The sequence below is a fragment of the Gigantopelta aegis genome, chromosome 11 (assembly GCF_016097555.1).
Source record: "Gigantopelta aegis isolate Gae_Host chromosome 11, Gae_host_genome, whole genome shotgun sequence".
Classification (NCBI taxonomy): domain Eukaryota; kingdom Metazoa; phylum Mollusca; class Gastropoda; order Neomphalida; family Peltospiridae; genus Gigantopelta; species Gigantopelta aegis.
Window position 1 is genome coordinate 10837722 of NC_054709.1, and position 144179 is coordinate 10981900.

The 144179-nt window shown below is 38.5% G+C and overlaps 6 protein-coding genes across 7 annotated transcripts; 3 read left to right on the forward strand and 3 right to left on the reverse strand.

The window, feature by feature from the left end:
- Positions 1-13796: 13796 nt before the first annotated feature.
- Positions 13797-16692, reverse strand: LOC121385541 (major facilitator superfamily domain-containing protein 6-A-like). Its single transcript, XM_041516251.1, has 2 exons — positions 16524-16692; positions 13797-15702 (listed from the first exon to the last, which is right to left on the reverse strand). The coding sequence occupies exon 2, from the start codon at positions 15594-15596 to the stop codon at positions 13797-13799; it is 1800 nt and encodes a 599-aa protein (XP_041372185.1). The 5' UTR covers positions 15597-15702; positions 16524-16692.
- A 13530-nt stretch (positions 16693-30222) lies between these two features.
- LOC121385578 (E3 ubiquitin-protein ligase RNF113A-like) lies at positions 30223-48975 on the reverse strand. The gene is made up of 9 exons (XM_041516315.1): positions 48856-48975; positions 45574-45656; positions 42645-42746; positions 40125-40342; positions 37705-37811; positions 36732-36818; positions 35537-35630; positions 32513-32619; positions 30223-31279 (listed from the first exon to the last, which is right to left on the reverse strand). Exons 1-9 carry the CDS (start codon positions 48968-48970, stop codon positions 31134-31136), a joined length of 1059 nt encoding a protein of 352 aa, XP_041372249.1. The 5' UTR covers positions 48971-48975; the 3' UTR covers positions 30223-31133.
- A 141-nt stretch (positions 48976-49116) lies between these two features.
- LOC121385600 (D-ribitol-5-phosphate cytidylyltransferase-like) lies at positions 49117-68323 on the forward strand. Its single transcript, XM_041516339.1, has 9 exons — positions 49117-49254; positions 50575-50732; positions 52290-52390; positions 56271-56417; positions 57042-57146; positions 58475-58520; positions 59554-59645; positions 64419-64697; positions 67544-68323. The coding sequence occupies exons 1-9, from the start codon at positions 49118-49120 to the stop codon at positions 67640-67642; spliced, it is 1164 nt and encodes a 387-aa protein (XP_041372273.1). The 5' UTR covers position 49117; the 3' UTR covers positions 67643-68323.
- Positions 68324-86666: 18343 nt separating this feature from the next.
- LOC121385010 lies at positions 86667-91170 on the forward strand. Its single transcript, XM_041515538.1, has 3 exons — positions 86667-86904; positions 88771-88817; positions 91034-91170. Exons 1-3 carry the CDS (start codon positions 86667-86669, stop codon positions 91103-91105), a joined length of 357 nt encoding a protein of 118 aa, XP_041371472.1. The 3' UTR covers positions 91106-91170.
- A 5232-nt stretch (positions 91171-96402) lies between these two features.
- Positions 96403-104717, forward strand: LOC121385273 (EF-hand calcium-binding domain-containing protein 1-like). 2 transcript variants are annotated; one of them, XM_041515880.1, is made up of 5 exons: positions 96403-96574; positions 99531-99879; positions 101212-101374; positions 102308-102382; positions 104392-104717. In XM_041515880.1, the coding sequence occupies exons 2-5, from the start codon at positions 99532-99534 to the stop codon at positions 104508-104510; spliced, it is 705 nt and encodes a 234-aa protein (XP_041371814.1). In that variant the 5' UTR covers positions 96403-96574; position 99531; the 3' UTR covers positions 104511-104717. The 2 variants fall into 2 exon arrangements, with proteins under 2 accessions (XP_041371814.1, XP_041371815.1); XM_041515881.1 differs by lacking the exon at positions 96403-96574 and adding an exon at positions 97902-98028.
- Positions 104718-113677: 8960 nt separating this feature from the next.
- LOC121385543 (homeobox protein MOX-2-like) lies at positions 113678-139013 on the reverse strand. The gene is made up of 3 exons (XM_041516253.1): positions 138830-139013; positions 124518-124693; positions 113678-114338 (listed from the first exon to the last, which is right to left on the reverse strand). The coding sequence occupies exons 1-3, from the start codon at positions 139011-139013 to the stop codon at positions 114117-114119; spliced, it is 582 nt and encodes a 193-aa protein (XP_041372187.1). The 3' UTR covers positions 113678-114116.
- Positions 139014-144179: the final 5166 nt, after the last annotated feature.

Genomic DNA, 144179 nt, shown 5'->3' on the forward strand with positions numbered 1-144179 from the left:
CCTCAGATTACAGTTATCTTCCCATTTGGTTGTCCAAAATCCGGAAGTTTCACCGCGCAAGTAGTCTGCTGTTTGACTGTGATTATTTCATGGCAGACAGCTATGAAGTGGCAACTGTTTGACTGAAGTGACAGGGGATAGCATGTAGTTTGTAAACATGTGTAACTTGTTGACATTGAAGACTTGTTTGTGGTAATTCCGGCCCATGCAAAAGTAGTTCTTTTTGTGTAAAATGGGTGTACTCCGGCCTGGTTTAGAGGGTGTGTCTGTTTAAACCAATATGCTGGGAGAAAGAGCTGGAAAACAGGGGTTGTCCTTTTCAGGGTATGTGTCCCCCATGCAGGCAAAGGTACATACAAAACTTCACGGGCCTGCTGATATTAATAAAAATGTTATAGCCACTAAGGCTATATAGAAACATATAGCGAAATTAATTGTGGTCTGAGGCCAGAGTCCTGGGAGAGAAGGTGAAGGTCACAGATGAGCTGTGATGGCTGACGTTGAGTGAATCAATAGTGGAGGTCGCACTCGCAGTCAGTTAGACACCTTCCAGCTTAAAGAGCTGGCCAATCTCAGAACTCGTCAACCGTGATCACGACAGGGTGTTAAAGGAAGGGACAATTAAGGAATTTGGCCTGGTATGCATATTCAACGATACATAATGCACATTATTGCTTAATATCAACAAGTATAGTCGTATAGTTAATTAATAAAACGGTTAAATGTGATGGCTATTATATATAACGGGCGCAGCCATTTTGTACCATCTCAGTGAGTACGCCCTCTGGCGAGCTGGTGGTTACGTAATACTTAACGCGTAACGTCAGGAATGAGCCTCAGAACTAGAGAAACACAATCTACCTGGTTTTTGCGTGATGGTAAATAGTCATACATTGCAATGTTCTGTAATAATACACATCCCAGTAAGCCAGCAAAAAGTATATTCAGCACTATATATATATATTATTTTTCAATACAAAATAATATACCATTGTCAAAGTGGCTACACAACAAGTCGAAATAATTAACAATGTTTTGTCCATGCATTAACCTACGTACTGAAATGATACACGGAGTGTTTTCTTAGTTAATTGGTCTATGCTGTTAGTTGCTTCTACCTGTGATTCCTGATTGGCAGGTGTGTATTTGATTGGTAACCAGACGAGCCAATTAATTGACGCTGTCTAGACACAAAAATACATACCGGTATTGTGGAATATTACCTGTTGCCCCTAAAATGGTAATGGACATGGTTTATTACTGTAAATTGTTCTGTAAAACTATTGATTAAGTAGACTTTTTCATCTAAAACCACAGAACTGACCAATTATGTAGTCCCAAAGAAAAGAAAATTATCACTTGGGTTTCGTGGGTTGTCGTTTTTGCTCCAACGTAGCATATCAATAGGCCTAATTGTATACATTTTTCCGTTGGATTATTTAACAGAGGAAAATACTATAGCCTCATTTTGTTCCGTTAATGCAACTTGAAATATATTTAGTTAAATAGTTTATTATATTATTACGTCATTTATGCTGTTTTACAAGTCAGGTTGGTTAAAAAAAAAAAGCGCCGTGTCGAAAATTACTGCTTTTGTTAACACTGTACATACAGGAGATGGTCAGGAGCTGACGTCACTTCGCCCCAAGCTATTCCACCGGACGTCACAAAAACGAAATAAAATGGCTGCCCCCAGTTAGCAGAAATAATCATGGGTTTTTATTAACTCTAAAATTACGCGTTTTTCATTTGCTAAAGTGTCAGTATGTGTTGGTGGTCCGGGTATGCATCTTTCCAACACATAAGGCTCTTGTTTGAGTTGACCCTACGTTTAAATAATTATTGCTAGCGTGGTATCTAGTGGGGGTATTGATGATAAGAGTACTGGGGGATGGTTGCTGTAATGGGGTGTAGCCAGTGTCATTTTTTGCACGATTCAGAGACTAAAAATTTGTAAAATAAGCTTCGACTTGTATCGCAAGAAAGTTAACTACAATTCGTGTACGTGTACGTGTACGTGTACGTGTCGCAACACAGAACAGTACACGTAAAGAAGACAGACAGACATGCTATTTTAGTTTTGTTCTGTATAAACATACATGCAGGGGAAAAGTACAAATATATTTCGGTAAAATATCCGACCGTTACCCTTTTATTGTTAGGGTTACAGTTATATTTAGGGTTAGAGTTAGTTTTAGGCTTAGTTTTGGGGTTAGGCTGAGGTTTTCTCATTATACGTATATCAATATAATAGGGGGCCACAGGTTGAAATTCTATGACACATATAAATTACTCTCTGTAAAATTAATAGACTATGCACAAAAGGGAATTGCAGTCTCTGACTCTGTCTATATGTCTCTATGTCTCTCTCTCTCTCTCTCTCTCTCTCTCTCTCTCTCTCTCTCTCTCTCTCTCTCTCTCTCTCTCTCTCTCTCTCTCTCTCTCTCTCTCTCCCACTCTTCCTCCTCTCTAGATACCCTCACAAAAGACTGCACTACCTACCCCCCCCCCCCCCCCCGATCAACTATACAGCACCTACCCCTCGGAAAATGTTAGCTCCGGCCCAGAATACTAAACCATGTTGGATTCTACAATACTGAACTCTGATGACAGACGAAGGAAGCGCTATGCAACTGAGGGTAAATATCAATTAATTTATTGCCCATTTTCGCTATAAATTATGGTTAATGGCGGTACTCCTAACAGCACAGAGCAATCGGGAATCGCAATGGATAAAGGAAGACGCTGGATTAATCCGTGTCGACAAGAAAGCTGGTTTTCAGTGATGCTATAGTGACTCGTCCGATCGGAAACAATCAGAAGACACAAAAATAAAGTTTGACGACACCATTAGAGCACACTGATTAATTAATCATCGACTATTGGATGTCAAACATTTGGAGATTCTGACTCGTAGTTATCAGAGGAAACCCGCAAGGGATATATTACATGCACTTTCCCGCAGACAGCAAAACATACCACGCCATTCGTCCAGTTGTGGCGCACTGGTTGGGACGAGAAAACCCCAATAAGCTAAATGGATCCACCGAGGTGGTTCGATCCAGCCGACGCAAGCACCTGGAGAGTACACTCAACCGACTGAGCTACCCCCCCCCCCCCCCCCCCCCCCCAATTAGAAGACAATGAACAGATCGAGCCATACTGATACGATGTGAAAATATATGTACAGGTCAGGTCAGGCCAGGCCAGGTCAGGTCAGGTCAGGTCATAGGGCTTAACATGCACATTCTGAGCAAGCTGTCGTGGTGCACGCCTCTCATGGACGCAGGTGTCGGTCCATGCCGGCTGCTCCGTCCAAGACAGGAAAAGGGTTTGGGGTGGGTGGGAGGAGAAATCACCCACTCTGGAAGGTGCAAGAGATCACCTGCAGCCCGACCAGGGTCGGTAGCGGGCGGGGGAATATATGTACGGATTAATACTCTTGATATACTCGTAATCCAAGGAAGGTTTGGGTATCCTTCGCCCTGAGAATGCAAGCAACGTTCGGGTATCTCCGCCCTATAAACGTCAGCAAGTTTTGGGTATCTCCGCTCTGAGAATGCAAGCAAAATTCGGTTATCTCCGCCCCGAGATTCCTAGCAAGGTTCGAGTATCTACGCCCTGAGGATCCAAACAAGGTTCTGGTATCTCCGCCCTGAGGATCCAAACATGGTTCTGGTATCTCCGCCCTGAGGATTCAAACACGGTTCTGGTATCTCCGCCCTGAGGATCCAAACATGGTTCTGGTATCTCCGCGCTGAGAATCGAAACAAGTATCGCACTGGTAAGTGGCAGTCCTCCTTGCAAAGTAGGAAAATGCGTATTCCTGGAAAGTTGCAACGCTAGCGTCGCTCGCTGTCGCTGAACGCATACCTGATTTCAATCACACTGGTAATGGCGGCCAACGTTATTTGATTTCGACATCAAAGAATATCGGCATTTCAACGAAATCAGGTCTCAGCGAGCTATAACACGTACAAATAAGTATTGATCAACGTGAAGAGCTTGGCGTAAAATTCTGGCCTTGAACTTTGCGCTTGTATTGGTGATGATGATAACTAGTTTAACGTGCCCATATACCACTAGGGTTTCGAACACGCCCATCCCGAGTCCGACCTCCGATAAGATCGGTGGCATGACTCGGGATGGAGGGGAGGGGGGGGGGGGGGTTGAAAATGGGCAGAATTCTGAAAATAGCAATTAGTAAAAAAGTTAATAGAATAAATAAAAAAATAAAAAAAGGTTACAAGCCAAAAATAAAAAGAATTGACTGCTCGGCCGAATATTTATATAATTTGGAGCATTTTAGGACAGTCCAAAATTAAATAAGAGAAAGAAGAGAGGATCGGACTATTTAATACTATTTAAAAAAAAAAAAGTCATTTCAACATAAACTTTTGAACGCAGATCTAAAAGTTTCAAGTCCGATCGATATGTCCACGCGAGTGGCCTCGTTAAGGCCGTTTGGGTGCACAGCTTAAAGGGACGAGATGGGTTGCATCCCGTCAAGAAAACCCCTAGATTGACAGTCGATAGACGTTGAAGGTTTAGTGCTGTGCTGAAATACAGATCTCGAGAAGCCGGATCCGTCTGAACGAGAGAGAGTATCAGACTAGGGTATAGTCCAGTCGTCATGGGTTGGTATAGTGGTGCGGACGGGCCCGACTCCGGAGGATACGAGATGGTATCACTATAAAGCAAGGTAAAGTCTAGAAAAAGAGTAGATGGGGCCGACCCCGCTTCCTATTTCTTCTTAGAGTGGGGCGGTCAATCTTCCAGTGCTGCTAGGACAGGCTCGGACATGTAGAGACTAAACGCGAACAACCGTGGCGTTCTGCAGAATGGCCGTCATACGAGTCACGAAAAAAACCAAGTCGACAGTCAGACGGAGAAATGACGTGGAGGCAAGGAATCTCGCTAAAAAAGAATCCAACTGAACGCATGCCTGATTTCAATCACACTGGTAATGGCGGCCAACGTTATTTGATTTCGACATCAAAGAATATCGGCATTTCAACGAAATCAGGTCTCAGCGAGCTATAACATGTACAAATAAGTATTGATCAAAGTGAAGAGCTTGGGGTAGAATTCTGGCCGTGAACTGTGCGCTTGTATTGGTATCCCTTGGTGAACTCACTGGGTTTATCCTCGTTCTAATCAGTCCCATCAAACCCGTGGCATGTGTTTTTCTGTCTAATGGAAAGTGCATTGTTTTTCATTTCAGCTTATTGCTGTGCTATATCCAATTAAGGTTCAAGAATCTCACCTATCTGGGCTGTATGTCCAGGACAGTAGGTTAGTTGTTAGTTGTTAGTGGTTAGTTGTCAGTGGTTAGTGAGAAAGAAGAGGGTGTAGTGGTCTTACGCCTACCATTTTTTTTTAAACTTTGTTTTCGTTCTTATATCCAATTACGGTTCAAGCACGTTGTCCTGGGCACACATCTCACCTATCTGAGCTGTATGTCCAGGACAGTGGGTTAGTTGTTAGTTTTTAGTGGTTAGTGAAAAAGAAGAGGGTGTAGTGGTCTTACACCTACCCATTTTTTTAAAACTTTGTTTTCGTGCTTATATCCAATTAAACCGGCCTCGGTGGCGTCGTGGTTAGGCCATCGGTCTACAGGCTGGTAGTTACTGGGTTCGGATCCCAGTCGAGGCATGGGATTTTTAATCCAGATACCGACTCCAAACTCTGAGTGAGTGCTCCGCAAGGCTGAATGGGTAGGTGTAAACCACTTGCACCGACCAGTGATCCGTAACTGGTTCAACAAAGGCCATGGTTTGTGCTATCCTGCCTGTGGGAAGCGCAAATAAAAGATCCCTTGCTGCTAATCGGAAAGAGTAGACCAGGTAGTGGCGACAGCGGGTTTCCTCTCAAACTCTGTGTGGTCCTTAACCATATGTCTGACGCCATATAACCGTAAATAAAATGTGTTGAGTGCGTCGTTAAATAAAACATTTCTTTTTTTCTTTCTAGCTGGGCTGTATGTCCAGGACAGTAGGTTAGTTGTTAGTTGTTAGTGGTTAGTTATCAGTGGTTAGTGAGAAAAAAAAGAGGGTGTAGTGGTCGTACACCTACCCATTTTTTTTTTTAACTTTGTTTTCGTGCTTATATCCAATTAAGGTTCAAGCACGCTGTCCTGGGCACACACCTCAGCTATCAGGGCTGTCTGTCCATGGCAGTGGGTTAGGTGGTAGTTGTTTAGTGACCCACTGAGTCGTTAAAACTCGCTCTGGATGTGAGCCGGTACCGAGATGCGAACCCTGTACCTACCAGCACTATATCCGATGGCTTAACCATGTAGGCCGGTTGGGAAAGTGCACGTAAAAGACCCATTACTGTTTAGTCCCGTCTCGAACATTATCTCTGTGACAGGCAAAGTCAGAGGTTGTGTCCATGACAGGCGTTCTTTGATTAAGGCTTATAAAAAATTACTTTTATTAACATAGTATTGGCAGTGTCCCTCTAGACCCGGCCTCTGAAGATGTTAAGAACTGGGCCCTGGATAGGCATACTTGACTATTTATTGGATAAGGAAATATTAAAGGGACATTCCTGAGTTTGCAGCATTGCAAGATGTTTCCGACTAATAAAATATTTCTACGATTAAACTTACATATTCAATATATTTTCTTGTTGAGAATAGCAGTGTCTGTATATTCAATGTGTTTCTGGTCATCTTAATATTTGTAAGAGCCCAAACTGGATTTTGTCTTCAAATAATTTCGTACGTACCAAAAAATCTGTGTTAGGAAATAAAATGAAATTTAACACAAATATTAGAACGATCAGAAACACGTTTAATATATAGCCACTAATATGTTAAACAGAAAAATATATTTGATATGTAATTACAGTCGTCAAAAAGCCTGTTGGTCGATAATATCTTAAAAATTGCAGCAAACTCAGAAAGTGTCCCTTTAAGGCTTACCAAAAATGTCGTTTATTAACATAATATTGGCAATGTCCCTCTAGACCGATGGTAGGCAGACATTTCATGTTTTCGTTATATAGTTATCTCTGACTAAGTTATATCTCTGATTATAACCGTCCAAATATCCGTCTAGCTCTCGAAAAACAGACTACTCCGGCTATATAATAAAGTTTGTTTTGTTTAACGACACCACTAGAGCACATTGATTAAATAATCATCGGCTACTGCATGTCAAACATATGGTTATTCTGACTCATAGTCATCAAAGGAACCCCGCTACATTTTTTTTCTAATTCAGCAAGGTATCTTTTATATGCTCTTTCACACAGACAAAAAAACACATACCACGTCCTTTGTCCAGTTGTGTGGCACTGGTTGGAACGAGAAAAAAAATCCCAATCAGTTGAATGGGTCCACCAAGGTGGTTCGATCCTGCGACATAAGCACCTCAAGCGAGCACTCAACCGACTGAGCTAAATCCCGCCCTCTCCGGCTATATATATATATATATATATATATATATATATATATATACACACACACACACACATTGTATATTATTCTATATCGCTAAGCCGTAGAGCTTACGATAATAAAGAAACTGAAAACTGAATTGCAAGTGTAACGCGATTGTTTTCATTCACTCGGCATCGTGTCACGAAGGCCGCCAATAAACCCGCGATGCCGGTAAAGTGATTAAGCTATAAAACGATTTTTTTAACAAAAACTCTTTTATGATGCTTCCAAGCGAGATCGATCAATGCAGTTTGTTTTGTTAATTGACTTTTCAGAACGCTGGTGGGAAACCACAAACCGGCCTCGGTGGCGCAGTGGTTAAGAGATCGGACTACAGGCTGGTAGGTACTGGGTTCGCAGCCCGGTACCGGCTCCAAGCCAGCGTGAGTTCTTAAAGGGACATTCCTGAGTTTGCTGCAGTTTTCAAGATGTTATCGACTAACAGAGACTTTTTAACGATTTGAATTGCATATCAAATATATTTTTCTGCATAAAATATTAATGGCTTAAACGTGTTTCTGATCGTTCTAATATTTGTACTAGGTTAAATTTCGTTATAATTCCTAAAATATGGGTTTTATTATTTGAAGACAAAATCCAGTTTGGGCTTCTTACAAATATTAAGACGACCAGAAACACATTGAATATATACAGACAATGATATTCTAAACAAGAAAATATATTTAATATGTAACTTTAATCGTAGAAATATTTTATTAGTCGGAAACATCGTACAATGCAGCAAACTCAGGAATATCCCTTTAAGGGCTCAATGGGAAGGTGTAAGACCACTACACCCTCTTCTCTCTCACAAACCAACTAACAATTAACTCACTCTCATGCTATCATGGTATCATGCTACAGTTTTTATGCAATTATACCCCCCCCCCCCTTTTAAGTCTTAAGGGGCGGACTATTTCTAGGTTACGCTCTAGCCAGTGTACTACGACTGGTATACCAAAGGCTATGTTCTACCCTGTCTGTGGGATGGTGCATATAAAAGATCCCTTGCTACTAAGACTATATTATGTTAAAAAACACCCCAAAACCCCACCAAAATGTTTGAAATCCAATAGCCGATCTGCTCTACTGGTGTTAAATAAACAAAATAAAATTAAGTGGCGGAATGTAGCTTGGTGGTGGAGTTTGTTTTGTTTAACGACACCCTTAGAACACATTGATTTATTAATCATTGGGTACTGGAGGTCAAACATTTGGTAACTGACTCGTAGTGTTCAGAGGAAACCCGCTACATTTCTCCATTAGCAGCAAGGAAACCTTTATATGACTTTTCCCACAGGCAAGAGAAATGCATATATTAAAGATATCTTGCTACTAAATGGAAACAAATGTAGGTTTTCTCTAAGACTATTTGACATCCAGTAACCGATGATTCATTAACACATGTGGTCTAGTGGTGTCTTCAAACAAAGGAAACTAATTCTCTAAGTGTCCAACTCTCTCTCTCTCTCTCTCTCTCTACCCCTCTCTACCCCTCTCTCTCTCTCTCTCTCTCTCTCTCTCTCTCTCTCTCTCTCTCTCTCTCTCTCTCTTTCCCCTCCTCTCTACCTCTCTCTCTCTCTTTCCCATCCCCTCTTTCCCCCTCTCTCTACCCATACTCTCTCTCTCTCCCCTTCCCTCTTTCCCCTCCTCTCTACCTCTCTCTCTCTTTCCCATCTCCTCTTTCCCTTCTCTCTCTCTCTCTCTCTCTCCTCACTCACTCTCTCTCTCTCTCTCTCTCCTCTCTCTCTCTCTCTCTCTCTCTCTCTCTCTCTCTCTCTCTCACTCCTCTCCCCCACCCCCCTCTCTCTCTCTGTGTGTGTGTGTGTGTGTGTGTAAGAGTGATAGGGGAAAGAGAGAGGATGATAAAGATAATCATACACAGACAAATAGATGTGGATGGAGAGAGAGAGAGAGAGAGAGAGAGAGAGAGAGAGAGAGAGAGAGAGAGAGAGAGAGAGAGAGAGAGAGAGAGAGAGAGAGAGAGAGAGACTACCAACATTACAATTACATTATTACACCTATACGATTCATGGATCGGCCCCTTCTGTTACGTTTCGGATGGAACTTCATTAACGTCGGTTGTTTGCTTCTAAATTTGAGCTTGTTTGTGGTCAATCGATATTCCTCCGCGTTCAAGTGGCCTCTTATGCACTTTCCCTGATTTGTGTTAGTAACAATACATTGACCATAATCAGAGAGCAGGGATAGCTGGATTAATATGAAGTATTTCTACCGTCGCGTGTTTTGTTATACATTTAGTCTTCCCCGTGTCAGAAAAACCTATCATGGCGGCCCTGTGTCGTTTCACTAACGTGTTGCCATGACAACGTCACGCATATGTATAAACGTCTTCGTATCGATGTATTTTCCCCCAGATAAACTTGTTATATTGATAAAAGGAATAGAACATTCGATTTTCCTATAATGATTCGGAAAATGAGGGGACGTGTCAAACGATTTAAAAAAAAGAAGACCATTCTTCTCCATCTGAAGGTATTTTCAACGGCTGGACATCTTTTAGTAATAAAAATCAGGATCCGAAATCTGATTGGGACCAATGCCTTCCTCTGATTGCAGGAGCGAATTCGAGCTACTATAAATAGGCTAACAGAGTTCACAGCGAACAAAACGATGCTTAGAAGAGAGGTTCTACACTCAACTATTTTTTTATATTGATTAGAGGAATAGAATAATATAACTCCAAGTACTCTGAATAAAACCGTTATCAAATAGATCTGCGTGGAGATGTTTCCTTTTGTGATTCCCGTATGACCTGTTTTCTTCTTGTAAAACGCTGTGGTATCTTTTGTGATTCCCGTGTGACCTGTTCTCTTCTTGTAAAACGCTGTGGTATCTTTTGTGATTCCCGTGTGACCTGTTCTTTTCTTGTAAAACGCTGTGGTATCTTTTGTGATTCCCGTCTGACCTGTTCTCTTCTTGTAAAACGCTGTGGTATCTTTTGTGATTCCCGTCTGACCTGTTCTCTTCTTGTAAAACGCTGTGGTATCTTTTGTGATTCCCGTCTGACCTGTTCTTTTCTTGTAAAACGTTGTGGTATCTTTTGTGATTCCCGTGTGACCTGTTCTTTTCTTGTAAAACGCTGTGGTATCTTTTGTGATTCCCGTGTGACCTGTTCTTTTCTTGTAAAACGCTGTGGTATCTTTTGTGATTCCCGTCTGACCTGTTTTCTTCTTGTAAAACGCTGTGGTATCTTTTGTGATTCCCGTCTGACCTGTTCTCTTCTTGTAAAACGCTGTGGTATCTTTTGTGATTCCCGTCTGACCTGTTCTCTTCTTGTAAAACGCTGTGGTATCTTTTGTGATTCCCGTGTGACCTGTTCTTTTCTTGTAAAACGTTGTGGTATCTTTTGTGATTCCCGTGTGACCTGTTCTTTTCTTGTAAAACGCTGTGGTATCTTTTGTGATTCCCGTGTGACCTGTTCTTTTCTTGTAAAACGTTGTGGTATCTTTTGTGATTCCCGTCTGACCTGTTTTCTTCTTGTAAAACGCTGTGGTATCTTTTGTGATTCCCGTCTGACCTGTTCTCTTCTTGTAAAAAGCTGTGGTATCTTTTGTGATTCCCGTCTGACCTGTTCTCTTCTTGTAAAACGCTGTGGTATCTTTTGTGATTCCCGTCTGACCTGTTCTCTTCTTGTAAAACGCTGTGGTATCTTTTGTGATTCCCGTGTGACCTGTTTTCTTCTTGTAAAACGCTGTGGTATCTTTTGTGATTCCCGTGTGACCTGTTCTCTTCTTGTAAAACGTTGTGGTATCTTTTGTGATTCCCGTGTGACCTGTTCTTTTCTTGTAAAACGCTGTGGTATCTTTTGTGATTCCCGTCTGACCTGTTCTCTTCTTGTAAAACGCTGTGGTATCTTTTGTGATTCCCGTCTGACCTGTTCTCTTCTTGTAAAACGCTGTGGTATCTTTTGTGATTCCCGTCTGACCTGTTCTCTTCTTGTAAAACGCTGTGGTATCTTTTGTGATTCCCGTGTGACCTGTTCTCTTCTTGTAAAACGTTGTGGTATCTTTTGTGATTCCCGTGTGACCTGTTCTCTTCTTGTAAAACGCTGTGGTATCTTTTGTGATTCCCGTGTGACCTGTTCTCTTCTTGTAAAACGCTGTGGTATCTTTTGTGATTCCCGTGTGACCTGTTCTTTTCTTGTAAAACGTTGTGGTATCTTTTGTGATTCCCGTGTGACCTGTTTTCTTCTTGTAAAACGTTGTGGTATCTTTTGTGATTCCCGTATGACCTGTTCTCTTCTTGTAAAACGCTGTGGTATCTTTTGTGATTCCCGTCTGACCTGTTTTCTTCTTGTAAAACGCTGTGGTATCTTTTGTGATTCCCGTATGACCTGTTTTCTTCTTGTAAAACGCTGTGGTATCTTTTGCTATCACGGATTCCTCAGATAGAGTAGGATTCATTGGTGTCGGGGTGGGGATGGGGATGGGGGTGGGGATGGGGATGGGGATGGGGGCGGGGGATTTAGCTCAGTCGATTGAGTGCTCGCTTGAGGTGTCGCAGGATCGAACCACCTCTATGGATCCATTCAACTGACTGGTTTTTATCTCGTGCCAACCAGTGCATTACAACTGGCCAACAGCTGTGGTATTTGTTTTCCTGTCTGTGTGCAAGTGCATATAAAAGATCCCTTGCTGCATTAGGACAAGTGTAGCGGGTTTCCTCTGATGACTACTAATAAGAATTACCAAATGTTTGACATCCAATAGCCGATGGTTAATAAATCAATGTGCTCTAGTGGTGTCGTTAAACAAAACAGACTTTACCTTTAACTTTTCATTAGTGTCGGGGTGATATATTTAAATGAGAGTCACTCGTGTCTCATTCGTTTTCAGTGGTTTCATACCACAATATAGTCCGGTTATGCAATTGGTTCTTCATTAAACAAATAATATTATATACTGATATGTTTTTATCAAATCTTTCTTTGATGCTTGTAAGGTCAGGTCAAGTCATAGGGCTTAACGTGCACATTCAGAGAAAGCTGTTTTAGCGCACGCCTGTCATGGGCACAGGTGCCAGCTTCGGCCGGCTCCATCGTCCAGGAGAGGGTAGGGGGTGGGTGGGAGAAGGGACAGCCTGCACTGGCAGGTGCAAGAGAGCACCAGCAGCCCAACCGGAATCTGTAACAGGCGAGGGGGGTGTCGTGGGTGGGGGTCGCGAGGGGGGTGGGGTGGTGCTATGGAATTTGGAATGTCCCGTAGGATTTATGCCAAAGGGAAAAGGTGAGCAATTTGAATGAAGGAAATTTGCCGCATTTTTTTTTACCGGTCCGCCGAATTGCAAAAGGGGAGTTATATATTTTTTGGAGCTTAGTATGCCAAGAGTAGCTCGGTACTGGAATCTAGTTGGTGTTGAGATGTCAGGCTTGTAAGTTGGTTGATCTCTCTACATAACCCTTTGATTACAATTTACTTGTCATGTTTAGTACGGAATGAGAACTGTGTCAAGTGGTATGCTACCACGTATATATAACAACACAATCAGGCGGTGCTTAGGCATAAGGGTAGATGACTCAACATTTTAATCGTCAACCCATATTGATGTTTTCCATCGACGTAATGCCAGGGTCAGACTACCAACTGTCAGCAGACATTTGACCAACTTTCTGCTTTCACGACTTCAACGACGGTCCTCGATCCCCGTCGGTGGACCCATTGGGCTATTTCTCGCTCCAGCCAGTGCATCGCGACTGGTGTATCAAAGGCCGTGGTATGTGTTATCGTGTCTGTGGGATGGTGCATATAAAAGATCCTTTGCTGCTAATCGAAAAGAGTAGCCCATGAAGTGGCGACAGCGGGTTTCCTCTCTATATCTGTGTGGTCTTTAACCATGTGTCTGACGCCATATAACCGTAAATAAAATGTGTTCAGTGCGTCGTTAAATAAAACATTTCCTTCCTTCGTAATGTCTGTCTTGTCAATCGGTTATTCTCGTGACTATTCTTGCATTGTTGTGGGTGGGGGATTTGTCACTGGGGTCATTGGACTATTTCTCGTTCCAGCCAGTGCACCATAATTGGTATATATACCGTTGTATGTGCTATCCTGTATGTGGGATGGTGCATATAAAATATCCATTGTTACTGATGGAAAAATGTAGCGGATTTCCTTTCTAAGACTATATGTCAAAATGATCAATATATATTACATCCAATAGACGGTGATAAATAAATCAATGAGTTCTAGTGGTGTCGATAAACAAAACAAACTTTAACTCCTGATTTTGGGATATTCAGAGCCGTAGATTGCCAATAACTCTTGTAGGTGTATTAATATTTGTTACACCTAGAAATACACTTACTATTTCAAGCAGGATACAAAGTTTAACGTTTTTCAAATTTGTATAGGTTGGCATCGCCTTTATATGAAATGACGTCAATACTAAAACAACAACACGAACTACACTTACCCCAAGCCGCGATGAACTTGCTGCAGAAGAAGTAGGCCAGGAGTTCGGAGATGTGGTTGATCACCGAGGCGACGCCGAACAGCGTCGGCGATCCGCCGAGGTCCTGCAGATGCCAGAAGAGGAAGGTAAAGATGACGCCAATGCCGAAGCCCATGAACCAGGCGATGAAGAGGACTGACATGTACTTGTAGGTGGCCAGCATCCTAATCACCGTCATCCACTTGAACATGAACGCCTCGCCCGTGTAGTCGTAGTCGTAGCTGCCGGGGGCTTTGAGAGCATCCGTCACCATGTCCTTGTTCTGTTGAGGGTTGATCTTCAAAGACCGAGGTCCATCGGGGCCTTGGTAAGAGTACTGATGTCCTTCAACGTCGTCGAGAGGAGCTGGGGTAGTGGTGGATTGTTGTTGCTGCTGTTGTTGTTGTTGTTGTAGCTGCGTCTCTTGCTCTTGTCGGCGTTGTTTCTCCATCTCGGCGCTGAAGAAGGCGTTGTCGTCATCCTCCTCTTCCACCAGCTTCGTCCTGTCGATCTTCTTGACGCCCGTGAGCTTCTCCTTGATGACGTCTTTGAACCTCAGGGTGATCTGAGTCAGCTGAAGCGGACCTTTGTTCTGGAAGGGGAATCTGAGTTGGAGCGCCGTGATGAAGGCGCAGCTCATCAGGACCGTGAAGACGGCGAAGCAGACGGTGTAGTTCTTCTCGGCGATGTGCTGGACGCCGCACGGGTGTTCGGGAAACGTCGTCGAGTGGTCGAGGGCCATGCCGACGAAGAACATGGCCAGGCCCCAGCCGAGCGAGCCGAACATTCGCTGACGTCCGTAGTTCTCCGTGTCGTCTCCGAGTATGGTCAGCGTGACGGTGTCGGCGAAGGTGATGGCCGGAGAGCTGAAGAACTCGCCCACGACGACCAGCAGGAGCAGGATGAAGAACGCTTCCTGCACGGCGTCCTCCTTGTACACGACCGTGCTGTACGGGGAGTGGACCAGACCGATGACGTCAGACTCGTTGGCGTTGGCGATCTTGGTGTGGTCCAGCGAATGAGGCGCGCGACCCGTGCCGCGACGACAACGGCTGCTGCAGTCGCCCACGTCGTTCTCCTCCGTGCCCCACGTCGGCCCGTGACTCTCCAGCATCGACGCGACGTCATCGTCCGGCGTGAAGTAGATCTTCTGCTGAGCGAGCGCTTCCATGGGCGACGTCCCCCTCTTGATCTTGTGGCTGTACGGCGCTATCAGGACCGTGTGCGTCCCGTTGCTATGGAGACACTTGTGAGCAGGGGGCTGGACGAACGCGATGGCGAGGGTGAAGACGATCCAGGAGAAGAGGGAGAACAGCAGCAGCTCCTTCCACCTCTTCCACTTGTCGGCCATCCCGCCCCAGAAGGGAACGCCGAGGAACTCGATGAACGGCCGGAACCCCATCAGGACACCAGCCTGGCTGGCGTTCAGTCCCAGCTGCTTGAAGTAGATGGCTAACAGAGGGAAGAGCGACCCGAACGCGCCGAAGAAGAAGAAGTAGAAGAGTTTACACACGAGCAGATCTCGGTTCACCACAGTGAAGATCGTGTCTATCAGGTCGCGCTGTACAGGCGCGGGAGGGAAGTTATTGAGTCGCTTGGCGGTGTGCTGGTATTCCTTATCGTCCATGGTCCTGTCCGCCTGGGTCTGGTTGTAGCCCTTTTCCACGGGCTCGTCTTGGTCAAAATCAGTCGCCATTTTGTCTGTTTTATGACCCTCCAGTTATTTTTTGGTACTTTGTTTTCAACTAAATTGCAATTGGCCTTCCCGTTACAAAACTCTCTTCGTTAAGTCTTCGTAAAATCTTAGAAAAAGAAAAAGACACAAAATCACAATTTTGTATGTACTTTAACTTTCAAGCTATTTTGTTACCAATTGTCAGACAAATGTAATCGATTTTCCCCGTCACAATAGTCTCTCAATTGTTGACGTCGTACAGGCGATAATAAAGAAGTTAAAAAGTTACCAAAACACGTTTTGCAGTCACCAAATATATATATATAATATAACTTTAGAGCTATTTTGGTACTGTCTTGCAAACGAAATTAACTGTCCTTTCTGTTATAAAATGATCAAATATACGATTGAATTGTGCAGTCGAGAGGGGAAAACAATATGTCAAGACGTTGCCAAACACTATATTCGGTAATAAAATTGGTCCTCAAAGAATCGCTGTGTTACAGGCTATAAAATTCGTTAACATATTATCAAAGAATCCAATCACAAAACCGGCTACAACACAGCTGATTTCCTGCAGTCTAGATATAAAGGTTAAGAGATCAGACACGATTTTCTGCAGTCTGGATGGGGAACTTTAGAGATCAGCCAGTTTGTCAGTCTTAAAACTTACCCCACTTAATTGACTTGATACAGCCGAGAGAGATTTAAACAAAAAAGAGAGAAAAGACTTTAACAGGTCACTACACACATCTTCTCCACCGATACCTTATCTCTTCCCTTGAGAATTACCACTGTATTGATAAGCACACGCTTGGGCATTCTCTTCCCTTTCATCAAATCCAATACCACTTGACTTAAAGACGCTTGTCGACAATTTTACAAATTACCACGCCCATCCATCAATTCCTTCCATTCCATTTAAAATAAAAAGACCATCGTACGTACCCCGACGTTAGCGTATTCCTCTCGCACAACGTGAATGGCAGAATCCTACGACGAGATGACACAATCTTGGCCACGGAGAGCCGATATATCGACTCGAGGACGTTCCGATATATGCGGACAGCACTAGCGGCAGCAGTAGCAGCAAAAAACGAGATAGCTCAGTAATCTGTGGTTCTATTTGCAGGCTTGGTGCTGGGCGAATGGCCGTAATAGCTTGGTTCCTTGTGATTATCGGCAATCGATAATGGAATCTGTGGTCACAATGCGTTTGTTAGTTACAGGCGAGTCCAGCCCGAAACACAAGTAACATTCATCGACCCCATCTTGTACAACTATCATACATGCTGCGTCGGTTAGTGGGGCTATGTCGAGATATCTTGTGTTTGTCGTGTTGAAGTGTATGTCATGTTATTTGTCTGTCTGTCTGTCTGTCTGTCTATCTATCTGTCTGTCTGTCTGTCTGTCTGTCTGTATGTATCTATCTATCTATCTATCTATCTATCTATCTATCTATCTATCTATCTAACTATCTATCTAGCTGTCTATCTGTCTGTCTGTCTGTCTGTCTGTATGTCTATCTATCTATCCATCCATCTATCTATCTACTGTGTGTGTATATATATGTCTCATGTTTGTTATGTTGGAGAGTATGTTATTTTATCTGTCTGTCTGCATATATATATATATATATATATATATATATATATATATATATATATATATATATATATATATATATATATATATATATATATATATATCAGACTCTCTTTTCTGAGATGCGTGACACCACATTGACGACAATCAGACACCAACCAAAGTGATTTTCTGAGTTACGAGAAGCCATAAACCAGTTTTATGGTCCAATGATAATGATAGTGACGTCAAACAGGAGCACACATCTATCTATCTATCCATCCATCCATCCATCCATTCTCTCTCTCTCTCTCTCTCTCTCTCTCTCTCTCTCTCTCTCTCTCTCTCTCTCTCTCTCTCTCTCTCTCTCTCTCTCTCTCTCTCTCTCTCTCTCTATATCTCTATCTCTATGTATCGGACTATCTATCTATCACCCTCAACCCCCTTGCCGTCAACTAGGTATCGCCCTGTAGTAAAATATGTGAGTTAAAGGCGACATTGCCATTTTAAGTATTAAGAAAACTGGAGTGGAAAAAAGAAGAAGAAAAAAAAAACAAAGAGAAAAAAATCTAATGTAATCTACATATTTTACTCGTGAATGATTACAAGACGTTTCGTATTGATATTCCAGCCGTGAAGCCGAGCAGAAAATATATTAAGGTTTGTACACACGTATCAACATTTGTGGCGTCACAAGAGGACGGATGTTTCATCACAAAAGTCGAAGAATATTGTCACAGAAAGAACAAGGACCAACATTTTACAACACAGGCCAACATACTTCAGCTAGAAACCGGGCCAATTAAACAAACGTCAACATTTGTGACGCATCGTCTTGGTTTCCCTTTGTGGAGCCACGAATGTTGTGACGTGTGTATTGATCTTTATTATATAAAGAACTTGGCGTAATCACGCAGAACAGATCTCAGTAAACGGCAGTGGGTTTATCACACAGCTTTTATTCACTGATACATTCCTATTGGTAGCACCATACCAAATAACATATGACTGGGTGGTAGTAGTAGTAGTAGTAGTAGTAGTAGTAGTAAAAAAGAGTCTGTTCTGTTTAACGATACCACTAAAGCACATTGATATAATAATCATCGGCTATTGGATGTCAAACAATTAGTAATTATGACAAATAGTCTTAGAGAAGAAGCCTGCTATATGTTTCTGTTAGTAGCAGCAGGGGATCTTTTATATGCACGTTCCCACAGACAGGATAGCACATACCACGGCCTTTGGTATACCAGTCGATGTGCACTGGCTGAAACGAGAAATAGCCCAATGGGCCCACCGACGGGGATCGATCCCACAATACATGTTTGATCTGACCAACAAATGTATTCAGTTTTATTTCATCCAATACCACTCTCTAACCAGTGCACCACAACTGGTCAAAGGCCGTGGCATGTGCTTTCCTGTCTGTGAGAATGTAGCGGGTTTTCTCTGATGACTACGAGTCAGAATTACCAAGTGTTTGACATCCACTAGCCGATGATTAATTAATCAATGTGCTCTAGTAGTGTCATTAAACAAAACAAAACAAAATCCAATACCACTCTGTCAAGTATCCTTCTCGTCCTAATCAAAATAATCTCTACCATGTTTTTTCTTATTATATATTATGATTAATAAAACTTCCTGAAATGAAAAATTGAAAATTGTAGGCCTATATTACCTATTACTTTATACTAATAATAACCGGCCTCGGTGGCGTCGTGATTAGGCCATCGGTCTACAGGCTGGTAGGTACTGGGTTCGGATCCCAGTCGAGGCATGGGATTTTTAATCCAGATACCGACTCCAAACCCTGAGTGAGTGCTCTGCAAGGCTCAATGGGTAAGTGTAAACCACTTGCACCGACCAGTGATCCATAACTGGTTCAACATAGGCCATGGTTTGTGCTATCCTGCCTGTGGAAAGCGCAAATAAAAGATCCTTTGCTGCTAATCGGAAAGAGTAGCCCATGTAGTGGCGACAGCGGGTTTCCTCTCAAAATCTGTGTAGTCCTTAACCATATGTCTGACGCCATATAACCGTAAATAAAATGTGTTGAGTGCGTCGTTAAATAAAACATTTCTTTCTTTTTATACTAATAACAAGCAGAACAAACATTAAACAATTGCCGTTTATACTGGTGGATGGAAAATTACAAATTGTTTCAAAACACTTGGACGTTTGCACAGGCGTACGGACTCCTATTTTTGTAAAGGGGGCTTTTAGGCTGGCTTTTGTCCGAATTAAACGAAAATGCCCGAATATGCATAACAACATTTATTCATATTAGCATTACTACCAAGCAACTATATAGAGTTACAAACGAATCACTACGCACGTTTACATAGATTACAACTAACTTTGAGGGTAGAATCATGGAAATACATGGTAAAAAGGTCTCAGGTTAGCACATTTACCCCGAATATCTGTATAATGTTTGCCCTAATTTGCAGTTTTGCTCAAGCACTAGGGGGGCAGTTGGCCCCCGCCTGTTGTACGCTTATGGAAGTTTGAAACAAACAAGCTGATATAGATTGCCACTGATTGCATTATTACACCTGGCAGTTGTGATCACACCTGGCAGGTGTAACGATGCCATGCGTTGTATAGTCAGAGTCAAATTGTCGGTTTAAACTGTGTGTATGGATATTACTTTGTCCATATAGTTTTTTTTATATATATATAGGTTGGTACACACCCCGCCCGCTACCGACCCTGGTCGGGCTAGTAGTTATTTGTACATGTCAAGCGCGGGCGGTCCCTTCTCCCACCCCAACCCCAACACCTTTCCTGTCCTGGACGGAGGAGACGGCGTCAGTCTACACCTGTATCCATGACAGGCGTGCGCTACAACAGTTTGCTCTAAATGACACCTAACCTGACCTGACCTGACCTGACCAGCCCCAAGTTCAGCCAGCAAACGTTTCGCTAACGTTCGCAAACTACTTGATTGGTTCCCAACGTGGCCATTTGGTTTACCGCGAAGCGCACAAACCAACCTGGCGGACGTTTTTCTGCTCCGTCTGGCTGAACGCAGCCTAGATGACTTTGTAATGTTTTTTTTTATTTTTATGGTGGTTATTTGCATAGAACAAAAGGTCATCATAATGTCAATACAGTTTTCAGGGGTTTTTTATTCCACGGATTTTTGTAATCACATCTAATAAACAAAAACATGAGGGATTATAATTTTGATCAGTAACAAACTATTACAATTTTTGTCGAAACTAGGCGTGGTGTAAAAACATCCCGTTATACTAGCTCAAGTACTCTGACCGTAAGAGGGTGTATACTACCAAATCAAATCCCATAGACGACAATAGTAACATATGTGGCTAAAACTCCTACCTGCAACGTATCAACCGACATAAACGCCACGGATATAAATACTACCACCCCTCACACTTAAAGTGAATCAGAAAAAAATTGGGGGTCAAGCTGCTCGTTTCTGAGATAACGGTTAGCGTCTATGACTACCCTAGTTCCGCACAAAATTCGAGTATTTTTTTTTACAGGTACCCCATACATGTTTGAAGCACAAGGCTACTTGACACATTGGTACTAGATGAAATAAAATTGAAATGAAATAAACCAACACACTCACATTTATAACCAATCACAGGACTTGTGGTGTTCACTTCTCTATCAAAACTTCGGTGCACCCCCAACTTTGACCCAGCCGGAAGTTATTTGGTTTAGTACTACCAAGAGAACAAAGTTAAAGTTTGTTTTGGTTAACGACATCACTAGAGCACATTGAACAATTAATCATCGGCTATTGGATGTCAAATATTTGGTAATTATGACTCGTAGTCATCAGAAGAAACCCGCTACATTTTTTCCATTAGCAGTACTTAAGAGACCTGTTATATGTACTTTCCCACAAACATGAAAGCACATACCATGACCTTAGACCAGTTGTGGTGCACTGGTTGGAACGAGAAAAAAATAATCAGCTGATCGAATGGCTCCACCGAAATAGTTTGATTCAGCGACGCAAGCACCTCAGGCGAGCGCTCAACTGACTGCGCTAAATCCCTGAGCAAGACGGACATTCGGACAGCTATCACGTGATAACTGTCCAAATATCCGCCTTGCTCTCTTACGGTCAGAGTACTCGGGCTACCCTTTATACCAAAAATGAGCCATGAAAGGTATCACTTTCTCCAGTCAATATTTTGGGAGAGAAATTGAAGTACAGGTCATAATTTGATTGATATATTGCAATATAGTATTTACACTTTAGCGCCTCATACGTTAACATTGTCGCCGATGGGATGATATATGGCATAGTACAACCTATAACACAGAGATCGATAGCGCCACAATTTAATCAATCTCTACGGTGTTTTTGCACAGATTTAGAGTCATGGCGGGAAACAATGGCACCGTTAATTACCGGCTCACTCTGCCAAACGAAACTAATCACGTCACTGTTTTATCGACTGGTTCCCGACAATGGCAAGGTGTGAGCGACATATTTTTATAATTTCGATCACTCCCAGTCGCTGTTTGAAACGAGGGTCTAGAAATACCGCTAGGGATGGAATCTATAGTTTGCCCCACAGGGAACGCCTTTTTTATATTATGGAATTTACTACAAGTTATTTATTTCTGAGCCGATTGTTTTGTAACTTGCACACAAAAATTGATTTAAAAAAAAACAAAAAACATTATTCCCAAAACACTTTTACTTTTCTTCTTACGTCAAATCAAACTGAAATTATAAACAAAACACTTTTGTAGAAGGATGGGTCGGTAATTTACGTAGCGGATCCGTTGTCTTGTTTGTTGTTGTTTTTTCTGGTATTTTCCCCCGTCATACCTAGGTCGTGGTATTTGCTGACATGTATGTGGGAAAGTGCATATAAAAGATCACCTGCATGCTGAATTCAAACAATGCTGTTTACCTTAGTTTGACACCCAATAGCTGATGTAGTTTTCGTGCTGGGGTGTCGCTAAACATTCATTCATCCATCCATCCATCCATCCATCCATCCATCCATCCATCCATCCATCCATTCATTCATTCATTCATTCATTCATTCATTTAAACAATGCTATATCGAGGTGTGTGTGGAGGGTGGATTGTCAGGGGCTAAAAATGCCCCTGCTGAAAGCTAATTTCTGTCCTTTTTAAAATATATTTTTGTCCGAGTGGGCATCACTCGTACCGCCTTAAAAACATAGCTCGCCAGTCTAGACCCCTCCCCTGCCGCATAATGTCACACATTTTGTTTCGTTTAACACCACTAGAGCACATTGATTTATTAATCATCAGCTACTGAATGTCAAACATTTTGAATTTTTTATATACAGTCTTAGAGAGAAAACCCGCTACATTTTTCCATTATGGGTGTGGGTGTGGGTAATTTTTGGCATGCTTCCATCAGAGAACTGTCCGAGCACGCTTGTCGTGGGCACAACCTCCGACTTCGCCAGAGAGTTCTGTCCATGACAGGTTTTCGATTAGTAGCAAGGGATCTTTTATATGCACCAACCCACAGGCAGAATAGCATATACCACGGCCTTTAATATACCAGTCGTGGTGCACTGACTGGAACGAGAAATAGCCCAATGGGCCCACTTACGGGGATCGATCACAAACTGACTACGCATCTGCCAAGCGCTTTACTATTGGGCTACGACCCGCTGCCAATGTCATACATACGCGCCTGATATCATTGTGGCTCAGAAACAGTTTCATCACGGTTATTACATTCAACGACTCCTGGGAGCTTTCAAACAGTTTTATGGTAGACAATTTTAGAGGCTATTTCCACAGTATGACGCATCTCTGACTATAATTATGTCTTATGCCATAGCAGGAGCGTGTGCGGGAGGGGGGGGGGGGGTGAGTTGGGGGTTGAACCCCTCCTCGCTTCCAGGCAGTGATGGAAATAAGCAGAAAATGTCACTAGTCCACCGGACAAATACATTTAGAAATCTATTTGTCCACCTATAATTTCAGTTGTCCAAGTAAATGATTTATTTTATTCAAGTACAAGGACAATGTTCTTGATTCCTCAAAATGAAACTGCATTGAACATTTTTATTTGTCCACTGAACAACCGCCAAGGTACATTTTGCTTGTCCGAGCAGATTTTCACTTGTCAGGACAAACGGACAAGTGCTTATTTCGAACACTGCCAAGTGAATTAAAAAAAAATGCAGGGGGAGCATAAGTTGACCTATAAACACTCATCTAGTTATAGTCTAAATCACCTTAACCGTATACGGCCTTTTTCATATTTTCAGTTAAAGGGACATTCCTGAGTTTGCTGCATTGTAAGATGTTTCCGACTAATAAAATATTTCTTCGATTAAACTTACATATTAAATATATTTTCTTGTTTAGAATATCAATGTCTGTATATTCAATGTGTTTCTAGTCGTCTTAATATTTGTAAGAAGCCCAAACTGGAAATATTTTTTAGGCAATAAAATGAAAATTAACCTAGTACAAATATTAGATCGATCAGAAACACGTTTAATATACAGCCACTAATATTCTAAACAAGAAAATATATTTACTATGTAAGTTTAACCGTAGAAGTATTTTATTAGTTGATAACATCTTAAAACATTGCACCAAACTCAGGAATGTCCCTTTAACATTTCGACTGGACAACTGTGCCCATGGTGGGAAGCGGGATCTCTATTTACGTGCCCCTATCCAAAAGGTTCAGGCACGCCTACCCCAGGTCAGGGCTCTGACTCCGCCAGTGGCCGGACCTGGGACGGGATCATGGTGGGGACGTTCCACATGTAAAGCAGGATACGATGTGTTTTTTCGCGAACACCTGGTATCATGTTTGGACGGCGATTCATAAAAAGTTGAAGTTTGTTTTGATTAACTAGAACCCTTTGATATATTAATCATCGGCTATTGGATGTCAAACATTTAGTTATTTTGACGTATAGTCTTAGAGGAAGCCCGCTACATTTGTCCATTAGTAGCAAATTTTTTTTTTTATTATGCGCCATCCCATAGACAGATAGCACATAATTCGGCCTTGGATATACCAGTCGTAGTACACTGACTGAGAAGAGAAATAGTGCAATGGGCCGACTGACGGGGTTCGATCCTAGCTGATCGCGCATCAGGTAAGCGCTTTATCACTGGGCTACGTCCCGCCCCACGACCCATGAATGCACGTCGACAAGGATTAAAATTTTACAATAAGCTTCGTCCAATCTAATTAAAATTAGCTCCACTATTACATGTGGATCTAGCAGCAGTCCGTTGGAGCTTATGTCCAGTTGACCTTTCATTCGACCAATCAAAACCTTACTTGCAAAATCATGCCAGTCATTTGAAAAGAATTTGAAAACATTCGGGATTATGCCGAGGGTATACGAAATGATTCGGGTGAATTACGAAATATGTCGGAAACTAATTTCAATATAAATTTCGTTTCAAGACTAAAAAAAAAAAAACCTGATGGTATAGCCATAAAATCTGTTTATACTAGTATACAATCCAGAGTTTATTACTGCACTTTTCCCCTCGTTTTGTCCATGTTGAAATAGATCAACAAATTCGCCTATTGCATAAATACTCTCGCCCGATATTTTTAGAATTTGTATGCTCCCGAATAACGCTATAAAAGACGATGTGTAATTGGTCGATATTTAAATTGTTATTTATAGATGAAATGTCACCTGGACATGGGAGTCCACGCAATGCTGTTAGATCTACTGGTAGACCAGTAGAGCTAATTTTAATCAGACTGAGCTCCGTCTTTAGCAGGTTCTGATTCGACGCTCTACTACTTGCTGGTTTGCATATGAATCAGCATTTCTGACTAATCTGGTTAAAGCAAAACAATATATCATTCAATGATAGCAGGATTGCGGATTACCTGCCACTGAATTGCCCACAAGAGTTAAAAATAAAAATAAAAGTCTATTAAAGGTATTAAGTCAGTTTCCTACCTCGATCTTCCAAGAGATTCAAAGCAACACTGGTCTCCAAACTAAGCTGTGTAACAAAACGGATCACTACAATTTTCCAATAACCAATTTTTCCTTTATGTCGAGCAATATACCTTCTGCTCCAGCTTTTCGTGTTTACATATCGCAACTTCTAAGATACCTTAAACTTAAGGTATGCTCATTGTATGCAGATTTCAAACAACGTCATATCATTCTGACACAAGAATATGATGTCCAGTGACTCCTAAGAGCATTCAAAAGTCATTTGGAGGCTATATCTACTAAATACGATGCATCACTGACCAAAATGATGGCTGATGTTATTCCATGTTTTGAACTTTTTTTTTTATCTCTTTGGTGAAACTTGCACATTTATTATCTTGTCCATCGTTTTAAATGTTTAGTGACATACTTGACAGCTGTGGTGGCAGTACTCATGATGGGTGCCACCAGCGGGGCAGGATATGCTCACCTTTTGCGAACACCTGATATCATCACTGTTCTGACAATGATTCATGACTGCATGTCGTCACAGCTGTATTTATTTTAATAAGCTATCTCCGGTGCTACTTTTGATTTAGTAACCTAGACAGAAATTCATTGAATCAATCACTATTTTGCCAAATGTCCATTAGACTGCATTGTGCAAAGACACGGCCATGATCATGAATTACGGTTTTGTAGTTCAGATTCAGTAGTGTCAGTCCTCCTGCAGGGTGTATTAAGAGAGTGGCAGTCCTCCTACAGGGTGGATTAAGAGAGTGGCAGTCCTCCTACAGGGTGTATTAAGAGAGTGGCAGTCCTCCTACAGGGTGTATTAAGAGAGTGGCAGTCCTCCTGCAGGGTGTATTAAGAGAGTGGCAGTCCTCCTACAGGGTGGATTAGGAGAATGTCAGTCCTTTTGTAGGATTAAGAGTGGCAGTTCTTCTTCAGGATGGATTAGGAGTGGCAGTCCTCCTGCAGGGGTGGATTAGGAGAGTGGCAGTTCTCCCACAGGGTGGATTAGGAGAGTGGCAGTTCTTCTGCAGGATGGATTAGGAGAGTGGCAGTTCTCCTGCAGGATGGATTAGGAGAGTGGCAGTTCTCCTGCAGGGTGAATTAGGAGAGTGGCAGTCATCCTGCAGAAGAATTAGGAGGGTATATCGTTCCAGAGAGTGCCAGTCTTCCTGCATTGGATTAGAAGTTATGTCGTTCTAGAGAGTGCCAGTCCTCCTGTAGTGGATTAGGAAGGTATGTCATTCTAGAGTGAAAGCCCCCCTGCAGTGGATTAGGAAGGTATGTTGTTCTATAGTGGCAGTGGATTAGGAAGGTATGTCATTCTAGAGTGGCAGTGGATTAGGAAGGTATGTCGTTCTAGAGTGGCAGTGGATTAGGAAGGTATGTCGTTCTAGAGTGGCAGTGGATTAGGAAGGTATGTCGTTCTAGAGTGGCAGTGGATTAGGAAGGTATGTCGTTCTAGAGTGGCAGTGGATTAGGAAGGTATGTCGTTCTAGAGTGGCAGTGGATTAGGAAGGTATGTCGTTCTAGAGTGGCAGTGGATTAGGAAGGTATGTCGTTCTAGAGTGGCAGCGGATTAGGAAGGTATGTCATTCTATAGTGGCAGCGGATTAGGAAGGTATGTCATTCTATAGTGGCAGCGGATTAGGAAGGTATGTAGTTCTATAGTGGCAGCGGATTAGGAAGGTATGTCGTTCTAGAGTGGCAGTGGATTAGGAAGGTATGTCATTCTAGAGTGGCAGCGGATTAGGAAGGTATGTCGTTCTATAGTGGCAGCGGATTAGGAAGGTATGTCGTTCTAGAGTGGCAGCGGATTAGGAAGGTATGTCGTTCTAGAATGGCAGTGGATTAGGAAGGTATGTCGTTCTAGAGTGGCAGCGGATTAGGAAGGTATGTCGTTCTATAGTGGCAGCGGATTAGGAAGGTATGTCGTTCTATAGTGGCAGCGGATTAGGAAGGTATGTAGTTCTATAGTGGCAGCGGATTAGGAAGGTATGTCGTTCTATAGTGGCAGCGGATTAGGAAGGTATGTCGTTCTATAGTATATTGTTCTATAGTGGCAGCGGATTAGGAAGGTATGTCGATCTAGAGTGTCAGTCGTCCTGTATAATTGTTTACATAAACTAAGTTTCTTTTCACAGTGAACATTATTCATTATTTACAGGTTCATAGGCATATGGCCTCCTATTTTTGTAGGGGTGTGTGTGTGGGGGGGGGGGGGGGGGGGGGGGGGGGGGGGGGGGGGAAGGGGGAGCAGGTTGACTTTTGCCCAAATTAACAAAAAAGCCAGAATCTGGATAACAACTAGCATTACTACAAAACAGTTATATAGGATTGCAAACGAATCACTGTGTAGTTTTACATGGATAACAACAAATAGTGGGTGTAGAATGATCGAAATACATCATTGAAAGGTTTCAGCTCATTTTGCCCGAATTTGAGGATTTCCCCAGCACTTCTTCCTTATTTATGACTTATCCAAGTCCTGACTGATATAACTGTATTCTTGTATCAATAACACACTCAGTCCTAATGCTACTTCAAAATGTAAATCAAAACTCCACTGGTAGGATTCAATCCATAGACTCTTAGTATAACACTCTACCAACTGGGAGCAGGACTGAACTCAGTGGTAAAATGCTCACCTGATGCAAGGTTGATCTAGGATCGATCCCTATCAGCGGGACATAGCCCAGTGGTAAAGCACTTTCCTGATGTGCGGTCGGTCTGGGCTAATTCACATTCCAGCCAGTGCATCATGACTGGTATGTCAAAGGCCACGGTATATGCTATCCTGTCTGTGAGATGGTGCATATAAAAGATCCCTTGCTTTTAATGGTAAAATGTAGTGAGTTTCCTCCATAAGATTATATGTCAAAATGACCCAATGTTTGATATTCAATAGCTGATGATTTATAAATCTGGGTGCTCTAGTGGTGTTGTTAAACAAAACAAACCATCAGTGGTTCCATAAGGCTATTTTTCGTTCCAGCCAGTGCTCCACAACTGTTGTAAACAAGGCTGTGGTATGTACTATCCTGTATGTGGGATAGTGCATATTTAGAGAATAACTAACGAGCTACGAGGAATTACGGATTATCTGTCCCGAGTGAATTAATGTTGTAAACCCAAGCCTCTGGCGAGGGTTTTACAGCATTAATTCACGAGGGACAGATAATCCGTAATTCCTCGTAGTGAGTTCGTTATTCTCTTTATTACCCATTGTCAATCTTTAACGATTTTAAAAGTATATTTACGTTCTCGCTGCTGTAACAACTAACAAGCTCTACCAGCCATAACAATGTATTCATACGCGCCGTTACCGGTGCACACCCAACAGTATCCACCAAAGAATAGTTCCCCAAAAAACCCAGTCAAAATAATAAAATAAAAATATTTGTAAACATTTGTACATATAATTTGATTTTTAATTCCGTAAATGTTTGTATCATATAAAAATATTTGAAGTTTGTAGTAATAGTTTGACCGATAAATGGAATCATGAATGAACAAAAAGTAGTCCCGGCAGTATGTAATTGCCAATCAAATCTTGTCTTTTTAAAGCCAGCCAATCAGTGACTGTAGAAGCAATCTGCACACTGTGCAGAGATCTAAAAAATATTACCCCGTATATTTGAGCCCATATGGGTAATAAAAAAGGATCCCTTGCTACTAATGGTAGAATGTAGCAGGTTGCCTCCCTAAGACTATATGTCAAAATTACCAAATGTTTCATTATGTACTGTAATAATATGTTTGAAGCTCTGAATAAAAAATTGAATAATTTAAAAAAAAAAAAAAAAAAAAAAAAAATGTTTGACATCCAGCAGCCTATGATTTATAAATCTGTGTCCTCTACTGGCATTGTTAAACAAAACAAACCATCAGTGGTCCCATTGGGCTATTTCTCGTTCCAGCCAGTGCTCCACAACTGTTGTAAAAAAAAAAAAGCTGTGGTATGTACTATCTTATCTGTGGGATGATGCATATAAAAGATCCTTTACTGCTAACTGAAAAAAATAACCCATGGTGTGGTGACAGCGGGTTTCCTCTCTCATTATTATTACATGTATTATCTGTGTGATCTGTAATCATGTTTATATGTCATACAACTGTAAATAACAATGTGTTGAGTATGTCATTAAATAAAACATTTATTTCTTTTTTCTTTCTTTACACTGAGCTAATAGTTTTTGTTTAATGACATCACTTGAGCACATTCATTAATTAATCATCGGCTGGTAGTAGGGGTGCATAGTAGGTGGTTACAAGTGCCTCTTAACAACGCCAGAAGTAACTACTGAACACTCCCTGAAGTGGTCAGACTAAGCCCACAGCTAAAAGCCGATGGGGAATGGCAGGTGTGTGGCACAGATAGTCACAAGAGACAAGCACCTGTCGCGGTTGGAGAGACAAGGACTGGGATGTGGAGGTGGACAACAAAAGAAGTTGAAAGATAGGAGGAGTTGCCAGATCAAGAAGAAATGAGATGCAATTCAAAGGAGAGAAAGGAAAGGGGGCAGTGGGATAAAAAAAAAAAAAAAAAAATTAATCATCAGCTATTGGATGTCAAACATTTGGCAATTCAGACATATAGTCTTAGAGGAAACCCGCTACATTTTCCCTAACACAGAAAGCAATCTTTTATATACACATTTCCACAGACAGGAAAGCACATACCACGACTTTTGACCAGTTGTGGTACACAGGTTGGAATGAGAAAAAACCCAATCAGTTGAACGGATCTACTGAGATGATTCGATCCAGTGACACACCTGAGCTAATAGAGAAATTCCCAAGATTTACTCCAGTATGGACACTTTAATACACCAACACAGTTTGGTTTGCTACACATACACATCAGAAAAATAAAGTGTTAAACTGGTTATTGATGGTGAACACAATATATATATATATATACTCAACAATGAAACTTCAGCAAATATCTCTTATGACATCTAAATTTGCCATGGTTGAATAAACTTAAAAGAAAACCAGGTCCTCCTGTTGTGTTAAGGCAAAGGTATTTTTTTTTTTTTAATTCTATTAACTTTTTCACAAATAGCTATTTTCAAAATTCTGCCCATTTTCAACTCTATCGTCCCCCCATCCCGAGTCAGGCCACCGATCTTATCGGAAGTCGGACTCTGGATGGGCGTGTTCGAAACCCTAGTGGTATATGGACACGTTAAATTGTTATCTATCTATCTATCTATCCTCTGACATGTCACCCAATTTAATTAACAATTTAAGATGGGTTTATTTTAAGTTATCTACACTTGGTTTATTCACTTCTACTTTATACTTGCTTCACACTTCACAATTTGTAAGGTGAAATAAATTATAAATATTCCTTTGAATTGGTGTTGTTTGTTGTGTATTTCAGGGTATGCTCTGTTTGGCAATATGTACTAATTGAAAGAAATAAGAAATTTCAGATGTGAATACTAATTAATAAAAATAGGTTACTTTATAAATGTTATGCCATTTCTTTTAACATTAGCTAAACTTTTTGTTGTTGAGTATATATATCTGTCTCTTGTAGTCTGTAGTTATAGACAGACAGACAGACAGACGGACAGATAAATATTAATAGATATCTCTTTACATATACATCAGGGCCCTCATTGTTTTTATTATGGCGAGGTTAAACATAGTAAACTGCTGCAACCAGTATTAACAACAATTCATCTCCATCTAACCGTGACCTTGAGTTACAGTCATGTTTCAGTTTCACAATTATCAGCAACTCATTGACTCGCTTGGTGTGGTCTGGCCTCAAGTCCCTATATCCTTCTGCCTATCCTCATGTCTGGTCTTCATGCCTTTCTTTCGTCTCTCACTCTCATCCCTATATCCTTCTGTATATCCCCTATCTGGTTTTCACCCTTTTCTTTCTTCTCTCAATCTCATCCCTATATCCTTCTGTCTATCCCCATGACTGGCATTCCCCCTTTTTGTTCTTCTCTCCATCTCATCATATATCCTTCTCTCTATCCCCCATGTCTGGTTTTCACCCTTTTCTTTCTTCTCTCCATCTCAATCTCCTACTTTCAACTCGCAATTCGTCCAAGCACCCTTTTCCTCACTCTGTTTCTCTTCTTTTTCTTTTTCTTCTTCTTCTTCTTCTTCTTCTTCTTCTTCGCTGTCAGATCCACGTATTTTCTTCATTTTGTTTATGAGTTCTGCAAAGAAAACATTAAACATTGAGTGACATAACAAATTAATTTATAAAGGATCATGCGTCATTGCTCTCCTGATACTCATCATTCCAACCAGTGCACCACAACTGGTCAAAGGCCGTGGTATGTGCTTTCCTGTCTGTGAGAAAGTGCATATAAAAGATCCCTTGCTGCATTAGAAAAAATGTAGCGGGTTTCCTCTGATGACTATGTGTCAAAATTACCAAATGTTTGACATCCAATAGCTGATGATTAATAAATCAATGTGCTCTAGTGGTGTTGTTAAACAAAACAAACTTTTGCTCTCCTGATAATAATTTCAAGCGAGACATTTTAAAAAACAGGAGAGCAGTAACACACATTAAAAAACATAAGCATCATAACAACACATTTAGCAACTAGGATTGTTTTTAATGGATTCATTTTCATAAAGAACTGGTGCATTTTATGGCTAATATTTAATGTTTTTTAAGGTGAAGAAGTACAAAAGTAAACAAATAACTGTCAAAAGGGGGCCTGTTTGTGCCCATCAACAGACCCCCCACCCCCCCCCACCCCCACCCCTCCACCTTCCAGTAAAGTATGTCAACCTGATTATGGAGTTGAGGAACATCGGTATATTAATTTCATTCATTTATACTTTTTTTTATGATTAAATTCAATCAAAGTTAAAGCACACTATCCTGGGAGCACACACCCAGTTATCTGGGCTGCCTAACCAGGACAGTGGGTTAATAGTTGTTAGTGAGAGAGAACTTGGTGTAGTGACCACTGAGCCATTAAAACTCAATCTGGGTACGAGCTTATACCAGGTTGCAAACCCAGTACCTACCAGCCTTATGTCCAATATCTTAACCACAATAACACTGAGGCCGGTGTTGGTACAGTGATTACATGATAAATATTACTGACCTTTTGAAGGGTTTAAAACACTGATATAGTGATTACATGATAAATATTACAGACCTTTCGTAGGGTTGAAAACACTGATATAGTGATTGCATGATAAATATTACAGACCTTTCGTACGGTTGAAAACACTGATATAGTGATTGCATGATAAATATTACTGACCTTTTGAAGGGTTTAAAACACTGATATAGTGATTGCATGATAAATATTACAGACCTTTCGTACGGTTGAAAACACTGATATAGTGATTGCATGATAAATATTACAGACCTTTCGCTGGGTTGAAAAAAATTATATAGTGATTGCATGATAAACATTACTGACCTTTTGCAGGGTTAAAAACACCATTTGTTTGTTCATTGCAGACAAAGCATCTCTTAGACTTCTTGTACTGTTCCAGGGCACACTTCTCACAAAAATAATGCTTGCATCTAGATAAACAGAAATATGCTAAACATTAATGCTTGCAAGGAAGGAAAGGAAATGTTTGATTTAACGACACACTCGACCACATTTTATTTACAGTTAAATGGCGTCGGAAAAAAATAATGCTTGCATCCAAATAAATAATTTAAAGAATCTCTCTGAATTTAAGAAAATTAAAAAACTAATACTTTCATCTGGAGATCAATACATGTACATGTACACATAATGTGTAATGTTTAAATCTATATAATTATATATAAATTAAAAGTAATAATTGCACCTGTATAAATAAAAATGTTTTGTATATGTACAAATAAAAAAATCTCAGCAATATTGTTTGCATTTGAAAAAAACATAAAAAAATTTAAATATTTTTAGCAGAATAAATAAAGAATATCTCAAAAGTAAAATTTTTACCTGAATAAAGAATACAGGACACACATTTGAATCAAATTACCCTGAGCATTTTAAATTGTGTAGTGACCTTTTTAATTTGCATAATGCACAGTAGCACGAGACAGCTTTTATTAAAGGTTATGTAGCACAAACACAATATTTTGTCAGTTGTGTATACATGTATATCCCATTTTGATACTGTACAGTATTTATTACACCGTTAACTAAACCAAAGTGTTTTCTGAAGTTTCACTAGGACCAAATTGGGTGGGGGATGAGTTGCGGTCAATCTAATTAAAATTAGCTCCACTATTACATGTGGATCTAACACCAGCCAGTTGGAGCTCATGTCCACCAATCAAAACCGTACTTGCAGAATCCTGCCAGTGATTTAAAACTAACAACACTGCGTAGTCCCCAATGTCCAGGTAACATTTCGTCTGTAAATAATAATTTAAATATTGACCAATCACACTTTGCCTTTTATAACGTTATTTGGGAGCATACAAATTCTAAAAATATCAGGTGAGTCTATTTTAGTGGCCGCAGTACAGCGAACCATAACAATACGTACGGGATGGGTTATCAGTCTTCAATTTTACATTAAAAATTATTTATTTATTTATAAATAAAAAAACCTAAATCAGTCTTCAGTTTTACATTACAAATTATTTATTTTATAAAATAAAACATGTTTTAAGGCATTCGTAATTCACACGAAACATGTCGTATACCCTCAGGATAATTCGGAATGTTTTCAAATTATTTTTAAATCACTGGCATGGTTCTGCAAGTAAGGTTTTGATTGGTGGACATGAGCTCCATCTGGCTGCTGTTAGATCCACATGTAATAGTGGAGCTAATTTTAATTAGATTGAGTTGCGGTTGGAGAAATAAGGAAACATGTCCTATGTGGCTTTTAGTTTTACTGGAAAACCCCATCCTATACTCTTGATAAAAAGTAGAGGAACCTGAAATATTAATGTTAGACACAACATATGTTTTGGCTTTTTTTTTTTACTGGGAAACCCCCATCCTATACTCTTCAAAAAAAGCAGGGGAACCTGAAATATTAATGTTAGACACAACATATGTTTTGGCTTTTTGTTTTACTGGAAAACCCCCATCCTATACTCTTCAAAAAAAGCAGGGGAACCTGAAATATTAATGTTAGACAGAACATATGTTTTGGCTTTTAGTTTTACTGGGAAACCCCCATCCTATACTCTTGAAAAAAAACAGGGGAACCTGAAATATTAATGTTAGACACAATATATGTTTTGGCTTTTAGTTTTACTGGGAAACCCCCATCCTATACTCTTGAAAAAAAACAGGGGAACCTGAAATATTAATGTTAGACACAACATATGTTTTGGCTTTTAGTTTTACTGGAAACCCCCATCCTATACTCTTCAAAAAAAGCAGGGGAACCTGAAATATTAATGTTAGACACAACATAAGTTTTGGCTTTTTGTTTTACTGGAAAACCCCCATCCTATACTCTTCAAAAAAAGCAGGGGAACCTGAAATATTAATGTTAGACACAACATATGTTTTGGCTTTTAGTTTTACTGGAAAACCCCATCCTATACTCTTGAAAAAAACCAGGGGAACCTGAAATATTAATGTTACACACAACATATGTTTTGGCTTTTAGTTTTACTGGAAAAAACCCATCCTATACTCTTCAAAAAAAGCAGGGGAACCTGAAATAGTAATGTTAGACAGAACATATGTTTTGACCACAGACATCCTAGTAAAGAACGCTCTGTTTATCAACACACCGAAACACATTCCATAGTTTGCATATGCATCACACAGTTGCCCCGTACACGTGCTTGGGGTGTCATTCTCGATTTTGACAATTTCCAGGAAGGTCCATTAATCACTGTGGAACATTATTTCTGTCAATCTTTTTCATTCTGTTGATCATACAGTTGTTATTGTTTTGTTTTTAGTCATTTTTATTGTTTGAATTTGCTATTTACTGATTAAAAAATGACAACTTTCAAATTTCACTTCTGACCCCAATCGTCCTTTAAGATCTTTGGTAGTCATAAAACCTACTGTAATACTGAACTACCGGTTGTAATGTTTTGGATGGATTTTCTTGATCCGCCACTGCTCATTAGAAAAACAAAAGAAAAACATGGTTTTTTTGTTTAATGACACCACTAGAGCACATTAATTTATTAATCATAGGCTATTGGATGTCAAACATATGGTCATTTTGACAGAGTCATAGAGATGAAACCTGCTACATTTTTCCATTAGTAGCAAAAGATCTTTTATATGCACCATCCCACAGACAGGATAGCACATACCACGGCCTTTGATATACCAGTCGTGGTGCACTGGCTGGAACGAGAAATTGGAGAAAATTTGGGAGTGTTTTTTCTTTTATGGATACATTACTTGTCCTCAAGCTTGTCTGTGGAAAGGTAATGTGAAAAGAAAAGCCCAACAGGCCCACTGATGGGGATCGATCCCAGACTCATTAGAGAAACAAATGAGAAATTGACTTACTTGGTTATGATTGGATTCGTGAAGCTCTTCCGACAGATGAAACATTTGAAAGGCAGTTCGTCCTCATCACTGCTCACTTCATACTTGTGGTCATCTGAATATGACAATAAAACACTCGTATACAGGTGGAGTTCCTTATTGTTGTGAATTAAACTGTTCACAGGACACAATATTTCATGAGAACCGTTGTTTTGTTTGCGTGTCGGTTATGCAACTTTAAAATCACGAGAACCGCCAATCGGTTATGTGGTGAACAATTACATTATCAAATTAAAAGTACAGCGAAACTCCTCTAATCCGGTCATCCTCGGGACCAAGTCCGTAACCATATATCCGACGCCATATAACCGTAAATTAAATGTGTTGAGTGCGTAGTTAAATAAAACATTTCCTTTCCTCAGGACCAAGACAAACGTCCGGTTTTAAGAGGTATCTGGTTTAGAGAGGTTCTCTTCTGTACATATATTTAAAAGGGGTTTGCAAAAAATGCCCGGTTTACAAAGGGTCCAGTTTTGAGAGGTTTCACTTTACTATATATCAGTAAAGAAAGTGAAAATCAGTTTATGTTTTTGAACCACTATTGTAGCACAGACCCGTAGTTCATTTGTTTTAGGATTAGGTAGGCCTAACTCATTGGTTTACGAGAACTATATTCACATAACCAAACAATCGGTTACCTAAGTAAAACTCACGTGAATTGACTTCCAGCTACCTAAGATTTTGAAATATTTTCCCCTGTGCTCATGTTGTGCAATTCTGAAATTTGTCTTATTTAGTTTGAGAAGATAACAGTTGATCTCATAACTGATTGGCATATTGCATTAATGTAAAGTTGTATAATGGATACCAGGGGCAGATCTAGGATTTTGTAAAGGGGGGGAGGGGGGTTTGTAAAATTTAAAAAATGGCAATTTGAGTTTATCGAAGACAAAAATGAGCCGAGAATAAGAGATATAGAAGTTTTCGATGGCATGCTCCCTAAATATTTAAAAATAAAGACGCTGAGAGACATATTTTGAGGGCAATTTAGTGGAATATCATGGATGATGCATTACCCCCCCAAAAAAAGTCATTAAAAAGGGCACTTTAAATAAGCGGGGGTGGGGATGGTGGTGTGTGGATGTCATGGGACCCCTGGGACCCCCACTCTGAATCTGCCAATGGACTCAAGAAGAGAATGAATATTCCTAAATACCTTCATCATCGTGAACTTGTGCCTCTTCTCTCTCCAGCTGCCAGCCGTGTTTATAGTCACCTCGGTCGTGCAGGAACTTACAGCTGTCTGGAGAATATAATACATATTACATGAGTACGTGTGTCATATGAAATGTATCAAACATGCACTAACTGTTTTATTGCATGCAGAAAAGAGGCTGAGAGGGTATATGCCCCATCACCTCTTGCTTAAAAAACAAGGATATTTGGATAACAATTTTAATTATTTTTATTACGAAAATTGGGCAAAGCTGATAGCAGAGATTTAAAAGGTAGGCTGGCCTTCACCATGAAAACCCCTGTCCAATTATGAAGACTATTATTTTTACAACAATAATAATATTAAAGGCATATTGTCACAGATCACTGACCTATTAAATAGCCTAACAAAGTATTACCTAAAAATATATAAATTTGATTTGTCCCTAATTGTACTTTATTTAGCCATCTACATAGCCACCATACTCCACTTATTAATGATATTTCGTAAAAATAATTGAATTATGGCAATGGTCTATAATTCAAAAACTAATATTATCAACAGGGTTGACATGGATTTCACTCAATTGTCGTTCAGTTACGGTGATGTGATAGCGAGATTTGGTTTTCAAATATTAATGTAATTTTCATTTATTATCCATTTTTAGAGAAATAATGTCCTTAAATCTGTGACAGTATGCCTTTAATGGGATACAAAGGTTTGCTATTTTTTAAGGTCAGAACACTAAAAATATTATCAATATTTATGAAAAACACCAATTAATATGAATGTGGCTAATGTATTCTGAATGATAAAATAATGGTTGAAAAAACATTGAGAATTTAGGAAATTAATGTAAGCATGTTATTTTTAAATTTTTCCAATTTTAAAAAAGAAATTGAAGAGCATAAGTGTATGCTGATTATTTTACCTCATAAGTGACACATATCATGAATACCAATTCTCCACTTACCACCAAATCCACAGAATCCTGTTTCTTTGTAGTCTTTACAAATATCGGGCTGATAATCCCAGCGAACCGTCGCACGCAGGTGGGCAGGGGCTCGGATTGGACCTTTCCTGAAATGGAGAGGATGGATGGATGTATTTAATTATGGATGGATGGATGTATTTAATGATGGATGGATGGATGGATGTATTTAATGATGGATAGATGGATGTATTTAATGATGGATGGATGGATGGATGTATTTAATGATGGATGGATGGATGGATGTATTTAATGATGGATGGATGGATGTATTTAATGATGGATGGATGGATGGATGTATTTAATGATGGATGGATGGATGGATGTATTTAATGATGGATGGATGGATGTATTTAATGATGGATGGATGGATGTATTTAATGATGGATGGATGGATGGATGGATGGATGGATAGATGGATGGATGTATTCAATGATGGATGGATGGATGGATGTATTTAATGATGGATGGATGGATGGATGTATTTAATGATGGATGGATGGATGTATTTAATGATGGATGGATGGATGGATGTATTTAATGATGGATGGATGGATGGATGTATTTAATGATGGATGGATGGATGGATGTATTTAATGATGGATGGATGGATGTATTTAATGATGGATGGATGGATGTATTTAATGATGGATGGATGGATGGATGGATGGATAGATGGATGGATGTATTCAATGATGGATGGATGGATGGATGTATTTAATGATGGATGGATGGATGTATTTAATGATGGATGGATGGATGGATGTATTTAATGATAGATGGATGGATGGATGTATTTAATGATAGATGGAAGGATGTATTTAATGATGGATGGATGGAAGGATGTATTTAATGATAGATGGATGGATGTATTTAATGATAGATGGATGGAAGGATGTATTTAATGATAGATGGAAGGATGGATGTATTCATTGATGGATGGATAGATGGATGGATGTATTCAATGATGGATGGATGGACGGATGTATTCAATGATGGATGGATAGATGTATTCAATGATGGGTTGATTTGGGGTTGATGAATAGATGGACAGATGGGTGGGTTGATTTTGAGTGGATGGATGGATGGATGGATAGATATATTCAGTGATGGAAGGGTGGATGAATGAATGGATGGATGGATGGATATATTCAATGATGGATGGGTGGATGAATGGATGGATGGATGTTTTTGGGGTTGATGAATGGATGGATAGATGGATGGATGGTGGAGAACTATGGATGAATAGGTGGAAGGACGGATGGATGGATGAATAGATAGATAGATGGATGGAGTAGTTTTTGGTTGATGGATATATGGATGGATGGATTTGTTTGGGTGGGTGGGTTTTGGATGGACACACAAACTACTCATGATAAATTTAAATCCATTTTGAAACAAAATCGAGGTCAAATTATCCAGCAAGCTTCAAAAACTGCAGAAATCCAGTTATTTTCTAACATAATTAAAATAAAATTTGCAATTGACAAATTTGGTAAGTACCAGAATTAGCACTGAAAATTTTGTGGGCCCATTTAGCAGGTCCACAACTGTGCAAGCCTGTCTTTAAACTGAATATCTAACCCAGGGCTCAACTGAATACTTTGCCCATTGATGGCCTCCCTACAGCAATTTGTTTATAAAGTGATTTTTCCAGCAAATAAACATGACTGAAAGGTTATATTTCCTGTATGAAGTCTTTTTCAAATGTACACAGGGCTAGCTCTTTGGCAGCAGAAAATATTGCCAAATTATCTAGTATTAAACTTTAAAATTTGCAGAAACCCAGTAATTTTCTGACAAAATATCAATTATTTCATGAAATTATTTACCAAATTACCCTCGTCTGGAATTTCCCCCGATTTATTTTATTTTTCCCATGACACTGATATTTATTTTACAGGTCTGGGTTTACCTCGATGATGCCCGTGACCACAGGTACCCCCAACTAACAATACTGAGGGTGCTACAGTTGTGTTATATTTATGTAACTACAGTATTAGCCCATTGGGCTATTTCTCGTTCCAGCCAGTGCACCACGACTGGTATATCAAAGGCTGTGGTATGTGCTTTTCTGTCCCACCCCTTTATAGTATTAGAGAGGAAACCCGCTACATTTTTCCATTAGTAGCAAGAGTCAGGACAGCACATACCAGTCTTTGATATACCAGTTGTGATGCACTGACCGTGCATCAAGCGAGCGCTTTACCACTGGGCTACCAGTCGTGATGCACTGGCTGGAGTGACAAATAACCCAATGGGCCCACCGACGGGGATAGATCCCAGACCGACTGTGCATCAAGTGATAGCTTTACCACTGGGCTACCAGTCATGGTGCACTGGCTGGAGTGAGAAATAATGGGCCTAATGGGCTGTATCTGATGATGACGGCAACTGCTAACCTGACGCTTCCGGACGAGGCGTTGCCTTGAGCCGTGTCTTTCTTCTCGTAGTACACCGCGTAGTTGTTGATTCCTCGGTAGATCTTGTCGTCCTCTTGTCCCTTTAGCTCCTTGTTGATCGTCTGGGACTTCTCAAAGATCGCCTGAGCATCCTGGTCTAGCGACGTGTCTATCTCGACCGTCGCAGTCGCACCCATGTCATTGGGACCTTCTCGCTTCTGATATTAAAACAAACTTGTCTTAAATTTAATTTATTATAACTGAAATTGGTGTTGGGAATCGGTTGGAATTTTCTTCGCCGATCATCGGTTATATTCAGTTGGCACCAACTGAACAACTTTTAGATAACACAATCGGTTAGAATTATATGAACACAAGAAGGATTTTAATTATGAAGACCAAGCGCTTAATGATGTGTTCACCGGAATAGATCCTACAAGTTGTTGATTTTACCTTTAAAGTAACAGACACTAGTTTTTAAACATTACCACATATTTTTCACTATTATAGCCATTTTTTGATAATTCAAATTAAAAGTACTTATATTTTATTATTTAGAATATTCATTTTCATAAACCTGCAGTGTTTCTGGTCATCCAGGTTTTTGCAAAAATCCAAAATAATTTTGTATAATTGTTAAAACACATGTTCGTCTGAGAAATAATGGCTATCAAGATACGCTCTAGTTATTTTTAGATGGTATTTCCCTGTTGAAATATCACAGACTTTAACGTCTCTCTGTTGTAACTTTATCTGACTGTGTGTTGCAGGTTTATAGATTAACTAAACTTAAGTGTTAATTTTCACAGCCTGAAACTAAGGTGTGAGCCTTTAATAATTATTTAATGTTTTTTCTTTGTGTAACATATTTACATCAATTCCATGATCTTAACTGGAGGAACAAATATAGTCAACATTTTCTCGATTATGTATTTTCATTGGTAGAGCCAAACCGATCAATTTTCGATTATAACTGATCATTGGAAAATCACTAATTAAAATATATATGCTTCAGTCTAGACTCATAAACTTATAATGTGAATAATTGGAATACATATAGTACATTACAACAATATTAAAATTTAAAGTTAGTTTAGTTTAACAACACCACAAAAGCACATTGATTTATTAATCGCTCGCTTCTGGATGTCAAATCATTTAATAATTCTGACATGGTCCTAAAGAAAACCTGCTACATTTGTTTCCCATTACAAAGGGATCTTTTATGTACAGACAGGACAGTGTATACCACAGCCTTTGATATACAGTGAAACTTCTCTAAACCGAACACCCTTGGGACCGAATAAAATGTTTGGTTTAGAGGGGTGTTCGGTTTACTGAGGTTTTAAGAAACAGCCTTGATAACCATTTTTTTATTTTTACTATTAATATTACCAAGGTACAAACGAGGGTGTTAAATTACATTTATAAACCAACAATAACCAAATTAAAGTGGAAACTCTTTATGTAGATTGTTGAGCTTTTGTTTTATACGATTGCATAAAACTGTTTTTAGTGATGTACATGTTTATGGACATTTCTGTGATATACAAAGTAAAACTGAAAATCAATTTACCTTTAATGAATATGAAAAACAACTACATATGTAAACTGTATTTTATGTTCTGGTTCAAAGTCGCGGTGTTACTAACTATACCAAATGGTATGCGCATGCTCGGTGTAGCGTGTCCGGGACGTGTTTGAGCATTTGTCGAACAATCCTCTAATTAGTCTCTGTTACCTAGATTTCGGTTAAGCCTTGTCATTCAAATAACACCTTTAAGTTTGTAACGGGAATAATCATGTGAACTGTGTTTATTGGGAATGAGATTATTACACATTATAAACTTGAGTTACATTGAAAATAAAAACAACATTATCATAACAGCTTCCAGAAAGTAGTATCTACAGTGAAACTTCTCTAAACCGAACACCCTTTGGACCGAATAAAATGTTCTGGTATAGTTAGTAACACCGCAACTTTGACAACTAATTGGTATGGTCGAGACAGGCGATGCTCCTTCAGAGTTTTTAATTGTTCGGTCTTCAGAGGTAAAATTTGTATTGAATAAACAAAACGGGACCCAGAAATTCGTTCGGTATTCAGAGTAGAGGGGTTTCTGATTTTCAGGGGTTTATTTCAGTGGTTAAAGCTGCGTAAAATGCGGGACCGTGAAAAAAGTTCGGTGTTGAGGGAATTCCGGTTTACTGAGGGTCCGGTTTAGAGAAGTTTCACTATACCAGTCATGGGGCACTGGAGATTGATCCCACACCGACCGCGCATCGAGTGAGTGCTGTACCACTGGGCTATGTCCCGCCCCCATGTAGTTAGTTTTATTGAAATGCAATGGCGATGTTTTCAAGTGCTCACAATTATAAAGCTTGCTCCAATGATTGATTTTCTCAAGACTTGTGTTAGAAATACAATATACAAAAGGACTCGTGCCGGAAACTATTACTTTAAGTTGCACCACCCTCCCCAGAAAAATTCTAAATCCACCCCTGTAGTGGCTATCTCACCCCGGTACGACTTGACTTGAAGTTGAAGGTTGGCTTAGTTTCGTCTTCAGCAGAACCGTCACTGTCAGCCTTGACCGGCTCAAACACCTTAAACCTCTTTGTCTACAAAGAAATGATATTTATCAACATCCAGCACAATGACGTTGTATAGCTCATTCAAACCTCACTGTCTATAAAGTAAATGATATTTATTAACATCCAGCACAATGACGTTGTATAGCTCATTCAAACCTCTTCGTCTACAAAGTAAATAATATTTATCAACATCCAGCACAATGACGTTGTATAGCTCATTCAAACCTCTTCGTCTATAAAGTAAATGATATTTATCAACATCCAGCACAATGACGTTGTATAGCTCATTCAAACCTCTTCGTCTAGAAAGTAAATGATATTTATCAACATCCAGCACAATGACGTTGTATAGCTCATTCAAACCTCACTGTCTACAAAGTAAATGATATTTATCAACATCCAGCACAATGACGTTGTATAGCTCATTCAAACCTCTTCGTCTATAAAGTAAATGATATTTATCAACATCCAGCACAATGACGTTGTATAGCTCATTTAAACCTCACTGTCTACAACGTAAATGATATTTATCAACATCCAGCACAATGACGTTGTATAGCTCATTCAAACCTCTTCCGTCTATAAAGTAAATGATATTTATCAACATCCAGCACAATGACGTTGTATAGCTCATTCAAACCTCTTCGTCTACAAAGTAAATGATATTTATCAACATCCAGCACAATGACGTTGTATAGCTCATTCAAACCTCTTCGTCTACAAAGTAAATGATATTTATCAACATCCAGCACAATGACGTTGTATAGCTCATTCAAACCTCACTGTCTACAAAGTAAATGATATTTATCAACATCCAGCACAATGACGTTGTATAGCTCATTCAAACCTCACTGTCTACAACGTAAATGATATTTATCAACATCCAGCACAATGATGTTGTATAGCTCATTCAAACCTCTTCGTCTATAAAGTAAATGATATTTATCAACATCCAGCACAATGACGTTGTATAGCTCATTCAAACCTCACTGTCTACAAAGTAAATGATATTTATCAACATCCAGCACAATGACGTTGTATAGCTCATTCAAACCTCTTCGTCTACAAAGTAAATGATATTTATCAACATCCAGCACAATGACGTTGTATAGCTCATTCAAACCTCTTCGTCTACAAAGTAAATAACATTTATCAACATCCAGCACAATGACGTTGTATAGCTCATTCAAACCTCTTCGTCTACAAAGTAAATGATATTTATCAACATCCAGCACAATGACGTTGTATAGCTCATTTAAACCTCTTCGTCTACAAAGTAAATGATATTTATCAACATCCAGCACAATGACGTTGTATAGCTCATTTAAACCTCTTCGTCTACAAAGTAAATGATATTTATCAACATCCAGCACAATGACGTTGTATAGCTCATTCAAACCTCACTGTCTATAAAGTAAATAATATTTATCAACATCCAGCACAATGACGTTGTATAGCTCATTCAAACCTCACTGTCTACAAAGTAAATGATATTTATCAACATCCAGCACAATGACGTTGTATAGCTCATTCAAACCTCACTGTCTATAAAGTAAATGATATTTATCAACATCCAGCACAATGACGTTGTATAGCACATTCAAACCTCTTTGTGTACAAAGTAAATGATATTTATCAATATCCAGCACAATGACGTTGTATAGCTCATTCAAACCTCTTCGTCTACAAAGTAAATGATATTTATCAACATCCAGCACAATGATGTTGTATAGCTCATTCAAACCTCTTCGTCTACAAAGTAAATGATATTTATCAACATCCAGCACAATGACGTTGTATAGCTCATTCAAACCTCTTCGTCTACAAAGTAAATAATATTTATCAACATCCAGCACAACGACGTTGTATAGCTCATTCAAACCTCACTGTCTACAAAGTAAATGATATTTATCAACATCCAGCACAATGACGTTGTATAGCTCATTTAAACCTCACTGTCTACAAAGTAAATGATATTTATCAACATACAGCACAATGACGTTGTATAGCTCATTCAAACCTCTTTGTCTACAAAGTAAATGATATTTATCAACATCTAGTGCAATGAAATTATATAGCACATTCAAGTTAGATAATAAAAGAAGGAAATGGCAACAAAGACCATTTTAAAGTAAAGCTATTTGATGTGTCTAACATAATGTTGTTTAAAAACAAAAACAGAAAACCCAGGGCTAGCTCTGCGACTCGCTAAATTCGTCAATTGCGAATTTCAAGAACAATTGTCAAATTTTATTTTAATGTGGTAAACAAAATTGTGTAACAATTGATTTTTTTTTTTTAAATAGTATAGGTTTTTCATTTTCAGATAATTTGGCGAAATTTTCCAAACACCCAGAGGTAGCCCTGGTAACCATTGCCACCACACAAGCTATTATAAGCAGTGTTTGACAAATGTTTGTGAAAGTCACTAGCCCTCACTGATGTTTTGGCTAATTTTACCCTACATGTATTATATTATAGTCATACAGAACTTTGATAATGTCCACTAACCCAGAGCAAAATGTCACTAGCCGATGGCTAGTGAATTTGTCGTACCCTGCCATAGGTACTGCATCTGAAAAGCAGCACTTACCCATAGACAGGACAGTACATACCAGTCTTGGATTTATTCAATGATACCTTTCTCTACCACTTGTACTATTATTGCTTTAAAGACAAATATAAAAACAATCACAGACGTAAATTTGAAATGACTGAATCACAATTATGATAACTGTCATTCAATTTTCAAAGGATTTCATTTTTATGTAGTGAGAACAAACAGTTTTTGTTTGAATTATATTTACAACTTAACTTAGTAACTACAGTACTCTGTGCACACAGATCCACTTACAGCCTGGATCATTGGATTTCTTCTCGATGACAGTTTCTGTTTGCGAACAGCAATATTCCCACCATCCGAGTCACTAGAAGATCCTAATAAAAAACAAAAACAAAGAAGAGAAAACATTATCTCTCTATCTCAGGCATCGAAATAAGTTGAGAATGGTCATTCAGGTTACCAGGAGGTTACACGTCAAGAAAGTCGAGAACAGTACTTCATTCTCCACAAGGGGGCGGGATGTAGCCTAGTAATAAAGCACGCACCTGGTGCCTGGTCGGTCTAGGATCGATCCCCATCGGTGGGCCCATTGGGCTATTTCTCGTTCCAGCCAGTGCACCACGAATGGTATATCAAAGGAAAGAAAGAAAGAAATGTTTTATTTAACGACGCACTCAACACATTTTATCTACGGTTATACGGCGTCAGACATATGGTTAAGGACCACACAGATTTGGAGAGGAAACCCGCTGTTGCCACATAGGCTACTCTTTTACGACAGGCAGCAAGGGATCTTTTATTTGCGCTTTCCACAGGCAGGATAGCACAAACCATGGCCTTTGTTGAACCAGTTATGGATCACTGGTCAGTGCAAGTGGTTTACACCTACCCATTGAGCCTTGCGGAGCACTCACTCAGGGTTTGGAGTCGGTATCTGAATTAAAAATCCCATGCCTCGACTGGGATCCGAACCCAGTACCTACCAGCCTGTAGACTGATGGCCTGCCACGACGCCACCGAGGCTGGTAGGTATATCAAAGGCTGCAGTATGTGCTATCCTGTCTGTGGGATGGTGCATTTATATATAAAAGATCCCTTGCTACTAATAGAAAAATGAAGCAGGTTCCCTTTTTATGACTGTGTCACAATGACCAAATGTTTGACATCCAATAGCCGATGATTAATAAACCAATGTGCTCTAGTGGTGTTGTTAAACAAAACAAAAAAGTCTTTCATTCTCCACAAAATCTTATGAAACTAAACCTACACCACCTAAAGTGTGATCAATTGAGTGTTATTTAGAAATACATATACAGTGAGAACAGTGATAGCAACAACTAACAACGTATCGGTGTGTATGTAAAGGGATTTGATAATAATAATAATGGAATTTTATTTTGTGGTAACGTATGCTGGGTTACCAGATATATTGCTTATTTCAAATCTATATCTATTGATTATTTTTGTACAGTTTGTCTATATTTAAGCATAATGTTGTATTTATTCACTTATTGTTTTACTATTTTTAGTAAGGCACTTGTGATGTATAGCCTATTCTTAGCAGTTTGTAACACATATAGATACGTTAAGAGTGAAAACTGTAAAGTTTTGCTTAAAGGTCATTCTTAGTACTTGATGCACAATATTGGGGTGAACAAATGAAAGTTTCATATTAAGGACACTGCAGATAAGGTGAGCCTAACACCAGTCCAAAAAGACTTTCCACATCAGATACTACTGATAAAACAACAAATATTAAGTACTAAGGAAATTTCATTTTGTAAAACAAAAAGTTTGTTTTGTTTAACACCACCACTAAGGCACATTGATTTATTAATCATTGGCTATTGGATGTAAAACATTCGGTAATTGCGACATATAGACTTAGAGAGGAAACCCGCTGCATATTTCCATTAGTAGCAGGGAATCTTTTAAATGCACCATCCCACACAGGATAACACGAACCCGGCCTTTGATATATACCAGTCATTGGACACTGGCTGGAACGTAAGAGGAATAGCTCAATGTGCCCACAGATGGGGATCGATCCCAGACTGCATCAAGCAGGGCTGACACCGGAATAAATTCTGGTTTAGCCAATTTTTTGGAAATGTAGAGTATTTCCTTGAAAGTATTTCTACATCATTGTCGGCTCTCTTTTTGTCATAAATTTAGTTAGAAAATAATTATATATTCACACATCCACACATCCAAGTTTAAAATATAAATATTTTTATTTAAAAAATAGTTTACTTTTCCGAAGAGTTATAGGGCACGACCGAAAAAGGAAGGAAATCGCTTATTTGACAGTCTCAGCTTAATGGATAAAAATGACGTTTGTCTTCAAACACTTTTGAAGATATTATTTCATTAATGAAATTAGTGGAGAGTTAAGTACGATTTTAAGAAATGGCGTTTGATGAAATGATTGTTCTGATGAGTGATGCCTGATGGATGCAAGAAATAAATTCAATTTAAATTGTCCATGAAAAAATTCTATCATACCGTCATACAATTTCGATCGACATATGTTTTCGATACTTTGTTTGTAACTGCATGTATCACGAGATTATGCGAGATATTACGTCACTATCAGCCTAAACATAAACAACGAAGTGTCTTTTACCTCACAATATTAAAAATGCTTCAAGTCAAGCTGCCAACTTTATGTTTTAATTATAATACCATAAATAGTGTGCATGTTATCAGTTTTTCGTAATGCAATATTTTGGTACTAATGAAATGCCTCACATAGCGAAATCCAGGTATCACAAATCCCTGCAAAGTTATCGTCTGCAACACTGACATCTGACTTGCCAAAGTTCGAAGATATACCACGTGATCATTACACTGAACAATAAAATTTATGGAAGGCTGGTTGGGTTACCTCTTATGTTATTCACAGCAAAGATCTTTTCGGTAATTTCTGGTGGGGACATGTTTACACGTGCATTTACATTTACTACAAATAAAGGTGGTTTGGTGGAATTAGATTTTTTGAAAATATATAGTTCTGTATCTCTGTCAGAGTACTTAAGGTGACAGTCTGAATTTAGGTGTCGTTGATACGTATAACAAGAGGAGTAGACATTAACCTATGACGAAAACATAATGTAAATATGTTTTAAATTAACACTGTCTATTGGTCTGAAGATTATTCAATATTTTTTACAAGTTACAAACATTATATGATTTTATTTTCAAAAGAAGATTTTGATGTAAATTATTGCACGGAGTATAGACCCTTCACTGCCATAAAAAGGACAAAAATAGACAGCCAATGAAACTATCGAAAACATATGACGTTTGTGAAAATATAGCGGAAACACCTGTACAACTTAGCGGCTAATGTTTTTGGAGGAAAATTTGGTGTTCATGGGAAATTATCACTGTTTTTTACAATAAACTAATGTGACTTGAGAAAGGTAAAGTAGTATTGTATGTACGAAGTATTGTTTTTATTATATTTTAATTTTTTGCTTATCGTATCGAAAACATATGACGCCAGGATACAATTTGTAGTACAAAAGAAATCAGAAAACTAGATCCAGAGATTTATCTCTCGCTGTATACCATCACTACTGCTACTTTTTCTTTTTCGCATTGCTTGCTTGTTGATCCTTTTTTTAAAGGAAAAACTGCAAACATTTTGTTGTTTACAATCCGAAGTTTGCTCGTTATCAGCCATTTTGTTGCAACTGCCAAATGGATTTATAAAGATGTCGTTCATTGGCCAAGAAAACTGAGCTAAAGATCGATTATCCAATAAAAACTATTAGTATAAAAATACATAAACAAGGGCGATAACTGTCACCTTCAAAAAGAAAACAAAATCATGGCTAGTGATTTTAGTGTTGGCGTGATATTGCCGGCTAGTGGCACAGGGGAGAGAATGGGGTTGTCACCACCAAAACAGTTTTCAGAAATGTTCGGGAAACCAATATTTTTCTACTCGATTTACTGTTTTCATAGGTAAATTAATGGAGATCACTGTTTCATAACCTGTGTAGTTTCGGTCTATTTTCACTTTTGTTATTAACATTTAGGCATGAGTAACATTGAGTTGAGTTTGACTCGTACCCCCTTTCAGTGGTTAGGGTAGTTTTAGGGGTAGGATTAGGGTTAGTCTTTAGAGCCTCTTATATAGAGCAGTACGGGTCGAACTCTTTCCAAAATTTAATTGTCATACATTGCAACAAAAACAATCTAAACAAACCAACAAAAACAGACACTGTCACATTTACACCAGTGCATGTAATAGGCTGGAAAATATGGTATAAATAATTGCAGAAGTTCTACTGTGATATGATTTTGACTCGCTAAAAACAAGTGGATCTTATCCTGTGTAGCGGAAATGGATTTGAATTATATAAGTGATGTAAGGATTTACACATGCAGTAAAATACAGACAGTGCTGTCCAGGTGTGGCGCAGACAGTACAGCTGGTACGGCCATGGCCGTACCACTTTTCAAAGTGATATTCCATGGCCGTACCACTGTCTGTGTATGTGTTGCGTGTGTACCTGGTGTGTGTGTGTGTGTGTGTGTGTGTGTGTTTATTTATTGTATCTGTAAAAATGTCCTTCACATGAATTTGAAAGGAGAGTCTGACAACCTCGAGCTGTACCACTATTTTTTACACTGTGTTGCCCCTGCTGTCATTGCAGTAACGGAAAATGGATAATAATAAGCACTGAAGTATCATGTAGCAAATATTCCTTTCTTTGACTGTAGTGGTGCAATTTACCTGCAAAATTATTAACCAATGATTAATTAATGTGCTCTAGTGGTGTCATTAAACAAAACAAACTTTAATTTTTTTTTTAATATAGCATCCCATTGCTATAGAGCACCCTGCAGCTACCCTGCTACTGCTACTAGTACATATTTCTTTTAGATTCCCCATCGGTGGGCCCATTGGGATATTTCTTGTTCCAGCCGGTGAACCACAACTGGTATATCAACAGGTCAAAGGCTGTGTTATGTGCTACTCTGTCTGTGGGATGGTGCATATAAAAGATCCCTTGCTACTAATGGAAAAATGTAGCGGGTTTCTTTTCTAAGACTATGATGTCAAAAATGACCAAATGTTTGATATCCAGTAGTCGATGATTAATGAATCAGTGTGCTCTAACTATGACATGGAAAAAAAAAATGTCCTGATACTGCAGCTTTAACGTACATGTAGTTCGTGATATAGCAAAACAAACATTAACTCTTTTTTTAAATTTGGCACCCCACCTCTAGAGCACCCTGCAGCTACTACATCTACTAGATCACATCTCTTTTTAGATTTGACTGGGTGAAGACCATCATGCTGACGGTGTCTAAAGACTACATCGATGGTGTTCGTAAACTTGTCGCTGACTATAACCTTAATAAGGTGACTGTTATTGAAGGTGGTATGACCAGACACAGGTCTATATTCAAAGGAATCCAAGCGTTTTCAGGTAATTCTAACTTTACTCACCTGGGAAAAGAACATAGCTTGATCAGGGGTGTGATTAGCTTTAGTATTTGTATTTTATTACATACCTATTCAATCTTACTATAGTGATAAAGACATTTTTAAACCGTGTGATAAATTTATCTCTTATCATACATATGTGCGATTTGGACCGGAACTTGTAAATGATGAATTCCTTTTTATAAGTTTTTTACTAGAATTAATGCCTTTTTATTACTGATGTCGTATTTGAAATTATACAAGACTGTCGCAGAGTATCACTCTTAACGTTAATTAAATCTAGGAAAAGAGGATTGATCATGACATAGATTTAAGAAAGTGTAGTTAAGACTTTAAATTGAAAACTCGACCACTATGCAGGTTTCTGGTATATATTCTTGCACATAATAAACTTGTGCAATAAATAGGAAGTGAAAATAACATGTGAAGTTCTGTATGTAATGAATAACTTAATTATTACTGTTTTGCCAGTTTATATGAAATTTATTTTGTTTTAAGGGTAGTTATGTGTTTTGCTGACTCACCTTTGAAGAATAAGGTGTGTAGTGTTACCAAATTCATGAAATCGTTGATTTTATTTTTAGGGAAGTAATTTACCCACCTTTAAAATTTAAGGGGAGCTTACTCATACTGTAAAGTCTTGTTGTAATTCTTAATGAAATACTTTCATATTTGTATTATTTTGCAATGATTATTAGCTCCTCTTTGATGTTCATGATCATCAATAGAGCTTTTCTAATAGCGATTTCCCCAGCTCACTACCGAACACGGTCAGGCTGCTTGTACTCCCTTGCACTTGCCAGTGCAGGTGGTCTCCTCTCCCACCCACCCCAACCCTTTTCCTCTCCTGGACGGAGGAGCCGGCCAAGGCTGGCACCTGCGCCCATGACCGATTTGTCTGTTAACTTTATCTTTGAAGTCCATCTTCTCCTACAGTTTTGATTGAATTGTGCTGAAACTTGGTTTGTACAATGATCCTGTCTGACACCTCCACAAACACGTAGAAACAGGTGACTGCAATTTTCAGTATATCTATTGCAGCCTTCTGTGCTCACTTGTTTTAGCCAAGTTTCAAATACGTGTATATGGGGCATTTCCTTGAAAATTAAAAACAAAAAGGCCTAATTTAAACAAATTTTTTTAGCCAAATATTAAATGTTGTAGCCATTTTGTATTAAAAAAAATAGTAATAGGCTAAATTGGCTATGGGCAGGGTCCTGACTTTTCTGCTTACAATTATACATTTCACTGCATTCAGTACATACATCTATGGCTGTCTTTTCTTAATGAAGAATTAATTATGTTGTGTTTTGTTATTACATTGTTTATTTCATTATATGTTGAGCAATAATTTTTAATACTTAACAGACAGAAGGCCACAAGGAAGATTAGTGCACTACTGTTTGTGTAACCTTTAACTAAAGATTATTATTATTATTATTGTTATTATTATTATTAAACAGCCTCCTTATTTGAAAGAAAACAAAACCCAGAATTTATCTTGTAACAGTTCTACATCAATTAAAATATCTTATTTCAGCTCGGTCACCACCTGATGTTTTGATCATCCACGATGCTGTCCGTCTGTTCGTCACAAACGAGCTGGCTAGGAACGTCGTTTTGTCAGCTAAGAAACATGGTGTGAGTAAAGTTAAAGTTAAAAGGATATTCAACTTCTTGCATGCTGCTGAACAGAGCCAAGGGCAGATCCAAAATAGGGGATGAAGAGGACCAACCCCCTCCCCCGCCCTCGTAAAAACAAAATTAAGTGTCCCTTAACACATTTGTTTACATTTTTCATTTCTCATTTCATGAACGCCAGACTTATAATCTCAGAGAAAAAACCCACTACACTTTTCCATTAGCAGCAATGGATCTTTAATAAGCACCATCCACAGACAGGATAACACACATACCACAGCCTCTGATATACCAGTTGTGGTGCACTGGCTGGAACGAGAAATAGCCCAATGGGCTCACCAACGGGGGTTGATCCTAGACAGACTGCGCTATCATGTGAACCTTTTACCACTGGGCTACATCCCCTGCCCTATGGCGTGAGTACCTGATGATTATAACATTTCTGATGATGGTGGTGGTGGTGGTGATGATGATAATAATGGTGGTAGAAAAGTACATGTAAAGATATATGAAGGTGAAGAAGATTATTGTGATGAAGATGGTGATGGTGGTGGTGGTGGGAAATAATTATACAATGATGATAGTGATGGTGATAAAAAGTTGGAGAAGTTGATAATGATATTGATGATAATGATGATGGTGGAGATGATGATGATGGTGGAGATGATGATGTTGGAGATGATGATGATTGAGATGATGATGATGGTGGAGATGATGATGATTGAGATGATGATTATGGTGGAGATGATGATGATGGTGGAGATGATGATGATTGAGATGATGATGATGATGGTGGAGATGATGATGCTGGTGGAGATGATGATGATGATGGTGGAGATGATGATGATTATGGTGGAGATGATGGTGGAGATGATGCTGATGATGCTGATTGTATGATATTGGTGGTTGTGGTTAAGACAATGGTAGTGATGGTTAAATAATTTGAGAATGTTTGTTTCCGGTTACAAGGAGGTTACCACATGTCAAGAAGGTCGAAAATATTACTTCATTCTCTACAAAGGTTTTAGAACGAAAACACCACCACCTAAATTTTGATCAGCTGTGTGCTGTATAAAATATAAATTACACAAACAAGATTTAGTATTGGCATAACGAGAATAGTGATACAAATAAATAACAAAATGTCTGTATGTTTTTGAAGGAATGATAATGGAAATTGTTAACTTCATAACTGTGTCATATATGTGTAACCTATAGGTTATCGAGGGCAGGATGTTACCCAGTGGTAAAGCACTCGCTTGATGTGTGGTCGGTTTGGGATTGAACCCCATCAGTGGGCTATTGGGCTATTTCATGTTCTAGCCAGTGCACCATGACTGGTATATCAAAGGCCGTGGTATGTACTATCCTGTCTGTGAGATGGTGCATATATGCTACCGTGTGATGGTATATATAAAAGATCCCTTGCTACTGATGGAAAAATGTAGCGGGTTTCCACTCTCACTAAATATAAAAATTATCAAAATTTTGACATCTAATAGGCAATTATTAATAAATCAGTGTGCTCTAGTGGTGTCATTAAACAAAACAAACTTTTGTTTATAGGTTATCAGGCATGTAATTTATGTTAACCTGTACATGGGTTACCAGACACATTTCTTATTTCAATGCCTGTTAGACACCAAATAGTCATAGTATAAAGAGCTGGGCCAATATTTTCACAAAATCGTAAAACCATCTTAAACTATGACATATATATGCAGGCCATAGAATTTCACATTTCATGGGAAGCACTTTTTTGGTTCTGTGCCTTGTGATCATGGGAACCCCAGGGGTTCAAAAATCCCATCGCCCGACGCCTGTGGCAAGGGGAATTTTCGTGCCGGGCAAGTAATTATGTTAACTGCATATGCCCGATGACAAGTGACTATACAATTAACACCTAAAACATTTTTTGTTTTGTTATTTTTTGTTACAAATCTCGGTAAAACCTTTGGAAAGAGTTCCGATCGTTCGAGCATTTACATAACTCTAAGGAGAACTAACTCTAAATGCTGGAACGATCGGAACTCTTGCCAACGCGTTAACACCAAAACGGAAAACAATGTGTTGAAAAGTTCAATAACAAACTTTAGAGTTATTCCCCTTTTACTATCGACTAAGATCGGTAATTTCTGCCACTGAACATTTGACTGAATTTGGTTCGATGATCTTCAAACTTGGAAATAGCGTCCAATACGCTTTACAGCTTATGTATAGGGGAATGTCCGAGTAACTCTCCATTCCTGAAAAATAATGGAGACAAGTCCCATTATTTTTCAGGAATGGAGAGTTACGAGGATATTCCCCTACTTAAAATACACCACTGAGTAATAATTTTATGTGAATATATGTTAGTATGGAAATTAACACTAATGATTTTAGTGGGTTAATTAAGTAGGGTTTTATCTCTCCATTACTGAAAAATAATGGAGCGTTGAGACAATACTGTGACTTCGCAGGTGTATTTTAAATAAAAATAAAATATACATGCCTTGTGAATGCAATCAAAATGTTTAATCCTTACAAAAATTGTCATATTCAAATTATATTAGACGTTAACGCGGTGGACTCTGGAATCTGCTCTTTGCAAATGAATGGGGGCATAAAGCATGTTTATAATTTCCCAGTTCACTTGAACAGAGCCTAAATATTATGAACTGTATTCTTATAAATGTTGCAAGACATTTTAGTTTAGATATCATAAACCTTGTAGCAAAAACATACTTAATGTTTTTCAGTACTTAGCAAATGTAAGTCTACGTCCATGTAAAATGAACAAGCAAGGTGAAGTTAGATTTCATTAGCCCTATGTCAAAATCGTGACAAGTTAGAGTTCATTAGCACTACGTCATAATGATGATGGTGTGATGCTCTCTAAGCATACATGAATATATTAATTTGTTCTGCTTTATTAATATTTTTTAACAAATAAATTATACTCAATAAATTAAAAATACAAGGCTGCAATCGATGTACACCCCGTCCCCTTCTGTTGTTTACCAAACATGCAGAGTAAGTGTTGTAACCTATTGGCAAAATTCTTTATTTGTGCAATCAAACCAATTACTTTCAATATTATGACATTATTAAGCACTGTATTAAATTAAATAGGAGTAACACAATTGGTTAACTTAAGAAGTGTGGGCAAGTGGAAAAATATACAGGGCAAGTGAATATCTAATTGGCACTTGCCCTGTGGCAAGTAATTTTTTTGAAAATTTTTGAACCCCTGGAACCCATTTTAAAAAATAAATATTATATAATATTATATGTATTATTTTCATTGTACCGGCCTCAGTGGCGTCGTGGTTAGGCTGGTAGGTACTGGGTTTGGATCCCAGTCGAGGCATGGTATTTTTAATCCAGATACCGACTCCAAACCCTGAGTGAGTGCTCTGCAAGGCTAAATGGGTGGGTGTAAACCACTTGCACCGACCAGTGATCCATAACTGGTCCAACAAAGGCCATGGTTTGTGCTATCCTGCCTGTGGGAAATGCAAATAAAAGATCCCTTGCTGCTAAAATGTGTTGAGTGCATCGTTAAATAAAACATTCTTTCTTTCTTTTTTCCGTGCCTTGTGATCATGGGAACCCATTGGAAACCGTTTTAAAAAATATTATTATATAATAGTATATGTATTATTTTCGTTGAATAGTCGTGCTCGATATAATAATTGTGGGAAACGAAATTTTGGTTCCGTGACTTTACTGACACGGTACCAGAAACAGTCATATCTGAAAAATCCGAGGGCCTGATGTGCTATGGTGATGTCATAGCCTACGATGTTTTTTACAATTTCATAGCGCTGACATAGCTTCAAAAATATGATCGCAGAAATTCCGTTAAACATTCCTTTCTTCTTTTTTTTTCATTTAGGCTGCTGGTGTGATGAGACCGCTCGTTTCGACTGTGATTGCGATAGAATCGAATTTCCTCGAAGAATCTCTGGACAGAAATCGTTACTGGGCGAGCGAGATGCCGCAAGCATTTCAATTTGATGTCATCAAGCGGGCGTATGAACAGGTTTGTTCTCTTTTCCATTAGAGCGTGGCGGTATATACCGTATATGCCATTTGGTATCGGTATCGTGTCAGTACCCGGGCCCGTAGGGCGGATTTTCAAAGTGGGGGGACAAATTTTTATGGTTGTTCTATCATCAGGTTTCTGTATTAGCATTATAAGACATTTTAAAGTCCCGAAATAAAAATTGGCGAAAAAAGTGCCCCCCCCCCCCCCCCCCCCCCCCAGCTCCTACGGGTCTGGTACTGGTTTACCATACTGAGCAGACCTCAAAATACTGAAATTTTGAAATTAAAAAATATTCTCGCCAGTAAGTAAAACACTTTAAAAATATACCCGATGACAACACTAACACAAACTGACTGACTGACAAGCAGAGAGTGTGGGCATCCAAAACACTTATCGTTACATTTTTTAAATGTTTAACCATGTTCCGCGTTCCATCGGAAAATTTCAAATTATACACTCGGTTCTAAATTTAATACTACGATATAAAATACTAATTCTGGTAATAAAATTTAAACAAAACAATTGTATGTTTCATCGAAAACCCGATATTATTAAGTAGACTGATAATCGCTGATTAATAAATCAATGTGCTACAGTCGTCATTTGGTTTTCTTACAGAGCACGGACTACGACTTTGACTACGGCACAGAGTGTTTGTTGCTGGCCACCAAGTACACCGGAGTTAAAGCTCACATATTGGAAGGATCGGACGACCTCTGGAAGGTATATCAAAGGCCGTGGTATGTACTACCCTGTCTGTGGGATGGTGCATATAAAAGATCCCTTGCTGCTGATCGGAAAGAGTAGCCCATGAAGTGGCGACAGCGGGTTTCCTCATTTCTTTCTAATAATTTGTTTTTATTCAGATGTTACTTAATGGAAGTTGTCAGCTGGTAATATAAGCCTCTATATTTTGTGGGGTGGGGGGGGATTTAGCTCATTCGGTTGAGTGTTGGCTTGAGGTGCTTGTGTTGAGGATCAAACCATCTCTGTGGAAGGAAGGAAAGAAATGTTTTATTTAACGACGCACTCAGCGCCATATAACTGTGAACAAAATGTGTTGAGTGCGACGTTATATAAAACATTTCCTTTCTTCCAGTAGCCGATGATTAATCAGTGGGGCGCTCTCCTCAGATGCTTTGGTTGTAGGATCGAATCCCCTTGGTGGATCCATTCTCCGATTAGTTTTTCTCCTCTCCCAATCAGTGCCCTACAACATGTACATGTATATCAGAGGTTATGACATGTGCTGTCCTGTCTGTTTCAAAGTGTAAATAAAAGACACCATTACGGTTTCTGCCAGAAAGAACAGGGCTAGCTCTGGGAGAGCAAAACAATTCGCCAAATTGTGTAATAAACTTTAAAAATTGCAGAAATTGTCAGTTATTTTCTAAAAAATGTCAATTATTACATGAAATTATTTCGCCAAACTAAAATAAAATTAGCCAACTGCTTTCAAAATTCGCAATTGGCGAATTTGGCGAGTGCCAGAGCTAGCCCTGAAGAAAGAAATGTTCAGGTATGGTTCTGCTGAATTGAATTTTTAGAATGCATATATCAATGGCACCGGCAGTCGGGGGGGGGGGGGGGTCATTTAGGATCCTTCAGATGTGTTTTCAAGCCATCTGTGATACAAATTTCTTGGTCCCCCATCTCCGTCGTTCATGTATACACTAGAGTTGATATAAAAAATAAATTTCTTCGACATATGACAAATATATTCAGGGAAAATAGTGTCTCAGCATTGTGCCAAACTCAAATAATATTTTATGGGGGATGGCATTTTACCTGTTTAACCCTCTCAGAAATCCTGACCTTGCTACTGATGGAAAAATGTAGCAGGGTTATTGGGGGTTGGATTAAACATCAAATTATTCTTTCTTTTGAACGGGTGGGTGGGTGGGTCATAAATGAGCTTAATAGCATCAACAAATGTGTGATCAAGACTACATTTTGTATGTGTATGTGTGTGCGTGTGTTTATGTCTGTATTTTGTCTGTGTGTGTGTGTGCGTGTTTTAATCCATAATTTTCTGTTATTTTTATCATCAGGTCACTTACATAAAGGATTTATATGCAGCTGAAGGAATGTTAAAAGGTATGTATACAAAATGTAGGCTCTAACAATGAAATGTTGACATTTTAGGCTGTATATTTGTCCAACGATATAAATGTTCAGTATAAACATGCAGTGTGCAATTTTGGTTTAAAAAATTTAGTGTCATAAGGACTCCCTGTTTGCTTACCTTCAGAGCCTGCCACCAACCCAGCGAGCCCTGCCGTGTGTCTCCAGTAGAACAGAAAATACACTCAATGTTTTGAATGAAACCATGGAAAAGATTGCTATTCAAGACTGTGGTTTCTCAAGATTTTGAGGTGTATGTTGACTGTCAGTTCGAAGAATCAATGTAATTTGTACAAATAATGTTTACGAGCCATGTGGGCTTGTATGCTAGTCAAGCTACAGAGTCCCACATGATTTTTACGAGACTCTGTCTCCCGGACTGTCCTCAAAATCTCACACTAACATAGGTATAAGATGGTTTGAAGTCAGAACTTTTTATTACCCCAGGGCTCGAACTTAATAAAGGAATAATATTTTGGTTTGAATATTTATGAGTGGTAAAAATGCCATGTCAAAACAGGGCAATACTTAGCTTAAAATAATTATGTGGAAGTAAATATGACAAAATTATTTAGCTAGACAAAATGGTTCACTTTTAAACTAATAAGGGCACTGTTTCTTATTTTTCTGGTTGCCAATGGTTCCAATGTGCTCTAGTGGTGTCATTAAACAAAACACAAACTTTAACATTACATGATTATGTGTTGTTTCGGTGCAAGTGGGGGGGGGGGGGGGGTGAAATCAATCCCCATCAGTGGGCCTATTGGGCTATTATTCGCTACGGCCAGTATATCAAAGGCTGTGGTATGTGTTATCCTGTCTGTGGGATGGTGCATATAAAAGATCCCTTGCTGCTAATTGAGAAGAATAGCCCATGAAGTGGCGACAGCGGGTTTCCTCTCTCAGTATCTGTGTGGTCCTTAACCATATGTCCGACGCCACATAACCGTTAAAATAAAATGTGTTGAGTGCGTCGTTACATAAAACATTTCCTTCCTTCTTTCAGCGCATTATATACAGGTTCAGCTGTTTGGGACAGAATCATCTCACCTACTTGTTTTACATCTGGAAAAACATCTCAAATCCAGGAGAATTCAGGTGTGTAAATCTGTTACATGATTATACAGTAAAACCTCCCAAAACTGGACACTCTATAAACCGAACTTCCCCCAAAACCGGACACTCTATAAACCAGACTTCCCCACAACCGGACATTTCTCACTGTCAGTACAGAACATAACCTCTTTAAACTGGACACCTCTTAAACTGGACATTTTACTTGGTCCCAAGGGTGTCCGGTTTAGAGGGGTTTCACTTTACATGTGTGTTATTAAATTGGTGTTTTTGTGTTTGCCTTGTTGTACGTTTTAGGGCAGTTCTATTGCCCCAGGCTGAATATTAATAGAATCTTTCACCATTGTGAAGTTTAGATACGGTCCTCGGGACAAAATGTTTTTTTGTGAGGGATGAGGTTTTCCCGAGACCCTTACAAAAACATTTTGTCCTGAGCTTTGGAATTGCCTTATCTGTACCTCACAATGGTGATTGATTCTTTTTCTTGCTATTTAATTACAGTTTATTTTGTATGGGCTGACATAATGGAATGGGTCTGTCTTACGTAGCTACAGGTGGGAGAATAATAGAATCGTTCACTGTTGTGAGGTAAATAAAATGTGTTGAGTGCGTCGTTAAATAAAACATTTCGTCCCTGTTGTGAGGTATAGATAAAGTAATTCCAACCTGAGGAAAAAGTTTTTTTTTTGAGGGTCAAGGTTTGCAGGGTCCCATTTAGTTACAGTAACAAAACATTAATTTTGTAAGCTACAGTTTGTTTATTGTAGAATGATTAAAAAATATTTCACCTAGAAACTCATTTAATCATACACAGAAAATATAGTCCACATTATACAACGACCTAAAAATGTAACACCTTAACAATAAATATAAAGTTGAAAATATTATTATTATTATTTTTTAAATATTTTTAAAACTGTGATACAGTGTCAAATGGCAACTTGGGGATTCTTTCTTTCCTTTCTTTTCTTTCAACATACATGTATATGTAATTCTGAAAAAAATATGAGTTATGACATCAGTCATTGTAAAACATGAATTATGACATCAATCATTGTAAAACATGAATTATGACATCAAGGGTATGTAGAAATCGTCCACCACTGTGGTGTTACACTAATAGAATCTATCACCATTGTGGGGTATAGATTATAAGACTCCATCATATGCAGTCATGTGGGATAGAAAAAGTACACCTGAGGTGGTGAAAATTTCGACCTGGGGTGGGGTAATGTGTTGACACTGGTGTGGGACACTGTTATGTTGAAACTGGTGTGGGGTAATGTTGTGTCGACATTGGTGGGGGGTAATCTTGTTTTGCCATTGGGGTGCGGTGCTGTTATGTTGATATTGATGCGGGGGAGCTGTTGTGTTGATATTGATGTGGGGAGCTGTTGCGTTGATATTGATGTGGGGAGCTGTTGCGTTGATATTGATGTGGGGAGCTGTTGCGTTGATATTGATGTGGGGAGCTGTTGTGTTGATATTGATGCGGGGAGCTGTTGCGTTGATATTGATGCGGGGAGCTGTTATGTTGATATTGATGCAGGGAGCTGTTGTGTTGATATTGATGCGGGGAGCTGTTGTGTTGATATTGATGTGGGGAGCTGTTATGTTGATATTGATGTGGGGAGCTGTTATGTTGATATTGATGTGGGGAGCTGTTGTGTTGATATTGATGTGGGGAGCTGTTGTGTTGATATTGATGCAGGGAGCTGTTGTGTTGATATTGATGCGGGTAGCTGTTATGATGATATTGATGATGGGAGCTGTTGTGTTGATATTGATGTGGGGAGCTGTTATGATGATATTGATGCGGGTAGCTGTTGCGTTGATATTGATGCGGGAGCTGTTGTGTTGATATTGATGCAGGTAGCTGTTATGTTGATATTGATGTGGGGAGCTGTTATGTTGATATTGATGTGGGGAGCTGTTATGTTGATATTGATGTGGGGAGCTGTTATGTTGATATTGATGTGGGGAGCTGTTGTGTTGATATTGATGCGGGTAGCTGTTGTGTTGATATTGATGCAGGGAGCTGTTGTGTTGATATTGATGCGGGTAGCTGTTATGATGATATTGATGATGGGAGCTGTTGTGTTGATATTGATGTGGGGAGCTGTTGTGTTGATATTGATGTGGGGAGCTGTTGTGTTGATATTGATGCGGGTAGCTGTTGTGATGATATTGATGATGGGAGCTGTTATGTTGATATTGATGTGGGGAGCTGTTGTGTTGATATTGATGCGGGGAGCTGTTGCGTTGATATTGATGCGGGGAGCTGTTGTGTTGATATTGATGCAGGGAGCTGTTGTGTTGATATTGATGCGGGTAGCTGTTATGATGATATTGATGATGGGAGCTGTTGTGTTGATATTGATGTGGGGAGCTGTTATGATGATATTGATGCGGGTAGCTGTTGCGTTGATATTGATGCGGGAGCTGTTGTGTTGATATTGATTAGCTGTTATATTGATATTGATGCGGGGAGCTGTTATGTTGATATTGATGTGGAGAGCTGTTATGTTGATATTGATGTGGGGAGCTGTTGCGTTGATATTGATGATATTGATGTGGGGAGCTGTTATGATGATATTGAGCTGTTGTTGTTGATATTGATGCGGGGAGCTGTTATGTTGATATTGATGCGGGGAGCTGTTGTGTTGATATTGATGTGGGGAGCTGTTGCGTTGATATTGATGTGGAGAGCTGTTGTGTTGATATTGATGCGGGGAGCTGTTGTGTTGATATTGATGCGGGGAGCTGTTGTGTTGATATTGATGCGGGTAGCTGTTATGTTGATATTGATGCGGGGAGCTGTTGCGTTGATATTGATGCGGGAGCTGTTGTGTTGATATTGATGCGGGGAGCTGTTGTGTTGATATTGATGCGGGGAGCTGTTGTGTTGATATTGATGCGGGGAGCTGTTATGTTGATATTGATGCGGGGAGCTGTTGCGTTGATATTGATGCGGGGATGTGTTGATATTGATGCGGGGAGCTGTTGCGTTGATATTGATGCGGGGAGCTGTTGTGTTGATATTGATGATGGGAGCTGTTGTGTTGATATTGATGCGGTGAGCTGTTATGTTGATATTGATGCGGGGAGCTGTTGCGTTGATATTGATGCGGGGAGGTGTTGATATTGATGCAGGGAGCTATTGCGTTGATATTGATGTGGGGACCTGTTGCGTTGATATTGATGTGGGGAGCTGTTATGTTGATATTGATGCAGAGAGGTGTTGATATTGATGTGGGAAGCTGTTGCGTTGATATTGATGTGGAGAGCTGTTATGTTGATATTGATGCGGGGAGCTGTTGCATTGATATTGATGTGGGGAGCTGTTAGTTGATATTGATGTGGGGAGCTGTTGTGTTGATATTGATGTGGGGAGGTGTTGATATTGATGCAGGGAGCTATTGCATTGATATTGATGTGGGGAGCTGTTGCGTTGATATTGATGTGGGGAGCTGTTGCATTGATATTGATGTGGGGAGCTGTTATGTTGATATTGATGCAGAGAGGTGTTGATATTGATGTGGGAAGCTGTTGCGTTGATATTGATGTGGAGAGCTGTTATGTTGATATTGATGCGGGGAGCTGTTGCATTGATATTGATGTGGGGAGCTGTTAGTTGATATTGATGTGGGGAGCTGTTGTGTTGATATTGATGTGGGGAGGTGTTGATATTGATGCAGGGAGCTATTGCATTGATATTGATGTGGGGAGCTGTTGCGTTGATATTGATGTGGGGAGCTGTTGCATTGATATTGATGTGGGGAGCTGTTATGTTGATATTGATGCGGGAGCTGATGTGTTGTCAGTGGGGTGGAGTAGAAGACTTAGTGTTGATGTGGGACAGAAGGGTTACAAATGTTGCACCAAAACCCCCATACACATTATTACTTTTTTTATACGCCCATCTATAATGGGTCGTATTATAGTATGATGTTGTCCGTCCATCCATCTGTATGTCTATTTGTTCACTTTTTCTTGTCTGGACCATATCTTGCATACAGGTACAGGACCAACAAACATCATATGTACAGGTAGGAACAACTTGGGATGGCCGTGTGTTACATGCTATTACTAGGTCACTGTGACCTACTTTGCATGGCCTTCTGCACAAACTGTTCATCCATCCCATTGCAAAAATTTCACATAATTAGAATTGAATTATACCCAGGGCTCGAACTTAAGAATTTATCACCCACGGCAATTAAAAAATAAATTGCCGTCTGTGAAAGGACCTGCCGTCTGTGAAAGGACCTACCGACGGCAATTTTGAGTATGCCGATGGCAATTTTTTTAAACTGACTTTTGCAGCAAATAAACTTGACTGAAAGGTTATTTTTCTGTATGTAGGCTACTTGTAGTCAAATTTCTTGAATTTATGTCAATAAACAAGAATTTATTATAAATGGAATCATGCACAGGGTATGCGCATGACTAAATATAGTTCCGTTGCGTGGTACAAACTAAACACCAATTAACTCCAACCAGGACCCAAACATCCGTGTTAAATACTGGCAGATAATGTTCATACACGTTTATACATTTTGCCGTTGGTTAACAGCTATACCGACGGCAGTAATTTTTATCCGGTGGCACAAAAGTGCCAGCGGTGACGCCCCCAAACGACAGCAGTTTATATGTCACCGACAGCAATTGCCGTCGTTAAGTTCGAGCCCTGTATACCAGTACCATATTCATTAATATCTATGGTTTTCCTTCAGACTCCTGACAAGCGTATCATGTATCATGTACCTCACCGGTACTCTTGTTTTTTTTGGACAGGTTTCCTCAGCTACCGGTAACAATGTCGTTACTCCCAGTGGGAACACGTTTGTATTTTTGCACCGAAAAATCTCAAAAGATATTGGTCAACAGACCGACATGGTGGTAAAGTCGCTGAAGTGTAAAAACCATATCCCCGTGCTGAACTGTGTGGTAATTCATGTGTTCACTGGAGTCGACAAGTCCACGTGCGATGTGTCTAAACTTAACACGTACCTGTCAGGCTTGTCGAACACGTACCAACAACAGAATGTCTCCATCTACAGTTTACTTGCTTATGTGAGTATTCAGTGAATTTAACATTTTTAGAAACAATCTGGTATTGTCAAAACGTCATTTCTTCAATTAGTTGTTTGTATTAGGGTAGGGGGGCGGGACGTGGTACAGCGTTCACTCGATGCGCGGTCAGTGTGGGATCGATCCCTGTCGGTGGGCCCATTGGGCTATTTCTCGTTCCAGCCAGTGCACCACGACTGGTATATCAAAGGCCGTGGTATGTACTACCCTATCTGTGGGATGTTGCATGTAAAAGATCCCTTGCTGCTAATCGGAAAGAGTAGCCCATGAAGTGGCAACAGCGGGTTTCCGCTCTCTATATCTGTGTGGTCCTTAACCATATGTCTGATGCCATATAAACGTAAATAAAATGTGTTGAGTGTGTCGTTAAATAAAACATGTCTTTCTTTCTGTAATGTTTTGTAGCAATGGAACATTGCATTTCCTTGTATTTTAATCATCCTTTCCACAGGGGGAATCGGTCATGTAAATTTCTGGGCTCAGATTTTCAAAGCTATCTTAGCACTGCGATATTGTAAAACTGTCCTAAATGATGAAGTTACACATCAAATTACGTTGTGACGTCATTATGAATCTAAATGCGGCCACATTTCTTACTTGGTTTCATTTACAAAGGGAGTGAGTAAGCTTTAGCCGGCCTCACGATGTAGTATGGGATATCTGAAGTAAAAATGGCGGTCCGGACCCCTCTAGATTTCCTGTTTCTTTACATTTCATCAATTCCCACCTCTGTCTGTAGAATAATAAATATCTAGGTGCTGTGTAGAGTGAGAGAAATCTTAATATACACGTAGTCTGTTAGTGCATCATTAAATAATTAAATAGAGAATAATGAGCTAATTATGTCGGATATCTGCTTTATTCTGTTCAGACCCTCATGGAATTTCCCATTCTTACCTTCACAGAATAAAGCAGATATCCGACATCATTAACTAGTTATCTTTATCCTGCAGATCATAAAAATATTTCTGTTATTTCAGCTACTTTGTACGATGACCTAGAGTTCAAACGAACAATTTTGTAATGAAGGTTATGTGTGTGACATCACATGAGTGACATCAAAAGTCATATCCTGATAGTATATTTATCCAGGGGTGCAAAACTGAAAAATATTTCACTAGCCCACCAGACCAGACACACAAACACACACACACACACAACACGCATACAGACAGACACACACACACACACAGACACACACATACAGACACACACACGCACACACAGACACAGACACACGCACACACACATACAGACACACACACACACACATACAGACACACATACACACACAGACACAAAACACACACACATACAGACACATTTTACTAGCCACGATTAAAAATTCACTAGCCCTACTTTACTTTAAGTCAATACAATTTTACTAAATAAACTAATAATCAAATACGTCACCTAAAGTTGGAGATAGAGCTTAACAACACTAACATTGGGGGTTGGGGTGAGTGCAGGATATTCATATTTACAAAATAGATTTAACTGCAACACTTGAAGAAAAACTTCACTAGCCGTTGGGCATGGCAATAGTAGTTATTTACTAGCCCAACACTGAATACCACTAGCCATGGGAGTGAGGTTACCATAATCTAGAAGCCCTGGAATAGCACATACCACGGTTTTTGATATACCAGTCGTGGTGCACTGGCTGGAATGAGAAATAACCCAATGGGCCCACTGATGGGGATTGATCCTAGGAGTACTTTACCACTGGGCTGCGAAACAAAACTGAAGTGAGTTTGCTGCAATTTTTAAGATGTTATCGACTAACAGAGACTTTCTGACAACTGTAATATTTGTACCAGGTTAAATTTAATTTTATTTCCTAAAACGATTTTTTCGTACATATGAAATTATTTGAAGACAAAATCCAGTTTGGGCTTCTTACAAATATTAAGACGACCAGAAACACATTGAATATACAGACACTGATATTGTAAACAAGAAAATTTATTATATACATAGCAATGAAATGTATAGATCTACGGAAACCATAAAAGTGACCCCAAGTCATATTTTCACTGTATTTTAGCTAAAGTGAAAATATTAAAAATCATATTTACTTTTTTGCAAAAGTGCATGATTAAATTATCTCCCTTTATCTTGTTTCGTCGCATTTAAGTTTGATGATTACCAATGCATCTGATCGTATTTGAAAAATTAAAAAATGTAATTTAAACAACTGTACCAATTAAAAAGGGATACGAAGTGCAATTATGATAAAATGTCTAAAACAAATTGAATACGAGCTAAATAATGATGACACAATGTAGTGTCATTGAGTGTAAGTGTAAGAATTTAATGGCGTTCGATGAGTTTTGTTTTTGTGGGAGTTTTTGGAGGATCACTTTGTCAGGTATGTTTGCACAGCAGTATTATTAAATGCATGTTAACAAAGATAATTTTTATTCAAATTTCTTTTTAAAAGTCTGTGGTCAAGTAAATTTTCTGGGAAAGTTCCATAGGAAGAAATATATCATGGCGTTACATGTTTTCGATAGGATAAGTGAAAGATATTACCAAAAAGCGAAAGATATTGTCAAAAATTAGGAAAGATGTATATAATAAATAGATCATTTCATGGTGTTTTTTTCCGAATACGATTTTTATGTCAACTTCGCAATTCGTGAAAATATGGTTTTCACACATCACTCGTTGACATAAAAATCGTATTCGAAAAAAAACATGAAATAGTTTCTATCTATTTAAAATGTAAGTTTAATTGTATAAGTATTTTATTAGTCGGAAACATCTTACAATGCCACAAACTCGGGAATGTCCCTTTAAACAATGGTGTGTTTATTTGTTTTCAGAAGGACAGCCGACTTGATGAAATCTCCCCACTGGTGACCGAGTTGATCTGGGAGAGGAAGTCTGTGTTTTCAGGACAGTTGTACATTGTCGGAAGCTGATGTCATTCATTTTCATTTCATTTCAACATATTTTTGTGCTTATATCCAATTAAGTGCCTGCTACACGATACGATAGAATCAGACCGAGTTACTCGTATGAGTCACTGGCACGAGTCGTTCGGATCGATTGAATCGGACGTGTTGCCACACGGTACTTGTCAATCGTATGAAACGTGACGTCATTGAAAAAATATCCTTCCTGTAACCATGGTAAACAATGTTGTGTATTGATAAGAAGGCGGCTGTCGTAACGTCTCTGTATTTATATAAATGACTGGACACATCCCACAAAGAGTTGTGCCACTGATACAGCTCTATGAGCTGTTGGGTCTGTACCGACGACAAGTAAACAGAGTTTTTCGCCATTACACTCAGAACGTCAACGTTATCTTCGCCACGATCTGATTGGTCAATGTCCCCAAACGTCCGATTCAATCGTATGAAAATAGAACGAGTTCTAAACTTCGACTCATACGAGTGACTCGGGCCGATTCAATCATGACATGCCACACATAACGATATGCTTGTTGGCGTTGCAATCCGATTGACTCGTACGAGTCACTCGTATCGTGTAGCAGGGCCTTTAAGGTTAAAGCGCACTGTCATGGGCACACACCTCAGCTATCTGGGCTGTCTGTCCAGGACAGTGAGTTAGTTGTTAGTGGTTAGTGAGAAATAAGAGTGTAGTAGCCGTAAACCTACCCATTGAGTCCTTAAAGCTCGCTCTGGGTGGGAGCTGGTACAGGCTGTGAACCCTATACCTACCAGCCTTATGTCTGATGGCTTAGCAGAACAGAACATAACTTTATTACACTCGGGCTGTTATGCAACAGCGTAAGAGAAACATACAGGGTACATATTCTGATTTTGACAAGATGGTTAACAGGAGGGTACAAATAATATGAATACATTACTTGTTACATATATGAATACAAATACAGTACATGTCATTACATTATAGAGATATGTGTATTAACATTATAGATACATGGTATTACATTATAAAGATGTGTGTATTGACAATATAAATACATGATATTACATTATAGAGATGTGTATAAACAGTGGAGTATTAACAGTAGAGATATATTGTAAAATACAATGATTCAGAACATTTCAGTTACAACTGTGTACTTTACAATTCTTGATATTACAATATATAGATATAAATATTTAATGCATTTCACCGAGGCCAAGCTGATGTCATTTCCAACCAATCAGAATGTAAATTAGCATACGACAAAACGACCAGTATTTACAAACATGGAAAAATAATATTTCAGAATCATCGAGAGGTAAAACCTACGAATATTTCAAAGACCAACTAAATTTTTAAAATTATCTTAATAAAATTCCTAAAAAATTATGGACTGTTATGATAAAATTTTGGACTTCTAACCATTATTTACCTGTTGAGACTGGACGTTGGAATACAGTTCTATTAGAAGATAGACTGTACTATTTGTGATGAAAACGACATAGGAGACGAATTTCATTATTTATTTGTATGTAGTTTTTTCAATAATACCCGGAAAGACTGTTTACATCCATACTATTATATGGCGACCATAGTGTATATAAATCAATGAGAACTTATGAGTCAGTAAACAAAAGCACACTAAAAACTTAGCCACTATCAATAATATAATTTTTCAAGTATTTAAACGACCATAACAACAACAATACAATACAACAACCAAACATTACAATACATTAAACCAATTAATGAATCTAAAGGTCAACATACAACTATACTTGATATATTTAAACGTGTAACATGTTATTTTATGTCTTATAATTATTTTATGAAAATTCTATTTTTATTGTTATTATTATTTATTTATTTTATTTATACCTATATATTGTAATACGGATAATTATAAAGTACACAGTTGTAACTGAAACGCCTGAATAGATTAATAATTTAAATATGCCCTGTAGCCTTGTTACATCGCACCATGGACCATATGGCTTCCATACAAATTGCTCTATAACGGAAGTCCACCAATGTATTTATATTCTAATAATAGACAAATCTTGCTGCATTCATGGTAAGATTTCAACCCTGTGGTATGGCAATATATAAAACCAAAATCACAGTCCTTAGTTGCAACGGTACGCAAAATGTGAAATATCCCTGCAGGTCACAGACTCAATAAGCCTGTTCACGAGCAAAGGTGGCATATTGTGCAACTCCTGTACAAGTGCCTGGGTGCCGTGCTTATAAAACCTTTATAGAGTCCAGAATCAATGCCTAATTTAGTCACACGCATACAATTTGTCTTAGACTCTATTAGAGTATATAGTCTTGACTCTAAAAGTTTTTTAAGCACCAAGCCTGGTGCAGCTGTTGAATGAGGTTTTCGCATGTGAACTCGTCTACCAATGTTCACCCCCATAGATGTTCTATGAGGATGGAATCTGGCGAAACTGCTGGCCAGGGCAATACGTCCGCGTGATTTTGATTCAGAAAGTCAGTACCAACTCGGGCAACCTGCGAACGTGCGTTATCATATTGAAAGGTTAAAGTTTTTGTTTAACGACACCTCTAGAGCACATTGATTAATTAATCATCGGCTATTGGAAAACAGTGGAAAAGCGCTACATTTTTCCTAATGCAGCAAAATATCTTTTATAATATTATGCACTTCCCACACAGAGGAAAACACATACCACAGCCTTTGATCAGTTTTGGTGCACTGGTTGGAACGAGAAAACCCCAATCAGTTCAACGGATCCACTGAGGTGGTTAGATCCTGCGACGCAAGCACCTCAGGCGAGCGCTCAACTGACTGAGCTAAATCCCGCCCTTGTTGAAAGGTTAAATGCAGATGTTGTGCAATATATGGAACAACAACAGGAGCAAGGATTTCGTCTCTGTAACGAACACACGTGAGGTTACCATGAGCAGCATGAAAGTCAGTTCGACCTATCTCAAAAATCCCAGCCCACACCATGACAACTTCACCGTTTCATGGAGCAGCAGGCTCACTCGGTTTGAATGCATTTTCGCCGACACTATCTATACACCAAAACAAAATCATTCTTAAATAACAACAATTTATTTCTTATTTTAAAACAAAAAAATGTCTTCGAATCGTTTAAAACAAATCAAAACCATCAACTGGAAATAAAATAATTACATCATTCCTTTGCTGATCATAACTAGTTAAAAGTAGTTCCGTCCGAAAAACTTTTATTCTTGGTCATTGGCCGAAAGTGTAAAAATGTATCTAGTCATGATATCTGGACAGTGATTGCAGGATAATTGGGTAACAGCATATCTTCCCTTTGTTCACTTCTTTGAACAGTTAAGCCTTCCTCTCTTTATGGTTTGGTAAAATTACTTTTTACATAACAAAATTATTTTACAAATCTCAATCTGGCTACTCAAAAATTCATTAAGTACTAGACATTTTTAGATTAATTTACAATGTTGTTTCTCATTTCATTTTTCTCCATCTATTTCTCTCCCTAAATGTATATCTTATACCTTATGGAGCAGATTTCGTCAACTTGTAATCTATCCTTGTTTTCTTTAATAACATATGTTTAAAGGCATATTGTCACAGACCACTAACCTATTTAATGGTCTAACAAAGTATTACCTGAACAAAAATAATTTGATTTGTCCCTAAATGTACTTTATTCGACCATCTTCATAAACACCATTCTCCATTTATTAATGATATTTTGTAAAAATAATTGAATTATGGCAATGGCCCATAATTCAAAAACTAAAATTGCCGAAAGGGATGACATGGATTTCACTCCATCATGGTTGAGTTAAGATGATGCAATAGCCAGGATTAGTTTCCAACGATAAATGTAATTTCTATTTATTATCCATTTTTAGAGAAATAAAGGTCCTTAAATTCCGTGACAGTATGCCTTTAAACTAAAGTACGTCTAGTATAATTACACATATTTTTAGTATTGTAAGTATCGAAATTTATATATGTAAATATAATATAAATATAAGGCCAAGAAAGTCTGTTACAGTTTGACTTTCGTGACGATTTACCCATTTGTGATGGAGTTATGGCCCTTGAACTTTGGAGATGTGAAAATTAATTTTCCGGACTTTTGTTTTCAGAAGACCTTTAGATATTGAGCTGACATTTTGTGTACGGGTTTATCACACACTGTGTGACTTTCATGGCTATTTACCCATTTTAACGGAGTTATGACCCTTGAACTTAGGAGATGTGAACATTTTGCTTTCCGGACTTTTGCAATACCTGAAATTATCAAGATGAAATTTTGTATATAGCTGTATCATTTATATATATCTTTACAAATCAAGTTTAATTTTCATGGTGATTTACCTACTTTTCAGAGTTATGGCCCTTGACTTTAGGAGATACAAAAAATCGTAGAACCCTGTAGGGGACATGTATTGCTTTAGCAGTACCCTCAGAATGCTTGTTCTTATTCCTATTAGTACTACCAGGGCATTAGATTGCATCAAAGTCAAGGCGATAAAATTTGTGCCCAAAATACAGATGCCCAGATTAACTACAAACATGCTGACCACAAAATATTTCACCTCAAAACCACTGAAGTGTTGAGTTCAATTACATTAAAATAACTCGAAATGCATCTCTTAAAATTGAACTCTTCAGCAGATGTTACCGACAGCACTGAAGTAAAATCACCATCCTGCGGTCAGAAAAGACAAAGGTCCTCGTTGTGACCAAATTAGTGAGGTCTAAATCCCTGACTACGCAATTCAGAAGAACTCTTTAAGTTTTAATTTGAGTGACTATTTAAATATGAAAAGTGACCAAAGATATCAAAGATGGTTCAAACCATTGGCTTATTAATGGTGATATTGAGAGGTTATTCAATGGTCGATCATGCACATCTGTGTTTTATACGTGTGTGTGTGTGTGTGTGCGTGTGCGTGTGTGTGCGTGCATGGAACAGTAGCATTCTCTTACAAGTAGTATTAGCATTATAGTAGCATTATAATGCATAATATTTTTAATATTTTAGGCATGATTTTATCTTTTTCACAGATAAAGGAACACAGATGTGTATTTATATGTATATGTTTTATACAATAAACAATTTTGTAATTAACAAATGTGGTCGATTTGTTCTTTGAATCATCAGTACATGATCCACAGATAAAGTCATTTCGGTCTAAACCGTTGACATTTTGGTTGGAAGCTTGAAGACAGAAAGTGGCTACCAGCGTGGACGGAATTAATGAATTAATGAATGAATGAATATTTAACACAGACACGGATCCAGGATTTTTTAATAGAGTGGGGACCGAAACCTGGTTGTTTTTGACAGGTGGGCTGGATAATTTAGCATTTTTTGTGTATTCTGTAATATATATTGTTTGACCAAAAATAGGGGGGGGGGGGGGGGGGGGGGGGGAGCTCTTGGGCCCTCGCCTGTAACAACACCTTAGCACGAAAAATGCATCGGCTATTGGGTGTCAAAACCAGCGTGGACGGAGCTAACACTGATTTCTGATTTGGATGGCAAATATTTGATAATAGTCTTAGAAAGGAAACCTGCTACATTTTTCCATTAATAACTAGGGATCTTTTATATGTCTCGATAAATATGCAAATAGAATACCATACGGTAACTTTGTGCCAAATTCCAGGTAGGTGTGTGTGTCTGCCTGTCTTGTCTCTCTCTCTCTCTCTCTCTCTCTCTCTCTCTCTCTCTCTCTCTCTCTCTCTCTCTCTCTCTCTCTCTCTCTCTCTCTCTCTCTCTCTCTCTCTCTCTGTGTGAATGTGTGTGTGTGTGTGTGTGGACATCCCTGGAATATATCTATTTTGGGTATACATACACCTGCAGTGTTGCTAAGCCTTGACCACTGACCTAATCTAATTCCAGGAATCACGAACTACGTTAAAGCTGCAGTATCGGGACGTTTTGGTTTTCCATGTCACAGACATATTTCATAGTTAAAGTTTGTTTTATTTAACCACATCACTAGAGCACACTGATTCATTAATCATTGGCTATTGGATGTCAAACATTTGGTCATTTTGATATTTAATCTGAGAGAGGAAACCCGCTACATTTTTTTCCATTAATAGCAAATTATCTTTTATATGGACCACCCCAGAGACCGGATGATACATACCACGGCCTTTGATATACCAGTCGTGGTACACGGTCTGAAATGAGAAATAGCCAAATTTGCCCACCGACGGGGATCGATCCTAGACCGACCGTGCATCACTGGTCCTTTGTCCCGCCCCTATATATTGCATACAGACAAAGGTTTCTGATTTTACAGCACAAATATACGTCGACGATAATGAGATGCCTGTCGGTGGGCTTATTGGGCTATTTCTCGTTCCAGCCAGTGCCTCGCGACTGGTACATATCAAATATGTGTTATCCTGTGTGTGGGATGGTGCATATAAAAGATTTCTTGCTACTAATGGAAAACTGTAGCGGATTTTCTCTACACCTCTTCTAGTCGATGATTAATAGTCAATGTGCTCTAGTGGAGTCGTTAAACTATCTTTTGTGTGTACTTTCTATTTTTAGGAATAGTAGCAGCACATTATTAGTTTGATATGCTTTAAAATTAAGCTTGAAATCGATTAATTTGGAAGTGTGTATCATGAATAAATTCAAAAATAGCAAAATATGACATTTACATAGATGATAATACATGAGCGGCCATTGGAAGTAGTAAGGGGGCCTACCGGGAGTCATGACCTACTTTCCGTGACCTTGACCTTGATGACGTCACGTGACCTCGTCCTACTGGCCCTGACCTACTTAGACTGGCCTTGACCTTGATGACGTCACGGACTACTGTACCGTGTGCAACGTCCTACTGACCCGGCCCCGACCTACTTAGACTGACCCTGTCCTACTTAGTCTAATCCTGACCTATTTAGCCCGACCCCGATCCGTCGTACTTAGCAACGCCCGTGCTATCCTGTCTGTAGGATCCCTTGCTACTAATGGGAAAGTGCAGGGGGGTTTTCTCTCTAAAACTGTCAGAAGTATGTTTCACATCCAATAGCCAATGATTCATAAATCGAGTGCTCTAGTGGTGTCGTTAACCTACCACTTCTAAGGACTCTGCCCGACGCGAGGTAGTGTATTTATTTTTAGCGCCCTGAATGATGAATGGTTATCACTGTTTACATCCGGGAAGCGGTGGTATCTTGTGTTGGCAGTCTCTAAATAAAATACTCTTCGGAACTAGAAGTTACATTCTTAAAGACGTGAAATAAGAAATGATTTAAATAGGTGTACAATAGAATTGTCGTCCCACTATGTCTCCCGCGCTAGCGCATTCACATATGTGTTAAGGAGAAGAAAGGAATAATTATTAAGGAGAAGAAAGGGATGTGTGTGTGTGTGTGTGTGTGTGTGTGTGTGTGTGTGTGTGAAACATCCCTAACCCATTGCTTTGAAGAAAGAACGACCTTGGCACACTTGGCATGTGTCTGGCCTTGGTGTGAGTCATGGACCGCCCTTGGCATACTTGGCAGGTGTCTGGCCTTGGTATTAGTCATGCCCTGACCTACTTAGACTAGTTCCGTTGTGCCCTTGGACTGTCCCCCAGACTATGGACTGTCCCCCAGACTATTGTCCTTGGCCTACTTACGACTGGTCTTGACTTATGTAGGCTCGTATTTAGATATAAAAAGGGGTGTTTTGTTAGTAGCGTCATTCGCTTGCCGAAAGTTCTGTGAACGAGATCTATTTTTGCTTTGGAGTTTGAAGATATTCTGGTACGAAGAAAATGACATCGGGATATTCGAGCAGTCTTAGTAGCAGCAGCAGTAGCGACGAGGACGACGTCTTGGTCTGCAAATGTTCAGAAAGACATACGATCAAAAGAGTGGCTACCAAACAAGAAGAACATTTCATGGATCAAACGGATGCTACACGTGACATTGGGGTTGGAACTGAAGATGGCGAACTCGTGGATGAACCCACAGATCAGACGGATGCTGCCTGTGAAACAGATGCTGCCTGTGAAACAGATGCTGCCTGTGAGGAAGATTGCTATTCGAGACGTTACCTGTTCTGTCATCGTCCCGAAATGAGACATTTCTATGCTCGGATGCTGACGTATGCTCGGTGGCCCATACAATTACGTCAAAAACAAAAGAACTTGCCAAGGCCGGTTTCTACTACACGGGAGACCACGATGCCATCACCTGTTACTGTTGAGGACTTCGCGTCTACCGATGGAAGAAGACAGACGACCCAGTGATGGAACATTACAGACTCTCTCCAAGATGTCCTTATGTGAACAACCTGTTCAGACATTAAATGTTTTAGACACTTGTGTGCTATGTTATCATGTTGTATGTTGTGAATAAAACCGTGAATAACAGGTTTTGCTTTCTTATTTATGTCCTGGGTCCATGAGTGTGTCTCTGGACGTGTCCCTATGGTAGTAACACTGGTAAAGGGTAATATTTTGGTAACGATTATTTTTGGGAGCTCGCACGATGAGATTTGTGCTTGGGAGGAGGGACACTGCTCATACGTATCACACACATTCACACATTCCTGTACCATATCTTTATGCGTTATAAGGTATATAAGTAAAATAGTTTTGGAAAACTCGTCATTTGAGGTAGAACTTTCAGAGGAGCAACATGTCATACCAGTACAAGTTATATGTACCCGACGTGGATAAGTGGACCCGTTTCTATAAACTGCAGGCAGAAGGTAAACTTCAACCTCATTTTCCAGTGCAACGTGGTGGGAAAAGTCAGATCATGTACAGTGTGGATCGATGTCTAGAACTCTACGATCCCACGTGGAAAAAAGAAAAAGAGGAACAGAACAAGTCCCCGACACCCAAAGTCGTCATGGTCTCCCCAACACAACAAGTGGTAGAGCAAGCCAAGGCCGAGCAGAACCGGAAACGTCAAGAGAGTGGCGTGGAACAGAAACGACGAGAGCAGACTGGGCAAAAACGGCACAAGCATTTCTGAGAAGGCTATAAAAGGGGGCATGGCAGTTTCAACATCGTCAGTTCACGTCGAACACTTCAACAATCAACATCATGAATCAGAATTGGTTTATTCCGGAACATGTCATGAACAAAAGATCGTGTCCCGTATGTCCAAAGACTTTCAAAACCATCAAATATGCTACGTCATTGGAAGACCTTCCATTCAGCTCAACTCCAGGCTCCTATGGCTCCTATAGCTCCGGCTCCTCTGGCTCCGGCTCCGGCTCCTAGGGCTCATATAGCTCCTCTGGCTCCTATAGCTCCTGCTCTGGCTCCTATAGCTCCTCTGGCTCCTCTAGCTCATATAGCTCCTGCTCCTCTGGCTCCTATAGCTCCTGCTCCTCTGGCTCCTATAGCTCCTGCTCTGGCTCCTATAGCTCCTCTGGCTCCTAGGGCTCATATAGCTCCTCTGGCTCCTATAGCTCCTGTTCATAGTGCTCCTATAGCTCCTGCTCCTCTGGCTCCTATAGCTCCTATAACTCCTGTTCTGGCTCCTATAGCTCCTCTGGCTCCTCTAGCTCATATAGCTCCTGCTCCTCTGGCTCCTATAGCTCCTCTGGCTCCTCTAGCTCATATAGCTCCTGCTCCTCTGGCTCCTATAGCTCCTGCTCATAGGGCTCCTATAGCTCCTGCTCCTCTGGCTCCTATAGCTCCGGCTCCTACAGCTCCTCTGGCTCCTCTAGCTCATATAGCTCCTGCTCCTCTGGCTCCTATAGCTCCTGCTCATAGGGCTCCTATAGCTCCTGCTCCGCTGCAGCAGCAGCCCCTAAGATTGTTACATCCGTTCACCATGATCGTGTCGGGACCCACGTCGTGTGGAAAGACAGTTTTGTTGTACAAACTGCTAAGAGGTGGTAAAATCCATCCGCCTCCCCAGCGCATCATCTGGCTCTACAAACGATGGCAACCCCTCTATGATACGATCAAAATGGTTGCTCGAGTGAAATTTGTTCAAGGCATACCCGAGAATTTGGAAAAGGATCGTTATTTGGATTCGAGAGTCAGAAATCTCATCGTGTTGGACGACCTGATGTTTACAGCTGGAAAAGACCCTCGCATCACCGACCTGTTCACGGAAGGAAGTCACCACAGAAACCTCTCTGTGATTGCCATCAACCAGAACTTGTATCACAGCAAGGACCCGACACAGAGAAGAAACTGTCATTACCTGGCACTGTTTAACAACCCCATCGACAAGCAGCAAGTCCTAACCTTGGCACAGCAGATGTATCCTGGAAATACTCGTCATTTCATGCAGCGGTTTGAGGAAGCTACCCACAGGCCCTACGGATATCTCTTGGTGGACTTGAAACCGACCACGCTCGAACATTGGCGTCTTCGGCCTAATGGTTTACAGACGGGGCCGTCCCGAATGGTATAAAAGCACGAACGTAACGGCGAATGTCTCAGAAGAGTTGCAGCCACCGACGAAGAAAGAGCTCTACATGCAAATCATGCAAAGAAACGCATTCAAGAGAAAATTACCAGGCATACCCGCCTACGAAAGTGACGACGAAGAAGAAGATGAGGTGGAACCCTATCTGAAAAAAGTCAAGAGAATGCAGTCTTGCGATACTTGTGGTCTGGTCTTTAAAGACGGAAGCGACTTGCAGCGACACGTGAAAACGTGCGAAGAGGGAAATGAAAAAGAAGAAGAGCCGTCGCCCGACCTGGAAAACGAAGGCATTCGTCTCATGGTGGAACGTGAATTCGACATCAATCGTGACTATCTCCAAAGCAAGAGGAAACGCTACGAAGAAAAAAACATGTCCCAAGATGCCATTGAAAGAAACATGAAGACATTGCAATGGAAGTTATTTAAAGACACGTACTCTCGCTTTCTGACCTATATGCATTACTTTGACAAAAGTCCCAACACCAGAAAATTTTTACAGTTTGTGAATCCAGACAAAGATGTGAGACCACAGATTCGTTCTAAATTAAATCAGTATCGTTCATGGATCGGCGAATATTTGGATGAACAAGACGACGACGATACCGACGATGAGGAGGACGACGATGATGAAGAGAAATGAACACTCATATTATTCACATGTCGCCCTTAAGGCCTCTCGATGTAACCCAGTGTGTGTCCATTTTATATATGTGTCAGTGATTTGTAATTTAGAAATAAATGAAAAAACCAAAACATTGCGTTTGTTTTTTGAGTTTTTTACTCTATGACTAGATTTGTGATTGGATATTTCTACCGCTACTTTATAGTAGCAAGAGCTGTGTGTACAAGACAGAACATACCACGATCTTTGATATACCAGACATAATACACTAGTTGGCTATAGCTTAATGGGCCATCGACGGGGATCGATCCTAGATCGACCACTGTATTTACCTATTTGGTAATTAAAAAAGCCCTGTAAAAAGGCTTGTACTCTAGGGAAATACTTGTGTTTAAAATGCAGCTAAAAGATCATAGTTTAGGTCGGAGCGTTCAGTTGCAGTCACGCGTTCTTTCTTCAAAGCAATGGGCTGGGGATGTTTCACTCTCTTTCACACACACACACACACACACACACACACACACACACACACACACACACACATCCCTTTCTTCTCCTTAACAATTATTCCTTTCTTCTCCTTAACACATATGCCTTTCTTCTTAACAAACATTCCTTTCTTCGAGACAAATATGTCTTTCTTTTCCTATGACTAAAACAAAACAAAATATTTGTATTCAATTAATCTTTATTTTACGAGGAAGGAAATGTTTTATTTACTCAATATATTTTATTTATGGTTATACAAGAAAGAAAGAAATGTTTTATTTAACGACGCACTCAACACATTTTATTTACGGTTATATGGCGTCAGACATATGGTTAAGGACCACACAGATATTGATTGAGAAAACCCGCTGTCGCCACTGCATGGGCAACTTTTTTTTTTTTATTAGCAGCAAGGGATCCTACACCATCCCACAGACAGGATAGTACATACCGTTGTCCAGTTGTGGAGCATTGGCTGGATATATACCAGACCGACCCACATCAAGGGAACACTGAGCTACGTCCCGTCCCCACAGGGTTATTAGAGGATGCTTGAACAAAAATCGTAACATAATAAATAAATAAACAAATAAATAAGTAAGTAAATAAGTAAAATAAAAACAAACTATAAATTATTATTTTGTTTTAAAAATAATAGAAAAATATAATTTCCCCACATAAGATACGAACGACGTACCTTTCACACTAAAGTCGACTACGCTAACTACTGAGCTACCGAGACATCAACAAAATCTGTCATTTAAACCATTATATGTGCGAGCGGCGAAGCGCGGAATGAAGTGACGAAATAGGTCAGTTAATAATAATCTTGTGAATGCGCTAGCGCGGGAGACATAGTGGGACGACAATTCTATTTTACACCTATTTAAATCATTTCTTATTTCACGTCTTTAAGAATGTAACTTCTAGTTCCGAATAGTATTTTATTTAGAGACTGCCAACACAAGATACCACCGCTTCCCGGATGTAAACAGTGATAACCATTCATCATTCAGGGTGCTAAAAATAAATACACTACCTCGCGTCGGGCAGAGTCCTTAGAAGTGGTAGGTTAACGACACCACTAGAGCACTCGATTTATGAATCATTGGCTATTGGATGTGAAACATACTTCTGACAGTTTTAGAGAGAAACCCCCCCCCCCCCCCTGCACTTTCCCATTAGTAGCAAGGGATCCTACAGACAGGATAGCACGGGCGTTGCTAAGTACGACGGATCGGGGTCGGGCTAAATAGGTCAGGATTAGACTAAGTAGGACAGGGTCAGTCTAAGTAGGTCGGGGCCGGGTCAGTAGGACGTTGCACACGGTACAGTAGTCCGTGACGTCATCAAGGTCAAGGCCAGTCTAAGTAGGTCAGGGCCAGTAGGACGAGGTCACGTGACGTCATCAAGGTCAAGGTCACGGAAAGTAGGTCATGACTCCCGGTAGGCCCCCTTACTACTATTGGATACCATTTACCTTACAACGAGTTGTTTTAAAATGTATCTAACGAGCGAAAGCGAGTTTGATACGTTTTTAAACGAGTTTTAAGATAAATGGTATCTAACGGACATGAATGTATTATTCTATTTCTTACATATCCTCAAAAAACGAGGTTTTAAGCAACATCTTTTTCGACTAAAAGTTATTGCTCTTGTAGCTAACTTACGCGTCACAGACAAATTATTACGTCACAGTGTAATCGATTTCGATCGTGCTGGGGTTTTTTTTTTCATTGGATATATGGCATTGTTGACCTACTAGGAGCAGCCAGTCGTATGTCTTGAAATTGTTAACGCACGTACATGTGTAAACAAGTATGTGTTATCAAAAATAACGAATGATGTTCTCACTAACGGGTGTGTAAGAAAAAAAGTTCAATGCATCTTTAAATTGTGAAACGCAGATATGTTCGTTCTTTAAAGAGCAGATAACACGAAACTCTTATCTCTGAATGTAGCCAGGTGTCATGTGGAAATAGTTTTATTTACTAGTTCAATCAATATAGGCCAGGTAAGACTTAGTGAAAACCGTTTATGAATATATTTTAGCAATACTGTACAGTGTATGACACGGTAAATGGAAAATCTTTCCTTTATAGGATATAGTTTACGGCATTTCTGTGCGTGTGTGTGTGTGTGTGTGTGTGTGTGTGTGTGAGAGAGAGAGAGAGAGAGAGAGAGAGAGAGAGAGAGAGAGAGAGAGAGAGAGAGAGAGAGAGAGAGGGGGGGGATGAGAGGGATGGAGAGAGGGAGGGAGGGGGAGGGATAGAACACTTGCATTTTTCTATTTACCACCAACATAATCATTTATATTCATGTCTAGATTAAAATTTTAAAATCCTGAGTTGTGGACTGCCAAAGGAATTTCTAGGTGACATTGAGAAGGATGATCAAAAGGTTCTTGCCATGTCATCCAGTTACTTACAAAGGTTGTCCCCTTGGAGGTTCACACGCGTCTTTCATCATAGCTGAATCCCTCTGTCGAACATGGATTCTTTCTGCAGTTCCAATACAGTGTTTAAAGGCATACTGTCACAGATTTAAGGACCATATTTACCTAAACATGAATAATACATACAAATTACATTAATTGTTGGAAACCAAATGTAGCTATCGCATCACCTTAACTGAACCATGGTGGAATGAAATCCATGTCATCCCTCTCGGCAATTTTAGTTTTTCAATTATGGACCATTGCCATAATTCAATTATTTTTACAAAATGTCATTAATAAATGGAGTATGGTGGTTATGAAGATGGTTGAATAAAGTACATTTCGGGACAAATCAAATTATATGTGTTCAAGTAATACTTTGTTAGATCATTAAATAGGTCAGTGAACTGTGACAATATGCCTTTAAATATGCATTCCTGAGTTTGCTGCATTGTAAGATGTTTCCGACTAATAAAATATTTCTACGATTAAACTTAGATATTAAATATATATTTAGGTTTAGAATATCAGTGTCTGTATATTCAATGTGTTTCTGGTCGTCTTAATATTTGTAAGAAGCCCAAACTGGATTTTGTCTTCAAATAATTTCGTACGTACAAAACAAAATTATATTTTTGGAAATAAAATGAAATTTAACAGTATAAATATTAGAACGATCAGAAACACGTTTAATATACAGCCACTAATATTTTATGCAGAAAAATATATTTGTAATTACAATCGTTAAAAAGTCTTTGTTAGTCGATGACATCTTAAAAAGTGCAGCAAACTCAGGAATGTCCCTTTAATTAATAATGTTTTATATACTCTTCAAAAAAGTAGGGGAACTCTAATAAGAATTTACAATTGCCAAACTTGTAAGGTATATTAGCTGTGGGGAATGGCTATATGATAATAGTGAATTAATTGGGCAAACGTTACAACCGGTAGTTCAGTATTACAGTAGGTTTTATGACCACCAGAGATATATATATATACTCTTCAAAAAAAGTAGGGGAACTCTAATAAGAATTTACAATTGCCAAACTTGTAAGGTATATTAGCTGTGGGGAATGGCTATATGATACAGGTGAATTAATTGGGCAAACATTACAACCGGTAGTTCAGTATTACAGTAGGTTTTATGACCACCAAAGATCTTGAAGGAGGATTGGTGTCAAAGGTGAAATTTGAAAGTTGACGGGTTTATTATCAGTAAATCGCAAATTCAAACAATAAAAATGACTAAAACCAAAACAATAATAACTGTATGATCAACAGAATGAAAAAGATTGACAGAAATAATGTTCCACGGTGGTTAATCGACCTTCCTGGAAATTGTCAAAATCGAGAATGACTCCTCACGCACGTGTACGGGTCAACTGCGTGATGCACGTGCAAACTATGGAATGTGTTTCGGTGTATTGATAAACAGACCTGAACGTTCTTTACTAGGATGACTGTGGTCAAAACGTATGTTCGATCTAATAGTGGATATTAATATTAATATTTCAGGTTCCCATACTTTTTTTGAAGAGTATATATAACTTTTAACGTTATTCATTATAGAAAAAAAAAATACATGCCAAAATTACACACACACACACGCACATGCGCGCGTATATATATATATATGTACATACGCACACACACACACACACACACACACACACATAAAACATTCATTCCCTTTCCAAATAAAATATTTGTAGTCATTTACAAGTAACTTTTGAGCAAAACTGTCAAGAACCATTTTGAGTGATCCATTATACTGGTATTAAAGGTGCTATCTCAGTGTTGCACAATGACAGCTATTGCAAATCACAATCAATCTAATTAAAATTAGCTCTACTATTACATGTGGATCTAACAGCAGCCAGTTGGAGCTCATGTCCACCAATCAAAACCTTACTTGCAGAATATGCCAGTGATTTAAAAATAATTTGAAAACATTCCGAATTATCCTGAGGGTATACGACATGTTTCGTGTGAATTACGAATGCCTTAAAACATGTTTTATTTTATAAAATAAATAATTTGTAATGTAAAACTGAAGACTGATTTAGGTTTTTTTATTTATAAATAAATAAATAATTTTTAATGTAAAATTGAAGACTGATAACCCATCCCGTACGTATTGTTATGGTTCGCTGTACTGCGGCCACTAAAATAGACTCACCTGATATTTTTAGAATTTGTATGCTCCCAAATAACGTTATAAAAGGGCAAAGTGTGATTGGTCAATATTTAAATTATTATTTACAGACGAAATGTTACCTGGACATTGGGGACTACGCAGTGTTGTTAGTTTTAAATCACTGGCAGGATTCTGCAAGTACGGTTTTGATTGGTGGACATGAGCTCCAACTGGCTGGTGTTTAGATCCACATGTAATAGTGGAGCTAATTTTAATTAGATTGACCGCAACTCATCCCCCACCCAATTTGGTCCTAGTGAAACTTCAGAAAACACTTTGGTTTAGTTAACGGTGTAATAAATACTGTACAGTATCAAAATGGGATATACATGTATACACAACTGACAAAATATTGTGTTTGTGCTACATAACCTTTAATAAAAGCTGTCTCGTGCTACTGTGCATTATGCAAATTAAAAAGGTCACTACACAATTTAAAATGCTCAGGGTAATTTGATTCAAATGTGTGTCCTGTATTCTTTATTCAGGTAAAAATTTTACTTTTGAGATATTCTTTATTTATTCTGCTAAAAATATTTAAATTTTTTTATGTTTTTTTCAAATGCAAACAATATTGCTGAGATTTTTTTATTTGTACATATACAAAACATTTTTATTTATACAGGTGCAATTATTACTTTTAATTTATATATAATTATATAGATTTAAACATTACACATTATGTGTACATGTACATGTATTGATCTCCAGATGAAAATATTAGTTTTCTTAATTTTCTTAAATTCAGAGAGATTCTTTAAATTATTTATTTGGATGCAAGCATTATTTTTTTCCGACGCCATATAACTAAATAAAATGTTATCCTGAGGGTATACGACATGTTTCATGTGAATTACGAATGCCTTATTTAGACCAGTAGAACTAATTTTAATCAGATTGCTAACAACACTGCGTAGTCTCCAATGTCCAAGTAACATTTCGTCTGTAAATAATAATTTAAATATTGACCAATCACACTTCGCCTTTTATAACGTTATTTGGGAGCATACAAATTCTAAAAATATCGGGCGAGTCTATTTTAGTGGCCGCAGTACAGCGAACCATACCAATACGTACGGGATGGGTTATCAGTCTTCAATTTTACATTACAAATTATTTATTTATTAAAAAAACTAAAAACTAAATCAGTCTTCAGTTTTATATTACAAATTATTTATGTTATAAAATAAAATATGTTTTAAGGCATTCGTAATTCACACGAAACATGTATTGAAAAATAATTTGAAAACATTCTGAATTATCCTGAGGGTATACAACAGTGTTTTTAGCAATCTGATTAAAATTAGTTCTGCTGGTCTAAATAAGGCATTCGTAATTTACATGAAACATGTCGTATACCCTCAGGATAATTCGGAATGTTTTCAAATTATTTTTAAATCACTGGCATGATTCTGCAAGTAAGGTTTTGATTGGTGGACATGAGCCCCAACTGGCTGCTGTTAGATCCACATGTAATAGTGGAGCTAATTTTAATTAGATTGTGCAAATCATTTTTTGTTTTTTAATAAAATTTTAATTTAACATTTAAAGAAGACACCTTTAACAATATGCCCAGAAATGATTATAGGAAATAATTTTATTTATTGGTAGAAAATACATTTTTATTGGAGAATCTTTATCACAGCTCGCATATAATTATGATATAGCACCTTTAAATTGTTGCAAGATTGTATAAATTTCTAATGTACTTACATTGAATTTATATTCAATAAATATGCTTGTCATAATTAATAATTTATGCTGCAATTCAAAATAATCAGTTAACTTGCAGTTTTAAATTAAAAGTTTTTTTAAGGGTAAATGAAATTGACACATATGTGTTATAGTCTGTTCCAATAAAGGTCACAAATCACCTGTTTACTGACATCTTTAGTTTAATTTCAAGAGTAAACACTACCTTGTATATCAATGAGAGCCCAAACAAGTAAATGCTAAATTAGGTAGAGTATTATTGAATGGGTATTTACAAAATATTTACTTGTCAGTTTAATATGAAAGAAATAATCGACGAAAATAATTTCCGACAGTACTATAGTTAACAACACTCGTCCACAGACAGTGCACTGGTGCCCGCCTGGTCTGCCGTGATGGACAACCACATGTCTGCAGACGGCAGACCTTCCAGAGTATAGTTGGCCGCAGTCTTCACAAACTGTTCTGAAAAACAAAATTTGGAACATACGATTAGTGTCCTAAACCCGGGGGAGCAGACGAAGATATGCCTAAACTATAAGAAAATTCTTGGATGGATAATTATATAATGACTTTCCAAAACGTATTCGCTTAATTTAACATCCAGGATATACAAACTTTCATCAAGACACTTTTTAAGTGTATAAATATAACTCGTTTCCTTAAAATAACACCAAAAACTTTGACCATGTTTGTTTTTGCCGTCAAAACAACGAGGTTTTTCTTCAATAGCTTTTTTGTGGTTGAACAAAATCGGGAATTAAGTAAACAAATGGATATAATATTCATTCTAGAGCCGTAACGCAATATTATTTTAATCAGAAAGGGATCCAGCACGTAGCTGTAAGACAAAATGTACTCACCGTCGTGTAGCGAAGCGAGCTTTATCCGCCATTTTGGTAGTGGTATACGAAGTTCAAGCATGTATCATACGGTTTAGGTTGGACCCCTTGACTATGTATTTTTACATGGATTGCAACTAATATTGAGGGTAGAATGATGAAAATATACATGGTAAAAAGGTCTCAGGTTAGCACACTTTGCCCGAATATCTGTATAAATTTTGCCCGAACTTTAGGTTTTGCTCCAGGTTTATGGTGGCAGTTCCCCCCGCCCCCCTCAAACCCCTGCTCTCCTGTCTCGTACGCTTATGCAAGAAACCCACATAACACGTGATCTATTCTCTTTACCCCAGCATGCTCTTCTACGTCTGCCTGGTTCTCTGTCTGGGGCCAGCCCTCGCTGTGGGCCCCTGCGCGCCGAATGAGGACCTTCTGGCCCTTCTGAAGATCATACACTCCCTGCCGTCATATTCGCACCTGTCAGGTGAAAACAAGGCTCTCCTACCCGAACTCATCTCAGAGGCTCAAGTGTGTCAACTAACGGCCTATATCTACATGGTCGGCTTTCACAAGATTCTGAGTCTCATAGACAGTAAGTGTTTCATTACATCTACACGGTCGGCTTTCACAAGATTCTGAGTCTCATAGACAGTAAGTGTTTCATTACATCTACACGGTCGGCTTTCACAACATTCTGGGTCTCATAGACAGTAAGTGTTTCATTACATCTACACGGTCGGCTTTCACAAGATTCTGAGTCTCATAGACAGTAAGTGTTTCATTACATCTACACGGTCGGCTTTCACAAAATTCTGAGTCTCATAGACAGTAAGTGTTTCATTACATCTACACGGTCGGCTTTCACAAGATTCTGAGTCTCATAGACAGTAAGTGTTTCATTACATCTACACGGTCGGCTTTCACAAGATTCTGAGTCTCATAGACAGTAAGTGTTTCATTACATCTACACGGTCGGCTTTCACAAGATTCTGAGTCTCATAGACAGTAAGTGTTTCATTACATCTACACGGTCGGCTTTCACAAAATTCTGAGTCTCATAGACAGTAAGTGTTTCATTACATCTACACGGTCGGCTTTCACAAGATTCTGACATAGACAGTAAGTGTTTCATTACATCTACACGGTCGGCTTTCACAAGATTCTGAGTCTCATAGACAGTAAGTGTTTCATTACATCTACACGGTCGGCTTTCACAAGATTCTGAGTCTCATAGACAGTAAGTGTTTCATTACATCTACACGGTCGGCTTTCACAAGATTCTGAGTCTCATAGACAGTAAGTGTTTCATTACATCTACACGGTCGGCTTTCACAAGATTCTGAGTCTCATAGACAGTAAGTGTTTCATTACATCTACACGGTCGGCTTTCACAAGATTCTGAGTCTCATAGACAGTAAGTGTTTCATTACATCTACACGGTCGGCTTTCACAAGATTCTGAGTCTCATAGACAGTAAGTGTTTCATTACATCTACACGGTCGGCTTTCACAAGATTCTGAGTCTCATAGACAGTAAGTGTTTCATTACATCTACACGGTCGGCTTTCACAAGATTCTGAGTCTCATAGACAGTAAGTGTTTCATTACATTTACACGGTCAGCTTTCACAAGATTCTGAGTCTCATAGACAGTAAGTGTTTCATTACATCTACACGGTCGGCTTTCACAAGATTCTGAGTCTCATAGACAGTAAGTGTTTCATTACATCTACACGGTCGGCTTTCACAAGATTCTGAGTCTCATAGACAGTAAGTGTTTCATTACATTTACACGGTCGGCTTTCACAAGATTCTCAATCTCATAGACAGTAAGTGTTTCATTACATTTACACGGTCGGCTTTCACAAGATTCTCAATCTCATAGACAGTAAGTGTTTCATTACATTTACACGGTCGGCTTTCACAAGATTCTCAATCTCATAGACAGTAAGTGTTTTATTACATCTACACGGTCGGCTTTCACAAGATCCTCAATCTCATAGACAGTATGTTTCATCACATAGACAATCTCATAGACAGTAAGCGTTTCATTTCATCTCTAAGATTGGCTTTCACAAATGTCTCAATGTAATACAATGAAACCCCTCGAAGACTGACATTGTTCACGGTTCTTTTATAAATATCAATACTGAAAATAACCTCTCTAATCCGGATATACATTAAAATTAAAGTTTTTACTTAGTACCGTGGGTGTCCGGTCTAAAGAGGTTTCATATATATTACATATATATTAAATAAAATTGTATTCTGTGATTGGTTGTTATATAAAAATTGTATTCTGTGATTGGTTGTTATATAAAAGTTGTATTCTGTGATTGGTTGTTATATAAAAATTGTATTCTGTGATTGGTTGTCATACAAAAAGTGTCTACTCCCCTCCATCATGCCTCCATGTAATCTATACATGAATATTATCAGTATTTATCGAATGTGTTTCAGATCTGAATCAAAATGAAGGTCATCTGCTTAGTCTTTATCTACAACAGGTAAATATACTTGTGGTATATCGGGTTTTTGTCGCTTTTTATGATTCTTATTTGTTTTTGTTGGGTTGGTTGGGTTGGGTTTGTTTTGTTTTGTTTTGTTTTTTGTTTTGTTTTTGTTGGGTTTTGTTTGTGTGGGGTTTTTTTGTTTTGTTTTTTAGGGGGTGGGGGTTGTTGTTTTTTTGTGTGCTTTTTTGGGGGGGGTGGGTGGGGGTGGGTGGGGTGGGGGGTTGGGGGTGGATGGTGGGGGGGGGGGGGGGGAGTTCGGGAGTGGGGCACCGGGGTACTTAAATTGTTGTTTTTCATGTCTTTTCTGACTACACCGACGTTTCTCTCACTAACATCACTAACCACACTAACAACCAACAACTAACCCCACTGTCCTAGACAGACAGCCCAGATAGCGGAGGTGTGTGCCAGGACAACGTGCTTGGATATAATCATGAAAATAAGTTAAAATGAATGAATAAATGTCTTTTTTTCTTATGAATACGGTGCTGATGCTCAGTGGGTCGCGGGATCGATCACCCTCAATGAATGAACTTGGATTTTTCCCCCGTCCCAACCAGTGCTCCACGACTGGTACATCAAAGACCGTGGCTAGTACGGTTCTGTTTATGGAAAAACGCATATAAAAGATCCCTTGTTGCATGATCGGTAGTAGTAGTCTGTATGGCTACAGCGGGTTTCCTCTTTTCGCTCTGGGGCGGGACGTAGCCCAGTGGTAAAGCGCTCGCTTGAGGTGCGGTCGGTCTGGGATCGATCCCCGTCGGTGGGCCCATTGGGCTATTTCTCGCTCTATCCAGTGCACCACGACTGGTATATCAAAGATCGTGGTACGTGATATCCTGTTTGTGGGATGGTGCGTATAAAAGATCCCTTGCTACTAATGGAAAAATGTAGCGGGTTTCCTGTCTAAGACGACATGTCGAAATTATCACATGTTTGACATCCAATAGCCGATGATTAATAAATCACTTTGTTCTAGTGGTGTCGTTAACCAAAACAAACTTCTTCTCTTTTCGATTCTGGGGCGAGACGTAGCCCAGTGGTAAAGCGCCCGCTCGATGCGCGGTCAGTCTGGGATTGATCCCCGTCGGTGGGCCCATTGGGCTATTTCTCGTTCCAGCCAGTGTACCACAACTGGTATATAAAAGGCCGTGGTATTTGCTGCCGTGTCTGTGGGATGGTGCATATAAAAGATCCCTTGCTGCTAATCGAAAAGAGTAGCCCATGAAGTGGCGATAGCGGATTACATCTCTTAATATCTGTGTGGTCCTTAACCATATGTTCAACGCCATATAACCGTAAATAAAATGTGATGAGTGCGTCGTTAAATAAAACATTTCCTTCCTTCCTTTTCGATTCTCGACCAAATGTCGAACTAACCATTTATGTTCAAGCACGCTGTCCTAGGCACACCCCTCACATATCGATAGAAGTGGTAGCTTAGATAGCGACCCTGGGTTACGTCTCTAATAAGCAATTATGGTTGCACTAAACCAAACAAAATACCAACTGTGATAATGTTATGGGCAATGTATACAGTCCAAATAATCGTAGCCCAGTGTTAATGCGCTCATCTGATGCGCGGTCGGCTAAGGGTCGATTCCCATCAGTGGGCCCATTGGGCTATTTCTCATTCCAGCCTGGCTTCCACATCTGGTTTAACAAAGGCCGTGGTATGTACCATCCTGTCTGTGGGATGCTGCATATAAAAGACCCCTTGCTGCTAATCTAAAAGAGTAGCCAATTGCGTAATGGCAGCGGATTTTATCTCTCATTATCTTTATGTCCGACAGCATATAACCGTAATTAAAATGTATTACCTGTATGGTTAAAATATCAAATAAAATATTAAAACAAAGTGATACGTCCCACTAGAATGCCAAGTGGGATGTAACACTGTTGACGTCACACGATGGCGTCATCAAATGGCGCACTACAACCTTACAAGAACGTCAACGAAACGAGGTGAGTGATATAAATTAAGATCGATTATGGGTAATAAACAGGATATTAAACTCGCTACCATTTCATATCATGTTTATGTCCCTCTTGTAATAATTTCCATTGTCACTCGATAAAGCTCGTGACAATTGAAAATTATTTCACTCGGTACATAAACATGATACGATATGGAAGCTCGTTTAATATCCTATAAGTATTGAGTGGGTCATTAAGTAAAGATTCCTTCCTCTTTATGTTTCTATTTATAGCACCTGGTGGTGGAGAAGACTTTGGCAGCAAAGCATCCGCACACTACGAAAGCTTCACATATTCACGCCTAAACCACAGAGAATCCATCTGTGAATGTGTACCAACTCTTCTTCAATAAAGATACAGTAAAAAACAAGATCATGTTATGTAATAGTATACATCTACATGTGAAATCTTGAGAACTTGGTATTACCTGCCTCAGTGGCGCAATGGTTAAGCCATCGGACTACAGGCTGGTAGGTACAAGGTTCGCAGCCCTGTGCCGGCTCCAACCCAGAGCGAGTTCTTAAGGGCTCAGGTGCAAGGCCACTACACCCTCCTCTTTGTCACTAACCACTAACCAACTAACAACTAACCCACTGTCCTGGACAGACAACCCAGATAGGTGAGGTATGTGCCCGTGACAGCGTGCTTGAACCTTAATTGGATATAAGCACGAAAATAAGTTAAAATGAATGAATGAACTTGGTATTTGAACACGAACAATATCGTTTTGTATGGGGGCGAAACGTAGCCGAGTAGGATTTGCGCTCGCCTGATGCGCAGATGATCTAGGATCGATCCCCGTTCGTGGCCAATATGGCTATTTCTCGTTCCAGCCAGTACACCACGACTGGTATATCAAAGGCCATGGTATGTGCTATCCTGTCTGTGGGATAGCGCATATAAAATATTGCTTTCTACAAACGTAGCACGTTTCCTCTCTAAGGCTATATTTCAGATTTTACCAAATGTGTAACTTGCAATAGCCGATGGTTAATATATGATAATGTGCTCTAGTGGTGTTTTTAAACGAAAGAAACTTTAACTATAGTTTTGTGTTGACATAAATACCAGAGAGGAGGGCAGTTAAAAATGCATTATCTTCATTTTGAGGACAGTTACCCTGCCATACCTCACGCTTCCTAAAAAAAATTGTTTTGTTTAACGACACCACTAGAGCACATTGATTAATTAACCATCGGCTATTGGATGTCAAACATTTGGTAATTCTGACACGTAGTCATCAGAGGAAACACGCTAAACTTTTCCTAATGCAACAAGGGATCTTTTATATCCACTTTTCCACAGACAGGAAAGCACATACCACAGCCTTTAACCAGTTGTATGTGGTGCACTGGTTGTAACGAGAAAAACTCCAATCAGCTGAATGGATCGACCGAAGTGGTTTGATCCTGCGACGCAAGTACCTCAAGCGAGCACTCAACCCACGGAGCTAAATCCGCCCTAACGCTTTCTATGTTTATGATTAAATTTTAAAATAATAATACACTTAATCAAATAAAAGCACAATTTTTTTGTTTTAAACAAAAGAACTCGTTTTCTCTTGAACTTCATGTACACAATTAGTTTAGGTTATAACTTCTGTGCTCCAGCGGTGTCGTTAAAAGAAAACAATCTTTATTTCATCTTTTTTTCTTTTAATTAAGGTTCAAGCACGCTGTCCTGGGCACACACCTCAGCTATCTGGGCTGTCTGTCCAGGACAGTGGGTTAGTTGTTAGTTGGTTAGTGGTTACTGAGAGAGAAGAGGGTGTAGTGGCCTTGCACCTACCCACTGAGCTCATAAGAACTCGCTCTGGGTTGGAGCCGGTACCGGGCTGCGAACCCTGTACCTGTAGTCCGATGACTTAACCATTGCACCACCGAGGCCGGTCAACAAACTTTAAACATATAATTAAATGGATGCTACAGTAACAGAATTGGCAGCTGATAAATGCCCAAAAATGGAAAACATCACACTTCCAAAACGTTACGTTTGGTTTAGTATTATTAGTTGTGTTTTGTGTAATGTGTAATAGTGTATGCAACTAGCAAGAAACATATTAAACATTGTAAACTGATGGCAAGTGTGTTCTGTATTGTGATTGGTTAATTACATTCTTTTTCCGGGATCAAATAGACAATAACACCCGGAAGGCTAATGACGTCATTAGAAAGTGACGTCATTAGCAATTGGAACAGGCGAAGTTGACGATTCAAGGGTCTACAGTTAGATTGTAGCCAGGTATTTTTTCTTCAAGAAATACCAAATATACAGTTAGTTCCGTTGAAAAACGATCCAGTTTACAATGGACATAACCATATGGAGTTTTTAGATTTGCGGGTGTTATTGTCTATTTGATGCCCGCATATGTTTAATTGTTGACCTCAGGCTAACGCCTTCGATCAAAAATTACATTTGCGGGATCAAATAGACAATATCACCCCCAAATATAAAAACTCCATATGGTTATCTCCTAATTTAAAAGAAAACTCCAAACACTATTACATATTACACACAATGCAACTGATAATACTAAACGTAATCTCTTGTAATGTTTCCTGCATATTCAATGGTGAGAAGATCATTCATTATTTTTGATAACACATATATGTGTGATAACATTTTAAAGACATACGACTGGCTGCTCCTAGGTGATGTTCAGGTCACCAATGCCACACCATTCAATGGGGGAAAAAACCACGTTCGAAATGGATCAGCCTTGTACAATCTAATTAAAATTAGCTCCACTATTACATGTGGATCTAACAGCTCATGTCCAGTTGACCTTTCATTCGACCAATCAAAACCTTACTTGCAAAATCATGCCAGTGATTTGAAAAGAATTTGAAAACATTCGGAATTATGCCAAGGGTATACGAAATGATTTGGGTCAATTACGAAGTATGCCGGAAACTAATTGCAATATAAAAATTTATATAAAATTCGTTTCAAGACGAAAAAAAACAACAACAAAAACGTGATGGTATAGCTATAAAAAATGTTTATACTAGTATACAATCTAGAGTTTATTACTGCACTTTTTCCCTGTTTTTTCGCCTATTGCATAAATAGTCTCGCCCGATATTTTTAGAATTTGTATGCTCCCAAATAACGTTATAAAAGGCGAAGTGTAATTGGTCGATATTTAAATTATTTATAGATGAAATGTCACCTGGACATGGGAGTTCACGCAATGCTGTTAGATCTACTGGTAGACCAGTAGAGCTAATTTTAATCAGATTGCGTACAAGTTAACCTGAAATTGGCTGGTTTATGACACGCAAGTTATACTAAAAGAAATAGGACTGTATATAGTTTTATTTTTATTTTTAAACAGGTTTTTGTTTTAGGATATTTAAAAAAAGAAAGAAAAAAAAAAGACTACTACATTCGTGTCCGTTAGGGACCGTAGCAAAAGTATCGATCCCCGTCGGTGGGCCCATTGGGCTATTTCTCGTTCCAGCCAGTGCACCACGACTGGTATATCAAAGGCCGTGGTATGTACTACCCTGTCTGTGAGATGGTGCATATAAAAGATCCCTTGCTGCTAATCGAAAAGAGTAGCCCATGAAGTGGCGACAGCGGGTTTCCTCTCTTTATATATATATATATATATATATATATATCTGTGTGATCCTCAACTATATGTCTGACGCCATATAACCGTAAATAAAATGAGTTGAGTGCGTCGTTAAATAAAACATGTCCTTCCTTGTCCTTGCTCAGTCTATATAATAACCAGAGGAGTCTTAAAAATGAATGGTGTATAACGAGTTCATACGATCCAAGCCGGAGTTTAGGCTACCGAAGTAAAGACAGGAAATAAACAACTCCTTTTTGATATTTAGAGGGTGAAGCCTTTTTTTAAAAAAAATAAAAAGGAGACGAAATGACCCTAGTGGAATCTTTGACCCCCTCCCCCCTAGACGAAATATTTCGTCTCTTTTGGCTTCAAAATAATTTTACTACGGTCCCTTAGATACCATTCAGAAACATATTCAGCTCTCTTTAAGGTAGGTAGATAGGTAGGTAGGTAGATAGGTAACTAACTTTACGTGCTCATATACCACAAAGGGTTTCGAACACGCCACTCTTTTTAAAACAACTCGTTGTAAGATAATGGTATCTAACGGTCACTCATGTAGTAGTATCTATATCCAACTCGCTTTAAAACAACTCCTTATAACATAAATGGGACCTAACAGACACGAATGTAGTGTTCTCTTTATAGCTATGACTGTGTTTTGGTGACGAACTGTGTCTAAAACAAACTGCGTAGAATGCCAAAATAACCGTGTAGCATACAGATTCGATGACATGACAACAGCCCCCACACTCACGCATCGAGTCGGTCAGTGACAAAATAATCGGTGGACTTGCTCTGGGCTTTAATAAAAATGAATGAATAAATGAATGAATGAATGAATGAATGAATGAATGAATGAATGAATGAATGGATGGATGGATGGATGGATGGATGGATGGATGGATGGATGAATGAATGAATTGATGAATTGATGAATGGATGAATGGATGGATGGATAAATGGATGAATGAATGAATGAACGAATGAATGAACGAATGGATGGATGGAAGGATGGATGGATGGATGAATGAATGAATGAATGAATGAATGAATGAATGAATAAATGAAAGTTTAACGATACCCCAGCACGAAAAATGCATCGGCTATTGGGTTTAATAAAAAGTTAGTTTGTTTTGTTTAACGACACCACTAGAGCACAATGATTTAATAATCATCGGCTATTGGATGTCAAATATTTGGTAATTCTGACATAAAGTCTTAGAGAGGAAATCCGCTATGTACAATTTTTCAGTAGTAGCAAGGAACGTTTTGTATGCACCATCTCACAGACAGGATAGCACATACCACGACCTTTGATATACAAGTTGTATGTTACTCTCATACATAGACGACTTATGGGATACACAATTCCAATAGAAAATGAAAGATAATTCTGGAGTCATGTGGCCAGTGAGAGGCTCGGAAGGAAGGAAATGTTTTATTTTACGACGCACTAAACACATTTTATTTACGGTTATTTGGCGTCAGACATATGGTTAAGGACCACACATATATTCAGAGATGAAACCCGCTGTCGTCACTTCATGGGCTACTCTTTTCGATTAGCAGCAAGGGATCTTTTACATGCACCATCCCACAGACAGCACAGCACATGCCACGGCCTTTGTTACACCAGTCGTGGAGCACTGGTTGGAACGAGAAATAGCCCAATGGGTCCACTGACGGGGATCGATCCCAGACCGACCGCACATCGAGCGAACGCTTTACCACTGGGCTATGTCCCGCCCCTGAGAGGCTCGGATTTAAACCGGTGTAAGTTCAGTCAACCGCTTGTCGGTATCGTTCGCTAGACTGGTTTTTACGCTACACAGTAAACTAAATGACCACTTCGGGAACTAGTCAAAATAGTTTGCAAACGTTAGCGTAAAACGGCTGAGATGAAATTGGGGCCAATTTAAAGATAGCTATAATGACCATCGCGTCAACAAGGCCCGTAGCAAGTCTAGTTGAGTGATGTCTCAAGTAGTCATCGTGTGTGACAGGAGGAAGAATAACCGAGACACTCGTCGGCTGTGACAGGAAGGGGAGGTCGGGTGTATATATAGTTATATACGGTAAAACCAACCGACAGTGCACCGTGTTTCTGTTACGGATACTTTCGCCGAGTTTATTCCTCGAACACGACTGGTACCCGATTGTTTTAAAGCCACTGACGCTAGTTACCGAGGTACGTGCCTTTTTTCTTCTTTTCTTTTTTGTTTTGTTTTTCGGGTTTTTGGGTTTGTTTCGTATAAAAATAATTTCAATCTATTACAATCACTACGACGATTAGAAACCCATTTGAATTGTTAAACTTTATCACTGAAGTAGAAAGTTGTTAGTAAAATGTAATTTAAAAGTAGGAATACTGTAATAGTTGTAAATAGAAAAACTAGAGACAGTGTATTTAACTGGAATATAGGTAAAACGTACAGGTTCGGATTTGTGTGTGTGTGTGCGTGCGTGTTTGTCTTGTTTAACGACACCACTAGAGCACGTTGATTTATTAATCATCGGCTATTGAACGTCAAACACTCTGACTAATATTCTTGGAGAAAACCCGCTACATTTTTTTTTCCATTAACAGCATGGAGGGCGGGACGTAGCCCAGTGGTAAAGCGTTCGCTCGATGCGTGATCGGTCTGGGATCGATCCTCGTCGATGGGCCCATTGGGCTATTTCTTGTTCCAGCTAGTGCTCCAAGACTAGCATATCAAAGGCCGTGGTATGTACTACCCTGTCTTTGGGATGATGCAAATAAAAGATCCCTTGCTGCTGATCGAACACCGGTTTAAATCCGAGCCTCTCAGGGGCGGGACATAGCCCAGTGGTAAAGCGTTCGCTCGATGCGCGGTCGGTCTGGGATCGATCCCCGTCAGTGGACCCATTGGGCTATTACTCGTTCCAACCAGTGCTCCACGACTGATGTAACAAAGGCCGTGGCATGTGCTGTGCTGTCTGTGGGATGGTGCATGTAAAGGATCCCTTGCTGCTAATCGAAAAGAGTAGCCCATGAAGTGGCGACAGCGGGTTTCCTCTCTCAATATCTGTGTGGTCCTTAACCATATATCTGACGCCATATAACCGTAAATAAAATGTGTTGAGTGCGTCGTTAAATAAAACATTTCCATTAACAGCATGGGATCTTTTATATACACTTTCCCAGAGGTAGGACAGCACATATCACGTTCTTTGATATAACAGTCATGGGGTACTGGTTAGAACGGGGGAAAACCCTAATGAGCTGAGAGAATGGGTCCTCCGAAACAAAACCCGATCTTTGAAGCCTGATTGAGGACCAGTGACGTAGCGTGGGTGGGGCCACGGGGCGGTGCCCTGGGCGCAAAATTCTGGACTGATGGAAGAAACTCGGGGAGTGCTAACGGTCCACTGGTTAGGGGGCTCAATACTTGCCTTGCCCCGGGCGCTGGTAACCCACTCACCGCCACTGTCGAGGACACTTTAAAATACAACTATTTGGTGTTTGTTATAGCGACACGTTGTTCACCGACTGAGTGTTTTGTCACTGTCTAAAGATAGACTGGGTTGCCGAAAATACGAAACAAAACGTGACACAACATCATGCAGAACTGTCAACTGGTTCATGTTTTACAGCCCTTACCCGTGACCGCTTAAACACAGGTATTGTCATATTGTCAAACCTATTGTCACCCGTGAATGGGTATTTTGTGGATAATAATAATAAATTGAAAAGTTTTAAAAATATTGTTTTGTTTAACGACTCCACTAGAGCATATTGATTATTAATCATCGGCTATTGGATGTCAAACATTTGGTAATTCTAACATATAGTCTTAGCGAGGAAAACCGCTACATTTTTACATTAGTAGCAAGGGATCTTTTATATGCACCATCTAACAGATAGGATAGCGCATACCACAGTCTTTGATATACCAGTCGTGGTGCACCGGCTGGAACGAGAAATAGCCCAATGGAAATTGAAAAAAGAAAAAGAAAAAAAGAATTTTAAAATTATACCAGCAAAATGAAACGCCCATTTGCAATACATATTTCAAACATCCCAGCTAAACGTTGACTATATAGCTAGTTGAGTATATTTAGCTAAACTTTTACTATCTTTAACTAGTTGAGTGTATTTAGCTAAACGTTGACTATATTTAGCTAGTTTAGTGTATTTAGCTAAACGTCGATTCTCTTTAGCTAGTTTAGTGTATTTAGCTAAACGTTGACTATCTTTAGCTAGTTTAGTGTATTTAGCTAAACGTTGACTATCTTTAGCCAGTTGAGTGTATTTAGCTAAATGTTGACTACCTTTAGCTAGTTGAGTGTATTTAGCTAAACGTTGACTATCTTTAGCCAGTTGAGTATATTTAGCTAAACGTTGAATATTTTAACTAGTTGAATATATTTAGCTAAACGTTGACTATCTTTAGGTAGTTGAGTGCATTTAGCTGAACGTTGACTATCTTTAGCTAGTTGAGTATATTTAGCTAAACGTTGACTATCTTTAGCTAGTTCAGTATATTTAGCTAAACGTTGAATATTTTAACTAGTTGAATATATTTAGCTAAACGTTGACTATCTTTAGGTAGTTGAGTGCATTTAGCTGAACGTTGACTATCTTTAGCTAGTTGAGTATATTTAGCTAAACGTTGACTATCTTTAGCTAGTTCAGTATATTTAGCTAAACGTTGACTATCTTTAGGTAGTTGAGTGCATTTAGCTAAAAGTTGACTATCTTTAGCTAGTTCAGTATATTTAGCTAAACGTTGACTATCGTTAGCTAGTTGATTATATTTAGCTAAACGTTGAATATTTTAACTAGTTGAATATATTTAGCTAAACGTTGACTATCTTTAGGTAGTTGAGTGTATTTAGTTAAACGTTGACTATCGTTAACTAGTTGAATATATTTAGCTAAACGTTGACCGTCTTGAATAGCTAGTTGAGTATAATTCCCATTAGTAGCAAGGGATCTTTCATATGCACCATCCCACAGACAGGATAGCTCATTACCACGGCCTTTGATGCACTGGCTGGAACGAGAAATAGTCCAATACGCCCACCGGCAAGGATCAACAGCAGACCGACGAACGCTTTACCTCCTGACTGTAAATGTTTTCCTGTCATCCTAATTGAACATGTCTTCTATATTAAACTAGGATGAAAGTGTTTGACGTCACGGTCCTCCTATTCCTGGTGGTTTCCATGGCAATCATTCCTGGCGACGCCTGGCTGCAGTCTGTGTGGCAGGGGATACAGCGCGACGCCAAAAATCTCGGTCAGCGACTGCTGGGGGAGGCGAAGACGTTTGGTACCAAGGTGGTGCAGACGGTGATCACCCAGTCCCGCCAGACGGCGTGCCAGGAGGTGTGCCCCAAGGTGTGCAGCGACCAGATAGGCAGGTGGGTCTGTCCGTTCGTCTGTAATCCAGTCTGTCCGAAAACGCCCGCGGGTCCGCTGGCAGGAAACGGCGATTTGGTGGCCAGAGTCAAGAGGTCGCTGGTTAAGGTCAGTATTGCCAAATTAGAACAACTCCCCCTCCCCCAACCCCCCAAAACACACACACAAACACACACACACACACACACACACACACACACACACACACACACACACACACACACACACACACACAAAAAACCCTACAAAAAGCACACACACACCCATCCAGAAAAAAACCCGTAAAAAATACATACAATATATATATATATATAGATAGATAGATAGATAGATAAAGAACAAACTATGCATTATTTAAAGGATGTTTTGACACGATGGTGACTGGTCCCACGAATCAGTGTCATGCTATCTGTCTATATAATAGGACAGCCACTAGCAAAGACCACCATAACCACTATAAGCAGGGCTCTGCAAACAATATAGTTTCATCCAAATTTCAAATACACACATATATATATATAATATTTCTTTGAAAATGATTAAAAAATGGATAATTTAAGCAAACTGCTATTAGTCAAATTTTATAAATGGCGAGGTGTGTGTGGGGGGGACCCCCTCCCCACTCAAGCAATATATTTTCCGGAGGAACCTGATTCGATTACCCTATAAACTTAGCTCGCTACATTCTAATCCCCTCTCCCACTAAAATGTCTGCGCACGCACCTGTTATCTGGCAGGATGATCCCTGCCATAAGCCTGTACTTAAAGACCCTAATCTTGTCCTTAACCCTGATCCTAAACTTAAACTCAAACCCAACCGTCGGTTCGTTAAACGTCTTTGAGCAATGCTTAGATATAGTATTCGATCTGATCAGATGCTGTTAGAGTTAGTACAGGGCTGGAAATAGCGGCCTGCAAAAAGCAGCCCATTTTTTAGATCTAGCAGATGAAATAAAAATTCACCTGCTAAAACCACCATTTTTCCTAAATCATTTTTTCTAGACAGAGATGATTGTACAATGATCTCATCTGCTGTATATTTAGCTGGTAATTTTCTTATATTTTAATTCCATAATGCCCTAAACTGCATCTCAGAGGTCTTAATTTCCCCCATATTATACCAAACGATCACCTCATCCCGTGCTATATTTTTCTAGTAGGCCATGTTTTTTTGTTGTTTTTTCATAACAGAATATATCTCTTTTGACCTGTCTTAAAACTTAAAGGCAGGCCATATTTTGCTTCCTATTTCGAGCCGGGCCCTGCTTATAGTCCACGCTTAATCTCTAATGACGTCACACGCATACAATTTGTATGTTTCATGTTTGTCTCATTTTATGCGAAAAAAAAGTCTAACATATGACTGCGATCGCTCGCCCTCCTAAAGATGCCTCGAGTATTAATGTTATGAAATACACTATTATTTTGTCATTGTTCTAGGGTCAGCATTACAGCGGCCATCTAATGCCTCTCCCCAACAAGTTCTCAGCGTATGACCTGAACGAGGACGGTGTTGTCAGTCTCGCAGAAATGGCAGTCTCTGGCGGAAGTGACGTCACAGATCCGGGATTCCGGAAAGCATTTACCTTGTCAGATGTTGATGGTAAGAGAACTACTGAAACTCTTTTTCACAAAAAGAAGATTATTGCTGTTGTTGTTTTTTTTTCAATAATTATTAATATTAAGGCCTGCTTTTCAAATACTAGTAATCATTTAACACACAACCTTTAAAGGCATATACTGTCACTGATTTAAGGACCATATTTCTCTAAAAATGAATAATAAATAAAAATCACATTAAAGGCATACTCTCACGGATTTAAGGACCTTATTTCTTTAAAAATGGATAATAAATAAAAATTACATTAATTGTTGCAAACCAAATCTAGCTATCGCATCACCTTAACTGAACCATGATGGAATGAAATCCATGTCAACCCTCTCAGCAATTTTAGTTTTTGAATTATGGACCATTGCCATAATTCAATTATTTTTTTACAAAATGTCATTAATAAATGGAGTATGGTGGTTAATGAAGATGGTTGAATAAAGTACATTTAGGGACAAATCGAATTATTTTTGTTCAGGTAATACTTTGTTAGACCATTAAATAGGTCAGTGGTCTGTGGCAATATGCCTTTAATTAACATAATTAAATGAACCCAGTTTGCCATGTATAATGTATAAACTGCAGTATATAGAACATTTGAAGAAAAAAAAAGAGTCTTATAGAAAACAGAAAAACAAAAACAAAAACACGTTACTGTTTATTACTAAGTACAAAAATTATCGGATTTGATTTAATTTGAGTAATTTGATTTTAGAATGGCATGGTAGTTATTTGATTGGTTACACTCTGAACTTCCCACGGTACTTCCTGCTAATCAAAGGCACGGCGATAACTGTAAAGCACATCAGGGCCGTACCCTCCGGGGATGGGGGTGGGGGTGAGCGGGCCCCTGCCCCCCCCCCTAGATCCGCCTCTGATAGTAATGACAGGTGTTACAGTTACTTCATTGTAATTTTTATGTTGCAGGGAATGGTGTCCTGACGCCAAAGGAACTGTACCAGGGTCCGTTCGTGTTTGAGAAGGATGTAGGGAAGTCAGACTGTAAGTAATATGAAATAGCCTATCACTTAAAACTTTGTTTTGTTTAACGATACCTCTAGAGCACACTGACTTATTAATCATCAGCTACTGGATATGAAATATTTGATAATTCTGACATATAGTCATAAAGGAAACCCATTACTTTTGTTCATTATCAAGGGATCTTTCATATACGCGTCATTCAGACTGGACAGCACATACCACAATCTTTGATATACTAGTCATTAGGCACTGGTTGGAACGGGAAAACAGCAGTGAGAGAATGGGTCCACCGAGGAGGTTCGATCCTTGAACCCAAGCACCTCAGATCAGTGTACTACCGGCTGGGCTAGATCCCGATCCAGGAATCACAAAGGTCAACAACAGTCACTTGTCGCACCTTCGTTTTGGTTTCTATTTTCGATATATTAGCGAATAGAATAGCAAGCAAAGGTGGTCTTTTAATACAGGTGGCTGTTCAGTCCAGGTCACTTTGTAGCCTACTATATTAAATTATTGGGAGAACGACGTGTGGTCTACTAAGACAGCTGGTCGTTTAATACAGGTCATTTTTAGCTGTTTTAGATTATTTGCTAAAACAGTAAAATGGTCTGTTAAAGAGACTGTCCTTGTTGCTATTATTAAAGGCGCAGACCCTAGTTTCAACTCGTAAAAAAAAAAAATGAACACTAAGTTTAGTTAATCTACAAACCTGTAGCACATTTGGATAAAGTTACAACAGAGTGAAAGAAGTGTCTGCGACTTTAAAACCGGAAAATATCCTTTAAAAAGCAGACTAAAACTCGAATCAATAACCGCTACTTCTTAGACGCACATGCGTTTTTGAAAATATGAAAAATGCATTTTGTGATGAATGACCAGAAACACTTCGGTTCGGTTCTACGGAAATGGATAATCCAAACAATAAAATATTAGTAATGTTTGATTTCAGTGATTATAAACGGCTCTAATAGTGAAAAATATGCTGTAGTGTTTAAAAACTAGTGTCTGTTCCTTTAAGATGTTGCAGACTAACAGACTCGAGCTCAAAACTCTTATTATTAACGTGCCAATATCCCACAAGAGGTTCGGATACGCCTATTCCAAAACCGATATCTGGAATGACCAGTTGTCTGACTTGGAACAGAAAACGACTAACAGAGACGTTTTAATGACTAAAATTCCATATCTAATATTTTTTTTTCTGCATAAAATTTCACTGGCTGTATTTTAAACATGTTTCAAGGCCGACCATCCTAGTCTTTGTATTACGTCCAAACTCATTTTTTTTCTTTCTAATATACCGGTGTATGTTTGTCGTACGTACGGGAGAGTAAGCCCGGTGTGGACTACTTACAAGCACTAGGACGACCAGAAACACATTGAATAATTATACAGATACTGATATTCTAAGCAGTAATCTACAGTGCGGATCCAGAAAATCCTTCTTTCTTTTTTTTGTCTTTTCTTTTTTTTTTGGGGGGGGGGGGGGGGGGGGGGGGAGGGCAGTGACATGAGATGGAATGCCAAGGGAACTTTGGGGGAGGTTTGGAGGGGGATCGTAAGAAAATGAAAATTAATATATAATAAAATTATAACTATCGCAAAATTTAGGGGGACCAGGCCCCTGCCCCCCTCTAGATCCGCCTATGATCTATATTTAGTATGTGATTTTAAACGTTAATCCTAACCCTAAACTCTATTAACGTGCCTCTATCCATTTAACGTTCAGGCACATCTCTCTCATATAAATGCAGGACACACGTGATCCGACGACAATTGCGGCTGCCATCTTGATTTTCAAAATGGCTGCCATCGAAAAACAAATTTGCCAATAATTTGGCTGCCAGGACACATAAATACTTGATTTAAGTGGCTAATCCCAGTTTTTCACAGCCATGGAATTCAACAGAACTGACCAAAATACCCTACCATCACTGTTTTGTTTAATCACGACAATCTCTTTGACAGCAGTATGAAGAGATAATCGAATGAACATGTTATTTGGATATCTGTTTTATTTGTTTCAGATCTGTATTGCAAGTACTTGGGAGACCACGTTGAGCTGGAGTCGCAAACACCGTCCATCAAAGACACCATCGCTCAGATTCCGAGGGTTAGGGCTAAAAGCCGAATTATTTCACTGTAAACAGAAATCAGAAGAGTGCATTGCTAAAATAGGGGTGTGGAGACGATTTTAATGGCGTGTGGGTGGAGGAATTGGTTTTAAAATGTTGAGACTGCCCTGATTATTAAAACTCTTTCTAGCACAAAATATTATACACGTTATAGGAATCTGGGTCATTCGTTAAATGATTAGCTACGTAATAATTATATAGAAGCAAAGAGTTAAAAACGAGTGTTTGTTCTGAAAATGTCGATTTCGCTTGTTATGGAGGTCCATGGCACCGCCACTAACCCATTGCATACCACGGCTTTTGGTATACCAGTGAAAGAGAAATAACCCATTGGGCCCACCGATGGGGATTAATCCTAGACCGGCCGCGCTTAAGGCGAGCCCTTTACCACTGGGCTACGTCCCGCCCCTTACGCATTGCGAATGACGTATACGTATGCGGAATACCTACAAATGGAATCTGCGTTTATAGTCTGGCCCATCCTCCTACAGATTTTTTATTATTATTAATTTTTATAAGAAATAAGAAGAAAAGCAAAAGTGTTTTGGAAATAACCCCAACCCAACAACAACTATTTTTGTGTCCAATTTAAAACAATAGGCTTAGAAATGCATAACTGGTAGTAAACTCCATATATGAAAAAAGGCGTTTCCTGTGGGACGGACTATAGAAAACAATCGGCTCAGAAATAAATAGCTTACAAGTAGTAAATCCCATAGTATGAAAAAGGCGTTCGCTGTGGGAAAAGTAAAGTTTGTTTTATTTAATGACGTCACTAGAGCACATTGATTTTTTTTATCTTATCATCGGCTATTGGACGTCAAACATATGGCCATTCTGACACTGTTTTTTAGAGGAAACCCGCTGTCGCCACATAGGCTACTCTTTTACGACAGGCAGCAAGGGATCTTTTATTTGCACTTCCCACAGGCAGGATAGCACAAACCATGTCCTTTGTTGAATCAGTTATGGATCACTGGTCGGTGCAAGTGGTTTACACCTACCCAATGAGCCTTGCGGAGCACTCACTCAGGGTTTGGAGGCGGTATCTGGATAAAAATCCCATGCCTCGACTGGAATCCGAACCCAGTACCTACCAGCCTGTAGACCGATGGCCTAACCACGACGCCACCGAGGCCGGTTCGCTGTGGGAAGGACTATACTTTTAAGTAGTGTCGTGGAATTCTGCCGGATTGTATAGTCTTCTTATAGCAATAAAGACTCTTTTTTTTTTAATCCAAGCAGTGTTTTCGTTTATTGCTGTATTTTCCCAAGGATTCATTTTTGGAAAAGCTGTTCACACAAGATATCATCCCTACATGAATGCACACTCACGTGCATTCGTGTGCACAAAATTTTAATCCATGCTGGCTAGTTTGTATATACAAAAATTTTGTTTTGTTTAATGGCACCACTAGAGCACATTCATTTATTTATCATCTGCTACTGAATGTCAAACATTTTGTAATTTTGGCATATTGTCTCAGAGGGAAGGAAATGTTTTATTTAACGACGCACTCAACACATTTTATTTACGGCTATATGGAGTCGGACATATGGTTAAGGACCACACAGATATTTAGAGAGGAAACCCGCTGTCGTCACTTCATGGGCTACTCTTTTTCGATTAGCAGCAAGGGATATTTTATATGCACCATCCCACAGACAGGATAGTACATACCACTGCCTTTATTATACCAGTTGAGGAGCACTGGCTGGAACGAGAAATAGCCCAGTGGTCTTAGAAAGGAAACCATCTACATGTTTTCCATTAGTAGCAAGGGATCTTATATAGGCACTATCCCACAGACAGGGTAGCACATACCACCGCATTTGATATAACAATCGTGGTGCACTGGCTGGAACGAGAAATAGCCTAATGGGGCTACTCCAGGCGCTTATGCAAACATTTATGCAGCGAGGGGTTCAGGATGTAGCGAGCGAAGTTTATATGAGGAATATCTAGACATACTGCTCCAAAAAAACAAAACACTTAAAACAAAACAAAATTTTTTTTAAATCGCGAGTCGGGGAAGATGGTGAGTGTGTGTTACAACACGTAGGAAAGAAATGTTTTATTTAAAGATGCACTAAACACATTTTATTTACAGTTATATGGCGTCAGACAGGAAGAGAGGAAACCGCTGTCGCCACTTCATGGGCTACTCTTTTTCGATTAGCAGCAACGGATCTTTTATAGCACCATCCCAGAGACAGGATAACACATACCACGGCCTTTGATATACCAGTCGTGGTGCACTGGCTGGAACGAGAAATAACCCAATGGGTCTACCGACGAGGATCGATCCCAGACCGATCGCGCATCAAGCGAGCGCTTTACCACTGGGCTACGTCCCGCCCCCAAAACGTAGGCTACACATGGCTGTAAATAATAACACAACTTTCAGTACTATAGGTATTTATTAAATGTGAATATAGCTCAAAATGTACATCATCATACTGAGTTGATTAACTTACATGCAGATGTGCAACCCAGAACGATGAGTAAAGTCGAATTTAATCACACTCGTCGCTATATAAACTTGGTTGTGTGTTAAACAGTATTGGTGTGGTTATCTCCCTTTAGTTGTGGAATAATTCTGTTCGTGTATGTTAACTTTCAGTTTGCTAAAATAGTTCAATTTGTAAGCAAGTCAACCTGTCCTGGGCAGAGGATGCGGCCGAGGCCGGCACCTGTGCCCAAGACAGGCGTGCGCTACAACAGCGTATTCGAATGTGCACGTTAAACACTTTGACCTGACCTTAGTTCATCAAGGTAAACATCTACGGTCCATTTTTTAACATTTTGACATTTATGGTTACGGCACAGCAATAAACATCACAATAATAAATATTGTGCCGGCTACGTTTATCTTGATGAACTAACCTGACCTGACCTGAGCAAGTCAAATCATTTTCTACTCTCTCTCTCATGGAACTGATTTGGTGACATGCAGCCTTGCGGTCGAAAAAGGAAAATGTTTTATTTAACGACGCATTTGAACACATTTTATTTACGGTTATATGGCGTCGGACATATGGTTAAGGACCACACAGATATTGAGAGAGGAAACCCGCTGTCGGCACTTCATGATCTACACTTTTCGATTAGCAGCAAGGGATCTTTTATATGCACCATCCCACAGACAGGAGATCACATACCACGGCCTTGATATACCAGTCGTGGTGCACTGGCTAGAACGAGAATGCCAGACCGACCGCGCGGCAAGCGAGCGTTGGACCACTGAGCTACCTCCCGCCCTTCCCCTGTGGGCGAGGACAACAATACAATGTTAATAAGTAATAACAATTAATGACACAGAAGAAATATCAGAATACGAGTGTTTTATTGTTAACATGATCTATTAATCTTGTACATTTATCTTTACATCATTATTATCTGATAAGTAACTACAGACAATAACATTATGTCAGTAATATAAGGTATCGGCTGATGAAATAAATATCTGACTTCGTTAAATTCCTATTATGTAACGAGAACAGCTAGTGGCTGAATGGTGTGTGACGTATGAACAGTGTTTTGTAAATATGTGGTGTACCTTCATTCGCGGGCGCGTACCTGCCTGTACGCAAGTACGCAGTGGCGTCCACATCTTTTTTCCACGAAAAACTAACAAAAATTTAAAAAATTTAAAAATCAAAGGAAAACCGTGCGCGCGAGAAAAAAGGAGAGGGATAACCAAATTGTAGAATAATGGCACATTGTCAAGTTCACACACATGCCCCCAGACCCTCCTTCGGTGCTCGACTGTAAATTTGGAATCCACATCAAAAATGGCTGGGCACGCCCCTGATTCGGTTACGGCAGAATCACACATGTGCATTATATCCCATAATTGTTTTTAGTACATATTTCAGAGTCCCATTCAGGCGAAATCAAGTTATCCTCGATAATGTCATAATCCTGCTTTAGATGCAAGAAAGTAACGTTTCATAATATAATGAGGTTTATATATCGTCAAGGTATTTGACATTATTTTCAGATATCTTTTTCATTTATATATGAGCTCCTCACCCAGCCACCCAAATTTTTAAAAAATCTTTAATTAAAAAAAACCCAAACGCCTTAAGACTAATTGGTTTCAACATATTATTACCGTAAAAACAAATGGTTTAGGGTTTGGTCAACCGGCTTTAAGACGTATAGGATATTAAAGGGACATTCCTGAGTTTGTTGTATTGTAAGATGTTTCCGACTAATAAAATATTTCTACGATTAAACTTGCATATTAAATATATTTTCTTGTTTAGAATACCAGTGTCTGTATATTCAGTATGTTTCTGGTCGTCTTAATATCTGTACGAAGCCCAAACTGGATTCTGTCTTTACGTACGTACGAAAAAATAATATTTTAGGAAATAAAATGAAATTTAACCTAATAAAAATATTAGAACGATTAGAAACACGTTTAATAAACAGCCACTAATGTTTTATGCAGAAAAATATATTTGATATGTAATTACAATCGTTAAAAAGGCTCAGTTAGTCGATAACATCTTAAGAGTTGCAGCAAACTCAGGAATGTCCCTTTAAACGAGCTTCCATTTCTTATCACGTTTAATAATATAATATTACTTCCACTATTTGAGTCAGAGAAAACAAAAACAATTCATGATGGTAGTACCAACGACTTTTAATGACTAAACCTTGTGGCGGATCCTACTTACTTGACTAGAATTTGTTTCAATATATAAAATGTTAAAATCTTAGTTTTAAAGACCTAAGGACTGAGGATACTAGTTGTCCTAAAATGTATAGATTTTTAACAAGGCAGTCCACGCAGTTTGACATTCAGTAGTTACAGCACAATTTAAAGGGACATTCCCGAGTTTGCTGCAATTTGACTAACAGAGACGTTTTAACGATTGTAATTACATATCAAATAATTTTTTCTGCAGAAAATGTTAGTGGCTGTATATTAAACGTGTTTCTGATCTTCTAATATTTGTACTAGGTTACATTTAATTTTATTTCCTAAAAAATATTTGTTTCGTACGTACAAAATTATTTGAAGACAAAATCCAGTTTGGGCTTCTTACAAATATTATGAAGACGACCAGAAACACATTGAATATGCAGACACTGATATTCTAAACAAGAAAATATATTTAATATGTAAGTTTAATCGTAGAAATATTTTATTATTCGGAAACATCTTAAAATGCAGCAAACTCAGGAATGTCCCTTTAAAGATCCTGAATGCGACATTATAACATAACCTTATCCTTGCACGTTTAGGCATAAAACTCATCGTAACTGGGTCGAGCTAAATTTAAAGAACTAATGGAGAATAAACGAATCAGTACCCTAAAGAAATTGGCATGTTTCATAAATATAATAATTAATTATTTAATTTAAACGCCCTTGACTACAGATATCTAAATCTCCGGAATGATTTAGCATATTATTTATACGTTTTTTGACCACACACACCCGAACAAAATTTTAGTATCTCATATGGTTAAACATTTTATAGCACATTCGCCATCAAAACCAAAAATATTTACTAAATTAGTATGTACTGTACAATATATACGTTTAATAATTTATTCGTACAGTGTATGAGTACTTGGATACCCGTATATCTGTATTAAATATCTGTATTATTACATAATATACTAAAAGGCAAAAGTTATTGTCACATGGATTGTTTGGAGTAATACATTTGTGAAAGGATTTATGGATGTAAACCAGAGAAAATGTGCATGAAACAGCTCGAAGAAATGCAACCAAGCAGTTATTGCAGCGATTGTATGCTTTGTGCAAGAAACATGGAATATTCGGGAGAAACCCTGTTCAGTGTTCACCATAAAAGCCAGACATTCAGTCGCAAATCATTGCCACTCTGTGCAGAAGTAAGAAAAATACCATTAGTGAACTGTTTGATGCAATTTCGTCATGCCACGTCTTAGTGAAAACGACAGATGGCGAGTCATAGGGATGCTTGAATCTGGGACCTGTCAGCGTGACGTCGCATGTCAATTCAACGTCCACAGAAACACCATATGGCATTTATGGCAACGATATCAACAAAACAACTAGGTCAGGGACCGTCCCCGTATCGGCCGACCACCCTTGACAACCCTCGCTAAGACAACACTGCAGGAACTCCGGCTGATCCTTCCTCAGATCTGGAATGACATTCCCAGAATCTTTCTCCAGCGTGTAGTGGCCTCATTGAGACGACGGTGTCAGGCCTGTATCAATGCTCAAGGTGGACACACTCGCTACTGTCTGTGTGAACTTCGCTCTGGACACCCTCTAGTGATGTAGCTCATTTCCATATGGCAGGTGCGCCCTTTTCATGGATTATTGCTCGTTTCTATACCTTCGGACATTTCTCTTTCCATGTTATAACGTTTCATACACGGCAGTAAAAACTTACCATCAATTATCTTTGTCTTTTGTGTGTCACAATAACTTTTGCCTTTTAGTATATACACGTATTGATATGTATGTGTGTATGTGTTTGTGTACGTGTATATATAGTGTAACTAATGTATCTAATGACAACAATCTTGTCACGTGTATATAACAAAATGTTTATGTACATATTTCCCCTCTGCCGTTGTGCAACGGCCCGAGTGTAAATGAAGTCTTGTCCATTAAGCGGCCTTAGCGCCAAGATCACCATAAATAGTGATTTTAGTGGCTGTACACCACAGCATCGTAGAGGTCTAAAATTAACGAGCTACTCTCGATTCACTAATATCAAAACCTATATTAGCTCTGCCATTTACCTTTCGACCGACCGTTAAAAATTGCGCCAAATTCCCTCAATCAAAATTGCGCACCCTTTTCTCTTTGGCATTTAACTGCTCCATTCAAATTCCATAGCACCACCACCACCCGCCTGCCACCGATTTGATCGGGCTGCTGGTGCTCCCTTGCACCTGTCAGTGCAGGCGGTTCCTCCTCTCCTCTCCCGCCACCTTTCCTGTCATGGACGGAGGAGCCGGCCAAGGCCGGCTCTTGTGCCCACGACAGGCGTGCGCTACAACAGCTTGTTCTGAATGTGCACGTAAAATCCTATGACATGACATGACATGCTGCACTATACGAAATAAAACCCAATAGGCGAGAGTGTCAACGTATGTGGTTAAAAGCACTATGCAATATATGAACCAAAATATGACCCATACATAGCAGTACGACAACCTTCCCTCGTAGTATTAACTGAACAAAGTGGAACGTCACTTTCGATATAATCGGATGCTTTTAACGACACGCCCAGTTCCGCACAAAATTGTAGTATTTAGTTTTACAGGTATCCCATACATGTTTCAAGCACAGGTCTACCAGATACAGTGGTACTAGATGGAATAAAATTGCATACATTTATTGCTCAGATGAAACTAATTATTTTGACAACAAACACTGTCACAATTATCACCAATGGCAGGACTTGTGGTATTAACTGCTCTATCAAAAGTTAGGTGCACCTCGCACTTTGAACTTTGAACTTTGGTTTAGTAAAATTTAGTGCTAAGATCGCTTCGTAGAACGGGACTCTGCAGAGTTTGGTACAAGTCGAAAGCCGACCGCACAGAATTGTAGTGGCGTAGTGGAAGGGGGGGGGGGGGGGAGGGGGTGTTGCACGAAGGCCATGCACCCAGTGAAACTTTTTTTCATTTGTTTTTTTACTATATTAAATTTTATAAAATCATACATACATACATAATGTGTGTGTTGCCCCCCCCCCCCCCCCCCAATAGTGGGTTGGCCCCACCCGAATCTAAAATTCTGGTTACGCCAGTGCTGAATCGAATGTGACAGAACACATCACATCTGTGCTGGCGCGAACTACAGATCTGGCAGCAGACGACATAGAACATGCTCTGTATTTTAACAGCAGCAGACTAACCTCACCCAGACTCAGCTTCGGTGTGTTATTGGGCTTTATACAAATTAATGTGATTATGCATATCATATAATACTAAGTGGCGGGACGTAGCTCAGTGGTAAAGCGCCCGGCTGATGTGCGGTCGGTCTACAATCGATCCTCGTCCGTGGGCCCATTGGGCTATTTTTCGTTCTAGTCAGTGCACCACGACTGGCATATCAAAGGCCGTGGTATGTACTATCCTGTCTTTGGGATGGTCGGGGGGGGGGGGGGGGGGGGGTCGACCGAACCCGCCTACCTCCTACCCCCGAACCTACTCTACTATAAAAAGGCTATTCCATAAAAACAAATAAGATATCGAGTGGTCGTTATGGACAATATTTTAAATCATCTAATACTTGGATTATATTACGTTATTTGAGATTCAAAGATCCGGACCACCTTTGTCACCACAAATGTTTAGCACTTGGCAGTTAATTACTATTTCGTCTTAACATTTACTTTCACCCCCACCGCATTTAAAGATTCCTGGATCCGCCACTGCGTGTTCAAAATACAAGCACAGTATACTGCCTTACAATTCATATTTTGTTTTGTCTGTACGGAAAGCACAATCACCAGCATTAGTTCACTGTTTTACCGTGGACATTTCAGCAAACTTAATAATAATAAATAACTCCAATCTATTAATGATCACTGAGATACCAAGACCAACGGTTATAACGAACAATCCATATACAGTACCGCAGTTCATAGTTTCTCGTCCGAAAGGTTGGACAACTTTTATTAATTGCCGCTTCGTTATATCGAACAGCACACATATCAATGCATGTAACTGGATTCGAAGTTATCAAACCCGACGTACAATAGTGTCTGTATTCCGGTTTGGTTATATTGAAGTAACTGCCATTAGTACGTTTTATTTACATGACGTATCCGCAAACACCAAATTACGACACCAACAGTTATAACAACCGATCTGTGGTCCAGCAGCTCTGTGGCGCATGGTATCTAGTCCACAAATGGCATACAACATCTTCATGTGATTAGTAAACAAGACTTACAATAATATCTGTACTCTAGTTTGGTTATTTCGAAGTGTACTCTCGTTAGTACGTTATATCAATGTCGGTTATATCGAAATGTTTTCGCGGTCTATAGACGTCCATTATGTTAACCGTTTTTCCATTATTTGTAATCAAGACTTACAATAATATCTGAACTCTAGTTTGGTTATATCGAAGTGTACTCTCGTTAGTACGTTTTATCAACTTCGGTTATATCGAAATATGTTTTTGCGATCTATAGACGTCCGTTATGTTAATTGGGTTTTTCCATTATTTGTGGGGGTCTTCTCATATCGGTGATTATATTTGTGTGTGCTGTTTTGTGTCTTCTATCTCGAAATAAACACACCATTACGTCGATGCACGAAACTTATATCACGACATGTCTTGGACGGACTTTGGCATTTAGAGAGAAACATATCCACCCTTGATCACGATTCATCCCATTGCATTGAGGAAACTTGTAGAATCTGGAGCAGATACCATTGTTCTGAGACAGCACGTAATTCCGCCATGTTTGCGTCATATTGTGTCATCACTCTTGTCATTGGTTGCCTGTATCACGGTCGTTTACAACGATTAATATCATTTTGTTAGCTGTCGTGACCGTGGCAAATTTGGGCATGTCACAACCTTTTTTTTCTCTCTTTCACTAGATTTTTTTTTTTTTAATTTTTTTTTTTTTTTATGTGAGTTTCCCCTCACTTGATTCCTCTTTTATGTGTTCGAGGTCTTGATCACGTGATACACAACCAGCGTCTTTTAATGAGTCACTGAATATGTTTCCCGATGACGTCACACATGGCGTCATCAGAGGTTTAAGCTGCCCGGTGACTTTGTCCCTAACCAACTGAGCTCCTTTCACTCTCTTCCACTTCATTCGTCGATTCTGAAACCACACTTTGACCTGAAAGTTTAAAACAAACACGGATTGTATATCACTTGTTAACATATAATTACTCACTTTTTAACATATAATTACCCTAGTTTAAAACAAACATGGATTCTATATCACTTATTAACATTTAATTACTCTAGTTTAAAACTAACATGGATTGTATATCACTTGTTAACATACACTTACTCTAGTTTAAAACTAACATGGATTGTATATCACTTGTTAACATATAATTACTCTAGTTAATATATATATATGTGTGTGTGTGTATGTGTATGTGTATGTGTATATGTATATGTATATGTATATGTATATGTATATATATATACATAACGATAATAAAATACATTGAATAGACAGACAGAAAAATCAACATAAATAACTAAATAACTAACTAAATAAATAAATAAAACGCAATAAATACATATTTTTATTTTATTTTTTTCATTCATCAATTGTTCCTGAAAAACTTTCTGACAAAAACGCACCATGTTTTAATGTGATAATAATTATTCACTTGCAGCTTCATGTGAAATAATAGTTTTTCATTACACAAGACAGTCACCTAGTAAACGCTATTGGTTAAATAAGAATTATAAAAAATATTACTTTTCTGTTTAAAATAAATTATTAAGATTTTTATTATTTTAGTATTCCAAATTCGTATGCAGATTTATGTGCTTAATTTATTAAACATGAACGACAAAACCGTAACACATGGTCAGGGCCGTATCAAAACCGTAACACATGGTCAGGGCCGTATCTCCGCACAATGCAGAGTCGAATGGGCATTTGGCAAAATAGTGGTTGATTCCATGAAACTCTATCCAATGCCTCGTTTATAGGAGGACAGCCACTCGATGAGATCCTTTACTGGAGATTTCGTCATTCTCGCATCGCCACAAAGAGGACTGCCACCCCCAGACTAGTTGACTAATATCGATGTTAATTAAATGTGTGCAGTTTACTGATATCATTATTACAGTTGGTGTCTATTTTATTCTGCTGGATGGTACCTAGATCGTATATCTTGTGTAATCATTTTGACTATCAAAACGAACGTGTTTTCTATTGAAAATGATTCCTTTTGACAATATCTTCAATACAACGTTGACAATATCTTCAACAATAGGTTCAATATCTTATTTCAAAACAAAAACGATAATAAAATTAAAAATCAATCGCTTTGACCTGTTTAATAAGATACTTCAAAACGAAGTGTTCACGTACTAAAATGAATCATTTTGACACATGCAATAACACATTTCAAAATGAAAGCGTTCACGTATTAAAACTGAATCGTTTAACTTACCCAAAAGCACTTTTCAAAACGACATCATTAACGTATTAAAACTGAATCATTTTGTCTTATCCAATAACATAATTTGAAACCAAAACGTCTACGTGTCAAAAATGAGTCATTTTAAATTATTCAATAAGATATTTCAAAATGAAGATGTTTTCATATTAAAATTAACCATTTTGATTTGTCCAGTATGACTTTTCAAAACAAAAGCGTTCACCTATTAAAACTAAATGTAACTTTGTAATACGAGTGTTCCTAAGCTGAGGAAACACATTACTGAATATCATACAATGGTTTAACGTCATGTTATGGTACATATCCATATATCCATGTGCGATTAGAATGGGCGTATGGGTGTTATTGCATGTTAAAGGGGCATTCCTGAGTTTGCTGCAATTTTAAAGATGTTATCGACTAACAGAGACTTTTTAACGATTGTAATTACATATCAAATATATTTTTCTGCATAAAATATTAGTGGCTGTATATTAAACGTGTTTCTGATCGTTCTGATATTTGTACTGGGTTAAATGTCATTTTATTTCCTAAAATATGTTTTTTTCGTACATACCAAAATATTTGAAGACAAAATCCAGTTTGAGCTTCTTACAAACATTAAAACAACCAGAAACACATTGGATATATAGACACTGATATTCTAACCAAGAAAATACATTTAATATGTAAATTTAATCGTAGATATATTTTATTAGTCGGAAATATCTTACAATGCAGCAAATTCACGAATGTCCCTTTAAGAATATCTGGACAGACAGGTGAACGGACGAATGTAAAAAATGTTTGTCATAAATTGGATAGTTGAAAGATTTGTTATTACTGATATTGTTTTCAATGTTACTCTGGTATAAAACCTACAAATTATAGAAAATGTAAATTTTTTAAAATATATTCTAGATTTAAATATCTGTTTAAAAAACTAAAATACAAATACTGTGCTATTTGCTCTCTTTTTGTTTTCGACAGATTTCCAGGAGTACCTCTGATATTTTCAGTGGTTGTTTATTGGTCAGTAATAGAGAGACCGGAAGTTGGGTTTCCGGACCTATTGGAGGAACATGTTTTCGGAAGATCGCATCGCCCGCGGGCAGACGTGAAAATAAACGATCGCGCGCATAGGGGCGTAGGAATAAACCTTCCATTTTGCCAACACGTGCAGAACATGCACATTACAAGACTCTACAATAATATGAGAATATCATACAAAGGCTGAACGGTCTCATGTTATGGTACATATTCATATATCCATGTGCGATTAAGCATGGGCGTGTGGGTGTTATTGAATGTTTATGGAGGGAGGGAGTGGGGCTGAGGCTGTAAAATATTTGCCAGAGCCAATACACTAGATGAAGCTTTACTAATAGTGAAATTGTATCTAAAAACAGTAAAACTTTATATTTCTTTTGCTTTAATTTTAGCAAATAGTTTACAGTCCAACCCCTAGTCTTGTCTAAAAGTTTTTAATAAAGGATTAAAACTACATTGTATATAACGCAATATCCATATGTTGGTAGAGGTAAGGGGCCGACACCCATTCAGTCACCCAATCCCCGCCTCTGGTGATTGATTGAATATATATACATATATATATATATATATATATATATATATACACACAGTGAAATCCCTCTAAACTGGACACCCTAGGGACAAAGTACAATGTCTGGTTTAAAGAGGTATCCAGTTTATAGAGGTTAATTTCTGTATTGATATTTAAAAAGGACCGTGAACAATGTTCGGTTTTTGGGAATTCTGGTTTATAGAGGGTCCGGTTTTGAGAGGTTTCACTGTATATATATATATATATATATATATATATATATATATATATATATATATATATCCATCCCTGACTGACGTGTGCATACTGGTGTTATTTTGGGGGGGGGGGGTGCAGGCTGCAAAATGTTTTGTCTTAACCAGATGAATGAAACATTACTATTTAGTTTTATCTTTTTTCATTTTATAAATGATAAAATATATACCGAATAGCCATTTTTTCGTTATATAAATAATTAAAATATACAACGATGTATCCATATTTTCATTATATAAATGGCGAAAATATATAACAAATATCCACATTTTCCTTAGTCAATCATTAAAATATATAACAGTGTATCCATATTTTCATTATATAAACGATTAACATAACGCTATATAAATGCTTAAAATACAGTGTATCCATATTTTAATAATATAAACGATTAACATATGTAACAGTGTATCCTCACTGTATTGTCCAAATTATTAAAATATATAACACTATATCCATATTTGTATTATATAATTGACTGAAGTGTATAACAGTGTGTTTATTATAAGATTTTTATTTTGAATGAAAGACCATTTTAGACATTTACTTCAGTATTATAAATTATTGTAAAATGTTGATAAGTAAGCAATGAACCAAAATGTTTTAAGTCATTTATGTGTCTGTTCTCGTGTTAGTGTATATAAAATACTTATTTGTTATTTATTTTAATGTAATTCTTCAACGTTATGCGTTAAGATTTAACATCTTTTTCATCTACATTATGTTCTTGAAGACAAGCAAACCAAACTAATTAATGCACAAACTTGTTTTTTAATTTATGGGAAAACATAATGTATATCAGTTATTATCCTAACAAATTTCTAAGTTCGTGGTTTTTATTATTATTATAATTATTATTATTTGTTTTTATTTGTTTTTTTTCTGTGGGTTTTTTTGTGGGGTGTGGGTGGGTTTTTTGTGGGTTGTTTTTTGTGTGGTTTTGTTTGGGGTTTTTTTGGGGGGATGTGTGTTTGTTGTTGTTTTGCTTGTTTGTTTATTTGTTGGTTTTTGTGTTGTTGTTTTTTGGTGGGTTTTGGGGGGGTTGCTTTTTGTTTGTGTTTTTTTGTGGGGGGGTTGGGGGGGGGGGGGGGGGTTGTACACAATATATTGTGGAGATCCTAATGTTTGTATTTCCTCATATCCTCATATTATACACGAGTATATAGTTTTCTCGTACGAACGAAATTATTAGGAGGTAGTATCATTATGTGTTACTATAAACATTAGGACGACCATAAACATTGAATATGTCGACATTAATGTTCTATGAACAATTGCAGCTGATTCAGAAATAAATGAAATTAATATTTTTCGCCATTCGCTTTAGGAATAAAAGTGGTTCCCTTTTGTTTGTTTGTTTGTTTGTTTGTTTGTTTGCTTATTTATTATTTGAATGCATAATTTAAACAATACACTATTCAAATATGTTCAATGGCGATATTAAAACATGTTTAAATAATTATTTTCTTTTGAATTTAGATTACAAAATATCACCTTTTATTTATTTTTAATTAAACTTAAAATTATTATTTAAATTGTATTAACTATAAATTAAATGTTCATCAATAAATTAAAAATAATCACATAAATTAAGACAATAAATAAAGACAAATAAATAAATTAATAAATTATTAAATTAATTAATTAATTAAACAATAAGTAAATAAATAAATAATAAATAATTAAATAAATAAATAAATAAATAACTAACTAACTAACTAACTAACTAAATAAATAAAAATAAATAAATAAATAAATAAATAAATAAATAAATAAATAAATAAAATAACTAAATAACTAAATAAATAACTACATAGCTAACTAACTAACTAACTAAATAAATAACGAACACCTATTATCCATCTATCCTTTGCCCTCCGAATCTGCATGATGCATACCGAACATCTCCGAACAATTGCGATATGTTTATTGAATTGCGAGATAGATCGTAAAAGATGCAATCAGACATTTAACGACTGCTTCGGCTTGCCGCGGTTAAAAGACGTAGTAGCTGATGGGAGAGATAAGCCACGCTCGCACCTCACACGCTGTCGTGCACGCTCTCTCTCTCTCTACGTCATCGTTCTACTAGCGGTCTCACTCCCGTTATTGTATGACACATTAGTGGCAATATTATCGCCGCTTGACTAGGATTTCATGGCTTGGCGGGTTTTCCCATGACTGTTTAGCGGTTCTGTGTGGTATGTGTGTGGAAGTCATCACTGGCGGATGGTGGAACACCACGTGTGTTAGATGGATATTCCTCGTGTACAAATGATCAGCGATATTTTTTTCAGTCACAGAAGAAAAAAAAGAACCAGATATTGACTTACACGTGACGGTGTCGTAAATCAGTGTATGACGTCACGCGGAGTGATTTAAGGATACCGTAATGTTCAGATGGGTGGTAGGTATGTCGAGAATTCGATACAAGTGTAAATGCTAATGGCAATCTTTACTAAGCCGAATTTAAGATGTCGTTCTACGAATTGCCACATGCGACTTAAAGTTTGTCAATCAGACAATTCATCCATCAGTCAATCAGTCAATCAATCAGTGAATCAAGCTAGCAAGTGATTTCAATCTAGTGTTAAACCAAATCTGGATACAAAAAAAATATTTACACATCAGCCATCCTAAATGTCAAAAAGTAATTATTGATAACATGAAAACGTTCGATTTAATAGATCCTTTCAGAGAACTTTATCCTAATCTTAGAAGGTATACTTGGGGGAAAAAAACGACTCCTTTAAAACAAGCTAGACTCGATTTCTTTCTAATGTCCAATAATTTGATTCCAATGGTAGAAAAAGGTATAGTTGAAAATAGTTATCATTCTGACCATTCAGCAGTAGTTTTAAATATAACGTTAATTCAAATAAAAAAGGGTCCAGCAGGACGTTTAATAATTCATTACTTATAGATAAAGAATATTGTAAGGTGGTGAAGGAAACCATATCAAAAATAATACGGAAGTATGCCGTCCCTATATAAAATTATGAAATCTTAGATTCTATACCAAAAGATGAAATTCAATTTTCCATAGATAGTCAACTTTTCTTGGAAACGTTACTGATGGAAATAAGAGGAATCTATATCATTTTCAGTTTTTAAGAAAAAAAATCGTGATGAACTGGAAACAAAACTATATATATATATATACAGTCAAACCTGCCTTCGCGGCCACCTCCATATGGCGGCCACCTGTCCATGGCGGCCACCCTGAGGTCCCCCCAATGCATTTTACTATATATTTTACCTCTATATGGCAACCACCTGCTCAACGCGGCCAGTGGCCACACTTTTGTCATAAAAAAGCGAAAATGAACCTGCTATCGCGGCCACAATTGTATATATATATACAGTGATACCCCTCTAAATTGGACACCCTAGGTTCCAAGACAAATGTCCAGTTTTAAGAGGGATCCAGTTTACAGAGGTTAAGGTCTGTACTGGTTTTTAAAAAGGGACTGTGAAATGTCCGGTTTTGAGGGAATTACGGTTTACAGAGGGTCCGGTCTTGAAAGGTTTTACTGTATATATATATATATATATAATGTGTGTGTGTGTATGTGTGTATGTGTATGTGTGTGTATGTGTGTGTATATATATATATATATATATATATATATATATATATATAGATAGATAGATAGATAGATAGATAGATAGATAGATAGATAGATAGATAGATAGATAGATAGATAGATAGATAGATAGATATATAACTTCAAAACATATTTTTGGCTCTATATTAGATGTATTTGTTATCGTCCTATTGTTTGTACTAAGTCAAACGTTTTTATTTCCTAATACATATACATGTATATATATTTTCGTACGTAGGAAATTATTTGGAGATCACATCTAGTTTGAGCTACTTGAGCGATTAGTGTATTTAATATGTAATATATATTGGATATATAGAGTATTTTTTAATATGGAAAATACCAATCGAGTCTATGTTAACTAGACGAGGTTGATATTTTACAAATTATAAAAACGAGTAGCGAATTCTATTTATTCTATAACACTTCTGAAATAACAATTTAATTAAATTTTTAGTTAATCACAGTACTAAAGTCGCCGCCAGCGGTAATATGACGTTAGTTTAACGTCACGCCTTTTAACTAACTCTTTGAAAACGTTACGCTTAAGTATATAGGTCTTGACGGCTTGTAAGCAAATGACACGTCTACAGTAACACATTACCTAGAGACCTTGCAAATTTGCATACAATTATTAACCAGGTTAATACACTAAATTATCACATGGATTTATGACATGAATATCTTGGGTAAGTTATAGGATAAATATTTTTATGAGTCACAAACGTCTCACTATTCAGCAAACTCAACAGTTTTATTATTAGTTTTATTTTCTTAGCAAATTCGCAAAATTTTGTAACAGTTTTTTGGGTCCAGCTTAAATCCTGATTCAGGGATATAGGCAGGTAGTAGCAATATGTACCCACCCACCCCCACCCCTAGATCCACCAGTAGTGCTTTTATGGTGCAGATTTCAGTGGCGGACACAGGAACTATTTTAGGGTGAGGATTAAGGGCAAAAGGATTTGGACTCACTCCTTCAACGGGCACTTCAATATCAGTTTATCGGGACAGGACGTAGCCCAGTGGTAAAGCGTTCGCTTGATGCGCGGTCGGTCTAAGATCGATTCCCGTTGGTGGGCCCATTTGGCTATTTCTCGTTGCAGTCAGTGCACCACAACTGGTATACCAAAGGCCGTGGTATGTGCTATCCTGTCTGGGATGTTGAATATAAAAGATCCCTTGCTTCTATTGGAAAAAATGTAACCGGTTTCCATTCTAGGACTATATGTCGAAATTACCAAAATTATGTTTGACATGTAATAGTCAATGATTAATAAATCATTGTGCTCTAGTGGTGCCGTTCAACAAAAAAAAACCTAACTTTTTCAATATAAATTTGGCATTCATGAAATGAAAAATTAAAACAAATTGTTCCAACAAATGGACACTTGACGGGTTTTTTTGTGGTTTTTTGGGGGTGGTGGGTGGGGCAAGGGTGAGGGCAAGACATCCTCTTCCCCTACTTCGGATCTGTCCTTGGCTTTGTTCAGCAGCATGTAGAAGTTGAATATCCTGTATCGCTACACGTTTCTGGGACACATCACCGGCTGCGTACACTTGATATCAAGTTATAAGGTGCAGGCCACATTTTGAGAACACGTATAAAAATTAAACTAATATTTTTGTTGCAGGTAAAGAAATATCTCGCTTTCCACAACAGGCAAATTGAGACGGGTTTGCACTCCAGTCACGTGTACTAAGGGCTAAATCGAAACCTGCTACATATGTAACTTGCACGTGCGACAAAGTTCTTTACTTCCGGTTAGCCACGTGCACGGATGTTTGAACATACCCTCCACAAAGATATTTGTGTTGTTATTCTGCGGTATACGTAGGTATTTTTTGACGAATGTGATATTGTATTGCATATAAGAACGTATCTCGTTACCTTCTTTGGTAGGGTTTTTCTTCGATGCTTTTATTTGTGTATTTCTCGAAAGACATTAGTTTGTTGAATTAACCGCCAAAATGTCTTTAACTATCGTATCAAGGAATAAAATAAGTAAATGAATTAATGCCGAAAGAAATACTTAATTTGGAAATTTAACAAAATGAATGAATGAATAAATGCATGAAAAACAAATCAATTAATAAATGAATCAAATGGTATATAAACATTTTAAAGTTGTTAAAGTTTGTTTTGTTTAACGACACCAGTAGAGCAAGCTGATTTTTTCATCATCGGCTATTGGATATCAAACATTTGGTCATTGTGTCATAGTCTTTGAGGGGAAACCCGCTACATTTTTTATTTAGTAGCAAGGGATCTTTAATATGCAATAATCCAGACAGGACAGCACATACCATGACCTTTAATATACCAGCCGTGATACATTTGCTGGAACGAGAAATAGCCAAATATAAGTACATGTAGTCGTCGGTGGACCCATTGGGCTATTTCTCGTTCCAGCCAGTGTATCAAAATGCCGTGGTATGTGCTATCCTGTCTGTGGAATGGTGCATATAAAAGAGCCTTTGCTACTAATGAAAAAAAATGTAGCGGGTTTCCTCTCTTAGACTATATGTCATAAATACCAAACGTTTGACATCCAATAGCCGATGGTAAATAAATAAACAAATAAATGTGCTCTAGTGGTGTCGTTAAACAAAACAAACTTTATATTAAAGCCGCACACCCTAGTTCCATCCAGCGAAAATAAATTATAATTTGGTTAATCTACAAACCTATAACACACTTAGATCACGTTTTTATCAAATGGAGTGAAAAAGCAGGTTTTATATCGATAAATACCATGGGAATCCCCATGTCCCAATTGCTTGAAATAATTTAGAAAGTTAGTATTCTGATGTCACCGGTAGATGTCGCTCGAAGCACAACAATGCCTACGTCACGACAAATTTCACAGACTTGGGGTGCGTTCCTTTCACCTCTCCTGGACATGTTCCAACTGTTCTGTCCTGGTTGTATCCCCTCTCCAGATATCGTAAGACTTAGCAAAATTATTGGTTTTAAGGGTTTGTAACGTTTTGTATTGAGACACTTACTTGTCTGAACTTTATTGTTACTGAAAATGAACAACAAGCAAACGACAACAAATCGAATGTTGATTGCGCGAACCGTACACGAGAAAACCAACCGAACCAAAATGATAACGGTCACGTGGTATACCAACGTCTGTGACGTTTACACAGGAAGATTCCCTCTAAAAATATATTGGACCTCGCTTGCTTAACGGTTTTTTCTCGAGTGCGCGCGGCATTTTAAGAAATACAAAAAATGTATTTCGTGGTTTAACAAACATCAGGATTACCAGGATTACCAAAAAGCACTTCAGGTGAATGGAAATGTGTATTCTAAATAATAAAATGTTAGTAAAGTGCAATTTTATTTGTGAAAAAAAATGGGTTTAATAGCGAAAAACAACGCCGTAATGGTTAACAACTAGCCGTAACTAGGGCGTGTCCCTTTAACCCACCTGTCGTTCTGTGAGGTTGAGAGCGACTGCTATTTCGTAGCGCCTCAGTCTGGTTAGGTAATTGTGTACGGCGAACTCTTTCTCGAGTTCTCGAATCTGATGTTTGGTGAACGCCGTCCTCTCTTTGCGCGGCTTCGACGACAGATCCAGTTTATACGATCCATTCACCGTGGAATCTGAAAATACAAAGCAAAATAAAAATTAGAGCAGCAGGTAACCCACAGGCGTACGAGATCCAGATTCTGTATTGAGGGGTTGGGGACGGGGGGGGGGGGGGAGGTCATAAAGGTACGAGACAGGGGCAACTGATCTCCCAGGGTTGGAGAAATATCTCAAATTCGGCAAAAAGATAGACATATTTGGGGAAAATTAGCTTGCTTGGAACTTTTTTGCCATATATTACCATCATTCTACCCATATTAGTGTGGAATCAATGTATATATAGCTGTTTGAAAGTAATACTAATATGAATAAATGTTGTTTATTAGATTCGGGCATTTTCGTTTAATTCCGGCAAAAAATCAGCCTCCCACCCCCACTCCCCTCTACACAAATGGGAGCCCGTACGCCTATGGGGGGATTGGGGCAGGCTGATTTTTTGCCCGAATTAAACGAAAATGCCCCAATCTGGATAACAAAATGCATTTATATTAGCATTACTACGTAACGCTACAAAGGGTTCTAAAGGTATTAGTAGACATTTTTACATGAACTGCAGCTAATATTGTGAGTAGGATGGATATGATGGAAATATATGGTGAAAACGTTTCAGACTACTTTGCCAGAACGTCTCCATCTTTTTTTACCCAAATGTTAAGATTTGTTCCAACACTGGGGGGGGGGGGGGGGTCCCCGACGATTGACCACCCTCCCCCCCCCCCCCCCCCCCCCCCCGTTTGTCTTTGTTTCGGTTTGTTATCTTTCTTTTCTTTTGTTTTCTTTTTTGTTTGTTTCATGCAACACGTCTCGTTGCCATTTGTAATAACGCTGTATTGATAATTGTGGAATAATAGTGCATATAAAAAGATCCCATGCTACTAATAGAAACATGTGACTGGTTTCCTCTCCAATACTGTATGTCAGAATTACCAAATGTTTGACATCCAATAGCCTATTATTAATAAATCAATGTGCTCTAGTGGTGTCGTTAAACAGAACACACTTTTCTTTTCTTTTCCTGCCCTGTATCGGAGTGTGGTGTTTATTGGGTGGTTTGACATAACAATAAGGCCAGGGCTCGACCTTAGCGGTAGCCCGGGCTGTTTTGGTTACCGATTTCTCACTCAGACTACCAGTTGTCTATCCCCGGTAGTCCGCCGGGCTACCAAATGTTTTGGCATGTCCAGTCACTCCACAATCAATAAGACGTTTATTTAATCGGTGTCTGAAATTCCTGAGAAAAAAACCCTTAAGGTCAAGGCCTCAAGGCCGTCTTCTACTTAAGGCGTGTGTGGGTGTTTTATACAGGTGGACGTCTGAGCAGGTTGGACTGTACGGCATTGCCTAAGTATCCATTACAGTACATTAGCTGGATTCTCGCTATAATGTTCAAAGCAGAGCATATCTTCCAGATCGAATATTAACCTACTGGTTACAAACGGGTCTAACTACCTCTTGTTCAAACAAACACAATACTCGCTAATTCAACAAAAACAAATAGCACAGCGCCATCTAACGGCCGTATTTCAGCGCACGTGCTGATAGAAATGTATCGAAGTATCTAGAAGAATAATAAAAAAAGGGGAGAGCTCTTTGATGAAAGTTTCGACAAGAGTGCTTTCCCCGCGGCGGTTTCTCGTTAAGGAAAACAGCAGCGCGGATAAATACGTCGATTCTCTTACGAAAATCGCAAACTACAAACACAGAAAAAGTCCCAGTCGACGATCGCTTCGCTGTCTCTAATTTGTTTTCTCAAGGTTGGTGGTCTGGAGGGTAGCATTAGAAAAGGGAAAAGTCCTCACGTGACCCGACTATTGACCCGGAACACAGGTGGCGCTCTAAAGTAGCACAGGAAGTTTGGTAGTTTGATGTTTTTATTCGATTGGTTGTTGATATCGGAGTTATTTTAGCTTATTATTTGATGATGTAGCTGTAAAAACAGCCGCCGCTGTGCGTGTGAACGTGCTGAAGTTGTCGATGTTTGTTGTACTGATCCCGTAGTATTTTCACATTCACTTAAATAAGCATATCTCTAAAAGAAAAATATGTTTTCACTGAGCCATTTTGACACAAATACGCTACGTTGGTTGCATGGTATTTCGTTGTAGTTTTGTTTATTTACTATCTGACATATGTTATATATGACTCTATCAATACAGAAAAACAGTTCAACACAGAATAGCTGCAGTTTAAAAATGCTTTGATTGATTGAAACATATCTGATTGCTTTTTAAAAGAAGAAAATGGATTAGGCACAAGTTATACAACTTACTATGCGTTGAAGAGTCCTTAAACCAAATTTGATATTCATTTTCTTGCAAAAGCATAATTAAAGTCTTCGCACTTTAAGCAATATGATGGCCAATAAACAGACATTTTATAATATGTTTTAAATTTTAAAAATTGAAATACAACTTTATCAAAATAAAGTACACTGTACGAGTAAAAATCCAAAACTGGAATAAACAAGTTAGTACAAAAAGTCACAAACGAATTACGTCTACTATAGTCCAACATTTCAGTTTCACGAGGAGGCGGGGGCGTGTTATAATAATTAGCTTATTACACATGTATTTTAAATTAGACCCTATATATAGTCAATTAAAATTGATAATAGAAAACCAAAACTCAAAATGCCTTATGAAAAATTTTAAAAATCAGTTCACACGATTCCCTATTTAAAAATAAAAAGAGGAAAATAGTTTATTTATCATGGCAGTTTGAAAACTAAATAACGCCAAATGTCACAAAAATATCCAACTTTAAAATGTCATTTGTAGATGGCATCTCCCACGCAGTCGCAGAAAATCCAAATATACAGCGGTTGTGGAAAATATTGAATCTGCCCCGCGTACATCCGACCCTCGGCCAGAGCGCACCCTATGATAACAGACCATGGCACGACCGTGTGTCAGCCTACGTTTATAGGGAAGTGTCAGATAAAAGTTAAATATACACAGGGGTACCAGTACATTTCTTACTGTAGATTTGTCATAGAATCATGGGAACTTAAGACAAATTTAAGAAGAAAAAGAAGAAAGGTTTTTTTCAGTTGACTGCTAGTTTTTGAAATGCGATATAATTGCAAATACCATAATACTGGTATTAACGGGGTTTTGTTTTCATTTATTTGTGATATTTACGACAACTAAAACTATGGTACACATATAGTTTGCATACTTAAGTCGAAGAAATCAAAATTATAATGTGCTGCCACAACATGTGAACAACATTATAAGTAAGTACATGTATGTCGGTTTTATAATTGTTTAGTATATACTTACATGCCAGTTCATCGGTTCTCTTTTAACACAAATGGACTACACCAGTCTTTAAAAACTTTTGAATATTTGTCCATACATTTAGATATTATGTTTAAAATACAACGCTGTTTTATCCAATAAAACGTATATACGACTAAAACAACAAAATCCTTAGGATAAATAATAAAATAATGTTAGTCATTCAAATGGAATTATGAAGCTTCTTTTCTATACTTCAACGTTTGTTTTGTTTAACGACACCACTGGTATATCAAAGGCCGTGGTATGTGCTATCCTGTCTGTAGGATGGTGCATCTTACTGCATTAGGAAACATGTAGCGGGTTTCCTCTGATGACTTTGTGTCAGAATTACCAAATGTTTGACATCCAATAGCCGATTATTAATGTGCTAAGTTAAATGAAAACAAACAAACAAACAAACTTTATATCTAGTTACACGCTAATTCATGAGTGCCCTTTTGACGCCAACGGACTTTTCTACACATTAATACCACAAAAAGGCTAATTAAACTGTACATTTCTGATTAACTCATCAGTTACAGAACATCACGTGAATGCATGCTTAACTTTTGTCTGTAAAATGTATGTTTTTTGGTAAAATAAATAATAACAAAATTCATTTTGCTAACGTTAAGCGAGCAACAAATAGTTCATTAATCAGACGCGCACCAATCCTTCCGCGAATTAGTATGTAATTACTGCATGGGTGGCAGGGAGGAAAGTTAATTAGCGCAGGCAACGAGAATTTGAATGGCTTTGATGTCTGTAACACATTTTGAACAGTATTTGGTCACATGTCTTTAATAAGGGAATTAACAGAGGGTGGCAGGATGACTAGAGATCGGAGATGAGGTGTAGTAATTGTTTAATAAATGGTTCAAACCATATTTATTGACGGACAAATATGCTTTATTGTCCGCCACGGTGGTGTAGAGGTTAAACTGTCAGTAAAAAGTCTCTCTCTCTCTCTCTCTCTCTCTCTCTCTCTCTCTCTCTCTCTCTCTCTCTCTCTCTCTCTCTCTCTCTCTCTCTCTCTCTCTCTCTCTCTCTCTCTCTCTCTCTCTCTCTCTCTCTCTCTCTCTCTCTCTCTCTCTCTCTCTCTCTCTCTCTCTCTCTCTCTCTCTCTCTCTCTCTCTCTCTCTCTCTCTCTCTCTCTCTCTCTCTCTCTCTCTCTCTCACTAACCATTAAACCTTGTCCCGAGGTATGTATGTCCAGGATAGTTTGCTTGAATCTTAATTCATACGATTACATATGAAATAAACTAATATGGACATATACACTAGATTAAAAAACCCATTAATTAATAAAATAATTAATAATAAATTAATTAATTAATAATTAAACAAGAAAATAATGAAAGAATATATATATAAATAAATTTATAAACATGTATATTTTATTAAAATAACATATCAAGGTTGCAGTCATAATGTGTGTGTTTGTGTTTATGTGTGTATGTGTGTTTGTGTGTGTGTGTGTGTGTGTGTGTGTGTGCGTGTGTGTGTGTTTGCGTGTGTGTGTGTGTGTGTGTGTGTGTGTGTGTGTCGTTATTGTTGTTGTTATATTGTTTGGGTTTTTATTAGATTTTTCTTTTGTTACTAACAAATATATTTTTTGGATATCACATATATGGATGATGATGAGATGAATGGTGAAACCGCAGTATTCTCTCTGGTATGGGACTACTTGACTGGACCGTACAAAATATTTAACAATAATATGGATTTTTTTTTTTTATTGAGTCAATCAACTCACTCTTTTGTCTGTCGTGTCAAAGATATAATTGTCTTTAATAAAATTAGTGTCACATTTATAAAATATCAACAGACCAATCAACAAGCAAAATGTCCATAGACTGGTTCGCTTGTGTCTATATCCCGGCATTGATCAAAAAACCATCTGCGAGACGACTGGTTCCAATTTGTCACATTTGTTCAATGCAGTAACTCAGTAGGCGTGATTACTGCGCCACATGACAAGATGGCGCTCGCGTCACGTCATCGAGACGTTCATCAAACGCCAAATCAAACTCATGCGCGGCTCGCTTTAATTTGTTGTGATATATGATTCGCTTGTTTGCAGACGTTTTCTTCTCTTTACGGTGACCAATCAAACAGAATTGGTAGCACGTGCGCCAACCATCTTGAAACTACTTTTCAAGACACATGCTGTGATTTAGCAATGCGTTTCCACCAAAAGTTTGCCGGAACCTTATTAGACAACTGGGGATGATTTTCATCGGTTAGGTGTTAATGCTAGAAAAAATAGAAATCGAATTAAAATAGCAATAAGAACAGAAAAATTAATCTATTTGTGTTTCCGCTCCAAATAATTGACATCCTATCGAATTTCGTTTTCTCTAATGTCTCGCAGTGAAACTAAACAGACACTTTTTACACCGACTGATTTGAAACGTTCTTGCAACACATCACGTTTTTCTTTTGGAAGGAAGGAAATGTTTTATTTAACGACGCACTCAACACATTTTATTCACGGTTATATGGTTAAGGATCAAACAGATATTGAGAGAGGAAACCCGCTGTCGCCACTTCATGGGCTACTCTTTTCGATTGGCAGCAAGGGATCTTTATATACACCATCCCATAGACAGGATAGCACATACCACGGCCTTTGAAGTACCAGTCGTGGGGCACTGGCTGGAGTGAGAAATAGCCCAATGGTCTTTTGGCAGGAAGGAAATGTTTTAGTTAACGACGCAGTCAACACATTTTATTTACACATATATTGAGAGAGGAAACCTGCTGTCGCCACTTCATGGGCTACTCTTTTCGACTAGCAGCAAGGAATATTTTATATGCACCATCCCACAAACAGGATAGTACATACCATGGCCTTTGTTACACCAGTTGTGGAGCACTGGCTGTTACGAGAAATAGCCCAACGGGCCCACCGATGGGGATCGATCTTAGGTCGACGAGTGCTGTACCACTGAGCTACGTCCCGCCCCCGGGTTTTTTGTTGTTGGTTTTTTTGTTGGTTTTTTTTTTTGGGGGGGGGGGGGGGGGGGGGGGGGGGGGTGCCATACTAAAGTTGTAGCAGTCAGTATATTATCATATTATTCCGAAGTGTGGGGCATACATAGAGGTCCCAATATAGAACCGGCTCATATTGATTTCTGTAAGCAATTGTTTGGTGTTAAAGAGTCTACTCATAAACTCATAATGCATCAGTACATGGTGAATTGAGACTAAAATACCAAAGACTATATAGAATACTAAAATACTATTGACAGTTGAACATCGTATCTTGAAAACAGCATATAACAATTTGGTTTTACTAAATAACATACTAAATATCATGTTCTAATAATTGGGTAAATTGTGTGAAAAAAAAAGTTTAAATGAACTGGGATTTGGCTATCTTCGGATAAACCAATATTTCGTTGACAAAAATTATACTTTACTAGAAATCAAGCGACGCATTGTTTTATCAATCAGGGCAAAACTTGTTAAATGAAATCCGGACGTCAGCAAAATGTACACTATACAAACATATCGTAATGGATATTACTTTACCCGCTCAATATAAAAGTACATCACTAAATTAAGGTTCTCATTTCTTCACTTAGACATTGAAAGAGGGGGATATTATAACACTGAACAAAATAACCAAAAAAATGCCACCTCTCTTATAACGATGTTGAATATGAATATTATTTCATGCTGTTATGCCCAGTATTTCAAGGTTTAAGGAAAATATATAGTTAGGGTTCGGCACGAGTATTTATTAATATGGAAAATATCAACCGAGTCTATGTTAATGGCAGAGCCTCGACAGAACAGAACAGAACAGAACAGAACTTTATTACACTCTAAGCCATCGTTCGATGGCATTTGAGGAACACATATATACAGGGCCGTACCCTCCGGGGGTGGGCAGCTGCCCCCCCCCCCCTAAGAATCTTGTCCTTTTTTTTTTATATATATCTCCAGTAATAGCATAGAAATGTTTAATCTTTATAGTATGTTAAAAATTATTTATAAAATTTAGTGCCCCCCCATGGATTTTGGTCAGGGTACGGCCCTGATATACATACATATCAGCGTCAAGATAACAGGCTTCAATAAAACAAATAATTCATATACTGTACATACTAGAAGTCTTAGGAGGAACAGAAAGTTTTGTTAATAATAGTTATAAATTTACATAGCTTTCTAAGGATGCCAATTTTTTTACAATTAAAAAGCTGCTTAAATTTATGAATATTTGGTCTAATGGTATACTATTTATGAATATATTTACATCTTTCTTCAGTAAATTTTGTACAAACAAATAAATAATGAAATTCATCACCAACGTCATCAGTAGAACAATAAATACATTTTCTCTCTGCATATAAAATACTGGACCACCTTCCTGTCTCAGTAGGGGAAAAGTGATTAGCAATACGAAATCTAAGAAATACATTACACATAGTTTTATCCAATATATTAAAATACTTTTCAAAATTCAAGTTCTCTTTAAATATTCTGTAAGTTAAACCTTTATTAGATTTTGAAAGATCGCTTTGACAAATACCGATTAACTAGACGAGGTTGATATTTTACATATTAAAAAACACGAGTATCGAATTCTATTTATCCTATAACACTTCAAAAATAACATTTTAATTCATATTTAGTTAATCACAATACTAAAGTCGCCGCCATCGATAATATGACGTCATCACGATTAGCACAGATTAGTTTGACGTCACGCATTTTAAACAAATCTTTGAAAACGTTACGCTCAGGTACACGGGTCTTGTTGGCTTGTAAGCAAATGACCCATCCAGAGCAACACATTACCTAGAGACCTTAAAACATTCGCATACCATTATTAACCGGGTTAATACACTAAAATTATCACCTGGGATTATGACATGGATATCATGGGTAAGTTATAGGATAAATTAAGTTATATTACTGATGAATTCCTTTTGTCTCATTCCTTTGGCATATTTTAGACCATCATCCAAATTCCAAATTCCATAGCACCACCATACCCTCCGCCTGATACCGGCCCCAACCCAGTCAGCACAGGCGGTCCCTCCCCCTACCTCCCCCACCTTTCCTGTCCTGTCCTGGCCCACACCCGTGCTCATGATAGACATGTGCCACAACAGCTTGCTCTGAATGTACACGTTAAACCATGTCCTGTTCCTGTTCTGTTCTCAAATATCTAATGTGTACTAAAACTATTAAAGATCTGATGAAATATATATATACATGTGTATATATATATATATATATATATATATATATATGTATTGTGTGTGTAAATATCTGCTGTGCTGATAAGCTTGTAGTTTAAAGGGACATTCCTGAGATTTCTTCAATTTTTGAGATGTTATCAATTAACAGAGACGTTTTAACGATTATAATTACATATCAAATATATTCTCCTGCATAAAATATTAGTGGCTGTATAATAAACGTGTTTTTGAAGGTTCTAATATTTGTACTAGCGTAAATTTCATTTTATTTCCCTAAAATATTTTTTTGCACGTACAAAATTATTTGAAGACAAAATTCAGTTTGGGCTTCTTACAAATATTAACACGATCAGAAACACATTGAATATACAGACACTGATATTCTAAACAAGTTTAATCGTAGAAGTATTTTATTTGTCGGAAACATTTTACAATGCAGCAAACTCGGGAATGCCCCTTTAAAGCAATAAAAGAATTGAAAGTCCTATTGCCTTATTCTGTTTATATGTGAGACACATTAGAAAACTTTATCTCGTGGTGCGAAATTATTTATTTATTTATTTTGTTTCTTTTTCTATTATATTGTTATTGCTTACCAGTGCACTGTCTAAGAAGATGAAAAGTTAGTAGTGAATACTGTTAAACCATCGATTATTTCTTTTTCTCCCCTTTCAAATTAATCAATCGTTTTTCACAAAAGTTTACTTTCATTGATTGAATGATTTATTTACAGAAAATTGCAGTCCCCATTATTGTACAATTTAATGTTTTTAATTAGAAGAGATAACTTGTGCCCAATTCTTGTGTGTGTGTGTGTGTATATATAACACCTCACCCCCACCCCCCACCCCCCACACACAAACATTTTCTTGCAGGTAGGTTAAATGTGCGGTGCCACACTTTTTTTTATTGGTTTACTGCCTGGTGTGTTGATGCTACGTTTATTTCAGTTTTATTAGTAAACGTTTACGTTGTCGGCAATAGGACAACTTGGTACAATGGAACCTTTAAGCACGATGACTTACCCACAACACCACCGAGACCGGTGGTTTGACGCCACTATATACATGCATTAACAAATTTCAGCACTTCTGACCATCGGCATCTGTCGTCTGTTCACAAACACACCCACAACCACTACATGCACTAACACATTTCAGCACTTCTGATCATCGAAATATGTCGTCTGTTCACAACCACACCGGAACGACAAGATGTCGTGTGCAAAAAAAAACCTCGCAAATATCAAGCGTCCCTCCGTAAGACTAATCGTTACAGAAATAATAAGCGAGTCGCCGCGGATCAAAGGCGAACCTGTAATGAGATCTCGCTGCTAACCCTTATCCAGGCTCATTGTCAATATTTGTATTTTACTGTAGATTTTCCACTTCTAACAACAATGGCCATTTCAAAGACCATGTGGCGAAATCTCGCTTCACGTGACTTCAGCGAGACTCAATGTAGCAGTTTTCTCCTCTCAGACTGTATGTCAAAATTACCAAATATCTGACATCCTATAGCTGATGATTAATAAATCAATGTGCTCTAGTGGTGTCATTAAACTGAACAAACCCAGCCCAGTGGTAAAGCGCTCGCCTGATGTGCAGTCGGTCTGGGATTGATCCTCGTTAGTGGGCCCACTGGGTTATTTCTCGTTCTAGCCAGTGCACCACGACTGGTATATCAAAGGCCGTGGTATGTGTTATCCTGTTTGTGGGATGGTGCATATAAAAGATTCCTTGCTTCTAATGGAAAAATGTGGCGGGTTTCCTCTACTACTACGAGTAAAAAATATCAAATGTTTAACATCAAAATTTAATAGCCGATGATTAATAAATCAATGTGTCGGTAAACAAAAACAAAACTTCAGCGAGACTTTTTAACATTGTCAATAGTGGTATTTTACTGTAGGTATTCCGTTTCTAAAGGAAATGGCCATTTCAAACAACGCGGTGCGAAAACTCGCTACACGTGACTTCAGCGAGACTTCAGTAAAATTGTCAATATTTATATTTTACTGTAGATAAAAGCAATGGCCACTTCAAACAACGCGGTCCGAGAACTCACGACACGAGATTCAGCGAGACTTCAGTAATATTGTCAATATTTTTTTATTTTACTGTAGATATTCCGCTTCTAAGAACAATGGCTACTTCAAACAACGCAGAGCGAGAACTCACAACACGAGATTCAGCGAGACTTCAGTAACATTGTCAATATTGGTATTTTACTGTAGATATTCCGCTTCTAAAACAGTGGCCACTTCAAACAACGCAGAGCGAGAACTCACAACACGAGATTCAGCAAGACTTCAGTAACATTGTCAGTATTGGTATTTTACTGTAGATATTCCGCTTCTAAAACAATGGCCACTTCAAACAACGCAGGACGAGATCTCACTATACGAGATTTCAGTAAAATTGTCAATATTTTTATTTTATTGTAAATAAAAACAATGGCCACTTCAAACAAAGCGATTCGAGAACTCACGACACGAGATTCAGCGAGACTTCAGTAACATTGTCAATATTTTTTAATTTTACTGTAGATATTCCGCTTCTAAGAACAATGGCTACTTCAAACAACGCGGGCCGAGAACTCACAATATGAGATTCAGCGAGACTTCAGTAACATTGTCAATATTTTTATTTTACCTTAGATATTCCGCTTCTAAAACAGTGGCCACTTCAAACACCACGCGACACGTGACTTTAGCGAGACATCAGTAACATTATCAATATTTTTATTTTACTGTAGATGTTCCGCTTCTAATAACAATGGTCACTTCAAACAACGCTGGACGAGAACTCGCTACACGAGATTCGGCGAGACTACCGTAACTAGCGTCTAGCGTGTTTAATGTGTTTACGGTCGTTCTGCCCTGTCAACATCAGACGGTTTGTTCTCGCCTTAAGGGTCTGGGTGGCCGACGGTTTGACCCCCACTAATTCCCAAAAGTAACAGTGCTTTGCAAAATTCCCACAAATCAATTAACACATGCGGAACATTCAGATGATGATGTTCGCATTTGTCACGAATATTACTGTAGATAATTTTGTATTTATGCCATGTGACATAACACCAAACTACTTTTGTAAGATAATTAAATATAGGTTACTGAATTATTTATTTTTTTGTAATTGCACTGGTTTCGTTAATTGATACACTGCTGATATTAATGGGGTTTTTTATTTTTATTACACGCGCCTTAATGACGAGTATAGTCATTCAAAGTTGATTTATTGTATAGGAACCTCAAAAGTAAACTTGGTCCAAAATTGACCGAAACTTAGAAATATATATATATATATATATAGAATACTGGTGGTTATCATTAAAGGCTTGAAAGGTGCTCAATACTTTAAGAGAGAGTAGAGCTGTCTGGGAACTAAAAAAACAGCGAACAAATTATGAAATAAGCTGGCAAATCATCAAACAGTCGAACACGTACAAACGAAACTCCGGCCAATGTAACCTGTGCATTGAGGAAAAGCTCGCCATCCTACAAACAAAATACAAAAACAATCTCAACAAAAGGACTGAGCTCATCTCAAAATGCCGTCACACCAGTAAGCTCAAACCACGCAACCGCACTACATAAAAAAAACACCCTGCAATCTTTTCACCAGTGTCAGCTATCTGAAGATCGTCGAAGGGCGTGAAACTCGGAGTAATAGCGTAGGACAAAAGTGCAATATATATATATATATATATTATGTATATATATATATATATATATATATATATATAATATATATATATATATATATATATATATATATATATATATATATATATATATATATATATATATATATATATATATATATATATAAACGAGATTCATGCATGGATGCATGCATTTATATATGTCATGCATATATGTATGTATGTATGTATGTATTGATGTATTGATGTATGAATATCTATATATTGTATGTATGTCGTATTTGACTATTACATACATATATATATATATATATATATATATATATATATATATATATATATATATATATATATATTCCATTTCTCGAGTTTTATATATTGGCAACATATAATGACTAGACAGATGTTTTATATGATCAGCAAGAAATGTTATATTAGTCAAACTTTTTTATGCTTTTATTTCGACTCGTTTTGAAGACAATTTTTATTTAAAAAATAAGAAATAAATTCTTGTTATTTAAGAACTATTCTGTTTTGGTTTAATTTGATATTGTAGGTGACAAGGCATTTGATATTTTAAAAGTAAAAAATAAATTATTGCTATTTAAGAACTTTTATTTTGTTTTGGTGTATAGATATTGTAGGCAACAAGGTATTTATCACTTGTAGATATAGTACTCTGGAAAACATGATGTTTTGCAGGAATAACACTGCAGTGTCCAACCAAAATGTGTGTGTGTGTGAGAGAGAGAGAGAGAGAGAGAGAGAGAGAGAGAGAGAGAGAGAGAGAGAGAGAGAGAGAGAGAGAGAGAGAGAGAGAGAGAGAGAGAGAGAGAGAGAGAGAGAGAGAGAGACAGACAGACAGACAGACAGACAGACAGAGACAGCGACACAGAGGTACAGACACCCACCTCCACCCCCACTCACCCCTCAAGAGAGAGAGAGAGAGAGAGGGGGGGAGGAAGGGAGAGAGAGAGAGATGGACATATCCAGTTTTGTTTGTCAGCTCTCGATATGGTCTGTGTGATTTGATTTGGCGGTATACACCTCTCTTTTTTTCAAACTCCGACCTCACGCAATCTCTTTGACACAGAGTTTTCGGTTGGAATCCAATGAACAGAAGACTTAAAAGAGTTCAGATAGATCGCTTCACAGTTAGACTCTCATGGACAGAGTCAAAACATATCGTCGCAGAGACAGATACGCATCTAGCATCTGTTTCTTTCGAATGCGTGAACTTGGTAAGACAATTTTATCGTTTGTTGGACAATGCCGCTCTTTTACGAAACGTCTAGGCGCCGGCAAACCCATGCACGAGTTACAATTGTAGCGATTTGTCCTATCGGCGTCATATCCTATTAAAATTTAATCCAACGAGGGCAGTAAACATTCATTTGACGTGCTGCGATAACAGAGGTGGTTCAAGATGGCGTGCGGGGCGATATGGCGGGGCTGATATTACGATTGAAGTGGCGGGAGGGAAATTCTGATACTTTGAGTGAAGTGTGGCTTAAATGGACTCTAATTGGGGGTAAAAAAAAAAAGTGAATGGATTAAGTTTGGAAAATGAAACTTGTGCCAGTGTGCTTTGTTACATCGTCGAATGAAAGAAAGTTCCTGTTATCATGACGTTGCGAGCAATATTTTCTCATGTATTTGTTTGTGTTTCAAAACAAATGATATATATTATGTTGACTATACAAGAAATGATCTTATTGTATACTAGTGTTTCTTTGTGTCTTTTGTTGTGTTTAATGAAAATATTAGTTTTATTTCAGATTTTAGTTTTATCACAAGTCGGCTGCCTGCCTGTCTGTTTGCCCGCTAGTATGTTTGTTTGTCTGCCTGTCTGTCAGTTCGTATAATATATCCGTTTGTTCTTATAATATATCTGTCTTTGTATCTGCCTGCCTGCATACATGCTTCCCTGTTATCTTTTTTGTTAGCAGAATATTTATAAAACTGCCCGAATTCCAATATTTACCAAACCCAGCATAGCTTTTTGGTATTGCACTACCTATTTCCGAGTTATCCGTATTTCCGTTCTCCTCATGATTAGCAGCATAGTTTTGTAGTGCTGTACTGCGTGTTACCGAGTACGCTCTGGTTTCGTACGCCGGGGCGTCGCCAGCAAGGCATTTCGGGTCAGACTCGCTCCCTGGGGACATATATTTTTATCAATGGCGGCCCTTTCCATTCTTCTGCGAGCTTTCATTGAGAATCTTAGAGATAGATATCTCACACTGCCTGTCTACATAGATCATGTAAACCATATGTTAAAATTTATATACAAAGCGTGCACCGACATTGGACGCGTGCTTTCGGTTTGATCATATGACTCTTGGGGCAGGAGCGGTTGCGGTATTTTTCTAGGGAGAGGGTGCAATGTCAAAAAGAGCACCTACGGTTGTACATAGAATGTTACAGAGTTGCCACAACCTGTAAATGTTTCAAGGCGTGAGATTCACCCTAAAGGTAGTACTAAACCAAATAACGTCCGGCTGGGTCAAAGTTCGAGGTGCACCCAACTTTTGATAGAGAAGTGAACACCACAAGTCCTGTGATTGGTGATAAATGTGAGTGTGTTGGTTGTAAAAAGAAATAATTTCTTCTCGGCAAAATATGTATGCAATTTTATTTCTTCTAGTACCACTGTGTCAAGTAGCCTTGTGCTTGAAACATGTATGGCGTACCTGTAAAAAAAAAAGTACTCGAATTTTGTGCGGAACTAGGGTAGTCATAGACACTACCCGCTATCTCAGAAATGAGCAGCTTGACCCCATTTTTTTTCTGATTCACTTTAAGGGTGAGAGGTGGTAGTATTTATATTCGTGGCGTTTATGTCAATTGATACGCTGCAGTTAGGAGTTTTAGCCACATATGTTACTATTGTCGTCTACGGGATTGGATTTGGTAGCATACACCCTAAAGCTGGGGTCTAGGGGCTGCAGGTAGGCTACTTGATCAGATCCAGGACTACTTTCTGGTAGAGGTTCACGTGAATGTGAAAATTACCTTCCGTACTTGCCTGAAAAACATTGCATTATTTTTAAACGCTTCAGAACTAAAATAGTGTCGGAAATAGAATACAAATTATCTTCGTCGATTATTTCTTACATATTAAACAGACAAGTAAATATTTTGTAAATATCTATTTAATGATAGTCTACCTAATTTAGCATCTACTTGTTTTGGCTCTCATTGATGTACATAGTGGTGTTTATTCTTGAAAAGAAAAAAAGATGTCCGCAAATAGGTGATTTTTAGCACTTTATTGGAACAGACTATAACAAATTTTGGTCAACATGACATAGTGTCAATTTCATTGCTGTTACAATATGTGAGGGACCGTTTCTGATGACGGTTTACCCCTATCCCTCTCCAAAACAAAATATTTGTAGACATTTATAAGTAACTTTTTAGCAAAACTGTCAAGAACCATTCTGAGTTTGTGATCTATTATACCGGTATTAAAGGTGCTATCTCAAAGTTGCATATTGACAGCTATTGCAAATCATGTTTTTATTAAATTTTGCTTTAACATTTAAAGAATACACTTTTAACTATATGTCCATAAATTATTATAGGAAATAATTTTATCTACTAGTAAAAAATACATTTTTATTAGAGAATCTTTATCACAAACAGATGCTCACATACAATCTAATTAAAATTAGCTCCACAATTACATGTGGATCTAACACCAGCCAGTTGGAGCTCATGTCCACCAATCAAAACCTTACTTGCAGAATCCTGCCAGTGATTTAAAAATAATTTGAAAACATTCCGAATTATCCTGAGGGTATACGACATGTTTCGTGTGAATTACGAATGTCTTAAAACATGTTTTATTTTATAAAATAAATAATTTGTAATGTAAAACTGAAGACTGATTTAGTTTTGTTTTTTATATAAATAAATAAATAATTTTTAATGTAAAATTGAAGACTGATAACCCACCCCGTACGTATTGGTATGGTTCGTTGTACTGCGGCCACTAAAATAGACTCGCCCGATATTTTTAGAATTTTATGCTCCCAAATAACGTTATAAAAAGCGAAGTGTGATTGGTTAATATTTAAATTATTATTTACAGACGAAATGTTACCTGGACATTGGGGACTACGCAGTGTTGTTAGTTTTAAATCACTGGCAGGATTCTGCAAGTAAGGTTTTGATTGGTGGACATGAGCTCCAACTGGCTGGTGTTAGATCCACATGTAATAGTGGATCTAATTTTAATTAGATTGGCTCACATATAACTTCTAATATAACACGTTTAAGTGGTTGCAAGATTGTGTAAATTTCTAATGTACTTATATTGAATTTATATTCACTAAATATACTGGTCATAATTAATAATTTATGCTGCAATTCAAAAAAATTAGTTAACTTGCAGTTTTTAATTAAAAGTTTGTTTAAGGGTAAATGAAATTGACACATATCGATCAAAATGTGTTATAGTCTGTTCCAATAAAGGTCACAAATCGCCTGTATACTGACATCTTTATTTCAATTTTAAGAGTAAACACCACCTTGTACATCAATGAGAGCCCAAACAAGTAAATGCTAAATCAGGTAGAGTATCATTAAATAGGTATTTACAAAATATTTACTTGTCAGTTTAATATGAAAGAAATAATTCATGAAAATAATTTTTATTCTATTTCCGACACTACTTTAATAATCATTATTTACGAATTGAAACTGGCAGATGGCAAACTATTGCAAAAAAGGGATACAATATGTCCTCGCTATAACATTGCACTAGATGACGAGTTCCATGATTTATTTCAGTGACCCCGTTTTACTAATGAAAGAAGTACATATCTAACGAAATATTTTTATATTAGACCCCAAACCTTCAAATTAACTGAGCTCTTTAACTCCCTGAAAATATCAAATATAACGAAATTATGTAAATTTATTAATTTGATTAACGATGTGTTTAGAAACATTTATCTTTCGTAAGTTACTTATTTGTAAGTTTGATTATATTACATGTATATTGTTGTGTACATTTGTAAAAGTGATTAACTATGTGTCGTAACTTTATTTATTTAGTCATTTGAATGTTTGATTGTATAATACTTATAAGCAGTTCTGTTCCTGGCGGAGAAGCCAAAAACATATTTATACTGTTTAATAAATATATTTTAAGGCATTTTAGTAGCAACAGGTTTCACAAATAACTTATTTCCGTGATCAATATTTCTTAGATGTTTTGAATCAGTTATGTATCCATAAGTAACGTGTGCATTCAAAGGCATCAACAAAAACATTTCAATAGCAACTTTATTTTGAAAGATGTTCAATGTTCTAAAAAAACCCACAAAAACCCCACAAAAACCCCCGCCATGTCTTAGTTTAGCTGTGTGGAAGGATACTCAAAATTAATTCATTTAAGTTTTTCGGCATTTGAATATCGAGTAATGGATGATTGGAATTATAGTTCAGTATAAAGCTTACAAAACTGAAGTTGTATTCAGCTTGAGATTATATGATAAAGAAATTATTACCCTCGAATATTAGAATCTCGTTGGGTCGAATTCGGAAGGGATGAATACACCATAAGGCTCGAAACGAAAACGAAGTTCCGAGTTACACGTTGTTGACCGAATGGTTAGGTCGAAATACACCTACTCGAGTTATCGTACGATGAAGTTGTGTTCAACGAACGTGGAGATTTCTCTACCCCACCCCACCCTAGGGGCCGTGTTGCGAGAGCTTGGACACTTGTCCAAGTACCGCATAGAGCACAATGGGAGTTCGGCTGTCGTTACGCTTATATATGGTGACGACAAACCGAGAAGATCGACAAGTAGGAGAAGGAGGCGACCCAAGGCTACTCAGGTGGAATCTAACCTCGCGGCTCAACCAGGGGCGGTCCCACCTGCTTCTAAGAAGAAGGCGAAACCGAAAGGGGCGGCTCTGGGGGGGACCAAAGCCGGTGGCTCAACCATCCGGGGCGGTCCCTTCTGCGTCGCCGCCCCCATCTACTCGACTGCAGCCCACGCCAGGAGCGGCCCAGGTGGGTACCAAAGCTGTCAGCTCCACTGACAATGGTGGTCCCTTCTGTTCGTGCACCGACGCTGATGGAGACTGGATACGTGGTTATCACGGACTCACCAGCCAGTCCACCGGCGCCTCAAACTTTTGTTGTTGCGCCAGCAGCCGTCCAACGAGAGCCCAAGAGGAGGAAGGTCTCGACGGTCACCGACCCTAAAGATCCTAACCCACCAACTTGGAACATCACTTGCGACAAGCTGCCAGCAAAGTACCGGGGTGCAATTCAGGGAGAATTCACCAGGTCCTAGATTCAAGGGCGAACCACTCCGACAAACTCTACGTGACAGCTGAGCGGGACGGGCTGTTCAGACAAGGACTCCCCATGCCATCCATGGACAATGCAATCATCCATTGCATTATCAAGATGGTGCTACAAGGCGACTACCTTGGAGTCATAAAGAACTGGTACTTCGACCTTACTGAATTTCTTCCGAAATTCAAGTTTTAACAGCCATGAGTCCCGCTGCACAACCCTAACCTATGGCAGGTAACCTCCGTTTTGGGACTTATTTTATGTCTATTTTTTTTATAAATAGTCCAACGCACTTTGCTTTGGCAGCCCGTCAAAATTGCTCAAATCACCTTAAAACCTTTTTGGACGAGCAATCTAATTTATTTTTGGCTTTAAAGTGTTTTTGTCCAGACATGAATCGAATGCAGCTTTTTTTTGGACTTAGGTCCCTTGACGTAACTTTCAATTTTATTCCAAATTCTGCCCACTTGAAACTTATACACCACCCCCCTCCCCCCCCCCCCCCCCCCCTCTCCTGGTCCGGACTTAGTCACTGGCGAAAGTCAGAGATTAAGCCCGTGACAGGCGTGCGTGAAGCTCTAGTGGCATCACATGCACGTAAAAATGTTACCTGACCTGAGCTGAGGTCGAAATACCCGATGGGTCGAATACTTTCTCGAGCACCGACGGGGTTCGAGACAATGGGATTCAACTGTGTCTGTGTGAGTGTGTGTGTGTGTGTGTGTGTGTGTCTGTGAGTGTGTGTCTGTGTGTGTGTGTGTGTGTCTGTGTGTGTCTATGTGTATGAGTGTGTGTGTGTGTGTGTGTGTGTCTGTGTGCGTGTGTGTCTGTATGTGTGTGCGTGCCTGTGTGTGTGTATGTGTGTCTGTGTGTGTGTCTCTGTGTGTCTGTGTGTGTGTGTGTGTCTCTGTGTGTGTGTGTGTGTTTGTCTATGTGTGAGTGTGTGTGTGTGTCTGTGTGTGTCTGTGTGTGTGTGTCTCTGTGTGTGTGTGTGTGTGTCTATGTGTGTGTG

What these genes read in the sequence shown, in the direction of transcription:
- LOC121385578 (XM_041516315.1), bottom strand. Translation starts at nt 48,970, where the DNA reads ATGGCTGATAACGAGCAAACTTCGGATTGTAAACAACAAAATGTTTGC. An exon ending in AGGATTCTGTGGATTTGGTG is followed by an intron (nt 36,819 to 37,704) that starts GTAAGTGGAGAA and finishes TATATTCTCCAG; the next exon opens with ACAGCTGTAAGTTCCTGCAC. An exon ending in TGTTTTTAACCCTGCAAAAG is followed by an intron (nt 31,280 to 32,512) that starts GTCAGTAATGTT and finishes TTTTCTTTGCAG; the next exon opens with AACTCATAAACAAAATGAAG.
- LOC121385273 (XM_041515880.1), top strand. Translation starts at nt 99,532, where the DNA reads ATGAAAGTGTTTGACGTCACGGTCCTCCTATTCCTGGTGGTTTCCATG. An exon ending in TACCTTGTCAGATGTTGATG is followed by an intron (nt 101,375 to 102,307) that starts GTAAGAGAACTA and finishes TTTATGTTGCAG; the next exon opens with GGAATGGTGTCCTGACGCCA. An exon ending in GGATGTAGGGAAGTCAGACT is followed by an intron (nt 102,383 to 104,391) that starts GTAAGTAATATG and finishes TATTTGTTTCAG; the next exon opens with ATCTGTATTGCAAGTACTTG.
- LOC121385543 (XM_041516253.1), bottom strand. Translation starts at nt 139,013, where the DNA reads ATGTCCCCAGGGAGCGAGTCTGACCCGAAATGCCTTGCTGGCGACGCC. An exon ending in AAAAAGCTATGCTGGGTTTG is followed by an intron (nt 124,694 to 138,829) that starts GTAAATATTGGA and finishes TTGTATTTTCAG; the next exon opens with ATTCCACGGTGAATGGATCG. An exon ending in TCAACCTCACAGAACGACAG is followed by an intron (nt 114,339 to 124,517) that starts GTGGGTTAAAGG and finishes TTAAACTTTCAG; the next exon opens with GTCAAAGTGTGGTTTCAGAA.
- LOC121385010 (XM_041515538.1), top strand. Translation starts at nt 86,667, where the DNA reads ATGCTCTTCTACGTCTGCCTGGTTCTCTGTCTGGGGCCAGCCCTCGCT. An exon ending in GATTCTGAGTCTCATAGACA is followed by an intron (nt 86,905 to 88,770) that starts GTAAGTGTTTCA and finishes AATGTGTTTCAG; the next exon opens with ATCTGAATCAAAATGAAGGT. An exon ending in TTAGTCTTTATCTACAACAG is followed by an intron (nt 88,818 to 91,033) that starts GTAAATATACTT and finishes TTCTATTTATAG; the next exon opens with CACCTGGTGGTGGAGAAGAC.
- LOC121385541 (XM_041516251.1), bottom strand. Translation starts at nt 15,596, where the DNA reads ATGGCGACTGATTTTGACCAAGACGAGCCCGTGGAAAAGGGCTACAAC.
- LOC121385600 (XM_041516339.1), top strand. Translation starts at nt 49,118, where the DNA reads ATGGCTAGTGATTTTAGTGTTGGCGTGATATTGCCGGCTAGTGGCACA. An exon ending in GATCGGACGACCTCTGGAAG is followed by an intron (nt 57,147 to 58,474) that starts GTATATCAAAGG and finishes TTTTATCATCAG; the next exon opens with GTCACTTACATAAAGGATTT. An exon ending in TCAAATCCAGGAGAATTCAG is followed by an intron (nt 59,646 to 64,418) that starts GTGTGTAAATCT and finishes TTTTTTGGACAG; the next exon opens with GTTTCCTCAGCTACCGGTAA.